The following is a 144,179-nucleotide window of genomic DNA, read 5'->3' as shown; positions in this document are numbered from 1 at the left end:
GACACATCATGGACATGGTTCACAGACACATCATGGACATGGTTCACAGACACATCATGGATATGGTTCACAGACACATCATGGACATCGTTCACAGACTCACAATGGACATGGATCACAAACAAATAATGGACATGGTTCACAGACTGAGAATGGACACGGATCACTGACAAAAAATGGACATTGTTCACAGACACATAATGGACATGGTTCACACACACATAGTCGACATGGTTCACAGACCCATAATGCACATGGTTCAGAAACTCATAATGTACGGTTCACAGACTCATACTGGACATGGTTCACAGACTCAAAATGGACATGGATCACTGACAAATAATGGACATGGTTCACAGACACATAATGGACATGGTTCACAGACTCAGAATGGACATGGATCACAAACACATAATGGACATCGTTCACAGACTCATCATGGACATGGTTCACAGACTCTGAGTGGACATGGATCACAGACTCTGAATGGACATGGATCACAAAAACGTAATGGACATGGTTCACAGACTCATCATGGACATGGTTCACAGACAAGTATTGCACATCGTTCACAGACTCACAATGGACATGGATCACTGACAAAAAATGGATATTGTTCACAGACACATAATGGACATGGTTCAGAAACTCATAATGTACGGTTCACAGACTCATACTGGACATGGTTCACAGACTCAAAATGGACATGGATCACTGACAAAAAATGGACATGGTTCACAGACTCATCATGGACATGGTTCACAGACTCTGAATGATCATTGATCACAGACACACAATGGACATGGTTCAAAGACAAATAATGGATATGCCTGACAGCCACATCATGGACATTGTTCACAGACTCATAATGGACATGGATCACTGACACATAATGGACATGGTTCACAGACACATCATGGACATGGTTCACAGAATGAGGATGGGCATGGATACCTGACAAATAATGGATGTGGTTCACAGACACATAATGGACGTGGTTCAAATAAAATAATGGACATGTTTCACAGACTCAGAATGGACATGGATCACAGACACATAATGGACTTGGTTAACAGACACATAATGGACATGTTACACAGACTCAGAATGGACATGGATCACTGACAACTCATGAACATGGTTCACAGACACATAATGGACATGGATCACAGACACACAATGGACATGGTTCACAGACTCAGAATGAACATAGATCACAGACACATCAAGGACATGGTTCACAGACACATCATGGATATGGTTCACAGACACATAATGGACAAGTTTCAAAGACTCATAATGGACGGGTATCACAGACACAGAATGGATATGGATCGGAGACACATAATGGACATGATTCACAGACTCATCATGGACATGGATCACTGACACATATTGGACATGGTTCACAGACTCACAATGGACATGGCTCACAGACAAGTATTGTACATCGTTCACAGACTCACAATGGACATGGTTCACACACACATAGTCGACATGGTTCACAGACCCATAATGGACATGGTTCAGAAACTCATAATGTACGGTTCACAGACTCATACTGGACATGGTTCACAGACTCACAATGGACATGGATCACTGACAAATAATGGACATGGATCAGAGACACGAAATGGACATGATTCACAGACTCATCATGGACATGGTTCACAGACTCTGAATGGACATGGATCACAGACACACAATGGACATGGTTCAAAGACAAATAATGGACATGGATCACTGACAAATAATGGACATGGTTCACAGACACATCATGGACATGGTTCACAGACACATCATGGACATGGTTCACAGACACATCATGGATATGGTTCACAGACACATCATGGACATCGTTCACAGACTCACAATGGACATGGATCACAAACAAATAATGGACATGGTTCACAGACTGAGAATGGACACGGATCACTGACAAAAAATGGACATTGTTCACAGACACATAATGGACATGGTTCACACACACATAGTCGACATGGTTCACAGACCCATAATGCACATGGTTCAGAAACTCATAATGTACGGTTCACAGACTCATACTGGACATGGTTCACAGACTCAAAATGGACATGGATCACTGACAAATAATGGACATGGTTCACAGACACATAATGGACATGGTTCACAGACTCAGAATGGACATGGATCACAAACACATAATGGACATCGTTCACAGACTCATCATGGACATGGTTCACAGACTCTGAGTGGACATGGATCACAGACTCTGAATGGACATGGATCACAAAAACGTAATGGACATGGTTCACAGACTCATCATGGACATGGTTCACAGACAAATAATGAACATGGTTCACAGACACACAATGGACATTGTTCACAGACTCAGAATGGACATGGATCACTGACAAATAATGGACATGCTTCACAGACACATAATGGACATGGTTCACAGACTCAGAATGGACATGGATCACAAACACATAATGGACATGATTCACAGACTCATCATGGACATGGTTCACAGACTCTGAATGGTCATTGATCACAGACACACAATGGACATGGTTCAAAGACAAATAATGGATATGCCTGACAGCCACATCATGGACATTGTTCACAGACTCACAATGGACATGGATCACTGATTAATAATGGACATGGTTCACAGACTCAGAATGGACTTGGTTCACAGACTCATAATGGACATGGTTCACAGACACATAATGGACATGATTCACAGACACATAATGGACGGGTATCACAGACACAGAATGGATATGGATCGGAGACACATAATGGACATGATTCACAGACTCATCATGGACATGGATCACTGACACATAATGGACATGGTTCACAGACTCACAATGGACATGGCTCACAGACAAGTATTGTACATCGTTCACAGACTCACAATGGACATGGTTCACAGACTCACAATGGACATGGATCACTGATTAATAATGGACATGGTTTAAAGACACATAATGGACATGGTTCACAGACACATAATGGAGATGGTTCACAGATACATTATGGACAGAGTTCACAGCCACATCATGGACATTGTTCACAGACTGTGAATGGACATGGATAACTGAAAAATAATGGATATGGTTCACAGACACATAATGGACATGGTTCACAGACATATAATGGACATGGTTCACAGACAAATAATGTACATGGTTCACAGACTCATAATGGACATGGTTCACAGACCCTGCATGGACATGGATCACAGACACATGATGGACATGGTTCACAGACTCATAATGGACATGGTTCACAGACACATAATGGACGTGCATCACAGCCACATAATGGACATGGTTCACAGAATCACAATGGACATGGTTCACAGACAAGTATTGCACATCGTTCACAGACTCACAATGGACATGGATCACTGACACATAATGGACATGGTTCACAGACACATAATGGACATGGTTCACAGACACATAGTCGACATGGTTCACAGACCCATAATGGACATAGTTCAGAAACTCATAATGTTCGGTTCATAGACTCATACTGGACATGGTTCACAGACTCACAATGGGCATGGATCACTGACAAATAATGGACATGTTTCACAGACTCATAATGGACATGGTTCATAGAGTCATAATGGACATGGATCTAAGACACGAAATGGACATGATTCACAGACTCATCATGGACATGGTTCACAGACTCTGAATGGACATGGATCACAGACACACAATGGCCATGGTTCAAAGACAAATAATGGATATGCCTGACAACCACATCATGGACATTGTACACAGACTCACAATGGACATGGATCACTGATTAATAATGGACATGGTTCACAGACTCATAATGGACATGGTACACAGACACATAATGGACATGGTTCACAGACACATAATGGACATGGTACACAGACACATAATGGACATGGTTCACAGACTCATAATGGACATGGTACACAGACACATAATGGACATGGTTCCCAGACACAGAATGGACATGGTTCACAGACTCATAATGGACATGGTACACAGACACATAATGGACATGGTTCACAGACTCATAATGGACATGGTACACAGACACATAATGGACATGGTTCCCAGACACAGAATGGACATGGTTCACAGACTCATAATGGACATGGATCACAGACAAATAATGGACATGGTTCACAGACTCACAATGGACATGGTTCACAGACTCTGAATGGACATGGAACACAGACTCTGAATGGACATGGATCACAAAAACATAATGGACATGGTTCACAGACAAATAATGGACATGGTTCACAGACACACAATGGACATTGTTCACAGACTCAGAATGGACATGGATCACTGACAAATAATGGACATGCTTCACAGACTCATCATGGACATGGTTCACAGACTCTGAATGGTCATTGATCACAGACACACAATGGACATGGTTCAAAGACAAATAATGGATATGCCTGACAGCCACATCATGGACATTGTTCACAGACTCATAATGGACATGGATCACTGACACATAATGGACATGGTTCACAGACACATCATGGACATGGTTCACAGAATGAGAATGGGCATGGATACCTGACAAATAATGGATGTGGTTCACAGACACATAATGGACGTGGTTCAAAGAAAATAATGGACATGGTTCACAGACTCAGAATGGACATGGATCACAGACAAATAATGGACATGGTTCACAGACACATCATGGACTTGGTTAACAGACACATAATGGACATGTTACACAGACTCAGAATGGACATGGATCACTGACAACTCATGAACATGGTTCACAGACACATAATGGACATGGATCACAGACACACAATGGACATGGTTCACAGACACAGAATGAACATAGATCACAGACACATCATGGACATGGTTCACAGACACATCATGGATATGGTTCACAGACACACAATGGACATGGCTCACAGACAAGTATTGTACATCGTTCACAGACTCACAATGGACATGGATCACTGACAGATAATGGACATGGTTCACAGACACATAATGGACATGGTTCACAGACTGAGAATGCACACGGATCACTGACAAAAAATGGATATTGTTCACAGACACATAATGGACATGGTTCACACACACATAGTCGACATGGTTCACAGACCCATAATGGACATGGTTCAGAAACTCATAACGTACGGTTCACAGACTCATACTGGACATGGTTCACAGACTCACAATGGACATGGATCACTGACAAATAATGGACATGGATCAGAGACACGAAATGGACATGATTCACAGTCTCATCATGGACATGGTTCACAGACTCTGAATGGACATGGATCACAGACACACAATGGACATGGTTCAAAGACAAATAATGGACATGGATCACTGACAAATAATGGACATGGTTCACAGACACATCATGGACATGGTTCACAGACACATCATGGACATGGTTAACAGACAAGTATTGCACATCGTTCACAGACTCACAATGGACATGGATCACTGACAAAAAATGGATATTGTTCACAGACACATAATGGACATGGTTCAGAAACTCATAATGTACGGTTCACAGACTCATACTGGACATGGTTCACAGACTCAAAATGGACATGGATCACTGACAAAAAATGGACATGGTTCACAGACTCATCATGGACATGGTTCACAGACTCTGAATGATCATTGATCACAGACACACAATGGACATGGTTCAAAGACAAATAATGGATATGCCTGACAGCCACATCATGGACATTGTTCACAGACTCATAATGGACATGGATCACTGACACATAATGGACATGGTTCACAGACACATCATGGACATGGTTCACAGAATAAGGATGGGCATGGATACCTGACAAATAATGGATGTGGTTCACAGACACATAATGGACGTGGTTCAAAGAAAATAATGGACATGTTTCACAGACTCAGAATGGACATGGATCACAGACACATAATGGACTTGGTTAACAGACACATAATGGACATGTTACACAGACTCAGAATGGACATGGATCACTGACAACTCATGAACATGGTTCACAGACACATAATGGACATGGATCACAGACACACAATGGACATGGTTCACAGACTCAGAATGAACATAGATCACAGACACATCAAGGACATGGTTCACAGACACATCATGGATATGGTTCACAGACACATAATGGACAAGTTTCAAAGACTCATAATGGACGGGTATCACAGACACAGAATGGATATGGATCGGAGACACATAATGGACATGATTCACAGACTCATCATGGACATGGATCACTGACACATAATGGACATGGTTCACAGACTCACAATGGACATGGCTCACAGACAAGTATTGTACATCGTTCACAGACTCACAATGGACATGGTTCACACACACATAGTCGACATGGTTCACAGACCCATAATGGACATGGTTCAGAAACTCATAATGTACGGTTCACAGACTCATACTGGACATGGTTCACAGACTCACAATGGACATGGATCACTGACAAATAATGGACATGGATCAGAGACACGAAATGGACATGATTCACAGACTCATCATGGACATGGTTCACAGACTCTGAATGGACATGGATCACAGACACACAATGGACATGGTTCAAAGACAAATAATGGACATGGATCACTGACAAATAATGGACATGGTTCACAGACACATCATGGACATCGTTCACAGACTCACAATGGACATGGATCACAAACAAATAATGGACATGGTTCACAGACTGAGAATGGACACGGATCACTGACAAAAAATGGACATTGTTCACAGACACATAATGGACATGGTTCACACACACATAGTCGACATGGTTCACAGACCCATAATGCACATGGTTCAGAAACTCATAATGTACGGTTCACAGACTCATACTGGACATGGTTCACAGACTCAAAATGGACATGGATCACTGACAAATAATGGACATGGTTCACAGACACATAATGGACATGGTTCACAGACTCAGAATGGACATGGATCACAAACACATAATGGACATCGTTCACAGACTCATCATGGACATGGTTCACAGACTCTGAGTGGACATGGATCACAGACTCTGAATGGACATGGATCACAAAAACGTAATGGACATGGTTCACAGACTCATCATGGACATGGTTCGCAGACAAATAATGAACATGGTTCACAGACACACAATGGACATTGTTCACAGACTCAGAATGGACATGGATCACTGACAAATAATGGACATGCTTCACAGACACATAATGGACATGGTTCACAGACTCAGAATGGACATGGATCACAAACACATAATGGACATGATTCACAGACTCATCATGGACATGGTTCACAGACTCTGAATGGTCATTGATCACAGACACACAATGGACATGGTTCAAAGACAAATAATGGATATGCCTGACAGCCACATCATGGACATTGTTCACAGACTCACAATGGACATGGATCACTGATTAATAATGGACATGGTTCACAGACTCAGAATGGACTTGGTTCATAGTCTCATAATGGACATGGATCACTGACAAATAATGGACATGGTTCACAGACACATAATGGACATGATTCACAGACACATAATGGACAACTTTCAAAGACTCATAATGGACGGGTATCACAGACACAGAATGGATATGGATCGGAGACACATAATGGACATGATTCACAGACTCATCATGGACATGGATCACTGACACATAATGGACATGGTTCACAGACTCACAATGGACATGGCTCACAGACAAGTATTGTACATCGTTCACAGACTCACAATGGACATGGTTCACACACACATAGTCGACATGGTTCACAGACCCATAATGGACATGGTTCAGAAACTCATAATGTACGGTTCACAGACTCATACTGGACATGGTTCACAGACTCACAATGGACATGGATCACTGACAAATAATGGACATGGATCAGAGACACGAAATGGACATGATTCACAGACTCATCATGGACATGGTTCACAGACTCTGAATGGACATGGATCACAGACACACAATGGACATGGTTCAAAGACAAATAATGGACATGGATCACTGACAAATAATGGACATGGTTCACAGACACATCATGGACATGGTTCACAGACACATCATGGACATGGTTCACAGACACATCATGGACATGGTTCACAGACACATCATGGACATCGTTCACAGACTCACAATGGACATGGATCACAAACAAATAATGGACATGGTTCACAGACTGAGAATGGACACGGATCACTGACAAAAAATGGACATTGTTCACAGACACATAATGGACATGGTTCACACACACATAGTCGACATGGTTCACAGACCCATAATGCACATGGTTCAGAAACTCATAATGTACGGTTCACAGACTCATACTGGACATGGTTCACAGAATCTGAGTGGACATGGATCACAGACTCTGAATGGACATGGATCACAAAAACGTAATGGACATGGTTCACAGACTCATCATGGACGTGGTTCACAGACAAATAATGAACATGGTTCACAGACACACAATGGACATTGTTCACAGACTCAGAATGGACATGGATCACTGACAAATAATGGACATGCTTCACAGACACATAATGGACATGGTTCACAGACTCAGAATGGACATGGATCACAAACACATAATGGACATGATTCACAGACTCATCATGGACATGGTTCACAGACTCTGAATGGTCATTGATCACAGACACACAATGGACATGGTTCAAAGACAAATAATGGATATGCCTGACAGCCACATCATGGACATTGTTCACAGACTCATAATGGACATGGATCACTGACAAATAATGGACATGGTTCACAGACACATAATGGACATGGTTCACACACACATAGTCGACATGGTCACAGACCCATAATGCACATGGTTCAGAAACTCATAATGTACGGTTCACAGACTCATACTGGACATGGTTCACAGAATCTGAGTGGACATGGATCACAGACTCTGAATGGACATGGATCACAAAAACGTAATGGACATGGTTCACAGACTCATTATGGACATGGTTCACAGACAAATAATGAACATGGTTCACAGACACACAATGGACATTGTTCACAGACTCAGAATGGACATGGATCACTGACAAATAATGGACATGCTTCACAGACACATAATGGACATGGTTCACAGACTCAGAATGGACATGGATCACAAACACATAATGGACATGATTCACAGACTCATCATGGACATGGTTCACAGACTCTGAATGGTCATTGATCACAGACACACAATGGACATGGTTCAAAGACAAATAATGGATATGCCTGACAGCCACATCATGGACATTGTTCACAGACTCATAATGGAGATGGATCACTGACAAATAATGGACATGGTTCACAGACACATAATGGACATGGTTCACAGACACATCATGGACATGGTTCACAGACTGAGAATGGACATGGATCACTGACAAAAAATGGACATGGTTCACAGACACATCATGGACATGGTTAACAGACACATAATGGACATGGTTCAAAGAAAATAATGGACATGGTTCACAGACTCAGAATGGACATGGATCACAGACACATAATGGACTTGGTTAACAGACACATAATGGACATGTTACACAGACTCAGAATGGACATGGATCACTGACAACTCATGAACATGGTTCACAGACACATAATGGACATGGATCACAGACACACAATGGACATGGTTCACAGACTCAGAATGAACATAGATCACAGACACATCAAGGACATGGTTCACAGACACATCATGGATATGGTTCACAGACACATAATGGACAAGTTTCAAAGACTCATAATGGACGGGTATCACAGACACAGAATGGATATGGATCGGAGACACATAATGGACATGATTCACAGACTCATCATGGACATGGATCACTGACACATAATGGACATGGTTCACAGACTCACAATGGACATGGCTCACAGACAAGTATTGTACATCGTTCACAGACTCACAATGGACATGGTTCACACACACATAGTCGACATGGTTCACAGACCCATAATGGACATGGTTCAGAAACTCATAATGTACGGTTCACAGACTCATACTGGACATGGTTCACAGACTCACAATGGACATGGATCACTGACAAATAATGGACATGGATCAGAGACACGAAATGGACATGATTCACAGACTCATCATGGACATGGTTCACAGACTCTGAATGGACATGGATCACAGACACACAATGGACATGGTTCAAAGACAAATAATGGACATGGATCACTGACAAATAATGGACATGGTTCACAGACACATCATGGACATCGTTCACAGACTCACAATGGACATGGATCACAAACAAATAATGGACATGGTTCACAGACTGAGAATGGACACGGATCACTGACAAAAAATGGACATTGTTCACAGACACATAATGGACATGGTTCACACACACATAGTCGACATGGTTCACAGACCCATAATGCACATGGTTCAGAAACTCATAATGTACGGTTCACAGACTCATACTGGACATGGTTCACAGACTCAAAATGGACATGGATCACTGACAAATAATGGACATGGTTCACAGACACATAATGGACATGGTTCACAGACTCAGAATGGACATGGATCACAAACACATAATGGACATCGTTCACAGACTCATCATGGACATGGTTCACAGACTCTGAGTGGACATGGATCACAGACTCTGAATGGACATGGATCACAAAAACGTAATGGACATGGTTCACAGACTCATCATGGACATGGTTCACAGACAAATAATGAACATGGTTCACAGACACACAATGGACATTGTTCACAGACTCAGAATGGACATGGATCACTGACAAATAATGGACATGCTTCACAGACACATAATGGACATGGTTCACAGACTCAGAATGGACATGGATCACAAACACATAATGGACATGATTCACAGACTCATCATGGACATGGTTCACAGACTCTGAATGGTCATTGATCACAGACACACAATGGACATGGTTCAAAGACAAATAATGGATATGCCTGACAGCCACATCATGGACATTGTTCACAGACTCACAATGGACATGGATCACTGATTAATAATGGACATGGTTCACAGACTCAGAATGGACTTGGTTCATAGTCTCATAATGGACATGGATCACTGACAAATAATGGACATGGTTCACAGACACATAATGGACATGATTCACAGACACATAATGGACAACTTTCAAAGACTCATAATGGACGGGTATCACAGACACAGAATGGATATGGATCGGAGACACATAATGGACATGATTCACAGACTCATCATGGACATGGATCACTGACACATAATGGACATGGTTCACAGACTCACAATGGACATGGCTCACAGACAAGTATTGTACATCGTTCACAGACTCACAATGGACATGGTTCACACACACATAGTCGACATGGTTCACAGACCCATAATGGACATGGTTCAGAAACTCATAATGTACGGTTCACAGACTCATACTGGACATGGTTCACAGACTCACAATGGACATGGATCACTGACAAATAATGGACATGGATCAGAGACACGAAATGGACATGATTCACAGACTCATCATGGACATGGTTCACAGACTCTGAATGGACATGGATCACAGACACACAATGGACATGGTTCAAAGACAAATAATGGACATGGATCACTGACAAATAATGGACATGGTTCACAGACACATCATGGACATGGTTCACAGACACATCATGGACATGGTTCACAGACACATCATGGATATGGTTCACAGACACATCATGGACATCGTTCACAGACTCACAATGGACATGGATCACAAACAAATAATGGACATGGTTCACAGACTGAGAATGGACACGGATCACTGACAAAAAATGGACATTGTTCACAGACACATAATGGACATGGTTCACACACACATAGTCGACATGGTTCACAGACCCATAATGCACATGGTTCAGAAACTCATAATGTACGGTTCACAGACTCATACTGGACATGGTTCACAGACTCAAAATGGACATGGATCACTGACAAATAATGGACATGGTTCACAGACACATAATGGACATGGTTCACAGACTCAGAATGGACATGGATCACAAACACATAATGGACATCGTTCACAGACTCATCATGGACATGGTTCACAGACTCTGAGTGGACATGGATCACAGACTCTGAATGGACATGGATCACAAAAACGTAATGGACATGGTTCACAGACTCATCATGGACATGGTTCACAGACAAATAATGAACATGGTTCACAGACACACAATGGACATTGTTCACAGACTCAGAATGGACATGGATCACTGACAAATAATGGACATGCTTCACAGACACATAATGGACATGGTTCACAGACTCAGAATGGACATGGATCACAAACACATAATGGACATGATTCACAGACTCATCATGGACATGGTTCACAGACTCTGAATGGTCATTGATCACAGACACACAATGGACATGGTTCAAAGACAAATAATGGATATGCCTGACAGCCACATCATGGACATTGTTCACAGACTCATAATGGAGATGGATCACTGACAAATAATGGACATGGTTCACAGACACATAATGGACATGGTTCACACACACATAGTCGACATGGTTCACAGACCCATAATGCACATGGTTCAGAAACTCATAATGTACGGTTCACAGACTCATACTGGACATGGTTCACAGAATCTGAGTGGACATGGATCACAGACTCTGAATGGACATGGATCACAAAAACGTAATGGACATGGTTCACAGACTCATTATGGACATGGTTCACAGACAAATAATGAACATGGTTCACAGACACACAATGGACATTGTTCACAGACTCAGAATGGACATGGATCACTGACAAATAATGGACATGCTTCACAGACACATAATGGACATGGTTCACAGACTCAGAATGGACATGGATCACAAACACATAATGGACATGATTCACAGACTCATCATGGACATGGTTCACAGACTCTGAATGGTCATTGATCACAGACACACAATGGACATGGTTCAAAGACAAATAATGGATATGCCTGACAGCCACATCATGGACATTGTTCACAGACTCATAATGGAGATGGATCACTGACAAATAATGGACATGGTTCACAGACACATAATGGACATGGTTCACAGACACATCATGGACATGGTTCACAGACTGAGAATGGACATGGATCACTGACAAAAAATGGACATGGTTCACAGACACATCATGGACATGGTTAACAGACACATAATGGACATGGTTCTCAGACTCATAATGGACATGGTTCACAGACTCAGAATGGACATGGATCACTGACAAAAAATGGACATGGTTCACAGACACATCATGGACATGGTTAACAGACACATAATGGACATGTTACACAGACTCAGAATGGACATGGATCACTGACAACTCATGAACATGGTTCACAGACACATAATTGACATGGATCACAGACACACAATGGACATGGTTCACAGACAAGTATTGCACATCGTTCACAGACGCACAATGGACATGGATCACTGATTAATAATGAACATGGATCACAAATACATAATGGACATGGTTCACAGACTCATCATGGACATGGTTCACAGACTCTGAATGGACATGGGTCACAGACTCTGAATGGACATGGATCACAGACACACAATGGACATGGTTCAAAGACAAATAATGGATATACTTGACAGCCACATCATGGACATGGTTCACAGAATGAGAATGGACATGGATACCTGAGAAATAAAGGATATGGTTGACAGACACATAATGGACATGGTTCAAACAAAATAATGGACATGGTTCACAGACTCAGAATGGACATGGATCACTAACAAATAATGGACATGGTTCACAGACACATCATGGACATGTTTAACAGACAAATAATGGACATGTTACACAGACTCAGAATGGACATGGATCACTGAGAACTCATGAACATGGTTCACAGACACATAATGGACATGGTTCACAGACACGCAATGGACATGGTTCACAGATACAGAATGAACATAGATCACAGACACATCATGGACATTGTTCACAGACACATAATGGACATGGTTCACAGACACATAATGGATAACTTACAAAGACTCATAATGGACGGGTATCACAGACACAGAATGGATATGGATCGGAGACACATAATGGACATGATTCACAGACTCATCATGGACATGGTTCACAGACTCACAATGGACATGGTTCACAGACAAGTATTGCACATCGTTCACAGACTCACAATGGACATGGATCACTGACAAATAATGGACATGGTTCACAGACACATAATGGACATGGTTCACAGACTGAGAATGCACACGGATCACTGACAAAAAATGGATATTGTTCACAGACACATAATGGACATGGTTCACACACACATAGTCGACATGGTTCACAGACCCATAATGGACATGGTTCAGAAACTCATAATGTACGGTTCACGGACTCATACTGGACATGGTTCACAGACTCACAATGGACATGGATCACTGACAAATAATGGACATGGTTCACAGACACATAATGGACATGGTTCACAGACTCATCATGGACATGGTTCACAGACTCTGAATGGACATGGATCACAGACACACAATGGACATGGTTCAAAGACAAACAATGGATATGCCTGACAGCCACATCATGGACATGGTTCACAGACACATAATGGACATGGTTCACAGACACATAATGGACATGGTTCACTGAATGAGAATGGACATGGATACCTGACAAATAATGGATATGGTTCACAGACACATAATAGACGTGGTTCAAAGAAAATAATGGACATGGTTCTCAGACTCATAATGGACATGGTTCACAGACTCATAATGGACATGGATCACTGACAAATAATGGACATGGTTCACAGACACATAATGGACATGATTCACAGACTCATCCTGGACATGGTTCACAGACTCACAATGGACATGGATCACAGACACAAAATGGACATGGTTCTCAGACTCATAATGGACATGGTTCACAGACTCATAATGGACATGGATCACTGACAAATAATGGACATGGTTCACAGACACATAATGGACATGGTTCACAGACACATCATGGACATGGTTCACAGAATGAGAATGGACATGGATACCTGACAAATAATGGATGTGGTTCACAGACACATAATGGACGTGGTTCAAAGAAAATAATTGACATGGTTCACAGACTCAGAATGGACATGGATCACAGACAGACAATGGACATGGTTCACAGACTCAGAATGAACATAGATCACAGACACATCATGGACATGGTTCACAGACACATAATGGACATGGTTCACAGACACATAATGGACAAGTTTCAAAGACTCATAATGGACGGGTATCACAGACACAGAATGGATATGGATCGGAGACACATAATGGACATGATTCACAGACTCATCATGGACATGGTTCACAGACACACAATGGACATGGTTCACAGACACATAATGGACAGGTTTCAAAGACTCAGAATGGACGGGTATCACAGACACAGAATGGATATGGATCGGAGACACATAATGGACATGATTCACAGACTCATCAGGGACATGGTTCACAGACTCACAATGGACATGGTTCAAAGACAAGTATTGCACATCGTTCACAGACTCACAATGGACATGGATCACTGACAAATAATGGACATGGTTCACAGACACATAATGGACATGGTTCACAGACTGAGAATGCACACGGATCACTGACAAAAAATGGATATTGTTCACAGACACATACTGGACATGGTTCACACACACATAGTCGACATGGTTCACAGACCCATAATGGACATGGTTCAGAAACTCATAATGTACGGTTCACAGGCTCATACTGGACATAGTTCACAGACTCACAATGGACATGGATCACTGACAAATAATGGACATGTTTCACAGACACATAATGGACATGGTTCCTAGAGTCATAATGGACATGGATCAGAGACACGAAATGGACATGATTCACAGACCCATCATGGACATGGTTCATAGACTCTGAATGGACATGGATCACAGACACACAATGGACATGGTTCAAAGACAAATAATGGATATGCCTGACAGCCACATCATGGACATTGTTCACAGACTCATAATGGACATGGATCACTGACAAATAATGGACATGGTTCACAGACACATAATGGACATGGTTCACAGACACATCATGGACATGGTTCACTGAATGAGAATGGACATGGATACCTGACAAATAATGGATATGGTTCACAGACACATAATAGACGTGGTTCAAAGAAAATAATGGACATGGTTCTCAGACTCATAATGGACATGGTTCACAGACTCATAATGGACATGGATCACTGACAAATAATGGACATGGTTCACAGACACATAATGGACATGATTCACAGACTCATCCTGGACATGGTTCACAGACTCACAATGGACATGGATCACAGACACAAAATGGACATGGTTCTCAGTCTCATAATTGCCATGGTTCACAGACTCATAATGGACATGGATCACTGACAAATAATGGACAGGTTTCAAAGACTCATAATGGACGGGTATCACAGACACAGAATGGATATGGATCGGAGACACATAATGGACATGATTCACAGACTCATCATGGACATGGTTCACAGACTCACAATGGACATGGTTCACAGACAAGTATTGCACAGCGTTCACAGACTCACAATGGACATGGATCACTGACAAATAATGGACATGTTTCACAGACACATAATGGACATGGTTCACAGACTTTGAATGCACACGGATCACTGACAAAAAATGGATATTGTTCACAGACACATACTGGACATGGTTCACACACACATAGTCGACATGGTTCACAGACCCATAATGGACATGGTTCAGAAACTCATAATGTACGGTTCACAGGCTCATACTGGACATGGTTCACAGACTCACAATGGACATGGATCACTGACAAATAATGGACATGTTTCACAGACACATAATGGACATGGTTCCTAGAGTCATAATGGACATGGATCAGAGACACGAAATGGACATGATTCACAGACTCATCATGGACATGGTTCATAGACTCTGAATGGACATGGATCACAGACACACAATGGACATGGTTCAAAGACAAATAATGGATATGCCTGACAGCCACATCATGGACATTGTTCACAGACTCATAATGGACATGGATCACTGACAAATAATGGACATAGTTCACAGACACATCATGGACATGGTTCACAGACTCACAATGGACATGGTTCACAGACTCATCATGGACATGGATCACTGACAAATAATGGACATGGTTCACAGACACATAATGGACATGATTCACAGACTCATCCTGGACATGGTTCACAGACTCACAATGGACATGGATCACAGACACAAAATGGACATGGTTCTCAGTCTCATAATTGCCATGGTTCACAGACTCATAATGGACATGGATCACTGACAAATAATGGACATGGTTCACAGACACATAATGGACGTGGTTCAAAGAAAATAATTGACATGGTTCACAGACTCAGAATGGACATGGACCACAGACAGACAATGGACATGGTTCACAGACTCAGAATGAACATAGATCACAGACACATCATGGACATGGTTCACAGACACATAATGGACATGGTTCACAGACACATAATGGACAAGTTTCAAAGACTCATAATGGACGGGTATCACAGACACAGAATGGATATCGATCGGAGACACATAATGGACATGATTCACAGACTCATCATGGACATGGTTCACAGACTCACAATGGACATGGTTCACAGACACATAATGGACAGGTTTCAAAGACTCATAATGGACGGGTATCACAGACACAGAATGGATATGGATCGGAGACACATAATGGACATGATTCACAGACTCATCATGGACATGGTTCACAGACTCACAATGGACATGGTTCACAGACAAGTATTGCACAGCGTTCACAGACTCACAATGGACATGGATCACTGACAAATAATGGACATGGTTCACAGACACATAATGGACATGGTTCACAGACTTTGAATGCACACGGATCACTGACAAAAAATGGATATTGTTCACAGACACATACTGGACATGGTTCACACACACATAGTCGACATGGTTCACAGACCCATAATGGACATGGTTCAGAAACTCATAATGTACGGTTCACAGGCTCATACTGGACATGGTTCACAGACTCACAATGGACATGGATCACTGACAAATAATGGACATGTTTCACAGACACATAATGGACATGGTTCCTAGAGTCATAATGGACATGGATCAGAGACACGAAATGGACATGATTCACAGACTCATCATGGACATGGTTCATAGACTCTGAATGGACATGGATCACAGACACACAATGGACATGGTTCAAAGACAAATAATGTATATGCCTGACAGCCACATCATGGACATTGTTCACAGACTCATAATGGACATGGATCACTGACAAATAATGGACATAGTTCACAGACACATCATGGACATGGTTCACAGACTCACAATGGACATGGTTCACAGACTCAACATGGACATGGTTAACTGTATGAGAATGGACATGGATACCTGACAAATAATGGACATGGTTCACAGACAGATAATGGACGTGGTTCAAAGAAAATAATGGACATGATTCACCGACTCAGAATGGATATGGATCACTGACGAATAATGGACATGGTTCACAGACACATCATGGACATGGTTAACAGACACATAATGGACATGGTTCACAGACTCACAGTGGAGATGGTTCACAGAAAAGTATTGCACATCGTTCACAGACTCACAATGGACATGGATCACTGACAAATAATGGACATGGTTCACAGGCACATAATGGACATGGTTCACAGACTGAGAATGGACACGGATCACTGACAAAAAATGGATATTGTTCACAGACACATACTGGACATGGTTCACACACACATAGTCGACATGGTTCACAGACCCATAATGGACATGGTTCAGAAACTCATAATGTACGGTTCACAGGCTCATACTGGACATGGTTCACAGACTCACAATGGACATGGATCACTGACAAATAATGGACATGTTTCACAGACACATAATGGACATGGTTCCTAGAGTCATAATGGACATGGATCAGAGACACGAAATGGACATGATTCACAGACTCATCATGGACATGGTTCATAGACTCTGAATGGACATGGATCACAGACACACAATGGACATGGTTCAAAGACAAATAATGGATATGCCTGACAGCCACATCATGGACATTGTTCACAGACTCATAATGGACATGGATCACTGACAAATAATGGACATAGTTCACAGACACATCATGGACATGGTTCACAGACTCACAATGGACATGGTTCACAGACTCATCATGGACATGGATCACTGACAAATAATGGACATGGTTCACAGACGCATAATGGACATGATTCACAGACTCATCCTGGACATGGTTCACAGACTCACAATGGACATGGATCACAGACACAAAATGGACATGGTTCTCAGTCTCATAATTGCCATGGTTCACAGACTCATAATGGACATGGATCACTGACAAATAATGGACATGGTTCACAGACACATAATGGACATGGTTCACAGACACATCATGGACATGGTTCACAGAATGAGAATGGACATGGATACCTGACAAATAATGGATGTGGTTCACAGACACATAATGGACGTGGTTCAAAGAAAATAATTGACATGGTTCACAGACTCAGAATGGACATGGACCACAGACAGACAATGGACATGGTTCACAGACTCAGAATGAACATAGATCACAGACACATCATGGACATGGTTCACAGACACATAATGGACATGGTTCACAGACACATAATGACAAGTTTCAAAGACTCATAATGGACGGGTATCACAGACACAGAATGGATATCGATCGGAGACACATAATGGACATGATTCACAGACTCATCATGGACATGGTTCACAGACTCACAATGGACATGGTTCACAGACACATAATGGACAGGTTTCAAAGACTCATAATGGACGGGTATCACAGACACAGAATGGATATGGATCGGAGACACATAATGGACATGATTCACAGACTCATCATGGACATGGTTCACAGACTCACAATGGACATGGTTCACAGACAAGTATTGCACAGCGTTCACAGACTCACAATGGACATGGATCACTGACAAATAATGGACATGGTTCACAGACACATAATGGACATGGTTCACAGACTTTGAATGCACACGGATCACTGACAAAAAATGGATATTGTTCACAGACACATACTGGACATGGTTCACACACACATAGTCGACATGGTTCACAGACCCATAATGGACATGGTTCAGAAACTCATAATGTACGGTTCACAGGCTCATACTGGACATGGTTCACAGACTCACAATGGACATGGATCACTGACAAATAATGGACATGTTTCACAGACACATAATGGACATGGTTCCTAGAGTCATAATGGACATGGATCAGAGACACGAAATGGACATGATTCACAGACTCATCATGGACATGGTTCATAGACTCTGAATGGACATGGATCACAGACACACAATGGACATGGTTCAAAGACAAATAATGTATATGCCTGACAGCCACATCATGGACATTGTTCACAGACTCATAATGGACATGGATCACTGACAAATAATGGACATAGTTCACAGACACATCATGGACATGGTTCACAGACTCACAATGGACATGGTTCACAGACTCATCATGGACATGGTTAACTGTATGAGAATGGACATGGATACCTGACAAATAATGGACATGGTTCACAGACAGATAATGGACGTGGTTCAAAGAAAATAATGGACATGATTCACCGACTCAGAATGGATATGGATCACTGACGAATAATGGACATGGTTCACAGACACATCATGGACATGGTTAACAGACACATAATGGACATGGTTCACAGACTCACAGTGGAGATGGTTCACAGAAAAGTATTGCACATCGTTCACAGACTCACAATGGACATGGATCACTGACAAATAATGGACATGGTTCACAGGCACATAATGGACATGGTTCACAGACTGAGAATGGACACGGATCACTGACAAAAAATGGATATTGTTCACAGACACATAATGGACATGGTTCACAGACACATAGTCGACATGGTTCACAGACCCATAATGGACATGGTTCAGAAACTCATAATGTACGGTTCACAGACTCATACTGGACATGTTTCACAGACACATAATGGACATGGTTCATAGAGTCATAATGGACATGGATCTAAGACACAAAATGGACATGATTCACAGACTCATCATGGACATGGTTCATGGTTCACAGAACCTGAATGGACATGGATCACAGACACACAATGGACATGGTTCAAAGACAAATAATGGATATGCCTGACAACCACATCATGGACATTGTTCACAGACTCACAATGGACATGGATCACTGATTAATAATGGACATGGTTCACAGACTCAGAATGGACTTGGTTCACAGACTCATAATGGACATGGATCAGTGACAAATAATGGACATGGTTCACAGACACATAATGGACATGATTCACAGACACATAATGGACAACTTTCAAAGACTCATAATGGACGGGTATCACAGACACAGAATGGATATGGATCGGAGACACATAATGGACATGATTCACAGACTCATCATGGACATGGTTCACAGACTCACAATGGACATGGTTCACAGACAAGTATTGCACATCGTTCACAGACTCAGAATGGACATGGATCACTGACAAATAATGGACATGGTTCACAGACACATAATGGACTTGGTTCACAGACTGAGAATGCACACGGATCACTGACAAAAAATGGATATTGTTCACAGACACATAATGGACATGGTTCACAGACACATAATGGACATGGTTCACACACACATAGTCGACATGGTTCACAGACCCATAATGGACATGGTTCAGAAACTCATAATGTACGGTTCACAGACTCATACTGGACATGGTTCACAGACTCACAATGAACATGGATCACAGACACACAATGGACATGGTTCAAAGACAAATAATGGACATGCCTGACAGCCACATCATGGACATTGTTCACAGTCTCATAATGGACATGGATCACTGACAAATAATGGACATGGTTCACAGACCCATAATGGACATGGTTCACAGACTCATCATGGACATGGTTCAAAGACTCTGAATGGACATGGATCACAGACACACAATGGACATGGTTCAAAGACAAATAATGGATATGCCAGACAGCCACATCATGGACATTGTTCACAGACTCATAATGGACATGGATCACTGACAAATACTGGACATGGTTCACAGACACATAATGGACATGGTTCACAGACACATCATGGACATGGTTCACTGAATGAGAATGGACATGGATACCTGACAAATAATGGATATGGTTCACCGACACATAATGGACGTGGTTCAAAGAAAATAATGGACATGGTTCTCAGACTCATAATGGACATGGTTCACAGACTCATAATGGACATGGATCACTGACAAATAATGGACATGGTTCACAGACACATAATGGACATGATTCACAGACTCATCCTGGACATGCTTCACAGACCCTGCATGGACATGGATCACAGACACAAAATGTACATGGTTCTCAGACTCATAATGGACATGGTTCACAGACTCATAATGGACATGGATCACTGACAAATAATGGACATGCTTCACAGACACATAATGGACATGGTTCACAGACACATCATGGACATGGTTCACAGAATGAGAATGGACATGGATACCTGACAAATAATGGATGTGGTTCACAGACACATAATGGACGTGGTTCAAAGAAAATAATTGACATGGTTCACAGACTCATAATGGACATGGATCACTGACAAATAATGGACATGGTTCACAGACACATAATGGACATGGTTCACAGACACATCATGGACATGGTTCACAGAATGAGAATGGACATGGATACCTGACAAATAATGGATGTGGTTCACAGACACATAATGGACGTGGTTCAAAGAAAATAATTGACATGGTTCACAGACTCAGAATGGACATGGATCACTGACAAATAATGGACATGGTTCACAAACACATCATGGACATGGTTAACAGACATATAATGGACAAGTTACACAGACTCAGAATGGACATGGATCACTGACAACTCATGAACATCGTTCACAGACACATAATGGACATGGATCACAGACAGACAATGGACATGGTTCACAGACTCAGAATGAACATAGATCACAGACACATCATGGACATGGTTCACAGACACATAATGGACATGGATCACAGACACATAATGGACAAGTTTCAAAGACTCATAATGGACGGGTATCACAGACACAGAATGGATATGGATCGGAGACACATAATGGACATGATTCACAGACTCATCATGGACATGGTTCACAGACAAGTATTGCACATCGTTCACAGACTCACAATGGACATGGATCACTGACAAATAATGGACATGGTTCACAGACCCATAATGGACATGGTTCAGAAACTCATAATGTACGGTTCACAGACTCATACTGGACATGGTTCACAGACTCACAATGGACATGGATCACTGACAAATAATGGACATGGTTCACAGGCACATAATGGACATGGTTCACAGACTGAGAATGGACACGGATCACTGACAAAAAATGGATATTGTTCACAGACACATAATGGACATGGTTCACAGACACATAGTCGACATGGTTCACAGACCCATAATGGACATGGTTCAGAAACTCATAATGTACGGTTCACAGACTCATACTGGACATGTTTCACAGACACATAATGGACATGGTTCATAGAGTCATAATGGACATGGATCTAAGACACAAAATGGACATGATTCACATACTCATCATGGACATGGTTCATGGTTCACAGAACCTGAATGGACATGGATCACAGACACACAATGGACATGGTTCAAAGACAAATAATGGATATGCCTGACAACCACATCATGGACATTGTTCACAGACTCACAATGGACATGGATCACTGATTAATAATGGACATGGTTCACAGACTCAGAATGGACTTGGTTCACAGACTCACAATGGACATGGATCACTGACAAATAATGGACATGGTTCACAGACACATAATGGACATGATTCACAGACACATAATGGACAACTTTCAAAGACTCATAATGGACGGGTATCACAGACACAGAATGGATATGGATCGGAGACACATAATGGACATGATTCACAGACTCATCATGGACATGGTTCACAGACTCACAATGGACATGGTTCACAGACTGAGAATGCACACGGATCACTGACAAAAAATGGATATTGTTCACAGACACATAATGGACATGGTTCACAGACACATAATGGACATGGTTCACACACACATAGTCGACATGGTTCACAGACCCATAAAGGACATGGTTCAGAAACTCATAATGTACGGTTCACAGACTCATACTGGACATGGTTCACAGACTCACAATGAACATGGATCACAGACACACAATGGACATGGTTCAAAGACAAATAATGGACATGCCTGACAGCCACATCATGGACATTGTTCACAGACTCATAATGGACATGGATCACTGACAAATAATGGACATGGTTCACAGACCCATAATGGACATGGTTCACAGACTCATCATGGACATGGTTCACAGAATGAGAATGGACATGGATACCTGACAAATAATGGATGTGGTTCACAGACACATAATGGACGTGGTTCAAAGAAAATAATTGACATGGTTCACAGACTCATAATGGACATGGATCACTGACAAATAATGGACATGGTTCACAGACACATAATGGACATGGTTCACAGACACATCATGGACATGGTTCACAGAATGAGAATGGACATGGATACCTGACAAATAATGGATGTGGTTCACAGACACATAATGGACGTGGTTCAAAGAAAATAATTGACATGGTTCACAGACTCAGAATGGACATGGATCACTGACAAATAATGGACATGGTTCACAAACACATCATGGACATGGTTAACAGACATATAATGGACAAGTTACACAGACTCAGAATGGACATGGATCACTGACAACTCATGAACATCGTTCACAGACACATAATGGACATGGATCACAGACAGACAATGGACATGGTTCACAGACTCAGAATGAACATAGATCACAGACACATCATGGACATGGTTCACAGACACATAATGGACATGGATCACAGACACATAATGGACAAGTTTCAAAGACTCATAATGGACGGGTATCACAGACACAGAATGGATATGGATCGGAGACACATAATGGACATGATTCACAGACTCATCATGGACATGGTTCACAGACAAGTATTGCACATCGTTCACAGACTCACAATGGACATGGATCACTGACAAATAATGGACATGGTTCACAGACCCATAATGGACATGGTTCAGAAACTCATAATGTACGGTTCACAGACTCATACTGGACATGGTTCACAGACTCACAATGGACATGGATCACTGACAAATAATGGACATGGTTCACAGGCACATAATGGACATGGTTCACAGACTGAGAATGGACACGGATCACTGACAAAAAATGGATATTGTTCACAGACACATAATGGACATGGTTCACAGACACATAGTCGACATGGTTCACAGACCCATAATGGACATGGTTCAGAAACTCATAATGTACGGTTCACAGACTCATACTGGACATGTTTCACAGACACATAATGGACATGGTTCATAGAGTCATAATGGACATGGATCTAAGACACAAAATGGACATGATTCACAGACTCATCATGGACATGGTTCATGGTTCACAGAACCTGAATGGACATGGATCACAGACACACAATGGACATGGTTCAAAGACAAATAATGGATATGCCTGACAACCACATCATGGACATTGTTCACAGACTCACAATGGACATGGATCACTGATTAATAATGGACATGGTTCACAGACTCAGAATGGACTTGGTTCACAGACTCACAATGGACATGGATCACTGACAAATAATGGACATGGTTCACAGACACATAATGGACATGATTCACAGACACATAATGGACAACTTTCAAAGACTCATAATGGACGGGTATCACAGACACAGAATGGATATGGATCGGAGACACATAATGGACATGATTCACAGACTCATCATGGACATGGTTCACAGACTCACAATGGACATGGTTCACAGACTGAGAATGCACACGGATCACTGACAAAAAATGGATATTGTTCACAGACACATAATGGACATGGTTCACAGACACATAATGGACATGGTTCACACACACATAGTCGACATGGTTCACAGACCCATAAAGGACATGGTTCAGAAACTCATAATGTACGGTTCACAGACTCATACTGGACATGGTTCACAGACTCACAATGAACATGGATCACAGACACACAATGGACATGGTTCAAAGACAAATAATGGACATGCCTGACAGCCACATCATGGACATTGTTCACAGACTCATAATGGACATGGATCACTGACAAATAATGGACATGGTTCACAGACCCATAATGGACATGGTTCACAGACTCATCATGGACATGGTTCAAAGACTCTGAATGGACATGGATCACAGACACACAATGGACATGGTTCAAAGACAAATAATGGATATGCCAGACAGCCACATCATGGACATTGTTCACAGACTCATAATGGACATGGATCACTGACAAATACTGGACATGGTTCACAGACACATAATGGACATGGTTCACAGACACATCATGGACATGGTTCACAGAATGAGAATGGACATGGATACCTGACAAATAATGGATATGGTTCACCGACACATAATGGACGTGGTTCAAAGAAAATAATGGACATGGTTCTCAGACTCATAATGGACATGGTTCACAGACTCATAATGGACATGGATCACTGACAAATAATGGACATGGTTCACAGACACATAATGGACATGATTCACAGACTCATCCTGGACATGGTTCACAGACTCACAATGGACATGGATCACAGACACAAAATGGACATGGTTCTCAGTCTCATAATTGCCATGGTTCACAGACTCATAATGGACATGGATCACTGACAAATAATGGACATGGTTCACAGACACATAATGGACATGGTTCACAGACACATCATGGACATGGTTCACAGAATGAGAATGGACATGGATACCTGACAAATAATGGATGTGGTTCACAGACACATAATGGACGTGGTTCAAAGAAAATAATTGACATGGTTCACAGACTCAGAATGGACATGGACCACAGACAGACAATGGACATGGTTCACAGACTCAGAATGAACATAGATCACAGACACATCATGGACATGGTTCACAGACACAGAATGGACATGGTTCACAGACACATAATGGACAAGTTTCAAAGACTCATAATGGACGGGTATCACAGACACAGAATGGATATCGATCGGAGACACATAATGGACATGATTCACAGACTCATCATGGACATGGTTCACAGACTCACAATGGACATGGTTCACAGACACATAATGGACAGGTTTCAAAGACTCATAATGGACGGGTATCACAGACACAGAATGGATATGGATCGGAGACACATAATGGACATGATTCACAGACTCATCATGGACATGGTTCACAGACTCACAATGGACATGGTTCACAGACAAGTATTGCACAGCGTTCACAGACTCACAATGGACATGGATCACTGACAAATAATGGACATGGTTCACAGACACATAATGGACATGGTTCACAGACTTTGAATGCACACGGATCACTGACAAAAAATGGATATTGTTCACAGACACATACTGGACATGGTTCACACACACATAGTCGACATGGTTCACAGACCCATAATGGACATGGTTCAGAAACTCATAATGTACGGTTCACAGGCTCATACTGGACATGGTTCACAGACTCACAATGGACATGGATCACTGACAAATAATGGACATGTTTCACAGACACATAATGGACATGGTTCCCAGAGTCATAATGGACATGGATCAGAGACACGAAATGGACATGATTCACAGACTCATCATGGACATGGTTCATAGACTCTGAATGGACATGGATCACAGACACACAATGGACATGGTTCAAAGACAAATAATGGATATGCCTGACAGCCACATCATGGACATTGTTCACAGACTCATAATGGACATGGATCACTGACAAATAATGGACATAGTTCACAGACACATCATGGACATGGTTCACAGACTCACAATGGACATGGTTCACAGACTCATCATGGACATGGATCACTGACAAATAATGGACATGGTTCACAGACACATAATGGACATGATTCACAGACTCATCCTGGACATGGTTCACAGACTCACAATGGACATGGATCACAGACACAAAATGGACATGGTTCTCAGTCTCATAATTGCCATGATTCACAGACTCATAATGGACATGGATCACTGACAAATAATGGACATGGTTCACAGACACATAATGGACATGGTTCACAGACACATCATGGACATGGTTCACAGAATGAGAATGGACATGGATACCTGACAAATAATGGATGTGGTTCACAGACACATAATGGACGTGGTTCAAAGAAAATAATTGACATGGTTCACAGACTCAGAATGGACATGGACCACAGACAGACAATGGACATGGTTCACAGACTCAGAATGAACATAGATCACAGACACATCATGGACATGGTTCACAGACACATAATGGACATGGTTCACAGACACATAATGGACAAGTTTCAAAGACTCATAATGGACGGGTATCACAGACACAGAATGGATATCGATCGGAGACACATAATGGACATGATTCACAGACTCATCATGGACATGGTTCACAGACTCACAATGGACATGGTTCACAGACACATAATGGACAGGTTTCAAAGACTCATAATGGACGGGTATCACAGACACAGAATGGATATGGATCGGAGACACATAATGGACATGATTCACCGACTCATCATGGACATGGTTCACAGACTCACAATGGACATGGTTCACAGACAAGTATTGCACAGCGTTCACAGACTCACAATGGACATGGATCACTGACAAATAATGGACATGATTCACAGACACATAATGGACATGGTTCACAGACTTTGAATGCACACGGATCACTGACAAAAAATGGATATTGTTCACAGACACATACTGGACATGGTTCACACACACATAGTCGACATGGTTCACAGACCCATAATGGACATGGTTCAGAAACTCATAATGTACGGTTCACAGGCTCATACTGGACATGGTTCACAGACTCACAATGGACATGGATCACTGACAAATAATGGACATGTTTCACAGACACATAATGGACATGGTTCCTAGAGTCATAATGGACATGGATCAGAGACACGAAATGGACATGATTCACAGACTCATCATGGACATGGTTCATAGACTCTGAATGGACATGGATCACAGACACACAATGGACATGGTTCAAAGACAAATAATGGATATGCCTGACAGCCACATCATGGACATTGTTCACAGACTCATAATGGACATGGATCACTGACAAATAATGGACATAGTTCACAGACACATCATGGACATGGTTCACAGACTCACAATGGACATGGTTCACAGACTCATCATGGACATGGTTAACTGTATGAGAATGGACATGGATACCTGACAAATAATGGACATGGTTCACAGACAGATAATGGACGTGGTTCAAAGAAAATAATGGACATGATTCACCGACTCAGAATGGATATGGATCACTGACGAATAATGGACATGGTTCACAGACACATCATGGACATGGTTAACAGACACATAATGGACATGGTTCACAGACTCACAGTGGAGATGGTTCACAGAAAAGTATTGCACATCGTTCACAGACTCACAATGGACATGGATCACTGACAAATAATGGACATGGTTCACAGGCACATAATGGACATGGTTCACAGACTGAGAATGGACACGGATCACTGACAAAAAATGGATATTGTTCACAGACACATAATGGACATGGTTCACAGACACATAGTCGACATGGTTCACAGACCCATAATGGACATGGTTCAGAAACTCATAATGTACGGTTCACAGACTCATACTGGACATGTTTCACAGACACATAATGGACATGGTTCATAGAGTCATAATGGACATGGATCTAAGACACAAAATGGACATGATTCACAGACTCATCATGGACATGGTTCATGGTTCACAGAACCTGAATGGACATGGATCACAGACACACAATGGACATGGTTCAAAGACAAATAATGGATATGCCTGACAACCACATCATGGACATTGTTCACAGACTCACAATGGACATGGATCACTGATTAATAATGGACATGGTTCACAGACTCAGAATGGACTTGGTTCACAGACTCATAATGGACATGGATCACTGACAAATAATGGACATGGTTCACAGACACATAATGGACATGATTCACAGACACATAATGGACAACTTTCAAAGACTCATAATGGACGGGTATCACAGACACAGAATGGATATGGATCGGAGACACATAATGGACATGATTCACAGACTCATCATGGACATGGTTCACAGACTCACAATGGACATGGTTCACAGACAAGTATTGCACATCGTTCACAGACTCAGAATGGACATGGATCACTGACAAATAATGGACATGGTTCACAGACACATAATGGACTTGGTTCACAGACTGAGAATGCACACGGATCACTGACAAAAAATGGATATTGTTCACAGACACATAATGGACATGGTTCACAGACACATAATGGACATGGTTCACACACACATAGTCGACATGGTTCACAGACCCATAATGGACATGGTTCAGAAACTCATAATGTACGGTTCACAGACTCATACTGGACATGGTTCACAGACTCACAATGAACATGGATCACAGACACACAATGGACATGGTTCAAAGACAAATAATGGACATGCCTGACAGCCACATCATGGACATTGTTCACAGACTCATAATGGACATGGATCACTGACAAATAATGGACATGGTTCACAGACCCATAATGGACATGGTTCACAGACTCATCATGGACATGGTTCAAAGACTCTGAATGGACATGGATCACAGACACACAATGGACATGGTTCAAAGACAAATAATGGATATGCCAGACAGCCACATCATGGACATTGTTCACAGACTCATAATGGACATGGATCACTGACAAATACTGGACATGGTTCACAGACACATAATGGACATGGTTCACAGACACATCATGGACATGGTTCACTGAATGAGAATGGACATGGATACCTGACAAATAATGGATATGGTTCACAGACACATAATGGACGTGGTTCAAAGAAAATAATGGACATGGTTCTCAGACTCATAATGGACATGGTTCACAGACTCATACTGGACATGGATCACTGACAAATAATGGACATGGTTCACAGACACATAATGGACATGATTCACAGACTCATCCTGGACATGCTTCACAGACCCTGCATGGACATGGATCACAGACACAAAATGTACATGGTTCTCAGACTCATAATGGACATGGTTCACAGACTCATAATGGACATGGATCACTGACAAATAATGGACATGCTTCACAGACACATAATGGACATGGTTCACAGACACATCATGGACATGGTTCACAGACCCATAATGGACATGGTCCAGAAACTCATAATGTACGGTTCACAGACTCATACTCGACATGGTCCACAGACTGAAAATGGGCATGGATCATAGAGCCATAATGGACATGGATCTAAGACACAAAATGGACATGATTCACATACTCATCATGGACATGGTTCACAGACTCTGAATGGACATGGATCACTGAGAACTCATGGACATGGTTCAAAGACACATAATAGACATGCCTCACAGCCACATAATGGACATGGTTCACAGACTCACATTGGACATGGATCACTGACAAATAATGGACATGATTCACAGACACATCATGGACATGGATCACTGACAAATAATGGACATGGATCACAGCCACCTAATGGACATGGCACACAGACTCAGAATTGATATGGATCACTTACAAATGATGGACATGGTTCACAGACACATAATGGACAGGCTTCACAGACTCAGAATGGACATGGATCACAGTTTCAGAATGTACATGGGTCATAGACACATAATTGACATGGTTCAAAGACACATAATGGACATGGTTCACAGAAACAGAATGGACATGGATCACTGACAAATATTGGACATGGTCCACAGACACACCATGGACATGGTTCACAGACTCACAATGGACTTGGTTCACGGACAAGTAATGGACATGGTTCGCATTCTCACAATGGACATGGTTCACAGACTCATTTTGGACATGCTTCACAGACACATAATGGACATGCATCACAGACACATAATGGACCTGGTTTACAGACTCATAATGGACATGTTTCACAGACTCATAATGGACATGCATCACAGACACATAATGGACATGGTTCTCATACTCAGAATGAACATGGTTCATAGACACATCAGGGACATGGTACACACGGTGAGAATGGACATGGTTCACAGGCACATAATAGACATCGTTCACAGATTTATAATGGACATGGTTCACAGACGCATAATGGACACGGTTCACAGACACATAATGGACGTGCTTCACAGTCACATTGTGGGCATGGTTCACAGACTCATAATGGACACGGTTCACAGACACAGAATGAACGTTCTTCAAATTCACATAATGGACATGGTTCACAGACATATAATGGACATGGTCCACATACTCACAATGGACATGGTTCACAGACAAGTAATGGACATGGTTCACAGACACATAATGGACATGGTTCACAGTTTCATAATGTACATGGATCAGAGACACATAATGGACATAATTCACAGACTCATCATGGACATGGTTCACAGACTCTGCATGGACATGGATCACAGACACAGAATGGACATGGTTCACAGACACATAATGGACATGCATCACAGCCAAATAATGGACATGGTTCACAGACTCTGCATGGACATGGTTCACAGACTCATAATGGACATGGTCCAGAAACTCATAATGTACGGTTCACAGACTCATACTCGACATGGTCCACAGACTGAAAATGGGCATGGATCATAGAGCCATAATGGACATGGATCTAAGACACAAAATGGACATGATTCACATACTCATCATGGACATGGTTCACAGACTCTGAATGGACATGGATCACTGAGAACTCATGGACATGGTTCAAAGACACATAATAGACATGCCTCACAGCCACATAATGGACATGGTTCACAGACTCACATTGGACATGGATCACTGACAAATAATGGACATGATTCACAGACACATAATGGACATGGATCACTGACAAATAATGGACATGGATCACAGCCACCTAATGGACATGGCACACAGACTCAGAATTGATATGGATCACTTACAAATGATGGACATGGTTCACAGACACATAATGGACAGGCTTCACAGACTCAGAATGGACATGGATCACAGTTTCAGAATGTACATGGGTCAGAGACACATAATTGACATGGTTCAAAGACACATAATGGACATGGTTCACAGAAACTGAATGGACATGGATCACTGACAAATATTGGACATGGTCCACAGACACACCATGGACATGGTTCACAGACTCACAATGGACTTGGTTCACGGACAAGTAATGGACATGGTTCGCATTCTCACAATGGACATGGTTCACAGACTCATTTTGGACATGCTTCACAGACACATAATGGACATGCATCACAGACACATAATGGACCTGGTTTACAGACTCATAATGGACATGTTTCACAGACTCATAATGGACATGCATCACAGACACATAATGGACATGGTTCTCATACTCAGAATGAACATGGTTCATAGACACATCAGGGACATGGTACACACGGTGAGAATGGACATGGTTCACAGGCACATAATAGACATCGTTCACAGATTTATAATGGACATGGTTCACAGACGCATAATGGACACGGTTCACAGACACATAATGGACGTGCTTCACAGTCACATTGTGGGCATGGTTCACAGACTCATAATGGACATGGTTCACAGACACAGAATGAACGTTCTTCAAATTCACATAATGGACATGGTTCACAGACATATAATGGACATGGTCCACATACTCACAATGGACATGGTTCACAGACAAGTAATGGACATGGTTCACAGACACATAATGGACATGGTTCACAGTTTCATAATGTACATGGATCAGAGACACATAATGGACATAATTCACAGACTCATCATGGACATGGTTCACAGACTCTGCATGGACATGGATCACAGACACAGAATGGACATGGTTCACAGACACATAATGGACATGCATCACAGCCAAATAATGGACATGGTTCACAGACTCTGCATGGACATGGTTCACAGACTCAAAATCGATATGGTTCACAGACTCATAATGAACTTGGTTCATAGAGTCACAATGGACATGGATCAGATACAGGTAATGGACATGGTTCACAGACTCATCATGGACATGGTTCATATACTTAGAATGAACTTGTTTGATAGAGTCATAATGGACATGGATCACTGACAACTCATGGACATGCTTCACAGACACATAATGGACATGGTTCACAGACTCACAATGGACATGCTTCACAGACTAAGAATGGACATGGATCACAGTTTCATAATGTACATGGATCAGAGGCACATAATGGACTTGGTTCACAGACAAGTAATGGACATGGCTCACAGACTCATAATGGACATGGTTCACAGACTCATAATGGACATGGTTCACATACTCATCATGGACATGGATCACTGACAACTCATGGACATGGTTCAAAGACACATAATAGACATGCCTTACAGCCACATAATGGACATGGTTCACAGACTCACATTGGACATGGATCACAGCCACATAATGGACATGGTTCACAGACTCAGAATGGACATGATTAACAGACACATAATGGAAATGGCACACAGACTCAGAATTGATATGGATCACTTACAAATGATGGACATGGTTCACAGACACATAATGGACAGGCTTCACAGACACAGAATGAATGTTCTTCAAATTCACATAATGGACATGGTTCACAGACATATAATGGACATGGTCCACATACTCACAATGGACATGGTTCACAGATAAGTAATGGACATGGTTCACAGACACATAATGGACATGGTTCACAGTTTCATAATGTACATGGATCAGAGACACATAATGGACATAATTCACAGACTCATCATGGACATGGTTCACAGACTCTGCATGGACATGGATCACAGACACAGAATTGACATGGTTCACAGACACATAATGGACATGCATCACAGCCAAATAATGGACATGGTTCACAGACTCTGCATGGACATGGCACACAGACACATAATGGACATGGTTCACAGGCACAAAATGGACATGCATCACAGCCAAATAATGGACATGGTTCACAGACTCACAATGGACATGGTTCACAGACAAGTATTGGACATGGTTCACAGACTCAAAATGAACATGGTTCACAGACTCATAACGGACATGGTTCAGAGACTCAGAATGGACTTGGTTCACAGACTCAAAATCGATATGGTTCACAGACTCATAATGAACTTGGTTCATAGAGTCACAATGGACATGGATCAGATACAGGTAATGGACATGGTTCACAGACTCATAATGAACATGGTTCATATACTTAGAATGAACTTGTTTGATAGAGTCATAATGGACATGGATCACTGACAACTCATGGACATGCTTCACAGACACATAATGGACATGCATCACAGCCAAATAATGGACATGGTTCACATACTCACAATGGACATGCTTCACAGACTAAGAATGGACATGGATCACAGTTTCATAATGTACATGGATCAGAGGCACATAATGGACATGATTCACAGACTCACAATGGACTTGGTTCACTGACAAATAATGGACACGGATCACAGACACATCATGGACATGGTTCACAGACTCACAATGGACTTGGTTCACAGACAAGTAATGGACATGGTTCACAGAAACATAATGGACATGGTTCACAGAAACATAATGGACATGGCTCACAGACTCATAATGGACATCTTTCACAGACAGATAATGGACATGGATCACATACTCATCATGGACATGGTTCACAGACTCTGAATGGACATGGATCACTGACAACTCATGGACATGGTTCAAAGACACATAATAGACATGCCTTACAGCCACATAATGGACATGGTTCACAGACTCACATTGGACATGGATCACTGACAAATAATGGACATGGTTCACAGACACATAATGGACATGGATCACTGACAAATAATGGACATGGATCACAGCCACATAATGGACATGGTTCACAGACTCAGAATGGACATGGTTAACAGACACATAATGGACATGGCACACAGACTCAGAATTGATATGGATCACTTACAAATGATGGACATGGTTCACAGGCACATAATGGACATGGTTCACAGACTCAGAATGGACTTGGTTCACAGACAAGTAATGAACATGGTTCGCAGACTCACAATGGACACGGTTCACAGACTCATTTTGGACATACTTCACAGACACATAATGGACATGCATCACAGACACATAACGGACCTGGTTTACAGACTCATAATGGACATGTTTCACAGACTCATAATGGACATGCATCACAGACACATAATGGACATGGTTCTCATACTCAGAATGAACATGGTTCATAGACACATCAGGGACATGGTACACACGGTGAGAATGGACATGGTTCACAGGCACATAATAGACATCGTTCACAGATTTATAATGGACATGGTTCACAGACGCATAATGGACATGGTTCACAGACACATAATGGACGTGCTTCACAGTCACATTGTGGGCATGGTTCACAGACTCATAATGGACACGGTTCACAGACACAGAATGAACGTTCTTCAAATTCACATAATGGACATGGTTCACAGACATATAATGGACATGGTCCACATACTCACAATGGACATGGTTCACAGACAAGTAATGGACATGGTTCACAGACACATAATGTACATGGATCAGAGACACATAATGGACATAATTCACAGACTCATCATGGACATGGTTCACAGACTCTGCATGGACATGGATCACAGACACAGAATGGACATGGTTCACAGACACATAATGGACATGCATCACAGCCAAATAATGGACATGGTTCACAGACTCTGCATGGACATGGATCACAGACACATAATGGACATGGTTCACAGGCACAAAATGGACATGCATCACAGCCAAATAATGGACATGCTTCACAGACTAAGAATGGACATGGATCACAGTTTCATAATGTACATGGATCAGAGACAGATAATGGACATGATTCACAGACTCACAATGGACTTGGTTCACTGACAAATAATGGACACGGATCACAGACACATCATGGACATGGTTCACAGACTCACAATGGACCTGGTTCACAGACAAGTAATGGACATGGTTCACAGAAACATAATGGACATGGCTCACAGACTCAGAATTGATATGGATCACTGCCAACTGATGGACATCGATCACAGACACATAATGGACACGGTTCACAGACTCATAATGGACATGGTTAACAGACACATAATGGACATGGCACACAGTCTCAGAATTGATATGGATCACTGACAGTTGATGGACATGGCTCACAGACACATAATGGATATGGTTCACAGACACATAATGGACATGCTTCACAGACACATAATGGATATGGTTTACAGACTCAGAATGGACAAGGATCACTGACAAAAAATGGACATGGTCCACAGACACATAATGAACATGGTTCACAGACTCAGAATGGACATGGATCACAGTTTCATAATGTACATGGATCAAAGACACATAATGGACATGATTCACAGAATCATCCTGGACATGGTTCACAGTCTCTGCATGGACATGGATCACAGACACATAATGGACATGGTTCACAGACTCATAATAGACATGGATCAGAGACACATAATGGACATGATTCACAGACTCATCATGGACATGGTTCACAGACTCTGAATGGACATGGATCACAGACACATAATGGACATGGTTGACAGACGTATAATGGACATGGTTCACAGACACATAATGGACATGGTTCACAGACTGAGAATGGACACGGATCGCTGACAAATAATGGATATTGTTCACAGACACATACTGGACATGGTTCACAGACACATAATGGACATGGTTCACAGACACATAATGGACATGGTTCACAGAAACATAATGGACATGGCTCACAGACTCATAATGGACATGGTTCACAGACTCATAATGGACATCTTTCACAGACAGATACAGACATGGTTCACAGACTCACAATGGACATGGTTCACATACTCATCATGGACATGGTTCACAGACTCACATTGGACATGGATCACTGACAAATAATGGACATGGTTCACAGACACATAATGGACATGGATCACTGACAAACAATGGACATGGATCGCAGCCACATAATGGACATGGTTCACAGACTCAGAATGGACATGGTTAACAGACACATAATGGACATGGCACACAGACTCAGAATTGATATGGATCACTTACAAATGATGGACATGGTTCACAGACACATAATGGACATGGTTCAAAGACACATAATGGACATGGGTCACAGAAACAGAATGGACATGGATCACAGTTTCAGAATGTACATGGATCAGAGACACATAATGGACATGGTTCAAAGACACATAATGCACATGGTTCACAGACACATAATGGACATGGATCACAGTTTCAGAATGTACATGGATCAGAGACACATAATGGACATGGTTCAAAGACACATAATGGACATGGTTCACAGAAACAGAATGGACATGGATCACTGACAAATATTGGACATGGTCCACAGACACACCATGGACATGGTTCACAGACTCACAATGGACTTGGTTCACAGACAAGTAATGGACATGGTTCGCAGACTCACAATGGACATGGTTCACAGACTCATTTTGGACATGCTTCACAGACACATAATGGACATGGTTCACAGAAACATAATGGACATGGTTCACAGACTCATTTTGGACATGCTTCACAGACACATAATGGACATGCATCACAGACACATAATGGACCTGGTTTCCAGACTCATAATGGACATGTTTCACAGACTCATAATGGACATGCATCACAGACACATAATGGACATGGTTCTCATACTCAGAATGAACATGGTTCATAGACACATCAGGGACATGGTACACACGGTGAGAATGGACATGGTTCACAGGCACATAACAGACATCGTTCACAGATTTATAATGGACATGGTTCACAGACGCATAATGGACACGGTTCACAGACACATAATGGACGTGCTTCACAGTCACATTGTGGGCATGGTTCACAGACTCATAATGGACATGGTCCACATACTCACAATGGACATGGTTCACAGACAAGTAATGGACATGGTTCACAGACACATAATGGACATGGTTCACAGTTTCATAATGTACATGGATCAGAGACACATAATGGACATAATTCACAGACTCATCTTGGACATGGTTCACAGACTCTGCATGGACATGGATCACAGCCACAGAATGGACATGGTTCACAGACACATAATGGACATGCATCACAGCCAAATAATGGACATGGTTCACAGACTCTGCATGGACATGGATCACAGACACATAATGGACATGGTTCACAGACACATAATGGACATGCATCACAGCCAAATAATGGACATGGTTCACAGACTCACAATGGACATGCTTCACAGACTAAGAATGGACATGGATCACAGTTTCATAATGTACATGGATCAGAGGCACATAATGGACATGATTCACAGACTCACAATGGACTTGGTTCACTGACAAATAATGGACACGGATCACAGACACATCATGGACATGGTTCACAGACTCACAATGGACTTGGTTCACAGACAAGTAATGGACATGGTTCACAGAAACATAATGGACATGGCTCACAGACTCATAATGGACATGGTTCACAGACTCATAATGGACATCTTTCACAGACAGATAATGGACATGGATCACATACTCATCATGGACATGGTTCACAGACTCTGAATGGACATGGATCACTGACAACTCATGGACATGGTCCAAAGACACATGATAGACATGCCTTACAGCCACATAATGGACATGGTTCACAGACTCACATTGGACATGGATCACAGACACATAATGGACATGGATCACTGACAAATAATGGACATGGATCACAGCCACATAATGGACATGGTTCACAGACTCAGAATGGACATGGTTAACAGCCACATAATGGACATGGTTCACAGACTCACATTGGACATGGATCACAGACACATAATGGACATGGATCACTTACAAATGATGGACATGGTTCACAGACACATAATGGACAGGGTTCACAGACTCAGAATGGACATGGATCACAGTTTCAGAATGTACATGGATCAGAGACACATAATGGACATGGTTCAAAGACACATAATGGACATGGTTCACTGAAACAGAATGGACATGGATCACTGACAAATATTGGACATGGTCCACAGACACACCTGGACATGGTTCACAGACTCAGAATGGACTTGGTTCACAGATAAGTAATGGACATGGTTCGCAGACTCACAATGGACATGGTTCACAGACTCATTTTGGACATGCTTCACAGACACATAATGGACATGGTTCACAGAAACATAATGGACCTGGTTTACAGACTCATAATGGACATGTTTCACAGACTCATAATGGACATGGTTCTCATACTCAGAATGAACATGGTTCATAGACACATCAGGGACATGGTACACACGGTGAGAATGGACATGGTTCACAGGCACATAATAGACATCGTTCACAGATTTATAATGGACATGGTTCACAGACGCATAATGGACATGGTTCACAGACACATAATGGACGTGCTTCACAGTCACATTGTGGGCATGGTTCACAGACTCATAATGGACACGGTTCACAGACACAGAATGAACGTTCTTCAAATTCACATAATGGACATGGTTCACAGACATAATGGACATGGTCCACATACTCACAATGGACATGGTTCACAGACAAGTAATGGACATGGTTCACAGACACATAATGGACATGGTTCACAGTTTCATAATGTACATGGATCAGTGACACATAATGGACATAATTCACAGACTCATCATGGACATGGTTCACAGACTCTGCATGGACATGGATCACAGACACAGAATGGACATGGTTCACAGACACATAATGGACATGCATCACAGCCAAATAATGGACATGGTTCACAGACTCTGCATGGACATGGATCACAGACACATCATGGACATGGTTCACAGACTCACAATGGACTTGGTTCACAGACAAGTAATGGACATGGTTCACAGAAACATAATGGACATGGCTCACAGACTCATAATGGACATGGTTCACAGACTCATAATGGACATCTTTCACAGACAGATAATGGACATGGATCACATACTCATCATGGACATGGTTCACAGACTCTGAATGGACATGGATCACTGACAACTCATGGACATGGTCCAAAGACACATGATAGACATGCCTTACAGCCACATAATGGACATGGTTCACAGACTCACATTGGACATGGATCACAGACACATAATGGACATGGATCACTGACAAATAATGGACATGGATCACAGCCACATAATGGACATGATTCACAGACTCAGAATGGACATGGTTAACAGCCACATAATGGACATGGTTCACAGACTCACATTGGACATGGATCACAGACACATAATGGACATGGATCACTTACAAATGATGGACATGGTTCACAGACACATAATGGACAGGGTTCACAGACTCAGAATGGACATGGATCACAGTTTCAGAATGTACATGGATCAGAGACACATAATGGACATGGTTCAAAGACACATAATGGACATGGTTCACAGAAACAGAATGGACATGGATCACTGACAAATATTGGACATGGTCCACAGACACACCTGGACATGGTTCACAGACTCAGAATGGACTTGGTTCACAGATAAGTAATGGACATGGTTCGCAGACTCACAATGGACATGGTTCACAGACTCATTTTGGACATGCTTCACAGACACATAATGGACATGGTTCACAGAAACATAATGGACCTGGTTTACAGACTCATAATGGACATGTTTCACAGACTCATAATGGACATGGTTCTCATACTCAGAATGAACATGGTTCATAGACACATCAGGGACATGGTACACACGGTGAGAATGGACATGGTTCACAGGCACATAATAGACATCGTTCACAGATTTATAATGGACATGGTTCACAGACGCATAATGGACATGGTTCACAGACACATAATGGACGTGCTTCACAGTCACATTGTGGGCATGGTTCACAGACTCATAATGGACACGGTTCACAGACACAGAATGAACGTTCTTCAAATTCACATAATGGACATGGTTCACAGACATAATGGACATGGTCCACATACTCACAATGGACATGGTTCACAGACAAGTAATGGACATGGTTCACAGACACATAATGGACATGGTTCACAGTTTCATAATGTACATGGATCAGTGACACATAATGGACATAATTCACAGACTCATCATGGACATGGTTCACAGACTCTGCATGGACATGGATCACAGACACAGAATGGACATGGTTCACAGACACATAATGGACATGCATCACAGCCAAATAATGGACATGGTTCACAGACTCTGCATGGACATGGATCACAGACACATAATGGACATGGTTCACAGACTCACAATGAACATGGTTCATATACTTAGAATGTACTTGGTTGATAGTCATAATGGACATGGATCACTGACAACTCATGGACATGCTTCACAGCCAAATAATGGACATGCTTCACAGACTAAGAATGGACATGGATCACAGTTTCATAATGTACATGGATGAGAGACAGATAATGGACAAGATTCACAGACTCACAATGGACTTGGTTCACTGACAAATAATGGACACGGATCACAGACACATCGTGGACATGGTTCACAGACTCACAATGGACTTGGTTCACAGACAAGTAATGGACATGGTTCACAGAAACATAATGGACATGGCTCACAGACTCAGAATTGATATGGATCACTGCCAACTGATGGACATCGATCACAGACACATAATGGACACGGTTCACAGACTCATAATGGACATGGTTAACAGACACATAATGGACATGGCACACAGTCTCAGAATTGATATGGATCACTGACAGTTGATGGACACGGTTCACAGACACATAATGGACGTGCTTCACAGTCACATTGTGGGCATGGTTCACAGACTCATAATGGACATGGTCCACATACTCACAATGGACATGGTTCACAGACAAGTAATGGACATGGTTCACAGACACATAATGGACATGGTTCACAGTTTCATAATGTACATGGATCAGAGACACATAATGGACATAATTCACAGACTCATCTTGGACATGGTTCACAGACTCTGCATGGACATGGATCACAGCCACAGAATGGACATGGTTCACAGACACATAATGGACATGCATCACAGCCAAATAATGGACATGGTTCACAGACTCTGCATGGACATGGATCACAGACACATAATGGACATGGTTCACAGACACATAATGGACATGCATCACAGCCAAATAATGGACATGGTTCACAGACTCACAATGGACATGCTTCACAGACTAAGAATGGACATGGATCACAGTTTCATAATGTACATGGATCAGAGGCACATAATGGACATGATTCACAGACTCACAATGGACTTGGTTCACTGACAAATAATGGACACGGATCACAGACACATCATGGACATGGTTCACAGACTCACAATGGACTTGGTTCACAGACAAGTAATGGACATGGTTCACAGAAACATAATGGACATGGCTCACAGACTCATAATGGACATGGTTCACAGACTCATAATGGACATCTTTCACAGACAGATAATGGACATGGATCACATACTCATCATGGACATGGTTCACAGACTCTGAATGGACATGGATCACTGACAACTCATGGACATGGTCCAAAGACACATGATAGACATGCCTTACAGCCACATAATGGACATGGTTCACAGACTCACATTGGACATGGATCACAGACACATAATGGACATGGATCACTGACAAATAATGGACATGGATCACAGCCACATAATGGACATGGTTCACAGACTCAGAATGGACATGGTTAACAGCCACATAATGGACATGGTTCACAGACTCACATTGGACATGGATCACAGACACATAATGGACATGGATCACTTACAAATGATGGACATGGTTCACAGACACATAATGGACAGGGTTCACAGACTCAGAATGGACATGGATCACAGTTTCAGAATGTACATGGATCAGAGACACATAATGGACATGGTTCAAAGACACATAATGGACATGGTTCACTGAAACAGAATGGACATGGATCACTGACAAATATTGGACATGGTCCACAGACACACCTGGACATGGTTCACAGACTCAGAATGGACTTGGTTCACAGATAAGTAATGGACATGGTTCGCAGACTCACAATGGACATGGTTCACAGACTCATTTTGGACATGCTTCACAGACACATAATGGACATGGTTCACAGAAACATAATGGACCTGGTTTACAGACTCATAATGGACATGTTTCACAGACTCATAATGGACATGGTTCTCATACTCAGAATGAACATGGTTCATAGACACATCAGGGACATGGTACACACGGTGAGAATGGACATGGTTCACAGGCACATAATAGACATCGTTCACAGATTTATAATGGACATGGTTCACAGACGCATAATGGACATGGTTCACAGACACATAATGGACGTGCTTCACAGTCACATTGTGGGCATGGTTCACAGACTCATAATGGACACGGTTCACAGACACAGAATGAACGTTCTTCAAATTCACATAATGGACATGGTTCACAGACATAATGGACATGGTCCACATACTCACAATGGACATGGTTCACAGACAAGTAATGGACATGGTTCACAGACACATAATGGACATGGTTCACAGTTTCATAATGTACATGGATCAGTGACACATAATGGACATAATTCACAGACTCATCATGGACATGGTTCACAGACTCTGCATGGACATGGATCACAGACACAGAATGGACATGGTTCACAGACACATAATGGACATGCATCACAGCCAAATAATGGACATGGTTCACAGACTCTGCATGGACATGGATCACAGACACATCATGGACATGGTTCACAGACTCACAATGGACTTGGTTCACAGACAAGTAATGGACATGGTTCACAGAAACATAATGGACATGGCTCACAGACTCATAATGGACATGGTTCACAGACTCATAATGGACATCTTTCACAGACAGATAATGGACATGGATCACATACTCATCATGGACATGGTTCACAGACTCTGAATGGACATGGATCACTGACAACTCATGGACATGGTCCAAAGACACATGATAGACATGCCTTACAGCCACATAATGGACATGGTTCACAGACTCACATTGGACATGGATCACAGACACATAATGGACATGGATCACTGACAAATAATGGACATGGATCACAGCCACATAATGGACATGATTCACAGACTCAGAATGGACATGGTTAACAGCCACATAATGGACATGGTTCACAGACTCACATTGGACATGGATCACAGACACATAATGGACATGGATCACTTACAAATGATGGACATGGTTCACAGACACATAATGGACAGGGTTCACAGACTCAGAATGGACATGGATCACAGTTTCAGAATGTACATGGATCAGAGACACATAATGGACATGGTTCAAAGACACATAATGGACATGGTTCACAGAAACAGAATGGACATGGATCACTGACAAATATTGGACATGGTCCACAGACACACCTGGACATGGTTCACAGACTCAGAATGGACTTGGTTCACAGATAAGTAATGGACATGGTTCGCAGACTCACAATGGACATGGTTCACAGACTCATTTTGGACATGCTTCACAGACACATAATGGACATGGTTCACAGAAACATAATGGACCTGGTTTACAGACTCATAATGGACATGTTTCACAGACTCATAATGGACATGGTTCTCATACTCAGAATGAACATGGTTCATAGACACATCAGGGACATGGTACACACGGTGAGAATGGACATGGTTCACAGGCACATAATAGACATCGTTCACAGATTTATAATGGACATGGTTCACAGACGCATAATGGACATGGTTCACAGACACATAATGGACGTGCTTCACAGTCACATTGTGGGCATGGTTCACAGACTCATAATGGACACGGTTCACAGACACAGAATGAACGTTCTTCAAATTCACATAATGGACATGGTTCACAGACATAATGGACATGGTCCACATACTCACAATGGACATGGTTCACAGACAAGTAATGGACATGGTTCACAGACACATAATGGACATGGTTCACAGTTTCATAATGTACATGGATCAGTGACACATAATGGACATAATTCACAGACTCATCATGGACATGGTTCACAGACTCTGCATGGACATGGATCACAGACACAGAATGGACATGGTTCACAGACACATAATGGACATGCATCACAGCCAAATAATGGACATGGTTCACAGACTCTGCATGGACATGGATCACAGACACATAATGGACATGGTTCACAGACTCACAATGAACATGGTTCATATACTTAGAATGTACTTGGTTGATAGTCATAATGGACATGGATCACTGACAACTCATGGACATGCTTCACAGCCAAATAATGGACATGCTTCACAGACTAAGAATGGACATGGATCACAGTTTCATAATGTACATGGATCAGAGACAGATAATGGACAAGATTCACAGACTCACAATGGACTTGGTTCACTGACAAATAATGGACACGGATCACAGACACATCGTGGACATGGTTCACAGACTCACAATGGACTTGGTTCACAGACAAGTAATGGACATGGTTCACAGAAACATAATGGACATGGCTCACAGACTCAGAATTGATATGGATCACTGCCAACTGATGGACATCGATCACAGACACATAATGGACACGGTTCACAGACTCATAATGGACATGGTTAACAGACACATAATGGACATGGCACACAGTCTCAGAATTGATATGGATCACTGACAGTTGATGGACATGGTTCACAGACACATAATGGATATGGTTCACAGACACATAATGGACATGCTTCACAGACACATAATGGATATGGTTTACAGACTCAGAATGGACAAGGATCACTGACAAAAAATGGACATGGTTCACAGACACATAATGGACATGGTTCACAGACACATAATGAACATGGTTCACAGACTCAGAATGGACATGGATCACAGTTTCATAATGTACATGGATCAAAGACACATAATGGACATGATTCACAGAATCATCCTGGACATGGTTCACAGTCTCTGCATGGACATGGATCACAGACACATAATGGACATGGTTCACAGACTCATAATAGACATGGATCAGAGACACATAATGGACATGATTCACAGACTCATCATGGACATGGTTCACAGACTCTGAATGGACATGGATCACAGACACATAATGGACATGGTTGACAGACGTATAACGGACATGGTTCACAGACACATAATGGACATGGTTCACAGACTGAGAATGGACACGGATCGCTGACAAATAATGGATATTGTTCACAGACACATAATGGACATGGTTCACAGACACATAATGGACATGGTTCACAGAAACATAATGGACATGGTTCACAGACTCATAATGGACATCTTTCACAGACAGATAATGGACATGGTTCACAGACACATAATGGACATGGTTCACAGACACATAATGGACATGGTTCACAGAAACATAATGGACATGGTTCACAGACTCACAATGGACATGGTTCACAGACTCACATTGGACATGGATCACTGACAAATAATGGACATGGTTCACAGACACATTATGGACATGGATCACTGACAAATAATGGACATGGTTCACAGACACATAATGGACATGGATCACTGACAAATAATGGACATGGATCGCAGCCACATAATGGACATGGTTCACAGACTCAGAATGGACATGGTTAACAGACACATAATGGACATGGCACACAGACTCAGAATTGATATGGATCACTTACAAATGATGGACATGGTTCACAGACACATAATGGACAGGCTTCACAGACTCAGAATGGACATGGATCAGAGACACATAATGGACATGGTTCAAAGACACATAATGGACATGGTTCACAGAAACAGAATGGACATGGATCACAGTTTCAGAATGTACATGGATCAGAGACACATAATGGACATGGTTCAAAGACACGTAATGGACATGGTTCACAGACACATAATGGACATGGATCACAGTTTCAGAATGTACATGGATCAGAGACACATAATGGACATGGTTCAAAGACACATAATGGACATGGTTCACAGAAACAGAATGGACATGGATCACTGACAAATATTGGACATGGTCCACAGACACACCATGGACATGGTTCACAGACAAGCAATGGACTTGGTTCACAGACAAGTAATGGACATGGTTCGTAGTCTCACAATGGACATGGTTCACAGACTCATTTTGGACATGCTTCACAGACACATAATGGACATGGTTCACAGAAACATAATGGACATGGTTCACAGACTCATTTTGGACATGCTTCACAGACACATAATGGACATGCATCACAGACACATAATGGACCTGGTTTCCAGACTCATAATGGACATGTTTCACAGACTCATAATGGACATGGTTCTCATACTCAGAATGAACATGGTTCATAGACACATCAGGGACATGGTACACACGGTGAGAATGGACATGGTTCACAGGCACATAACGGACATCGTTCACAGATTTATAATGGACATGGTTCACAGACGCATAATGGACACGGTTCACAGACACATAATGGACGTGCTTCACAGTCACATTGTGGGCATGGTTCACAGACTCATAATGGACATGGTCCACATACTCACAATGGACATGGTTCACAGACAAGTAATGGACATGGTTCACAGACACATAATGGACATGGTTCACAGTTTCATAATGTACATGGATCAGAGACACATAATGGACATAATTCACAGACTCATCTTGGACATGGTTCACAGACTCTGCATGGACATGGATCACAGACACAGAATGGACATGCATCACAGCCAAATAATGGACATGGTTCACAGACTCTGCATGGACATGGTTCACAGACACATAATGGACATGGTTCACAGACTCACAATGGACATGGTTCACAGACAAGTATTGGACATGGTTCACAGGCTCAAAATGAACATGGCTCACAGACTCATAACGGACATGGTTGAGAGACTCAGAATGGACTTGGTTCACAGACTCAAAATCGATATGGTTCACAGACTCATAATGAACTTGGTTCATAGAGTCACAATGGACATGGATCAGATACACGTAATGGACATGGTTCACAGACTCATAATGAACATGGTTCATATACTTAGAATGAACTTGGTTGATAGAGTCATAATGGACATGGATCACTGACAACTCATGGACATGCTTCACAGACACATAATGGACATGGTTCACAGACTCACAATGGACATGCTTCACAGACTAAGAATGGACATGGATCACAGTTTCATAATGTACATGGATCAGAGACACATAATGGACATGATTCACAGACTCACAATGGACTTGGTTCACTGACATATAATGGACACGGATCACAGACACATCATGGACATGGTTCACAGACTCACAATGGACTGGGTTCACTGACAAATAATGGACACGGATCACAGACACATCATGGACATGGTTCACAGACTCACAATGGACTTGGTTCACAGACAAGTAATGGACATGGTTCACAGAAACATAATGGACATGGCTCACAGACTCAGAATTGATATGGATCACTGCCAACTGATGGACATGCTTCACAGACACATAATGGACATGCATCACAGCCAAATAATGGACATGATTCACAGACTCACAATGGACATGCTTCACAGACTAAGAATGGACATGGATCACAGTTTCATAATGTACATGGATCAGAGACACATAATGGACATGATTCACAGACTCACAATGGACTTGGTTCACTGACATATAATGGACACGGATCACAGACACATCATGGACATGGTTCACAGACTCACAATGGACTTGGTTCACAGACACATAATGGACACGGTTCACAGACTCATAATGGACATGGTTAACAGACACATAATGGACATGGCACACAGTATCAGAATTGATATGGATCACTGACAGTTGATGGACATGGTTCACAGACACATAATGGATATGCTTCACAGACACATAATGGATATGGTTTACAGACTCAGAATGGACAAGGATCACTGACAAAAAATGGACATGGTTCACAGACACATAATGGACATGGTTCACAGACACATAATGAACATGGTTCACAGACTCAGAATGGACATGGATCACAGTTTCATAATGTACATGGATCAAAGACACATAATGGACATGATTCACAGAATCATCATGGACATGGATCACAGACTCTGCATGGACATGGATCACAGACACAGAATGGACATGGTTCACAGACACATAATGGACATGCATCACAGCCAAATAATGGACATGGTTCACAGACTCTGCATGGACATGGATCACAGACACATAATGGACATGGTTCACAGACACATAATGGACATGCATCACAGCCAAATAATGGACATGGTTCACAGACTCACAATGGACATGGTTCACAGACAAGTATTGGACATGGTTCACAGACTCAAAATGAACATGGTTCACAGACTCATAACGGACATGGTTCAGAGACTCAGAATGGACATGATTCACAGACTCATCATGGACATGGTTCACAGACTCTGAATGGACATGGATCACAGACACATAATGGACTTGGTTCACTGACATATAATGGACACGGATCACAGACACATCATGGACATGGTTCACAGACTCACAATGGACTTGGTTCACAGACACATAATGGACATGCATCACAGCCAAATAATGGACATGATTCACAGACTCACAATGGACATGCTTCACAGACTAAGAATGGACATGGATCACAGTTTCATAATGTACATGGATCAGAGACACATAATGGACATGATTCACAGACTCACAATGGACTTGGTTCACTGACATATAATGGACACGGATCACAGACACATCATGGACATGGTTCACAGACTCACAATGGACTTGGTTCACAGACACATAATGGACACGGTTCACAGACTCATAATGGACATGGTTAACAGACACATAATGGACATGGCACACAGTATCAGAATTGATATGGATCACTGACAGTTGATGGACATGGTTCACAGACACATAATGGATATGCTTCACAGACACATAATGGATATGGTTTACAGACTCAGAATGGACAAGGATCACTGACAAAAAATGGACATGGTTCACAGACACATAATGGACATGGTTCACAGACACATAATGAACATGGTTCACAGACTCAGAATGGACATGGATCACAGTTTCATAATGTACATGGATCAAAGACACATAATGGACATGATTCACAGAATCATCATGGACATGGATCACAGACTCTGCATGGACATGGATCACAGACACAGAATGGACATGGTTCACAGACACATAATGGACATGCATCACAGCCAAATAATGGACATGGTTCACAGACTCTGCATGGACATGGATCACAGACACATAATGGACATGGTTCACAGACACATAATGGACATGCATCACAGCCAAATAATGGACATGGTTCACAGACTCACAATGGACATGGTTCACAGACAAGTATTGGACATGGTTCACAGACTCAAAATGAACATGGTTCACAGACTCATAACGGACATGGTTCAGAGACTCAGAATGGACATGATTCACAGACTCATCATGGACATGGTTCACAGACTCTGAATGGACATGGATCACAGACACATAATGGACTTGGTTCACTGACATATAATGGACACGGATCACAGACACATCATGGACATGGTTCACAGACTCACAATGGACTTGGTTCACAGACACATAATGGACACGCTTCACAGACTCATAATGGACATGGTTAACAGACACATAATGGACATGGCACACAGTATCAGAATTGATATGGATCACTGACAGTTGATGGACATGGTTCACAGACACATAATGGATATGCTTCACAGACACATAATGGACATGCTTCACAGACACATAATGGATATGGTTTACAGACTCACAACGGACTTGGTTTACAGACTCAGAATGGACAAGGATCACTGACAAAAAATGGACATGGTTCACAGACACATAATGGACATGGTTCACAGACAGATAATGAACATGGTTCACAGACTCAGAATGGACATGGATCACAGTTTCATAATGTACATGGATCAAAGACACATAATGGACATGATTCAGAGAATCATCATGGACATGGATCACAGACTCTGCATGGACATGGATCACAGACACAGAATGGACATGGTTCACAGACACATAATGGACATGCATCACAGCCAAATAATGGACATGGTTCACAGACTCACAATGGACTTGGTTCACAGACACATAATGGACACGCTTCACAGACTCATAATGGACATGGTTAACAGACACATAATGGACATGGCACACAGTATCAGAATTGATATGGATCACTGACAGTTGATGGACATGGTTCACAGACACATAATGGATATGCTTCACAGACACATAATGGATATGGTTTACAGACTCAGAATGGACAAGGATCACTGACAAAAAATGGACATGGTTCACAGACACATAATGGACATGGTTCACAGACACATAATGAACATGGTTCACAGACTCAGAATGGACATGGATCACAGTTTCATAATGTACATGGATCAAAGACACATAATGGACATGATTCACAGAATCATCATGGACATGGATCACAGACTCTGCATGGACATGGATCACAGACACAGAATGGACATGGTTCACAGACACATAATGGACATGCATCACAGCCAAATAATGGACATGGTTCACAGACTCTGCATGGACATGGATCACAGACACATAATGGACATGGTTCACAGACACATAATGGACATGCATCACAGCCAAATAATGGACATGGTTCACAGACTCACAATGGACATGGTTCACAGACAAGTATTGGACATGGTTCACAGACTCAAAATGAACATGGTTCACAGACTCATAACGGACATGGTTCAGAGACTCAGAATGGACATGATTCACAGACTCATCATGGACATGGTTCACAGACTCTGAATGGACATGGATCACAGACACATAATGGACTTGGTTCACTGACATATAATGGACACGGATCACAGACACATCATGGACATGGTTCACAGACTCACAATGGACTTGGTTCACAGACACATAATGGACACGCTTCACAGACTCATAATGGACATGGTTAACAGACACATAATGGACATGGCACACAGTATCAGAATTGATATGGATCACTGACAGTTGATGGACATGGTTCACAGACACATAATGGATATGCTTCACAGACACATAATGGACATGCTTCACAGGCACATAATGGATATGGTTTACAGACTCACAACGGACTTGGTTTACAGACTCAGAATGGACAAGGATCACTGACAAAAAATGGACATGGTTCACAGACACATAATGGACATGGTTCACAGACAGATAATGAACATGGTTCACAGACTCAGAATGGACATGGATCACAGTTTCATAATGTACATGGATCAAAGACACATAATGGACATGATTCAGAGAATCATCATGGACATGGATCACAGACTCTGCATGGACATGGATCACAGACACAGAATGGACATGGTTCACAGACACATAATGGACATGCATCACAGCCAAATAATGGACATGGTTCACAGACTCTGCATGGACATGGATCACAGACACATAATGGACATGGTTCACAGACACATAATGGACATGCAGCACAGCCAAATAATGGACATGGTTCACAAACTCACAATGGACATGGTTCACAGACAAGTATTGGACATGGTTCACAGACTCAAAATGGACATGGTTCACAGACAAGTATTGGACATGGTTCACAGACACATAATGGACATGGTTCACAGACACATAATGGACATGGTTCACAGAAACATAATGGACATGGTTCACAGACTCACAATGGACATGGTTCACAGACTCACATTGGACATGGATCACTGACAAATAATGGACATGGTTCACAGACACATAATGGACATGGATCACTGACAAATAATGGACATGTTTCACAGACACATAATGGACATGGATCACTGACAAATAATGGACATGGATCGCAGCCACATAATGGACATGGTTCACAGACTCAGAATGGACATGGTTAACAGACACATAATGGACATGGCACACAGACTCAGAATTGATATGGATCACTTACAAATGATGGACATGGTTCACAGAGACATAATGGACAGGCTTCACAGACTCAGAATGGACATGGATCAGAGACACATAATGGACATGGTTCAAAGACACATAATGGACATGGTTCACAGAAACAGAATGGACATGGATCACAGTTTCAGAATGTACATGGATCAGAGACACATAATGGACATGGTTCAAAGACACGTAATGGACATGGTTCACAGACACATAATGGACATGGATCACAGTTTCAGAATGTACATGGATCAGAGACACATAATGGACATGGTTCAAAGACACATAATGGACATGGTTCACAGAAACAGAATGGACATGGATCACTGACAAATATTGGACATGGTCCACAGACACACCATGGACATGGTTCACAGACTCACAATGGACTTGGTTCACAGACAAGTAATGGACATGGTTCGTAGACTCACAATGGACATGGTTCACAGACTCATTTTGGACATGCTTCACAGACACATAATGGACATGGTTCACAGAAACATAATGGACATGGTTCACAGACTCATTTTGGACATGCTTCACAGACACATAATGGACATGCATCACAGACACATAATGGACCTGGTTTCCAGACTCATAATGGACATGTTTCACAGACTCATAATGGACATGGTTCTCATACTCAGAATGAACATGGTTCATAGACACATCAGGGACATGGTACACACGGTGAGAATGGACATGGTTCACAGGCACATAACGGACATCGTTCACAGATTTATAATGGACATGGTTCACAGACGCATAATGGACACGGTTCACAGACACATAATGGACGTGCTTCACAGTCACATTGTGGGCATGGTTCACAGACTCATAATGGACATGGTCCACATACTCACAATGGACATGGTTCACAGACAAGTAATGGACATGGTTCACAGACACATAATGGACATGGTTCACAGTTTCATAATGTACATGGATCAGAGACACATAATGGACATAATTCACAGACTCATCTTGGACATGGTTCACAGACTCTGCATGGACATGGATCACAGACACAGAATGGACATGCATCACAGCCAAATAATGGACATGGTTCACAGACTCTGCATGGACATGGTTCACAGACACATAATGGACATGGTTCACAGACTCACAATGGACATGGTTCACAGACAAGTATTGGACATGGTTCACAGGCTCAAAATGAACATGGCTCACAGACTCATAACGGACATGGTTGAGAGACTCAGAATGGACTTGGTTCACAGACTCAAAATCGATATGGTTCACAGACTCATAATGAACTTGGTTCAAAGAGTCACAATGGACATGGATCAGATACACGTAATGGACATGGTTCACAGACTCATAATGAACATGGTTCATATACTTAGAATGAACTTGGTTGATAGAGTCATAATGGACATGGATCACTGACAACTCATGGACATGCTTCACAGACACATAATGGACATGGTTCACAGACTCACAATGGACATGCTTCACAGACTAAGAATGGACATGGATCACAGTTTCATAATGTACATGGATCAGAGACACATAATGGACATGATTCACAGACTCACAATGGACTTGGTTCACTGACATATAATGGACACGGATCACAGACACATCATGGACATGGTTCACAGACTCACAATGGACTGGGTTCACTGACAAATAATGGACACGGATCACAGACACATCATGGACATGGTTCACAGACTCACAATGGACTTGGTTCACAGACAAGTAATGGACATGGTTCACAGAAACATAATGGACATGGCTCACAGACTCAGAATTGATATGGATCACTGCCAACTGATGGACATGCTTCACAGACACATAATGGACATGCATCACAGCCAAATAATGGACATGATTCACAGACTCACAATGGACATGCTTCACAGACTAAGAATGGACATGGATCACAGTTTCATAATGTACATGGATCAGAGACACATAATGGACATGATTCACAGACTCACAATGGACTTGGTTCACTGACATATAATGGACACGGATCACAGACACATCATGGACATGGTTCACAGACTCACAATGGACTTGGTTCAAAGACACATAATGGACACGGTTCACAGACTCATAATGGACATGGTTAACAGACACATAATGGACATGGCACACAGTATCAGAATTGATATGGATCACTGACAGTTGATGGACATGGTTCACAGACACATAATGGATATGGTTCACAGACACATAATGGATATGATTCACAGACACATAATGGATATGGTTTACAGACTCAGAATGGACAAGGATCACTGACAAAAAATGGACATGGTTCACAGACACATAATGGACATGGTTCACAGACACATAATGAACATGGTTCACAGACTCAGAATGGACATGGATCACAGTTTCATAATGTACATGGATCAAAGACACATAATGGACATGATTCACAGAATCATCATGGACATGGATCACAGACTCTGCATGGACATGGATCACAGACACAGAATGGACATGGTTCACAGACACATAATGGACATGCATCACAGCCAAATAATGGACATGGTTCACAGACTCTGCATGGACATGGATCACAGACACATAATGGACATGGTTCACAGACACATAATGGACATGCATCACAGCCAAATAATGGACATGGTTCACAGACTCACAATGGACATGGTTCACAGACAAGTATTGGACATGGTTCACAGACTCAAAATGAACATGGTTCACAGACTCATAACGGACATGGTTCAGAGACTCAGAATGGACATGATTCACAGACTCATCATGGACATGGTTCACAGACTCTGAATGGACATGGATCACAGACACATAATGGACTTGGTTCACTGACATATAATGGACACGGATCACAGACACATCATGGACATGGTTCACAGACTCACAATGGACTTGGTTCACAGACACATAATGGACACGCTTCACAGACTCATAATGGACATGGTTAACAGACACATAATGGACATGGCACACAGTATCAGAATTGATATGGATCACTGACAGTTGATGGACATGGTTCACAGACACATAATGGATATGCTTCACAGACACATAATGGACATGCTTCACAGGCACATAATGGATATGGTTTACAGACTCACAACGGACTTGGTTTACAGACTCAGAATGGACAAGGATCACTGACAAAAAATGGACATGGTTCACAGACACATAATGGACATGGTTCACAGACAGATAATGAACATGGTTCACAGACTCAGAATGGACATGGATCACAGTTTCATAATGTACATGGATCAAAGACACATAATGGACATGATTCACAGAATCATCATGGACATGGATCACAGACTCTGCATGGACATGGATCACAGACACAGAATGGACATGGTTCACAGACACATAATGGACATGCATCACAGCCAAATAATGGACATGGTTCACAGACTCTGCATGGACATGGATCACAGACACATAATGGACATGGTTCACAGACACATAATGGACATGCATCACAGCCAAATAATGGACATGGTTCACAAACTCACAATGGACATGGTTCACAGACAAGTATTGGACATGGTTCACAGACTCAAAATGGACATGGTTCACAGACAAGTATTGGACATGGTTCACAGACTCAAAATGAACATGGCTCACAGACTCATAACGGACATGGTTCAGAGACTCAGAATGGACTTGGTTCACAGACTCAAAATCGATATGGTTCACAGACTCATAATGAACTTGGTTCATAGAGTCACAATGGACATGGATCAGATACACGTAATGGACATGATTCACAGACTCATAATGGGCATCTTTCACAGACAGAAAATCGACGGTTCACAGACTCACAATGAACACGGTTCATATACTTCGAATGAACTTGGTTGATAGAGTCATAATGGACATGGATCACGGACAACTCATGGACATGCTTCACAGACACATAATGGACATGGTTCACAGAATCACAATGGACATGCTTCACAGACTAAGAATGGACATGGATCACAGTTTCATAATGTACACGGATCACAGACACATCATGGACATGGTTCACAGACTCACAATGGACTTGGTTCACAGACAAGTAATGGACATGGTTCACAGAAACATAATGGACATGGCTCACAGACTCAGAATTGATATGGATCACTGCCAACTGATGGACATGCTTCACAGACACATAATGGACATGCATCACAGCCAAATAATGGACATGATTCACAGACTCACAATGGACATGCTTCACAGACTAAGAATGGACATGGATCACAGTTTCATAATGTACATGGATCAGAGACACATAATGGACATGATTCACAGACTCACAATGGACTTGGTTCACTGACATATAATGGACACGGATCACAGACACATCATGGACATGGTTCACAGACTCACAATGGACTTGGTTCACAGACACATAATGGACACGGTTCACAGACTCATAATGGACATGGTTAACAGACACATAATGGACATGGCACACAGTATCAGAATTGATATGGATCACTGACAGTTGATGGACATGGTTCACAGACACATAATGGATATGCTTCACAGACACATAATGGACATGCTTCACAGACACATAATGGATATGGTTTACAGACTCGCAATGGACTTGGTTTACAGACTCAGAATGGATATGGTTTACAGACTCGCAATGGACTTGGTTTACAGACTCAGAATGGACAAGGATCACTGACAAAAAATGGACATGGTTCACAGACACATAATGGACATGGTTCACAGACACATAATGAACATGGTTCACAGACTCAGAATGGACATGGATCACAGTTTCATAATGTACATGGATCAAAGACACATAATGGACATGATTCACAGAATCATCATGGACATGGTTCACAGACTCTGCATGGACATGGATCACAGACACAGAATGGACATGGTTCACAGACACATAATGGACATGCATCACAGCCAAATAATGGACATGGTTCACAGACTCTGCATGGACATGGATCACAGACACATAATGGACATGGTTCACAGACACATAATGGACATGCATCACAGCCAAATAATGGACATGGTTCACAAACTCACTATGGACATGGTTCACAGACTCATAACGGACATGGTTCATAGAGTCACAATGGACATGGATCAGATACACGTAATGGACATGATTCACAGACTCATAATGGGCATCTTTCACAGACAGAAAATCGACATGTTTCACAGACTCACAATGAACATGGTTCATATACTTAGAATGAACTTGGTTGATAGAGTCATAATGGACATGGATCACTGACAACTCATGGACATGCTTCACAGACACATAATGGACATGGTTCACAGACTCACAATGGACATGCTTCACAGACTAAGAATGGACATGGATCACAGTTTCATAATGTACATGGATCAGAGACACATAATGGACATGATTCACAGAGTCACAATGGACTTGGTTCACTGACAAATAATGGACACGGATCACAGACACATCATGGACATGGTTCACAGACTCACAATGGACTTGGTTCACAGACAAGTAATGGACATGGTTCACAGAAACATAATGGACATGGCTCACAGACTCAGAATTGATATGGATCACTGCCAACTGATGGACATGCTTCACAGACACACAATGGACATGCATCACAGCCAAATAATGGACATGATTCACAGACTCACAATGGACATGCTTCACAGTCTAAGAATGGACATGGATCACAGTTTCATAATGTACATGGATCAGAGACACATCATGGACATGATTCACAGACTCACAATGGACTTGGTTCACTGACATATAATGGACACGGATCACAGACACATCATGGACATGGTTCACAGATTCACAATGGACTTGGTTCACAGACACATAATGGACACGGTTCACAGACTCATAATGGACATGGTTAACAGACACATAATGGACATGGCACACAGTATCAGAATTGATATGGATCACTGACAGTTGATGGACATGGTTCACAGACACATAATGGATATGGTTCACAGACACATAATGGATATGGTTCACAGACACATAATGGACATGCTTCACAGACACATAATGGATATGGTTTACAGACTCAGAATGGACAAGGATCACTGACATAAAATGGACATGGTTCACAGACACATAATGGACATGGTTCACAGACACATAATGAACATGGTTCACAGACTCAGAATGGACATGGATCACAGTTTCATAATGTACATGGATCAAAGACACATAATGGACATGATTCACTGAATCATCCTGGACATGGTTCACAGTCTCTGCATGGACATGAATCACAGACACATAATGGTCATGGTTCACAGACTCATAATAGACATGGATCAGAGACACATAATGGACATGATTCACAGACTCATCATGGACATGGTTCACAGACTCTGAATGGACATGGATCACAGATACATAATGGACATGGTTGACAGACGTATAATAGACATGGTTCACAGACACATAATGGACATGGTTCACAGACTGAGAATGGACACGGATCGCTGACAAATAATGGATATTGTTCACAGACACATAATGGACATGGTTCACAGACACATAATGGACATGGTTCACAGAAAAATAATGGACATGGCTCACAGACTCATAATGGACATGGTTCACAGACTCATAATGGACATCTTTCACAGTCAGATAATGGACATGGTTCACAGACTCACAATGGACATGGTTCACATACTCAGAATGGACTTGGTTCACAGACTCAAAATCGATATGGTTCACAGACTCATAATGAACTTGGTTGATAGAGTCATAATGGACATTGATCAGAGACACGTAATGGACATGATTCACAGACTCATCATGCACATGGTTCACAGACTCTGAATGGACATGGATCACTGACAACTCATGGACATGGTTCAAAGACACATAATGGACATGCCTTCCAGCCACATAATGGACATGGGTTCACAGACACATAATGGACATGGATCACTGACAAATAATGGACATGGATCACAGACACATAATGGACATGGTTCACAGAATCATCCTGGACATGGTTCACAGTCTCTGCATGGACATGGATCACAGACACATAATGGACATGGTTCACAGACTCATAATAGACATGGATCAGAGACACATAATGGACATGATTCACAGACTCATCATGGACATGGTTCACAGACTCTGAATGGACATGGATCACAGACACATAATGGACATGGTTGACAGACGTATAATGGACATGGTTCACAGACACAGAATGGACATGGTTCACAGACTGAGAATGGACACGGATCACTGACAAATAATGGATGTTGTTCACAGACACATAATGGACATGGTTCACAGACACATAATGGACATGGTTCACAGACACTTAATGGACATGGTTCACAGAAACATAATGGACATGGCTCACAGACTCATAATGGACATGGTTCACAGACTCATAATGGACATCTTTCACAGATAGATAATGGACATGGTTTACAGACTCACAATGGACATGGTTCACATACTCAGAATGGACTTGGTTCACAGACTCAAAATCAATATGGTTCACAGACTCATAATGAACTTGGTTCATAGAGTCATAATGGACATTGATCAGAGACACGTAATGGACATGATTCACAGACTCATCATGCACATGGTTCACAGACTCTGAATGGACATGGATCACTGACAACTCATGGACATGGTTCAAAGACACATAATGGACATGCCTTCCAGTCACATAATGGACATGGGTTCACAGACACATAATGGACATGGATCACTGACAAATAATGGACATGGATCACAGACACAAAATGGACATGGTTCACAGAATCATAATGGACATGGATCACTGACAAATAAAGGACATGGTTCACAGACACATAATGGACATGGTTGACAGACACACCATGGACATGGTTCACAGACTCACAATGGACTTGGTTCACAGACAAGTAATGGACATGGTTCACAGACGCACAATGGACATGGTTCAAAGACACATAATGGACATGGTTCACAGAAACATAATGGACATGGACCACTGACAAATAATGGACATGGTTCACAGACACATAATGGACATGGTTGACAGACACACAATGGACATGGTTCACAGACTCACAATGGACTTGGTTCACAGACAAGTAATGGACATGGTTCGCAGACTCACAATGGACATGGTTCAAAGACACATAATGGACATGGATCACTGACAAATAATGGGCATGGTTCACAGACACATAATGGACATGGTTCACAGACACACCATGGACATGGTTCACAGACTCACAATGGATTTGGTTCACAGACAAGTAATGGACATGGTTCGCAGACACACAATGGACATGGTTCACAGACACATGTTGGACCTGGTTCACAGACTCACAATGGATATTCTTCGCAGACTCATTATGGACATGCTTCACAGACACATAATGGACATGCATCACAGACACATAATGGAAATGCATCACAGACACATAATGGACATGTTTCACAGACTCATAATGGACATGCATCACAGACACATAATGGACATGGTTCTCAGACACATAAGGGACATGGTACACACGCTGAGAATGGACATCGTTCACAGATTTATAATGGAAATGGTTCACAGACGCATAATGAACACGGTTCACAGACACATAATGGACGTGCTTCACAGTCGCATAATGGGCATGGTTCACAGACTCATAATGGACACGGTTCACAGACACATAATGGACGTGCTTCACAGTCACATAATGGATATGGTTCAGAGACACATAATGGACATGGTCCACATACTCACAATGGACATGGTTCACAGACAAGTAATGGACATGGTTCACAGACACATAATGGACATTGTTCACAGACTCAGAATGGACATGGACCACAGACACATAATGGACATGGTTCACAGACTCTGCATGGACATGGATCACAGACACATAATGGACATGGTTCACAGACTAATAATGGACATGGTTCACAGAGTCATAATGGACAGGCATCACAGCCAAATAATGGACATGGTTCACAGATTCAAAATGGACATGGTTCACAGACTCAAAATGGACATGGTTCACAGACTCATAATGGACATCTTTCACAAACAGATAATGGACATTGTTCACAGACTCACAATGGACATGGTTCACATCCTCAGTATGGACTTGGTTCACAGACTCAAAATCGATATGGTTCACAGACTCATAATGAACTTGGTTCATAGAGTTATAATGGACATGGATCAGATACACGTAATGGACATGATTCACAGACTCATCATGGACATGGTTCACAGACTCTGAATGGACATGGATCACTGACAACTCATGGACATGGTTCAAAGACACATAATGGACATGCCTTACAGCCACATAATGGGCATGGTTCACAGACTCACATTGGACATGGATCACTGACTAATAATGGACATCGTTCACGTACATATAATGGACATGGATCACTGACAAATAATGGACATGGTTCACAGACTCATAATGGACATGGATCACTGACAAATAATGGATATGGTTCACAGACGCATAATGGACCTGGTTCACAGACACACTATGGACATGGTTCACAGACTCACAATGGACTTGGTTCACAGACAAGTAATGGACATGGTTCACAGACACATAATGGACATTGTTCACAGACTCAGAATAGACATGGATCACAGACACATAATGGACATGGTTCACAGTTTCATACTGTACATGTATCAGAGACACATAATGGACATGATTCACAGACTCATCATGGACATGGTTCACAGACTCTGCTTGGACATGGATCACAGACACAGAATGGACATGGTTCACAGACTCATAATGGACATGGTTCACAGACTCATAATGGACATGCATCACAGCGAAATAATGGACATGGTTCACAGTTTCATACTGTACATGTATCAGAGACACATAATGGACATGATTCACAGACTCATCATGGACATGGTTCACAGACTCTGCTTGGACATGGATCACAGACTCAAAATGGACATGGTTCACAGACTCACAATGGACATGGTGGTTCATATCCTCAGAATGGACTTGGTTCACAGACTCAAAATCGATATGGGCATGCCCATATCATAATGAACTTGGTTCATAGAGTCATAATGGACATGTATCAGATACACGTAATGGACATGATTCACAGACTCATCATGGACATGGTTCACAGACTCTGAATGGACATGGATCACTGACAACTCATGGACATTGTTCAAAGACACATAATGGACATGCCTTACAGCCACATAATGGACATGGTTCACAGACTCACATTGGACATGGATCAATGACTAATAATGGACATCGTTCACAGCCACATAATGGACATGGATCACTGACAAATAATGGACATGGTTCACAGACTGATAATGGACATGGATCACTGACAAATAATGGATATGGTTCACAGACACATAATGGACATCGTTCACAGACACATCATGGACATGGTTCACAGACTCACAATGGACATGGTTCACAGACACATAATGGACATGGTTCACAGAAACATAATGGACATGGCTCACAGACACATAATGGACATGGATCACTGACAAATAATGGACATGGATCACAGACACAAAATGGACATGGTTCACAGAATCATAATGGACATGGATCACTGACAAATAAAGGACATGGTTCACAGACACATAATGGACATGGTTGACAGACACACCATGGACATGGTTCACAGACTCACAATGGACTTGGTTCACAGACAAGTAATGGACATGGTTCACAGACGCACAATGGACATGGTTCAAAGACACATAATGGACATGGTTCACAGAAACATAATGGACATGGACCACTGACAAATAATGGACATGGTTCACAGACACATAATGGACATGGTTGACAGACACACAATGGACATGGTTCACAGACTCACAATGGACTTGGTTCAGAGACAAGTAATGGACATGATTCGCAGACGCACAATGGACATGGTTCAAAGACACATAATGGACATGGATCACTGACAAATAATGGGCATGGTTCACAGACACATAATGGACATGGTTCACAGACACACCATGGACATGGTTCACAGACTCACAATGGATTTGGTTCACAGACAAGTAATGGACATGGTTCGCAGACACACAATGGACATGGTTCAAAGACACATGTTGGACATGGTTCACAGAAACATAATGGACATGGTTCACAGACAGATAATGGACCTGGTTCACAGACTCACAATGGATATTGTTCACAGACTCATTATGGACATGCTTCACAGACACATAATGGACATGCATCACAGACACATAATGGACATGCATCACATACACATAATGGACATGTTTCACAGACTCATAATGGACATGCATCACAGACACATAATGGACATGGTTCTCAGACACATAAGGGACATGGTACACACGCTGAGAATGGACATCGTTCACAGATTTATAATGGAAATGGTTCACAGACGCATAATGAACACGGTTCACAGACACATAATGGACGTGCTTCACAGTCGCATAATGGGCATGGTTCACAGACTCATAATGGACACGGTTCACAGACACATAATGGACGTGCTTCACAGTCACATAATGGACATGGTTCAGAGACACATAATGGACATGGTCCACATACTCACAATGGACATGGTTCACAGACAAGTAATGGACATGGTTCACAGACACATAATGGACATTGTTCACAGACTCAGAATGGACATGGACCACAGACACATAATGGACATGGTTCACAGACTCTGCATGGACATGGTTCACAGACTAATAATGGACATGGTTCACAGAGTCATAATGGACAGGCATCACAGCCAAATAATGGACATGGTTCACAGATTCAAAATGGACATGGTTCACAGACTCAAAATGGACATGGTTCACAGACTCATAATGGACATCTTTCACAAACAGATAATGGACATTGTTCACAGACTCACAATGGACATGGTTCACATCCTCAGTATGGACTTGGTTCACAGACTCAAAATCGATATGGTTCACAGACTCATAATGAACTTGGTTCATAGAGTGATAATGGACATGGATCAGATACACGTAATGGACATGATTCACAGACTCATCATGGACATGGTTCACAGACTCTGAATGGACATGGATCACTGACAACTCATGGACATGGTTCAAAGACACATAATGGACATGCCTTACAGCCACATAATGGGCATGGTTCACAGACTCACATTGGACATGGATCACTGACTAATAATGGACATGGTTCACGTACATATAATGGACATGGATCACTGACAAATAATGGACATGGTTCACAGACTCATAATGGACATGGATCACTGACAAATAATGGATATGGTTCACAGACGCATAATGGACCTGGTTCACAGACTCACAATGGACTTGGTTCACAGACAAGTAATGGACATGGTTCACAGACACATAATGGACATTGTTCACAGACTCAGAATGGACATGGATCAGAGACACATAATGAACATGATTCGCAGACTCATCATGGACATGGATCACAGACAAATAATGGGCATGGTTCACAGACTCATAATGGACATGGTTCACAGACACATAAAGGACATGGTCCACATACTCACAATGGACATGGTTCACAGACAAGTAATGGACATGTTTCACAGACACATAATGGACATTGTTCACAGACTCAGAATAGACATGGATCACAGACACATAATGGACATGGTTCACAGTTTCATACTGTATATGTATCAGAGACACATAATGGACATGATTCACAGACTCATCATGGACATGGTTCACAGACTCTGCTTGGACATGGATCACAGACACATAATGGACATGGTTCACAGACTCAAAATGGACATGGTTCACAGACTCATAATGGACATGGTTCACAGACTCATAATGGACATGCATCACAGCCAAATAATGGACATGGTTCACAGTTTCATACTGTACATGTATCAGAGACACATAATGGACATGATTCACAGACTCATCATGGACATGGTTCACAGACTCTGCTTGGACATGGATCACAGACACATAATGGACATGGTTCACAGACTCATCATGGACATGGTTCACAGACTCATAATGGACATCTTTCACAGACAGATAATGGGCATGGTTCACAGACTCACAATGGACATGGTGGTTCATATCCTCAGAATGGACTTGGTGCACAGACTCAAAATCGATATGGGCATGCCCATATCATAATGAACTTGGTTCATAGAGTCATAATGGACATGTATCAGATACACGTAATGGACATGATTCACAGACTCATCATGGACATGGTTCACAGACTCTGAATGGACATGGATCACTGACAACTCATGGACATTGTTCAAAGACACATAATGGACATGCCTTCCAGCCACATAATGGACATGGTTCACAGACTCACATTGGACATGGATCAATGACTAATAATGGACATCGTTCACAGCCACATAATGGACATGGATCACTGATAAATAATGGACATGGTTCACAGACTGATAATGGACATGGATCACTGACAAATAATGGACATCGTTCACAGACACATCATGGACATGGTTCACAGACTCACAATGGACATGGTTCACAGACACATAATGGACATGGTTCACAGAAACATAATGGACATGGCTCACAGACTCATAATGGACGCGGTTCGCAGACAGTTCATGGACCTGGTTCACAGACTCACAATGGACATTGTTCACAGACTCATAATGGACATGCTTCACAGACACATAATGGACCTGGTTCACAGACTCATAATGGACATGGTTCACAGACTCATAATGGACTTGGTTCACAGACTCAAAATCGATATGGTTCACAGACTCATAAGGGACATGGCTCACAGACTCATAATGGAGTTGGTTCACAGACTCATAATGGACTTGGTGAACAGATGCATAATGGACATGGTTCTCATACTCAGAATGAACATGGTTCATAGACACATAAGGGACATGGTACACACGCTCAGAATGGACATCGTTCACAGCCACATAATGGACATGGATCACTGACAAATAATGGACATGGTTCACAGACTGATAATGGACATGGATCACTGACAAATCATGGACATCATTCACTGACACATAATGGACATGGTTCACAGACACATAATGGACATGCATCACAGACACATAATGGACATGGTTCTCATACTCAGAATGAACATGGTTCATAGACACATAAGGGACATGGTACACACGCTCAGAATGGACATCGTTCACAGCCACATAATGGACATGGATCACTGACAAATAATGGACATGGTTCACAGACTGATAATGGACACGGATCACTGACAAATCATGGACATCATTCACTGACACATAATGGACATGGTTCACAGACACATAATGGACATGCATCACAGACACATAATGGACATGCATCACAGACACATAATGGACATGGTTCTCATACTCAGAATGAACATGGTTCATAGACACATAAGGGACATGGTACACACGCTCAGAATGGACATGGTTCACAGGCACATAATGGACATCGTTCACAGATTTATAATGGACATGGATCACTGACAAATCATGGACATCATTCACTGACACATAATGGACATGGATCACAGACACATAATGAACATGGTTCACAGATTCATAATGGACATGGATCACTGACAAATAATGGACATCATTCACTGACACATAATGGACATGGTTCACATACTCAGAATGGACTTGGTTCACAGACTCTAAATCGATATGGTTCACAGACTCATAATGAACTTGGTTCATGGAGTCAAAATGGACATGGATCAGATACACGTAATGGACATGATTCACAGACACATCATGGACATGGTTCACAGACTCTGAATGGACATGGATCACTGACAACTCATGGACATGGTTCAAAGACACATAATGGACATGCCTTACAGCCACATAATGGACATGGTTGACAGACACATAATGGAAATGGATCACAGACACATAATGGACGTGGTTCACCGACTCATAATGGACATGGGTGGTTGCCCCCTTTTTGTTTTTAAGTTCTAGCCATATGGACAAGTGGTAGAAGTGTCAGTGGGGGAGAATTTTTGGGACAATGACCATAACTCTGTCGATTTAAGATAGTTATGGAAAAGGACAAAGCTGGACCAGAAATAAAGGTACTGAATTAGGGGAGGCGGATTTCAATATGTTAAAACAGGATCTGGCCAAGAACTAGGCAGATAGTGCAGGAGTCCCCTGGGTCCATCTCCCCGTCGAACAGATAGCTTCTCAGGGGAATGCAGCAAGAGTCAAGTCTGTGGCACCACAGGTGTCTCAGCTGCACATGAGGGGAGGAAAAGGAGTGGAAGAGCTGTAGTGATCGGGGATTCTATCGTAAGGGGTATAGACAGGCGTTTCTGTGGGTGCAAACATAACTCCAGGATGGTATGTTGCCTCCCTGATGCTAGCGTCAAGGATGTCACGGAACGGCTGCAGGACATTCTGAAGGGGGAGGGTGAACAGTCAGAGGCCGTGGTACACATTGTACCAACGGCATAGGTAGAAAGAGGGATGAAGTCCTGCAAGAAGAATTTAGGGAGCTAGGTAGCAGATTAAAAAGCAGGACCTCGTGCGAGTGAGTATAAGAATAGGAGGATAGAGCAGATGAATGCGTGGCTGAGGAGATGGTGCAGGAGGGAGGGCTTTAGTTTCCTGGATCATTGGGTCTGTTTCTGGCAAAGGTGGGACCTGTACAAGTTGGACAGGTTGCACTGGAACGGGACCAACATCCTTGCTGGGAGGTTTGCTAGTGCTGTTGGGAGGGGCGGGGGGCGTTTAAACTAATTTGGCAGGGGGATGGGATACAGAGTGAAGTTACAGTAGGGGGTGATGCACAGTCAAATATAGAAGAGAAACTGAGTCAGTCTGGAAGGCAGAGCAAATGTAGACCTGTTAAGGCACAAATGAAAAATGCAAGGCTGGATTGCTTGTATTTTCATACAAGGAGTCTTATTCGCAAGGCAGATGAATTGAGGGCGTTGATTAGCACATGGCATTATGATATTATTTCTATCACAGAGACATGGTTGAGTGAAGGGCAGGACTGGCAGCTCAATATTCCAGGGTATAGAATCTTCAGGCGTGACAGGGGAGGGGTTAATAGAGGAGGTGGCATTGCCCTGTTGATCAAGGAGTCAATTACTGCAGTAAGGAGGGATGATATCGTAGAAGGGTCCTCAAATGAGGCCATATGGGTAGAACTTAAAAACAAAAAGGGGGGCAATCACTTGGCTGGGCGTGTCCTACAGGCCTCCAAACAGTCAGGGAGAGATAGAGGAGCAGATATGTAGGAAATCTCAGGTGTAAAAATAATTTGGTAATAATAGTCGGGGATTTCAACTTCCCCAATATCAACTGGGATAGTCGTAATACAAACAGCTTAAAGGGGGCAGAATTCTTAAAATGCATCCAGGAGAGCTTTTTGAGCCAGTATGTAGAAAGTCCTACAAGAGAAGGGGCAGTACTGGACCTAATCCGAGGGAATGAAGCTGGACAAGTGGTAGAAGTGTCAGTGGGGGCGCTTTTCGGATAGTGACCATAACGCTAAGATTTAAGGTAGTTATGGAAAAGGACAAAGATGGACCAGAAATAAAGGTACTGAATTAAGGGAAGGCGGATTTCAATATGCTAAAACAGGATCTGGCCAAAGTGGACTCGGAGCAGCTCCTTGTAGGAAAGTCTACATCAGACAAGTGGGAGGAGGCTGATGGCAGATTCAGAGAGCTGAAAGCAGCGGAGGCACTAGAGGAATATAGAAAGCGTAGGGGGGTACTTAAAAAGGAAAAGTAATTAGGAGAGCGAAGAGGGGGCATGAAAAAACACTGGCGGGCAAAATAAAGGAAAATTCCAATTTTGTAAGTATATTCAGGGCAAGAGGATAACCAGGGAAAGAGTAGGGCCCATTAGGGACCAAAGTGGCAATCTGTGTGTGGCGCCGGAGGACATGGGTGAGGTTTTAAATGATTACTTTTCAACTGTGTTCACTATGGAGAAGGACGATGTAGGTGTAGAGATCAGGGAGGGGGATTGTAATATACTTGAACATATTAGCATTGAAAGGGAGGAGGTATTAGCGGTTTTAGTGGGCTTAAAAGTGGATAAATCCCCAGGCCCAGATGAGATGTATCCCAGGCTGCTATGTGAGTCAAGGGAGGAGATTGCTGTTTGTAGTGTACATTAATGGTTTAGACGTGAATATAAGATGTGTGATCAGTAAGTTCGCAGATGACACGAAAATTGGTGATGTCATAAATAGTGAGGAGGAAAGCCTTAGATTACAGGACAATAAAGATGGGCGGAGCAGTGGCAAATGGAATTTAATCCTGAGAAGTGTGAGGTGATGCATTTTAGGAGGACTAACAAGGCAAGGGAATATACAATGGATGGTCGGACCCTAGGAAGTACAGAGGGTCAGAGGGACCTTGGTGTACTTGTCCATAGATCACTGAAGGCAGCAGCACAGGTAGATAAGGTGGTTCGGAAGGCATATGGGATACTTGCCTTTATTAGCTGAGGCATAGAATATAAGAGCAGGGAGGTTATGATGGAGCTGTATAAACCACCAGTTAGGCCACAGCTGGAGCATTGTGTACAGTTCTGGTCACCGCATTATAGAAAGGATGTGATTGCACTGGGGGGGGGGGGGGGGGCGGGGGTGCAGAGGAGATTCACCAGGATGTTGCCTGGGCTGGAGCACTTCAGCTATGAAGAGAGACTGAAAAGGTGAGGGTTGTTTTCCTCAGAGCAGAGAAGGCTGAGGGGGGACCTGATTGAGGTATACAAAATTATGAGGGGCATTGATAGGAAGAAATTGATAGGGGCGGCACAGTGGTGCAGTGGTTAGCACTGCAGCCTCACAGCTCCAGGGACCCGGGTTCAATTCTGGGTACTGTCTGTGTGGAGTTTGCAGGTTCTCCCTGTGTCTGCATGGGTTTCCTCCGGGTGCTCCGGTTTCCTCCCACCACCAAAGACTTGCAGGTGATCGGTAAATTGGCTGTTATAAATTGCCCCTAGTGTAGGTAGGTGGTAGGGCATATGGGATTACTGTGGGGTTATTATAGATGGGTGGTTGTTGGTCGGCACAGAATTGGTGGGCCGAAGGGCCTGTTTCAGTGCTGTATCTCGAAATAAAATAAAAATAAATGGTTGACAGACAGATAATGGACCTGGTTCACAGACTCATAATGGACATGTTTCACAGACTCATAATGGATCTGGTTCACAGACTCATAATGGACTTTGTTCACAGGCTCATAATGGACTTTGTTCACAAACGCATGGTTCACAGTTACATAATAGACTTGGTTCAAATTCTCGGAATGGAGTTGTTTCAAAGACTTATAATGGACATGGTTCACATTTTCAGAATGGAAATAGTTCACAGACTCATAATGGACATGGTTCACAGACTCAAAATGAACATGGTTCATAGACACATAACGGACATGGTACACACGCTCAGAATGGACATGGTTCACAGGCACATAATGGACATCGTTCAAAGATTTATAATGGACATGGCTCACAGACGCATAATGGACATGGTTCACAGAAACATAATGGACATGCATCACAGAAACATCATGGACATGGTTCACAGACTCATAATGGAATTGGTTCACAGACACAGAATGGACATGCATCACAGCCACATAATGGACATGGTTCACAGACTCAAAATGGACATGGTTCACAGACATGTATTGGACATGGTTCATAGACTCAAAATGGACATGGTTCACAGACTCATAATGGACATCTTTCACAGCCACATAATGGACATGGTTCACAAACTCAGAATGGACATGGATCCATGACAAATAATGGACATAGTTCACAGACACATAATCTACATGGTTCACAGACAAATAATGGACATGGCTCACAGACAGTTAATGGACCTGGTTCAGAGATTCACAATGGACATTGTTCATAGACTCATAATGGACTTAGTTCACAGACTCAAAATGGATACGGTTCACAGACCTTTCATGGACATGGCTCACAGACTCATAATGGAGTTGGTTCACAGATTCATAATCGGCATGGTTCACACACTCGTCATTGAATTCTTACACAGACTCATAATGGACTATGTTCACAGACACATCATGGCCATCGATCAATGTCTCAGAATGGAAATGGTTCACAGAAACATAATGGACACGGTTCACAGACACATAATGGACGTGGTTCACAGTCACATAATGGACATGGTTCACAGACTCATCACGGACATGGTTCACAGAAACATCATGGACATGGTTCACAGATTCATAATCGGCATGGTTCACACACTCGTCATTGAATTCTTACACAGACTCATAATGGACTATGTTCACAGACACATCATGGCCATCGATCAATGTCTCAGAATGGAAATGGTTCACAGAAACATAATTGACACGGTTCACAGACACATAATGGACGTGCTTCACAGTCACATAATGGACATGGTTCACAGAAACATAATGGACATGCATCACAGAAACACCATGGACATGGTTCACAGACTCATAATGGAAATGGTTCATTGACACATAATGGACATCCAGCACAGCCACAGAATGGACATGGTTCACAGCCACAGAATGGGCATGGTTCACATACACATTCTGGACATGGTTCACAAACTCAGAATGGACATGGATCAATGACAAATAATGGACATGGTTCACAGACAAATAATGGACATGGTTCACAGACACATAATGGACATGTTTCACAGACTCACAATGGACATGGTTCACAGACAGATAATGGACATGGTTCACAGACACATTATGGACATCGTTCAGAGACTCAGAATGGACATGGTTCACAGACTCAGAATGGACATGGATCACAGACACATAATGGACATGGTTCGCAGATACATAATGGACATGGTTCACAGACTCAGAATGGACATGGATCACAGACACATAATGGACATGGTTCGCAGATACATAATGGACATGGTTCACAGACACATAATGGACATGGTTCACAGACACATAATGGACATGGTTCACAGACTCATAATGGACATGGATCACAGACAGATAATGGACATGGATCACAGACAGATAATGGACATGGATCACTGACAAAAAATGGACATGGTTCACAGACACATAATGGACATGGATCACAGACAGATAATGGACATGCTTCACAGACTCTGAATGGACATGGTTCACAGACACATAATGGACATCGTTCACAGACACATCATGGACATGGTTCACAGACTCACAATGGACATGGTTCACAGACACATAATGGACATCGTTCACAGACACATCATGGACATTGTTCACGGACTCACAATGGACATGGTTCACGGACTCACAATGGACATGGTTCACAGACACATAATGGACATGGTTCACAGACACATAATGGACATTGTTCACGGACTCACAATGGACATGCTTCACAGACACATAATGGACATGCATCACAGACACATAACGGACATGCATCACAGACACATAATGGACCTGGTTCACAGACTCATAATGGACATGGTTCACAGATTCATAATGGACTTGGTTCACAGACTCAAAATCGATATGGTTCACAGACTCATAATGGAGTTGGTTCACAGACCCATAATGGACTTGGTGAACTGATTCATAATCGACATGGATCACACACTCAGCATGGACTTCTTTCACAGACTCATAATGGACATGGTTCACAGACCCATAATGGACCTGGTTCACAGACTCATAATCGATATGGTTCACAGACTCATAATGGACATGGTTCACAGACTCAAAATCGATATGGTTCACAAACTCATAATGGACATGGTTCACAGAAACATAATGGACATGTTTCACAGACTCTGCTTGGACATGGATCACAGACACATAATGGACTTGGTTCACAGACTCAAAATCGATATGGTTCACAAACTCATAATGGACATGGTTCACAGAAACATAATGGACATGTTTCACAGACTCATAATGGACTTGGTTCACAGACTCAAAATCGATATGGTTCACAAACTCATAATGGACATGGTTCACAGAAACACCATGGACATGGTTCACAGACTCATAATGGAAATGGTTCACAGACACATAATGGACATGTTTCACAGACTCACAATGGACATGGTTCACAGACAAGTATTGGGCATGGTTCACAGACTCAGAATGGACATGGATCAATGACAAATAAGGGACATGGTTCACAGACACAAAATGAACATGGTTCACAGACTCATAATGGACACGGATCACTGACACAGAATGGACATGGATCACAGACACATAATGGACGTGGTTCGCAGATACATAATGGACATGGTTCACAGACACATAATGGACATGGTTCACAGACTCATAATGGACATGGTTCACAGTTTCTGAATGGACTTGGTGAACAGATTCATAATCGACATGGTTCACACACTCAGCATGGACTTCTTTCACAGACTCATAATGGACTTTGTTCACAGGCACATAATGGATTGGTTCACAAACGCATGGTTCACAGTTACATAATAGACTTCGTTCAAATTCTCAGAATGGAGTTGTTTCAGAGACTTATAATGGACATGGTTCACATTTTCAGAACGGAAATAGTTCACAGACTCATAATGGACATGCATCACAGACTCATAATGGACATGATTCACAGGCTCACAATGGATATTGTTCACAGACAAGTATTGGACATGGTTCACAGACTCAAAATGGACATGGTTCACAGACTCAGAATGAACATGGCTCACAGTTTCATAATGTACATGGATCAGAGACACATAATGGACATGATTCACTGACTCATCATGGACATGGTTCACAGACTCTGCATGGACATGGATCACAGACACATAATGGACATGGTTCAAAGACACATAATGGACATGGTTCAAAGACACATAATGGACATGCATCACAGCCAAATAATGGACATTTTTCACATACAGATAAGGGACATGGTTCACAGACTCAGAATCGATATGGTTCACAGAAGCATAATGAACTTGGTTCATTGAGTCATAATGGACATGGATCAGATACACATAATGGACATGATTCACAGACTCATCATGGACATGGTTCACAGACTCTGAATAGACATGGATCACTGACAACTCATGGACATGGTTCAAAGACACATAATGGACATGCCTGACAGCCACATAATGGACATGGTTGACAGACTCATAATGGACATGGATCAAGACAAATAATGGACATGGTTCACAGACTCATAATGGACATGGTTCACAGAAACATAATGGACATGGCTCACAGACTCATAATGGACGTGGTTCACAGACAGATAATGGACCTGGTTCACAGACTCACAATGTACATGGTTCACAGACTCAGAATGGACATGGTTCACAGATACATAATGGACATGGTTCACAGACACATAATGGACATGGTTCACAGACTCAGAACGGACATGGATCACAGACACATAATGGAAAAGCTTCACAGACTCATAATGGACATGGATCAGAGAGACATAATGGACATGATTCACAGAGGCATCATGGACATGGTTCACAGTCTCTGCATGGACATGGTTCACAGACTCATAATGGACATGGTTCACAGCCACATAATGGACATGGTTCACAGACTCACAATGGACATGGTTCACAGACAAGTATTGGACATGGTTCACAGACTCATCAAGGACACGGTTCACAGACACATAATGGACACGGTTCACAGACACATAATGGACGTGGTTCACAGTAACATAATGGACATGGTTCACAGATTCATAACGGACATGGTTCACAGAAACATCATGGACATGGTTCACAGACTCATAATGGACACGGTTCACAGACACATAATGGACGTGGTTCACAGTAACATAATGGACATGGTTCACAGATTCATAACGGACATGGTTCACAGAAACATCATGGACATGGTTCACAGACTCATAATGGACACGGTTCACAGACACATAATGGACGTGCTTCACAGTCACATAATGGACATGGTTCACAGAAACATAATGGAAATGGTTCATTGACACATAATGGACATGCAGCACAGCCACATAATGGACATGGTTCACAGACTCACAATGGACATGGTTCACAGACAAGTATTGGACATGGTTCACAGACTCAAAATGGACATGGTTCACAGACTCATAATGGACATCTTTCACAGCCACGTAATGGACATGGTTCACAGACTCACAATGGACATGGTTCACAGACTCAAAATGGACATGGTTCACATACACATTCTGGACATGGTTCACAAACTCAGAATGGACATGGATCAATGGCAAATAATGGACATGGTTCACAGACACATAATCTACATGGTTCACAGACACAAAATGGACATGGTTCACAGACTCATAATGGACATGGATCACTGACAAATAATGGACATGGTTCACAGACACATAATGGACATGGTTCACAGACTCAGAATGGAGTTGGATCACAGGCACATAATGGACATGGTTCACAGACACATAATGGACATGGTTCACAGACTCACAATGGACATGGTTCACAGACTCAGAATGGAGTTGGATCACAGGCACATAATGGACATCTTTCACAGACACATAATCTACATGGTTCACAGACACAAAATAGACATGGTTCACAGACTCATAATGGACATGGATCAAGGACAAATAATGGGCATGGTTCACAGACACTTAATGTACATGGTTCACAGACAAATAATAGACATGGTTCGCAGACTCCGAATGCACATGGATCACAGACAGAATGGACATTGTTCATAGTGTCAGAATGGACATATAGAACATAGGACATTGCAGCGCAGTACAGGCCCTTCGGCCCTCGATGTTGCGCCTACCTGTGAAACCATCTGACCTGCACTATTCCATTTTCATCCATATGTCTATCCAGTGACCACTTAAATGCCCTTAAAGTTGGCGAGTCTACTACTGTTGCAGGCAGGGCGTTCCACGCCCCTACTACTCTCTGAGTAAAGAAACTACCTCTAACATCTGTCCTATATCTATCACCCCTCAACTTAAAGCTATGTCCCCTCGTGTTTGCCATCACCATCCGAGGAAAAAGACTCTCACTATCCACCCTATCTAACCCTCTGACTATCTTATATGTCTCTATTAAGTCACCTCTCCTCCTCCTCTCTAACGAAAACAACCTCAAGTCCCTCAGCCTTTCCTCGTAAGACCTTCCCTCCATACCAGGCAACATCCCAGTAAATCTCCTCTGCACCCTTTCCAAAGCTTCCACATCCTTCCTATAATGCGGTGACCAGAACTGCACGCAATACTCCAGGTGTGGCCGCACCAGAGTTTTGTGCAGCTGCAGCATGACCTCGTGGCTCCGAAACTCGATCCCCCTACGAATAAAAGCTAACACACCATATGCCTTCTTAACAGCCCTATTAACCTGGGTGGCAACTTTCAGGGATTTATGTACCTGGACACCAAGATCTCTCTGCTCATCTACACTACCAAGAATCTTCCCATTAGCCCAGTACTCTGCATTCCTGTTCCTCCTTCCAAAGTGAATCACCTCACACTTTTCCGCATTAAACTCCATTTGACATCTCTCAGCCCAGCTCTGCAGCCTATCTATGTCCCTCTGTAACCTACAACATCCTTCGGCACTATCCACAACTCCACCGACCATAGTGTCATCCGCAAATTTACTAACCCACCCTTCTACACCCTCATCCAGGTCATTTATAAAAATGACAAACAGCAGTGGCCCCAAAACAGATCCTTGCGGTACACCACTAGAAACTAAACTCCAGGATGAACATTTGCCATCAACCACCACCCTCTGTCTTCTTTCAGCTAGCCAATTTCTGATCCAAAGCTCTAAATCACCTTCAATCCCATTCTTCCGTATTTTCTGCAATAGCCTACCGTGGGGAACCTTATCAAACGCCTTACTGAAATCCATATACACCACATCCACGGCTTTACCCTCATCCACCTGTTTGGTCACCTTCTCGAAAAACTCAATAAGGTTTGTGAGGCACGACCTACCCTTCACAAAACCGTGCTGACTATCGCTAATGAACTTATTCTTTTCAAGATGATTATAAATCCTATCTCTTACAACCTTTTCCAACATTTTACCCACAACCGAAGGCTCACAGGTCTATAATTACCAGGGCTGTCTCTACTCCCCTTCTTGAACAAGGGGACAACATTTGCTATCGTCCAGTCTTGCGGCACTATTCCTGTCGACAATGACGACATAAAGATCAAGGACAAAGGCTCTGCAATCTCCTCCCTGGCTTCCCCGAGAATCCTAGGATAAATCCCATCTGGCCCAGGGGACTTATCTATTTTCACTCTTTCCAAAATTGCTAACACCTCCTCCTTGTGAACCTCCATCCCATTTAGCCTAGTAGTCTGAATTTCAGTATTCTCCTCGACAACATTTTCTTTCTCTACTGTAAATACTGACGAAAAATATTCATTTAACGCTTCCCCTATCTCCTCTGATTCCACACACAACTTCCCACTACTATCCTTGATTGGCCCTAATCTAACTCTAGTCATTCTTTTATTCCTGATATACCTATGGAAAGCCTTAGGGTTTTCCCTGATCCTATCCGCCAATGACTTCTCGTGTCCTCTCCTTGCTCTTCTTAGCTCTCCCTTTAGATCCTTCCTGGCTAGCTTGTAACTCTCAAGCGCCCTAACTGAGCCTTCACGTCTCATCCTAACATAAGCCTTCTTCTTCCTCTTGACAAGCGCTTCAACTTCTTTAGTAAACCACGGCTCCCTCGCTCGACAACTTCCTCCCTGCCTGACAGGTACATACTTATCAAGGACACGCAGTAGCTGCTCCTTGAATAAGCTCCACATTTCAATTGTGCCCATCCCCTGCAGTTTCCTTCCCCATCCTACGCATCCTAAATCTTGCCTAATCGCATCATAATTTCCTTTCCCCCAGCTATAATTCTTGCCCTGCGGTATATATCTGTCCCTGCCCATCGCTAAGGTAAACCTAACCGAATTGTGATCACTATCACCAAAGTGCTCACCTACATCTAAATCTAACACCTGGCCGGGTTCATTACCCAGTACCAAATCCAATGTGGCATCGCCCCTGGTTGGCCTGTCTACATACTGTGTCAGAAAACCCTCCTGCACACACTGGACAAAAACTGACCCATCTAAAGTACTCGAACTATAGTATTTCCAGTCAATATTTGGAAAGTTAAAGTCCCCCATAACAACTACCCTGTTCCTCTCGCTCCTGTCGAGAATCATCTTCGTTATCCTTTCCTCTACATCTCTGGAACTATTCGGAGGTCTATAGAAAACTCCGAACAGGGTGACCTCTCCTCTCCTGTTTCTAATCTCGGCCCATATTACCTCAGTAGACGAGTCCTCAAACGTCCTTTCTGCCGCCGTAATACTCTCCTTGATTAACAATGCCACCCCCCACCCCCCCCCCCACCCCACTCTTTTACCATCTTCTCTGTTCTGACTGAAACATCTAAATCCCGGAACCTGCAACATCCATTCCTGTCCCTGCTCTACCCATGTCTCCGAAATGGCCACAACATTGAGATCCCAGGTACCAACCCATGCTGCAAGCTCACCCACCTTATTCCGGATGCTCCTGGCGTTGAAGTAGACACACTTTAAACCAAGTTCTTGCTTGTCAGTGCCCTCTTGCGTCCTTGTAACCTTATCCCTGACCTCACTACTCTCAACATCCTGTACACTGGAACTACAATTGAGGTTCCCATCCCCCTGCTGAATTAGTTTAAACCCCCCCGAAGAGCACCAGCAAATCTCCCCCCCAGGATATTGGTACTCCTCTGGTTCAGGTGAAGACCATCCTGTTTGTAGATGTCCCACCTACCCCAGAAAGAGCCCCAATTATCCAGGAAACCAAAACCCTCCCTCCTACACCATCCCTGCAGCCACGTGTTCAACTCCTCTCTCTCCCTATTCCTCGCTTTGCTAGCACGTGGCACAGGCAACAACCCAGAGATAACAACTCTGTTTATTCTCGCTCGAAGGACATGGATCAGAGACACGTAATGGACATGATTCACAGACTCATCATGGACATGGTTCACAGACTCTGAATGGACATGGATCACAGACACATAATGGACATGGTTCAAAAACACATAATGGACATAATTCACAGACTCACAATGGACATGGATCACTGTCTAATAATGGACATGGTTCACAGACACATAATGGACATGCTCCGCAGACACATAATAGACATGGATCACTGACAAATAATGGACATGGTTCACAGACTCATAATGGACATGGTTCACAGACACATAATGGACATGGTTCACAGACTCATAATGGACATGGATCACTGACAACTCATGAACATGGTTCACAGACACATAATGGACATGGATCACTGACACACAATGGACATGGTTCACAGACTCAGAATGAACATAGATCACAGGCACATCATGGAGATGGTTCACAGACACATAATGGACATGGTTCACAGACACAGAATGGACAAGTTTCAAAGACTCATAATGGATGTGTATCACAGACACATAATGGATATGGATCAGAGACACATAATGGACATGATTCACAGCCACATAATGGACATGGTTCACAGACCCATAATGGACATGGTTCAGAAACTCATAATGTACGTTTCACAGACTCATACTGGACATGGTTCACAGACAAATAATGGACATGGTTCATCGAGTCATAATGGGCATGGATCAGAGACACGAAATGGACATAATTCACAGACTCACAATGGACATGGATCACTGTCTAATAATGGACATGGTTCACAGACACATAATGGACATGCTCCGCAGACACATAATAGACATGGATCACTGACAAATAATGGACATGGTTCACAGACTCATAATGGACATGGTTCACAGACACATAATGGACATGGTTCACAGACTCATAATGGACATGGATCACTGACAACTCATGAACATGGTTCACAGACACATAATGGACATGGATCACTGACACACAATGGACATGGTTCACAGACTCAGAATGAACATAGATCACAGGCACATCATGGAGATGGTTCACAGACACATAATGGACATGGTTCACAGACACAGAATGGACAAGTTTCAAAGACTCATAATGGATGTGCATCACAGACACATAATGGATATGGATCGGAGACACATAATGGACATGATTCACAGACTCATCATGGACATGGTTCACAGACTTGGCATGGACATGCATCACAGCCACATAATGGACATGGTTCACAGACCCATAATGGACATGGTTCAGAAACTCATAATGTACGTTTCACAGACTCATACTGGACATGGTTCACAGTCAAATAATGGACATGGTTCATCGAGTCATAATGGGCATGGATCAGAGACACGAAATGGACATGATTCACAGATTCATCATGGACATGGTTGACAGACTCTGAATGGTCATTGATCACAGACACACAATGGACATGGTTGAAAGACAAATAATGGATATGCCTTACAGCCACATCATGGACATTGTTCACAGACTCATAATGGACATGGATCACTGACAAATAATGGACATGGATCACTGACTAATAATGGACATGATTCACAGACTCATCATGGACATGGTTCACAGACTCTGCATGGACATGGATCACAGACACATAATGGCCATGGTTCACAGACACATAATGGACATGCATCACAGCCAAATAATGGACATGGTTCACAGACTCACAATGGACATGGTTCACACACAAGTATTGGACATGGTTCACAGACTCAAAATGGACATGGTTCACACACTCATAATGGACATCTTTCACACACAGATAATGGACATGGTTCACAGACTCACAATGGACACGGTTCACATACTCAGAATGGACTTGGTTCACAGATTCAAAATCGATATGGTTCACAGACTCATAATGAACTTGGTTGATCGAGTCATAATGGACATGGATCACTGACAACTCATGGACATGGTTCACAGACACATCATGGACATGGTTCACAGACTCACAATGGACTTGGTTCACAGACAAGTAATAGACATGGTTCACAGACTCTCAATGGACATGGTTCACAGACACATAATGTACATGGTTCACAGAAACATAATGGACATGGCTCACAGACTCAGAATTGATATGGATCACTGATAACTGATGGACATCGTTAACAGACACATAATGGACATGGCACACAGACTCAGAATTGATATGGATCATTGACAGCTGATGGACATGGTTCACAGACACATAATGGATATGGTTTACAGACTCAGAATGGACATGGATCACTGACAAAAAATGGACATGGTTCACAGACTCACAATGGACATGGTTCACACACTAGTATTGGACATGGTTCACAGACTCAGAATGGACATGAATCACAGACACATAATGGACATGGATCACAGACTCATAATGGACATGCATCATCGACCCATAATGGACAGTTCACTGACCAATAATGGACATGGTTCACAGACACATAATGGACATGGTTCACAGACACATAATGGACATGGTTCACAGACTCAGAATGGACATGAATCACAGACACATAATGGACATGCATCACAGACCCATAATGGACCTCGTTCACAGACACATAATGGACATGGTTCACAGACACATAATGGACATGGTTCACAGACTCAGAATGGACATGGATCACTGACACATAATGGACATGCATCACAGACCCATAATGGACCTCGTTCACAGACACATAATGGACATGGTTCACATGCTCAGAATGGACAGGGTTCACAGACACAGAAGGGACATGGTACACATGCTCAGGATGGACATGGATCACAGGCACATGAAGAACATCGTTCAAAGACTGATAATGGACGTGGTTTAAAGACAAATAATGGACATGCCTTACAGCCACATAATGGACATGGTTCACAGACAGGTAATGGACATGCCTTCCAGACACATAATGGACATGGTTCACAGACCTACAATGGACATGGATCACTGACAAATAATGGACATGGATCACAGACACATAATGGACATGGTTCACAGACACATAATGGACATGGTTCACAGACACATAATAGACATGGTTCACAGACTCTGAATGGACATGGATCACTGACAAATAATGGACATGGTTCACAGACTCAGAATGGACATGGGTCACAGATTAATAATGGACATGGTTCACAGACACATAATGGACATGGTTCACTGACAAATTATGGATATGTTTCACAGACACGGAATGGACATGCTTCACAGACACCTAATGGACATGGTTCACAGACTCAGAATGGACATGGTTCACAGACACATAATGGACATGGTTGACAGACTCAGAAAGGATCGCTGACAAAAAATGCACATGGTTAACAGTCACATATTGGACAGGGTTAACAGACACATATTGGACATGGCACACAGACTCAGAATTGACATAGATCACTGACAAATCATGGACATGGTTCACAGTGACATAATGGACATGGTTCATAGACACATAATGGACAAGGTTCACAGACTCAGAATGGACATGGATCACAGACTCATAATGGACATGCATCAACGACCCATAATGGACCTCGTTCACTGACCCAGAATGGACATGGATCACAGACACATAATACACATGGTTCACAGACTCATAATGGACATGGATCACTGACTAATAATGGACATGGATCACAGACAAATAATGGACATGCTTTACAGACACACAATGGACATCGCTCACATACTCACAATGGACATGGATCACAGACAAATAATGGACATGCTTCATTGACACATAATGGACATGGTTCACAGACAAATAATGGACATGGTTCACAGACACATAATGGACATGGTTCACAGACACATAATGGACATGGTTCACAGACTCAGAATGGACATGGCACACAGACACATAATGGACATGCATCAACGACCCATAATGGACCTCGTTCACTGACTCAGAATGGACAAGGATCACAGACACATAATGGACATGGTTCACAGACACATAATGGACATGGTTCACAGACTCAGAATGGACATGGCACACAGACACATAATGGACATGCATCAAAAACCCATAATGGACCACGTTCACTGACTCAGAATGGACAAGGATCACAGACACATAATACACATGGTTCACAGACACATAATGGACATGGATCACTGACTAATAATGGACATGGATCACAGACACATAATGGACATGGTTCACAGACTCAGATTGGACATGGCTCACAGACACATAATGGACATGCATCAAAAACCCATAATGGACCACGTTCACTGACTCAGAATGGACAAGGATCACAGACACATAATACACATGGTTCACAGACACATAATGGACATGGATCACTGACTAATAATGGACATGGATCACAGACACATAATACACATGGTTCACAGACACATAATGGACATGGATCACTGACTAATAATGGACATGGATCACAGACACATAATGGACATGGTTCACAGACTCAGAATGGACATGGCACACAGACACATAATGGACATGGTTCACAGACACATAATGGACATGGTTCACAGACACATAATGGACATGGTTCACAGACTCAGAATGGACATGAATCACAGACACATAATGGACATGCATCACAGACCCATAATGGACCTCGTTCACAGACACATAATGGACATGGTTCACAGACACATAATGGACATGGTTCACAGACTCAGAATGGACATGGATCACTGACACATAATGGACATGCATCACAGACCCATAATGGACCTCGTTCACAGACACATAATGGACATGGTTCACATGCTCAGAATGGACAGGGTTCACAGACACAGAAGGGACATGGTACACATGCTCAGGATGGACATGGATCACAGGCACATGAAGAACATCGTTCAAAGACTGATAATGGACGTGGTTTAAAGACAAATAATGGACATGCCTTACAGCCACATAATGGACATGGTTCACAGACAGGTAATGGACATGCCTTCCAGACACATAATGGACATGGTTCACAGACCTACAATGGACATGGATCACTGACAAATAATGGACATGGATCACAGACACATAATGGACATGGTTCACAGACACATAATGGACATGGTTCACAGACACATAATAGACATGGTTCACAGACTCTGAATGGACATGGATCACTGACAAATAATGGACATGGTTCACAGACTCAGAATGGACATGGGTCACAGATTAATAATGGACATGGTTCACAGACACATAATGGACATGGTTCACTGACAAATTATGGATATGTTTCACAGACACGGAATGGACATGCTTCACAGACACCTAATGGACATGGTTCACAGACTCAGAATGGACATGGTTCACAGACACATAATGGACATGGTTGACAGACTCAGAAAGGATCGCTGACAAAAAATGCACATGGTTAACAGTCACATATTGGACAGGGTTAACAGACACATATTGGACATGGCACACAGACTCAGAATTGACATAGATCACTGACAAATCATGGACATGGTTCACAGTGACATAATGGACATGGTTCATAGACACATAATGGACAAGGTTCACAGACTCAGAATGGACATGGATCACAGACTCATAATGGACATGCATCAACGACCCATAATGGACCTCGTTCACTGACCCAGAATGGACATGGATCACAGACACATAATACACATGGTTCACAGACTCATAATGGACATGGATCACTGACTAATAATGGACATGGATCACAGACAAATAATGGACATGCTTTACAGACACACAATGGACATCGCTCACATACTCACAATGGACATGGATCACAGACAAATAATGGACATGCTTCATTGACACATAATGGACATGGTTCACAGACAAATAATGGACATGGTTCACAGACACATAATGGACATGGTTCACAGACACATAATGGACATGGTTCACAGACTCAGAATGGACATGGCACACAGACACATAATGGACATGCATCAACGACCCATAATGGACCTCGTTCACTGACTCAGAATGGACAAGGATCACAGACACATAATGGACATGGTTCACAGACACATAATGGACATGGTTCACAGACTCAGAATGGACATGGCACACAGACACATAATGGACATGCATCAAAAACCCATAATGGACCACGTTCACTGACTCAGAATGGACAAGGATCACAGACACATAATACACATGGTTCACAGACACATAATGGACATGGATCACTGACTAATAATGGACATGGATCACAGACACATAATGGACATGGTTCACAGACTCAGATTGGACATGGCTCACAGACACATAATGGACATGCATCAAAAACCCATAATGGACCACGTTCACTGACTCAGAATGGACAAGGATCACAGACACATAATACACATGGTTCACAGACACATAATGGACATGGATCACTGACTAATAATGGACATGGATCACAGACACATAATACACATGGTTCACAGACACATAATGGACATGGATCACTGACTAATAATGGACATGGATCACAGACACATAATGGACATGGTTCACAGACTCAGAATGGACATGGCACACAGACACATAATGGACATGCATCAAAAACCCATAATGGACCACGTTCACTGACTCAGAATGGACAAGGATCACAGACACATAATACACATGGTTCACAGACACATAATGGACATGGATCACTGACTAATAATGGACATGGATCACAGACACATAATGGACATGCTTTACAGACACACAATGGACATCGCTCACATACTCACAATGGACATGGATCACAGACAAGTAATGGACATGGTTCACATACTCACAATGGACATCGCTCACATACTCACAATGGACATGGATCACAGACAAGTAATGGACATGGTTCACATACTCACAATGGACATCGCTCACATACTCGCAATGGACATGGATCACAGACAAGTAATGGACATGGTTCACATACTCACAATGGACATCGCTCACATACTCACAATGGACATGGATCACAGACACATAATGGACATGGTTCACAGACACATAAAAGACATGGTTCACAGACTCATAATGGACATGTATCACTGACAAATAATGGACATGGTTCACAGACCTACAATGGACATGGATCACTGACAAATAATGGACATGTTTCACAGACTCGGAATGGACATGGCTCACAGACACATAATAGACATGGTTCACAGACAAATAATGGACATGCCTTACAGCCACATAATGGACATGGTTCACAGACCTACAATGGACATGGATCACTGACAAATAATGGACATGGTTCACAGATTAATAATGGACATGGATCACAGACACATAATGGACATGGTTCACAGACACATAATGGACATTGTTCACAGATTAATAATGGACATGGATCACAGACAAGTAATGGACATGCTTTACAGACACACAATGGACATCGCTCACATACTCACAATGGACATGGATCACAGACAAGTAATGGACATGGTTCACAAACTCAGAATGGATATGTTTCACATACTCATAATTGACATCTTTCACAGACACATAATGGACGTGGTTCACAGACTCATAATGGAAATGTTTCACAGACTCATAATGGACAGTTCACAGACTCATACTGGACATGGTTCACAGACTCACAATGGACATGCATCAACGACCCATAATGGACAGTTCACTGACTAATAATGGACATGGTTCACAGACACATAATGGACATGGTCCACAGACACATAATGGACATGGTTCACAGACACATAATGGACATGGTTCACAGACTCATAATGGAAATGGTGCACAGACTCATAATGGACATGGTTCACAGACAGATAATAGACCTGGTTCACAGACTCACAATGGACATTGTTCACAGACTCATAAAGGACATGGTGCATAGACTCAGAATGGACATGGCTCACAGACACATCATGGACATGCATCACAGACCCATAATGGACCTCGTTCACAGACTCATAATGGATATGGATCACTGACAAATAATGGACATGGTTCATTGACACATCATGGACATGGTTCACGGACAAATAATGGACCTCGTTCACTGACTCAGAATGGACATGGATCACAGACACATAATACACATGTTTCACAGACTCATAATGGACATGGATCACTGACTAATAATGGACATGGATCACAGACACATAATGGACATGGTTCACAGACACATAATAGACATGGTTCACAGACTCATAATGGACATGTATCACTGACAAATAATGGACATGGTTCACAGACACATAATGGACATGGTTCACAGACACATAATAGACATGGTTCACAGACTCATAATGGACATGTATCACTGACAAATAATAGACATGGTTCACAGACTCATAATAGACATGGATCACAGACAAATTATGGACATGTTTCACAGACACATAATGGACATGGTCCACAGACAAGTAATGGACATGGTTCAGAAACTCACAATGGATATGGTTCACAGACTCATAATTGACATGGTTCACATACTCAGAATGGAGATGGTTCAAAGACACATAAGGGACATGGTACAAAAGCTCAGGATGGACATCGATCACAGGCACATTAACAACATCGTTCAAAGACTCATAATGGACGTGGTTCAAAGACAAATAATGGACATGCCTTACAGCCACATAATGGACATGGTTCACAGACCTACAATGGACATGGATCACTGACAAATAATGGACATGGTTCACAGACTCAGAATGGACATGGCTCACAGACACATAATAGACATGTTTCACAGACAAATAATGGACATGCCTTACAGCCACATAATGGACATGGTTCACAGACATACAATGGACATGGATCACTGGCAAATAATGGACATGGTTCACAGATTAATAATGGACATGGATCACAGACAAATAATGGACAAGGATCACAGACACATAATGGACATGGTTCACAGACACATAATAGGCATGGTTCACAGACTCTGAATGGACATGGATCACTGACAAATTATGGATATGTTTCACAGACACATCATGGACATGCTTCACAGACACCTAATGGACATGGTTCACAGAATCAGAATGGACATGGATCACTGACAAATAATGGACATGGTTCACAGACACCTAATGGACATGGTTGACAGACTCAGAAAGGATCGCTGACAGAAAATGCACATGGTTAACAGTCACATATTGGACATGGTTAACAGACACATATTGGACATGGCACACAGACTCAGAATGGACATGGATCACTGACAAAAAATGGACATGGTTCACAGACTCATAATAGACATGGTACACAGACACATAATGGAGAAGGTTCACATACTCACAATGGACATGGATCACAGACAAAAAATGGACATGTTTCACACACTCTTAATGGACATGGATCAGTGACACATCATGGACATGATTCACAGACTCATCATGGACATGGTTCACAGACTCTGCATGGACATTGATCACAGACACATAATGGACATGGTTCTCAGACTCATAATGGAAATGGTTCACAGACACATAATGGACATGGTTCACAGACAGATAATAGACCTGGTTCACAGACTCACAATGGACATTGTTCACAGACTCATAATGGAAATGGTTCACAGACACATAATGGACATGGTTCACAGACTCATAATGGACATGGTTCACAGACAGATAATAGACCTGGTTCACAGACTCACAATGGACATTGTTCACAGACACATAATGGACATGGTTCACAGACTCATAATGGACATGGTTCACAGACAGATAATCGACCTGGTTCACAGACTCACAATGGACATTGTTCACAGACTCATAATGGACATGGCTCACAGACACATCATGGACATGCATCACAGACCCATAATGGACCTCGTTCACAGACTCCTAATGGATATGGATCACTGACAAATAATGGACATGGTTCATTGACACATAATGGACATGGTTCACAGACAAATAATGGACACGGTTCACAGACACATAATGGACATGGTTCACAGACACATAATGGACATGTTTCACAGACACATAATGGACATGGTTCACAGACTCAGAATGGACATGGCACACAGACACATAATGGACATGCATCAACGACCCATAATGGACCTCGTTCACTGACTCAGAATGGACATGGATTACAGACACATAATACACATGGTTCACAGACTCATAATGGACATGGATCACTGACTAATAATGGACATGGATCACAGACACATAATGGACATCGTTCACAGACACATAATAGACATGGTTCACAGACTCATAATGGACATGTATCACTGACAAATAATGGACATGGTTCACAGACTCATAATGGACATGGTTCACAGACACATAATAGACATGGTTCACAGACTCATAAAAGACATGGATCACAGACAAATTATGGACATGTTTCACAGACACATAATGGACATGGTCCACAGACAAGTAATGGACATGGTTCAGAAACTCACAATGGATATGGTTCACAGACTCATAATTGAGATCTTTCACAGACACATAATGGACATGAATCACAGACATATAATGGACATGGTTCACATACTCAGAATGGACATGGATCACAGACACATAAGGGACATGGTACACATGCTCAGGATGGACATCGATCACAGGCACATTAAGAACATCGTTCAAAGACTCATAATGGACGTGGTTCAAAGACAAATAATGGACATGCCTTGCAGCCACATAATGGACATGGTTCACAGACCTACAATGGACATGGATCACTGACAAATAATGGACATGGTTCACAGACTCAGAATGGACATGGCTCACAGACACATAATAGACATGGTTCACAGACAAATAATGGACATGCCTTACAGCCACATAATGGACATTGTTCACAGACCTACAATGGACATGGATCACTGGCAAATAATGGACATGGTTCACAGATTAATAATGGACATGGATCACAGACACATTATGGACATGGTTCACAGACAAATAATGGACATGCCTTACAGCCACATAATGGACATGGTTCACAGACCGACAATGGACATGGATCACTGGCAAATAATGGACATGGTTCACAGATTAATAATGGACATGGATCACAGACACATAATGGACATGGTTCACAGACACATAATAGACATGGTTCACTGACTCTGAATGGACATGGATCACTGACAAATTATGGATATGTTTCACAGACACATAATGGACATGCTTCACAGACACCTAATGGACATGGTTCACAGAATCAGAATGGACATGGATCACTGACAAATAATGGACATGGTTCACAGACACATAATGGACATGGTTGACAGACTCAGAAAGGATCGCTGACAAAAAATGCACATGGTTAACAGTCACATATTGGACATGGTGAACAGACACATATGGGACATGGCACACGGACTCAGAATGGACATGGATCACTGTCAAAAAATGGACATGGTTCACAGACTCATAATAGACATGGTACACAGACACATAATGGACAAGGTTCACAGACTCACAATGGACATGGATCACAGACACGTCATGGACTTGTTTCACACAATCTTAATGGACATGGATCAGAGACACATAATGGACATTGATCACAGACACTTAATGGACATGGTTCACATACTCAGAATGGACATGGTTCACAGACACATAAAGGACATGGTACACATGCTCAGGATGGACATCGATCACAGGCACATTAAGAACATCGTTCAAAGACTCAGAATGGACGTGGTTCAAAGACAAATAATGGACATGCCTTGCAGCCACATAATGGACATGGTTCACAGACCTACAATGGACATGCATCACTGACAAATAATGGACATGGTTCACAGACTCAGAATGGACATGGCTCACAGACACATAATAGACATGGTTCACAGACAAATAATGGACATGCCTTACAGCCACATAATGGACATGGTTCACAGACCTACAATGGACATGGATCACTGGCAAATAATGGACATGGTTCACAGATTAATAATGGACATGGATCACAGACACATAATGGACATGGTTCACAGACACATAATGGACATGGTTCACAGACACATAATGGACATGGTTCACAGACTCAGAAAGGATCGCTGACAAAAAATGCACATGGTTAACTGTCACATATTGGACATGGTTAACAGACACATATTGGACATGGCACACAGACTCAGAATTGACATGGATCACAGACAAATCATGGACATGGTTCACAGCGACATAATGGACATGGTTCACAGACACATAATGGATATAGTTCACAGACTCAGAATGGACATGGATCACTGACAAAAAATGGACATGGTTCACAGACTCATAATAGACATGGTACACAGACACATAATGGACAAGGTTCACAGACTCACAATGGACATGGATCACAGACGCGTCATGGACATGTTTCACACACTCTTAATGGACATGGATCAGAGACACATAATGGACATGATTCACAGACTCATAATGGACATGGTTCACAGACAGATAATAGACCTGGTTCACAGACTCACAATGGACATTGTTCACAGACTCATAATGGACATGGTGAACAGACTCAGAATGGACATGGCTCACAGACACATCATGGACATGCATCACAGACCCATAATGGACCTCCTTCACAGACTCATAATGGATATGGATCACTGACAAATAATGGACATGGTTCATTGACACATAATGGACATGGTTCACATACACATAATAGACATGGTTCACAGACACATAATGGACATGGATCACAGACACATAATGGACATGGTTCACAGACTCAGAATGGACATGGCACACAGACACATAATGGACATGCATCAACGACCCATAATGGACCTCGTTCACTGACTCAGAATGGACAAGGATCACAGACACATAATACAGATGGTTCACAGACACATAATAGACATGGTTCACAGACTCTGAATGGACATGGATCACTGACAAATTATGGATATGTTTCACAGACACATAATGGACATGCTTCACAGACACCTAATGGACATGGTTCACAGAATCAGAATGGACATGGATCACTGACAAATAATGGACATGGTTCACAGACACATAATGGACATGGTTGACAGACTCAGAAAGGATCGCTGACAAAAAATGCACATGGTTAACAGTCACATATTGGACATGGTTAACAGACACATATTGGACATGGCACACAGACTCAGAATGGACATGGATCACTGACAAAAAATGGACATGGTTCACAGACTCATAATAGACATGGTACACAGACACATAATGGAGAAGGTTCACATACTCACAATGGACATGGATCACAGACAAAAAATGGACATGTTTCACACACTCTTAATGGACATGGATCAGTGACACATAATGGACATGATTCACAGACTCATCATGGACATGGTTCACAGACTCTGCATGGACATTGATCACAGACACATAATGGACATGGTTCTCAGACTCATAATGGAAATGGTTCACAGACACATAATGGACATGGTTCACAGACAGATAATAGACCTGGTTCACAGACTCACAATGGACATTGTTCACAGACTCATAATGGAAATGGTTCACAGACACATAATGGACATGGTTCACAGACTCATAATGGACATGGTTCACAGACAGATAATAGACCTGGTTCACAGACTCATAATTGAGATCTTTCACAGACACATAATGGACATGAATCACAGACATATAATGGACATGGTTCACATACTCAGAATGGACATGGTTCACAGACACATAAGGGACATGGTACACATGCTCAGGATGGACATCGATCACAGGCACATTAAGAACATCGTTCAAAGACTCATAATGGACGTGGTTCAAAGACAAATAATGGACATGCCTTGCAGCCACATAATGGACATGGTTCACAGACCTACAATGGACATGGATCACTGACAAATAATGGACATGGTTCACAGACTCAGAATGGACATGGCTCACAGACACATAATAGACATGGTTCACAGACAAATAATGGACATGCCTTACAGCCACATAATGGACATGGTTCACAGACCTACAATGGACATGGATCACTGGCAAATAATGGACATGGTTCACAGATTAATAATGGACATGGATCACAGACACATTATGGACATGGTTCACAGACAAATAATGGACATGCCTTACAGCCACATAATGGACATGGTTCACAGACCGACAATGGACATGGATCACTGGCAAATAATGGACATGGTTCACAGATTAATAATGGACATGGATCACAGACACATAATGGACATGGTTCACAGACACATAATAGACATGGTTCACTGACTCTGAATGGACATGGATCACTGACAAATTATGGATATGTTTCACAGACACATAATGGACATGCTTCACAGACACATAATGGACATGGTTCACAGAATCAGAATGGACATGGATCACTGACAAATAATGGACATGGTTCACAGACACATAATGGACATGGTTGACAGACTCAGAAAGGATCGCTGACAAAAAATGCACATGGTTAACAGTCACATATTGGACATGGTGAACAGACACATATTGGACATGGCACACAGACTCAGAATGGACATGGATCACTGTCAAAAAATGGACATGGTTCACAGACTCATAATAGACATGGTACACAGACACATAATGGACAAGGTTCACAGACTCACAATGGACATGGATCACAGACACGTCATGGACTTGTTTCACACAATCTTAATGGACATGGATCAGAGACACATAATGGACATTGATCACAGACACATAATGGACATGGTTCACATACTCAGAATGGACATGGTTCACAGACTCATAAAGGACATGGTACACATGCTCAGGATGGACATCGATCACAGGCACATTAAGAACATCGTTCAAAGACTCAGAATGGACGTGGTTCAAAGACAAATAATGGACATGCCTTGCAGCCACATAATGGACATGGTTCACAGACCTACAATGGACATGCATCACTGACAAATAATGGACATGGTTCACAGACTCAGAATGGACATGGCTCACAGACACATAATAGACATGGTTCACAGACAAATAATGGACATGCCTTACAGCCACATAATGGACATGGTTCACAGACCTACAATGGACATGGATCACTGGCAAATAATGGACATGGTTCACAGATTAATAATGGACATGGATCACAGACACATAATGGACATGGTTCACAGACACATAATGGACATGGTTCACAGACACATAATGGACATGGTTCACAGACTCAGAAAGGATCGCTGACAAAAAATGCACATGGTTAACTGTCACATATTGGACATGGTTAACAGACACATATTGGACATGGCACACAGACTCAGAATTGACATGGATCACAGACAAATCATGGACATGGTTCACAGCGACATAATGGACATGGTTCACAGACACATAATGGATATAGTTCACAGACTCAGAATGGACACGGATCACTGACAAAAAATGGACATGGTTCACAGACTCATAATAGACATGGTACACAGACACATAATGGACAAGGTTCACAGACTCACAATGGACATGGATCACAGACGCGTCATGGACATGTTTCACACACTCTTAATGGACATGGATCAGAGACACATAATGGACATGATTCACAGACTCATAATGGACATGGTTCACAGACAGATAATAGACCTGGTTCACAGACTCACAATGGACATTGTTCACAGACTCATAATGGACATGGTGAACAGACTCAGAATGGACATGGCTCACAGACACATCATGGACATGCATCACAGACCCATAATGGACCTCCTTCACAGACTCATAATGGATATGGATCACTGACAAATAATGGACATGGTTCATTGACACATAATGGACATGGTTCACATACACATAATAGACATGGTTCACAGACACATAATGGACATGGATCACAGACACATAATGGACATGGTTCACAGACTCAGAATGGACATGGCACACAGACACATAATGGACATGCATCAACGACCCATAATGGACCTCGTTCACTGACTCAGAATGGACAAGGATCACAGACACATAATACAGATGGTTCACAGACACATAATGGACATGGATCACTGACTAATAATGGACATGGATCACAGACACATAATGGACATGGTTCACAGACACATAATAGACATGGTTCACAGACTCTGAATGGACATGGATCACTGACAAATTATGGATATGTTTCACAGACACATAATGGACATGCTTCACAGACACCTAATGGACATGGTTCACAGAATCAGAATGGACATGGATCACTGACAAATAATGGACATGGTTCACAGACACATAATGGACATGGTTGACAGACTCAGAAAGGATCGCTGACAAAAAATGCACATGGTTAACAGTCACATATTGGACATGGTTAACAGACACATATTGGACATGGCACTCAGACTCAGAATGGACATGGATCACTGACAAAAAATGGACATGGTTCACAGACTCATAATAGACATGGTACACAGACACATAATGGAGAAGGTTCACATACTCACAATGGACATGGATCACAGACAAAAAATGGACATGTTTCACACACTCTTAATGGACATGGATCAGTGACACATCATGGACATGATTCACAGACTCATCATGGACATGGTTCACAGACTCTGCATGGACATTGATCACAGACACATAATGGACATGGTTCTCAGACTCATAATGGAAATGGTTCACAGACACATAATGGACATGGTTCACAGACAGATAATAGACCTGGTTGACAGACTCACAATGGACATTGTTCACAGACTCATAATGGAAATGGTTCACAGACACATAATGGACATGGTTCACAGACTCATAATGGACATGGTTCACAGACAGATAATAGACCTGGTTCACAGACTCACAATGGACATTGTTCACAGACACATAATGGACATGGTTCACAGACTCATAATGGACATGGTTCACAGACAGATAATCGACCTGGTTCACAGACTCACAATGGACATTGTTCACAGACTCATAATGGACATGGCTCACAGACACATCATGGACATGCATCACAGACCCATAATGGACCTCCTTCACAGACTCCTAATGGATATGGATCACTGACAAATAATGGACATGGTTCATTGACACATGATGGACATGGTTCACAGACAAATAATGGACACGGTTCACAGACACATAATGGACATGGTTCACAGACACATAATGGACATGTTTCACAGACACATAATGGACATGGTTCACAGACTCAGAATGGACATGGCACACAGACACATAATGGACATGCATCAACGACCCATAATGGACCTCGTTCACTGACTCAGAATGGACATGGATTACAGACACATAATACACATGGTTCACAGACTCATAATGGACATGGATCACTGACTAATAATGGACATGGATCACAGACACATAATGGACATCGTTCACAGACAAATAATAGACATGGTTCACAGACTCATAATGGACATGTATCACTGACAAATAATGGACATGGTTCACAGACTCATAATGGACATGGTTCACAGACACATAATAGACATGGTTCACAGACTCATAAAAGACATGGATCACAGACAAATTATGGACATGTTTCACAGACACATAATGGACATGGTCCACAGACAAGTAATGGACATGGTTCAGAAACTCACAATGGATATGGTTCACAGACTCATAATTGAGATCTTTCACAGACACATAATGGACATGAATCACAGACATATAATGGACATGGTTCACATACTCAGAATGGACATGGTTCACAGACACATAAGGGACATGGTACACATGCTCAGGATGGACATCGATCACAGGCACATTAAGAACATCGTTCAAAGACTCATAATGGACGTGGTTCAAAGACAAATAATGGACATGCCTTGCAGCCACATAATGGACATGGTTCACAGACCTACAATGGACATGGATCACTGACAAATAATGGACATGGTTCACAGACTCAGAATGGACATGGCACACAGACACATAATGGACATGCATCAACGACCCATAATGGACCTCGTTCACTGACTCAGAATGGACATGGATCACAGACACATAATACACATGGTTGACAGACTCATAATGGACATGGATCACTGACAAATAATGGACATGGTTCACAGACTCATAATGGACTTGGTTCACAGACACATAATAGACATGGATCAACGACCCATAATGGACCTCGTTCACTGACTCAGAATGGACATGGATTACAGACACATAATACACATGGTTCACAGACTCATAATGGACATGGATCACTGACTAATAATGGACATGGATCACAGACACATAATGGACATCGTTCACAGACAAATAATAGACATGGTTCACAGACTCATAATGGACATGTATCACTGACAAATAATGGACATGGTTCACAGACTCATAATGGACATGGTTCACAGACACATAATAGACATGGTTCACAGACTCATAAAAGACATGGATCACAGACAAATTATGGACATGTTTCACAGACACATAATGGACATGGTCCACAGACAAGTAATGGACATGGTTCAGAAACTCACAATGGATATGGTTCACAGACTCATAATTGAGATCTTTCACAGACACATAATGGACATGAATCACAGACATATAATGGACATGGTTCACATACTCAGAATGGACATGGTTCACAGACACATAAGGGACATGGTACACATGCTCAGGATGGACATCGATCACAGGCACATTAAGAACATCGTTCAAAGACTCATAATGGACGTGGTTCAAAGACAAATAATGGACATGCCTTGCAGCCACATAATGGACATGGTTCACAGACCTACAATGGACATGGATCACTGACAAATAATGGACATGGTTCACAGACTCAGAATGGACATGGCACACAGACACATAATGGACATGCATCAACGACCCATAATGGACCTCGTTCACTGACTCAGAATGGACATGGATCACAGACACATAATACACATGGTTGACAGACTCATAATGGACATGGATCACTGACAAATAATGGACATGGTTCACAGACTCATAATGGACTTGGTTCACAGACACATAATAGACATGGATCACAGACAAATTATGGACATGGTTCACAGACTCATAATGGACATGGTTCAGAAACTCACAATGGATATGGTTCACAGACTCATAATTGAGATCTTTCACAGACACATAATGGACATGAATCACAGACACATAATGGACGTGGTTCACATACTCAGAATGGACATGGTTCAAGACACATAAGGGACATGGTACACATGCTCAGGATGGACATCGATCACAGGCACATAAAGAACATCGTTCAAAGACTCATAATGGACGTGGTTCAAAGACAAATAATGGACATGCCTGACAGCCACATAATGGACATGGTTCACAGACCTACAATGGACATGGATCACTGACAAATAATGGACATGGTTCACAGACACATAATGGACATGGATCACTGACAAATAATGGACATGGTTCACTGACAAATAATGGACATGGTTCACAGACACATAATGGACATGGATCACTGACAAATAATGGACATGGTTCACAGACACATAATGGACATGGTTCACAGACTCAGAAAGGATCGCTGACAAAAAATGCACATGGTTAACAGTCACATATTGGACATGGTGAACAGACACATATTGGACATGGCACACAGACTCAGAATGGACATGGATCACTGTCAAAAAATGGACATGATTCACAGACTCATAATAGACATGGTACACAGACACATAATGGACAAGGTTCACAGACTCACAATGGACATGGATCACAGACACGTCATGGACTTGTTTCACACACTCTTAATGGACATGGATCAGAGACACATAATGGACATGATTCACAGACTCATCATGGACATGGTTCACAGACTCTGCATGGACATTGATCACAGACACATAAGGGACATGGTATACATGCTCAGGATGGACATCGATCACAGGCACATTAAGAACATCGTTCAAAGACTCAGAATGGACGTGGTTCAAAGACAAATAATGGACATGCCTTGTAGCCACATAATGGACATGGTTCACAGACCTACAATGGACATGGATCACTGACAAATAATGGACATGGTTCACAGACTCAGAATGGACATGGCTCACAGACAAATAATGGACATGCCTTACAGCCACATAATGGACATGGTTCACAGAACTACAATGGACATGGATCACTGGCAAATAATGGACATGGTTCACAGATTAATAATGGACATGGATCACAGACACATAATGGACATGGTTCACAGACACATAATGGACATGGTTCACAGACTCAGAAAGGATCGCTGACAAAAAATGCACATGGTTAACTGTCACATATTGGACATGGTAAACAGACACATATTGGACATGGCACACAGACTCAGAATTGACATGGATCACAGACAAATCATGGACATGGTTCACAGCGACATAATGGACATGGTTCACAGACACATAATGGATATATTTCACAGACTCAGAATGGACATGGATCACTGACAAAAAATGGACATGGTTCACAGACTCATAATAGACATGGTACACAGACACATAATGGACAAGGTTCACAGACTCACAATGGACATGGATCACAGACACGTCATGGACATGGATCACAGACACATAATGGACATGATTCACAGACTCATCATGGACATGGTTCACAGACTCATAATGGAAATGGTTCACAGACACATAATGGACATGGTTCACAGACTCATAATGGACATGGTTCACAGACAGATAATAGACCTGGTTCACAGACTCACAATGGACATTGTTCACAGACTCATAATGGACATGGTGCACAGACTCAGAATGGACATGGCTCACAGACACATCATGGACATGCATCACAGACCCATAATGGACCTCCTTCACAGACTCATAATGGATATGGATCACTGACAAATAATGGACATGGTTCATTGACACATAATGGACATGGTTCACAGACAAATAATGGACATGGTTCACAGACACATAATGGACATGGATCACAGACACATAATAGACATGGTTCACAGACACATAATGGACATGGTTCACAGACTCAGAATGGACATGGCACACAGACACAAAATGGACATGCATCAACGACCCATAATGGACCTCGTTCACTGACTCAGAATGGACATGGATCACAGACACATAATGCACATGGTTCACAGACTCATAATGGACATCGATCACTGATTAATAATGGACATGGATCACAGACACATAATGGACATGGTTCACAGACACATAATAGACATGGTTCACAGACTCATAATGGACTTGGTTCACAGACACATAATAGACATGGTTCACAGACTCATAATAGACATGGATCACAGACAAATTATGGACATGGTTCACAGACTCATAATGGACATTGTTTCAGAAACTCACAATGGATATGGTTCACAGACTCATAATTGACATCTTTCACAGACACATAATGGACGTGGTTCACATACTCAGAATGGACATGGTTCACAGACACATCAGGGACATGGTACACATGCTCAGGATGGACATCGATCACAGGCACATAAAGAACATCGTTCAAAGACTCATAATGGACGTGGTTCAAAGACAAATAATGGACATGCCTGACAGCCACATAATGGACATGGTTCACAGACCTACAATGGACATGGATCACTGACAAATAATGGACATGGTTCACAGACTCAGAATGGACATGGCTCACAGACACATAATAGGCATGGTTCACAGACAAATAATGGACATGCCTTACAGCCACCTAATGGACATGGTTCACAGACCTACAATGGACATGGATCACTGGCAAATAATGGACATGGTTCACAGATTAATAATGGACATGGATCACAGACACATAATGGAAATGGTTCACAGACAAATAATGGACATGCCTTACAGCCACATAATGGACATGGTTCACAGACCTACAATGGACATGGATCACTGGCAAATAATGGACATGGTTCACAGATTAATAATGGACATGGATCACAGACACATAATGGACATGGTTCACAGACACATAATAGACATGGTTCACAGACACATAATAGACATGGTACACAGACACATAATGGACAAGGTTCACAGACTCACAATGGACATGGATCACAGACACGTCATGGACATGTTTCACACACTCTTAATGGACATGGATCAGAGACACATAATGGACATGATTCACAGACTCATCATGGACATGGTTCACAGACTCATAATGGAAATGGTTCACAGACACATAATGGACATGGTTCACAGACTCATAATGGACATGGTTCACAGACAGATAATAGACCTGGTTCACAGACTCACAATGGACATTGTTCACAGACTCATAATGGACATGGTGCACAGACTCAGAATGGATATGGCTCACAGACACATAAGGGACATGCATCACAGACCCATAATGGACCTCCTTCACAGACTCATAATGGATATGGATCACTGACAAATAATGGACATGGTTCATTGACACATAATGGACATGGTTCACAGACAAATAATGGACATGGTTCACAGACACATAATGGACATGGTTCACAGACACATAATAGACATGGTTCACAGACACATAATAGACATGGATCACAGACACATAATGGACATGGTTCACAGACTCAGAATGGACATGGCACACAGACACATAATGGACATGCATCAACGACCCATAATGGACCTCGTTCACTGACTCAGAATGGACATGGATCACAGACACATAATACACATGGTTCACAGACTCATAATGGACATGGATCACAGACACGTAATGGACATGGATCACAGACACATAATAGACATGGTTTACAGGCTCATAATGGACATGGATCACTGACAAATAATGGACATGGTTCACAGACTCATAGTGGACCTCGTTCACTGACTCAGAATGGACATGGTTCACAGACACATAATAGACATGGTTCACAGACTCATAATGGACATGGATCACAGACACATAATGGACATGGTTCACAGACTCAGAATGGACATGGCACACAGACACATAATGGACATGCATCAACGACCCATAATGGACCTCGTTCACTGACTCAGAATGGACATGGATCACAGACACATAATACACATGGTTCACAGACTCATAATGGACATGGATCACAGACACGTAATGGACATGGATCACAGACACATAATAGACATGGTTTACAGGCTCATAATGGACATGGATCACTGACAAATAATGGACATGGTTCACAGACTCATAGTGGACCTCGTTCACTGACTCAGAATGGACATGGTTCACAGACACATAATAGACATGGTTCACAGACTCATAATGGACATGGATCACAGACACATAATGGACATGGTCCACATACAAGTAATGGACATGGTTCAGAAACTCACAATGGATATGGTTCACAGACTCGTAATTGACATCTTTAACAGACACATAATGGACATGAATCACAGACTCATAATGGACATGGATCACTGACTAATAATGGACATGGATCACAGACACAGAATGGACATCGTTCACAGACAAATAATAGACATGGTTCACAGACTCATAATGGACATGGTTCACAGACACATAATAGACATGGTTCACAGACACATAATGGACAAGGTTCACAGACTCACAATGGACATGGATCACAGACACGTCATGGACTTGTTTCACACACTCTTAATGGACATGGATCAGAGACACATAATGGACATGATTCACAGACTCATCATGGACATGGTTCACAGACTCTGCATGGACATTGATCACAGACACATAAGGGACATGGTATACATGCTCAGGATGGACATCGATCACAGGCACATTAAGAACATCGTTCAAAGACTCAGAATGGACGTGGTTCAAAGACAAATAATGGACATGCCTTGTAGCCACATAATGGACATGGTTCACAGACCTACAATGGACGTGGATCACTGACAAATAATGGACATGGTTCACAGACTCAGAATGGACATGGCTCACAGACAAATAATGGACATGCCTTACAGCCACATAATGGACATGGTTCACAGAACTACAATGGACATGGATCACTGGCAAATAATGGACATGGTTCACAGATTAATAATGGACATGGATCACAGACACATAATGGACATGGTTCACAGACACATAATGGACATGGTTCACAGACTCAGAAAGGATCGCTGACAAAAAATGCACATGGTTAACTGTCACATATTGGACATGGTAAACAGACACATATTGGACATGGCACACAGACTCAGAATTGACATGGATCACAGACAAATCATGGACATGGTTCACAGCGACATAATGGACATGGTTCACAGACACATAATGGATATATTTCACAGACTCAGAATGGACATGGATCACTGACAAAAAATGGACATGGTTCACAGACTCATAATAGACATGGTACACAGACACATAATGGACAAGGTTCACAGACTCACAATGGACATGGATCACAGACACGTCATGGACATGTTTCACACACTCTTAATGGACATGGATCAGAGACACATAATGGACATGATTCACAGACTCATCATGGACATGGTTCACAGACTCATAATGGAAATGGTTCACAGACACATAATGGACATGGTTCACAGACTCATAATGGACATGGTTCACAGACAGATAATAGACCTGGTTCACAGACTCACAATGGACATTGTTCACAGACTCATAATGGACATGGTGCACAGACTCAGAATGGACATGGCTCACAGACACATCATGGACATGCATCACAGACCCATAATGGACCTCGTTCACAGACTCATAATGGATATGGATCACTGACAAATAATGGACATGGTTCATTGACACATAATGGACATGGTTCACAGACAAATAATGGACATGGTTCACAGACACATAATGGACATGGTTCACAGACACATAATGGACATGGATCACAGACACATAATAGACATGGTTCACAGACACATAATGGACATGGTTCACAGACTCAGAATGGACATGGCACACAGACACAAAATGGACATGCATCAACGACCCATAATGGACCTCGTTCACTGACTCAGAATGGACATGGATCACAGACACATAATACACATGGTTCACAGACTCATAATGGACATGGATCACTGATTAATAATGGACATGGATCACAGACACATAATGGACATGGTTCACAGACACATAATAGACATGGTTCACAGACTCATAATGGACTTGGTTCACAGACACATAATAGACATGGTTCACAGACTCATAATAGACATGGATCACAGACAAATTATGGACATGGTTCACAGACTCATAATGGACATGGTTCAGAAACTCACAATGGATATGGTTCACAGACTCATAATTGACATCTTTCACAGACACATAATGGACGTGGTTCACATACTCAGAATGGACATGGTTCACAGACACATAAGGGACATGGTACACATGCTCAGGATGGACATCGATCACAGGCACATAAAGAACATCGTTCAAAGACTCATAATGGACGTGGTTCAAAGACAAATAATGGACATGCCTGACAGCCACATAATGGACATGGTTCACAGACAAATAATGGACATGGTTCACAGACACATAATGGACATGGTTCACAGACACATAATAGACATGGTTCACAGACACATAATGGACATGGATCACAGACACATAATGGACATGGTTCACAGACTCAGAATGGACATGGCACACAGACACATAATGGACATGCATCAACGACCCATAATGGACCTCGTTCACTGACTCAGAATGGACATGGATCACAGACACATAATACACATGGTTCACAGACTCATAATGGACATGGATCACAGACACGTAATGGACATGGATCACAGACTCAGAATGGACATGGCACACAGAGACATAATGGACATGCATCAACGACCCAAAATGGACCTCGTTCACTGACTCAGAATGGACATGGATCACAGACACTTAATACACATGGTTCACAGACTCATAATGGACATGGATCACTGACTAATAATGGACATGGATCACAGACACAGAATGGACATCGTTCACAGACAAATAATAGACATGGTTCACAGACTCATAATGGACATGGTTCACAGACACATAATAGACATGGTTCACAGACTCATAAAATACATGGATCACAGACAAATTATGGACATGTTTCACAGACACATAATGGACATGGTCCACAGACAAGTAATGGACATGGTTCAGAAACTCACAATGGATATGGTTCACAGACTCATAATTGACATCTTTCACAGACACATAATGGACATGAATCACAGACACATAATGGACATGGTTCACATACTCAGAATGGACATGGTTCACAGACACATAAGGGACATGGTACACATGCTCAGGATGGACATCGATCACAGGCACATTAAGAACATAGTTCAAAGACTCATAATGGACGTGGTACAAAGACAAATAATGGACATGCCTGACAGCCACATAATGGACATGGTTCACAGACCTACAATGGACATGGATCACTGACAAATAATGGACATGGTTCACAGACTCAGAATGGACATGGCTCACAGACACATAATAGACATGGTTCACAGACAAATAATGGACATGCCTTACAGCCACATAATGGACATGGTAAACAGACCTACAATGGACATGGATCACTGGCAAATAATGGACATGGTTCACAGATTAATAATGGACATGGATCACAGACACATAATGGACATGGTTCACAGACACATAATGGACATGGTTCACAGACACATAATAGACATGGTTCACAGACTCTGAATGGACATGGATCACTGACAAATTATGGATATGTTTCACAGACACATAATGGACATGCTTCACAGACACCTAATGGACATGGTTCACAGAATCAGAATGGACATGGATCACTGACAAATAATGGACATGGTTCACAGACACCTAATGGACATGGTTCACAGACTCAGAAAGGATCGCAGACAAAAAATGCACATGGTTCACAGACACATAATGGACATGGTTCACAGACTCATAATGGACATGGTTCACAGACAGATAATAGACCTGGTTCACAGACTCACAATGGACATTTTTCACAGACTCATAATGGACATGGTGAACAGACTCAGAATGGACATGGCTCACAGACACATCATGGACATGCATCACAGACCCATAATGGACCTCGTTCACAGACTCATAATGGATATGGATCATTGACACATAATGGACATGGTTCACAGACAAGTAATGGACATGGTTCACAGACACATTATGGACATGGTTCACAGACACATAATAGACATGGTTCACAGACACATAATGGACATGGTTCACAGACTCAGAATGGACATGCATCAACGACCCATAATGGACCTCGTTCACTGACTCAGAATGGACATGCCTTACAGCCACATAATGGACATGCTTCACAGACCTACAATGGACATGGATCACTGGCAAATAATGGACATGGTTCATAGATTAATAATGGACATGGATCACAGACACATAATGGACACGGTTCACAGACACATAATGGACATGGTTCACAGACACATAATAGACATGGTTCACAGACTCTGAATGGACATGGATCACTGACAAATTATGGATATGTTTCACAGACACATAATGGACATGCTTCACAGACACCTAATGGACATGGTTCACAGAATCAGAATGGACATGGATCACTGACAAATAATGGACATGGTTCACAGACGCATAATGGACATGGTTGACAGACTCAGAAAGGATCGCTGACAAAAAATGCACATGGTTAACAGTCACATATTGGACATGGTTAACAGACACATATTGGACATGGCACACAGACTCAGAATTGACATGGATCACTGACAAATCATGGACATGGTTCACAGCGACATAATGGACATGGTTCACAGACACATCATGGATATAGTTCACAGACTCAGAATGGACATGGATCATAGACAAATAATGGACATCGTTCACAGAGTCATAATGGACATGGATCAGAGACACATAATGGACATGATTCACAGACTCATAATGGAAATGGTTCACAGACACATAATGGACATGGTTCACAGACTCATAATGGACATGGTTGACAGACTCAGAAAGGATCGCTGACAAAAAATGCACATGGTTAACAGACACATATTGGACATGGCACACAGACTCAGAATTGACATGGATCACTGACAAATCATGGACATGGTTCACAGCGACATAATGGACATGGTTCACAGACACATAATGGATATAGTTCACAGACTCAGAATGGACATGGATCACTGACAAAAAATGGACAAGGTTCACAGACTCACAATGGACATGGATCACAGACACGTCATGGACATGTTTCACACACAATGGACATGGATCAGAGACACATAATGGACATGATTCACAGACTCATCATGGACATGGTTCACAGACTCATAATGGGCATGGTTCACAGACAGATAATAGACCTGGTTCACAGACTCACAATGGACATTGTTCACAGACTCATAATGGACATGGTTCACTGACTCAGAATGGACATGGATCACAGACACATAATACACATGGTTCACAGACTCATAATGGAGATGGATCACTGATTAATAATGGACATGGATCACAGACACATAATGGACATGGTTCACAGACACATAATAGACATGGTTCACAGACTCATAATGGACTTGGTTCACAGACACATAATAGACATGGTTCACAGACTCATAATAGACATGGATCACAGACAAATTATGGACATGGTTCACAGACTCATAATGGACATGGTTCAGAAACTCACAATGGATATGGTTCACAGACTCATAATTGACATCTTTCACAGACACATAATGGACGTGGTTCACATACTCAGAATGGACATGGTTCACAGACACATAAGGGACATGGTACACATGCTCAGGATGGACATCGATCACAGGCACATAAAGAACATCGTTCAAAGACTCATAATGGACGTGGTTCAAAGACAAATAATGGACATGCCTGACAGCCACATAATGGACATGGTTCACAGACCTACAATGGACATGGATCACTGACAAATAATGGACATGGTTCACAGACTCAGAATGGACATGGCTCACAGACACATAATAGGCATGGTTCACAGACAAATAATGGACATGCCTTACAGCCACATAATGGACATGGTTCACAGACCTACAATGGACATGGATCACTGGCAAATAATGGACATGGTTCACAGATTAATAATGGACATGGATCACAGACACATAATGGACATGGTTCACAGACAAATAATGGACATGCCTTACAGCCACATAATGGACATGGTTCACAGACCTACAATGGACATGGATCACTGGCAAATAATGGACATGGTTCACAGATTAATAATGGACATGGATCACAGACACATAATGGACATGGTTCACAGACACATAATAGACATGGTTCACAGACACATAATAGACATGGTACACAGACACATAATGGACAAGGTTCACAGACTCACAATGGACATGGATCACAGACACGTCATGGACATGTTTCACACACTCTTAATGGACATGGATCAGAGACACATAATGGACATGATTCACAGACTCATCATGGACATGGTTCACAGACTCATAATGGAAATGGTTCACAGACACATAATGGACATGGTTCACAGACTCATAATGGACATGGTTCACAGACAGATAATAGACCTGGTTCACAGACTCACAATGGACATTGTTCACAGACTCATAATGGACATGGTGCACAGACTCAGAATGGACATGGCTCACAGACACTTCATGGACATGCATCACAGACCCATAATGGACCTCCTTCACAGACTCATAATGGATATGGATCACTGACAAATAATGGACATGGTTCATTGACACATAATGGACATGGTTCACAGACAAATAATGGACATGGTTCACAGACACATAATGGACATGGTTCACAGACACATAATAGACATGGTTCACAGACACATAATGGACATGGATCACAGACACATAATGGACATGGTTCACAGACTCAGAATGGACATGGCACACAGACACATAATGGACATGCATCAACGACCCATAATGGACCTCGTTCACTGACTCAGAATGGACATTTGATCACAGACACATAATACACATGGTTCACAGACTCATAATGGACATGGATCACAGACACGTAATGGACATGGATCACAGACTCAGAATGGACATGGCACACAGAGACATAATGGACATGCATCAACGACCCAAAATGGACCTCGTTCACTGGCTCAGAATGGACATGGATCACAGACACTTAATACACATGGTTCACAGACTCATAATGGACATGGATCACTGACTAATAATGGACATGGATCACAGACACATAATAGACATGGTTTACAGGCTCATAATGGACATGGATCACTGACAAATAATGGACATGGTTCACAGACTCATAGTGGACCTCGTTCACTGACTCAGAATGGACATGGTTCACAGACACATAATCGACATGGTTCACAGACTCATAATGGACATGGATCACAGACACATAATGGACATGGTCCACATACAAGTAATGGACATGGTTCAGAAACTCACAATGGATATGGTTCACAGACTCGTAATTGACATCTTTAACAGACACATAATGGACATGAATCACAGACTCATAATGGACATGGATCACTGACTAATAATGGACATGGATCACAGACACAGAATGGACATCGTTCACAGACAAATAATAGACATGGTTCACAGACTCATAATGGACATGGTTCACAGACACATAATAGACATGGTTCACAGACTCATAAAATACATGGATCACAGACAAATTATGGACATGTTTCACAGACACATAATGGACATGGTCCACAGACAAGTAATGGACATGGTTCAGAAACTCACAATGGATATGGTTCACAGACTCATAATTGACATCTTTCACAGACACATAATGGACATGAATCACAGACACATAATGGACATGGTTCACATACTCAGAATGGACATGGTTCACAGACACATAAGGGACATGGTACACATGCTCAGGATGGACATCGATCACAGGCACATTAAGAACATAGTTCAAAGACTCATAATGGACGTGGTACAAAGACAAATAATGGACATGCCTGACAGCCACATAATGGACATGGTTCACAGACCTACAATGGACATGGATCACTGACAAATAATGGACATGGTTCACAGACTCAGAATGGACATGGCTCACAGACACATAATAGACATGGTTCACAGACAAATAATGGACATGCCTTACAGCCACATAATGGACATGGTAAACAGACCTACAATGGACATGGATCACTGGCAAATAATGGACATGGTTCACAGATTAATAATGGACATGGATCACAGACACATAATGGACATGGTTCACAGACACATAATGGACATGGTTCACAGACACATAATAGACATGGTTCACAGACTCTGAATGGACATGGATCACTGACAAATTATGGATATGTTTCACAGACACATAATGGACATGCTTCACAGACACCTAATGGACATGGTTCACAGAATCAGAATGGACATGGATCACTGACAAATAATGGACATGGTTCACAGACACCTAATGGACATGGTTCACAGACTCAGAAAGGATCGCAGACAAAAAATGCACATGGTTCACAGACACATAATGGACATGGTTCACAGACTCATAATGGACATGGTTCACAGACAGATAATAGACCTGGTTCACAGACTCACAATGGACATTTTTCACAGACTCATAATGGACATGGTGAACAGACTCAGAATGGACATGGCTCACAGACACATCATGGACATGCATCACAGACCCATAATGGACCTCGTTCACAGACTCATAATGGATATGGATCATTGACACATAATGGACATGGTTCACAGACAAGTAATGGACATGGTTCACAGACACATTATGGACATGGTTCACAGACACATAATAGACATGGTTCACAGACACATAATGGACATGGTTCACAGACTCAGAATGGACATGCATCAACGACCCATAATGGACTTCGTTCACTGACTCAGAATGGACATGCCTTACAGCCACATAATGGACATGCTTCACAGACCTACAATGGACATGGATCACTGGCAAATAATGGACATGGTTCACAGATTAATAATGGACATGGATCACAGACACATAATGGACACGGTTCACAGACACATAATGGACATGGTTCACAGACACATAATATTCATGGTTCACAGACTCTGAATGGACATGGATCACAGACAAATTATGGATATGTTTCACAGACACATAATGGACATGCTTCACAGACACCTAATGGACATGGTTCACAGAATCAGAATGGACATGGATCACTGACAAATAATGGACATGGTTCACAGACGCATAATGGACATGGTTGACAGACTCAGAAAGGATCGCTGACAAAAAATGCACATGGTTAACAGTCACATATTGGACATGGTTAACAGACACATATTGGACATGGCACACAGACTCAGAATTGACATGGATCACTGACAAATCATGGACATGGTTCACAGCGACATAATGGACATGGTTCACAGACACATCATGGATATAGTTCACAGACTCAGAATGGACATGGATCACTGACAAAAAATGGACATGGTTCACAGACTCATAATGGACATGGATCACAGACACATAATGGACCTCGTTCACTGACTCAGAATGGACATGGATCACAGACACATAATACACATGGTTCACAGACTCATAATGGACATGGATCACTGACTAATAATGGACATGGTTCACAGACACATAATAGACATGGTTCACAGACTCATAATGGACATGGATCACTGACAAATAATGGACATGGTTCACAGACTCATAATGGACATGGATCACAGACACATAATGGACATGGTTCACAGACTCAGAAAGGATCGCTGACAAATAATGGAAATGGTTCACAGACACATAATGGACATAGCTAACAGAAACATATTGGACATGACACACAGACTCAGAATTGACATGGTTCACAGACTCATAATGGACATGGATCACAGACACATAACAGACATGGTTCACAGACTCATAATGGACATGGATCACTGACTGATAATGGACATGGATCACAGGCACATAATGGACATGGTTCACAGACACATAATGGACATGCTTATCAGACACATAATGGACATGGTTCACAGACTCAGAATGGACATGGTTCACAGACACATAATGGACATGGATCACAGACACATAATAGACATGGTTCACAGACTCATAATGGACATGGATCACTGACAAATTATGGACATGGTTCACAGACACCCAATGGACATGGCTCACAGTCTCAGAATGGACATGGTTCACAGACTCATTATGGATATGGTTCACAGGCACATAATGGACATGGTTCACAGACTCAGAAAGGATCGCTGACAAATTATGGACATGGTTCACAGACACATAATGGACATGGTTGACAGACACATAATGTACATGGTTCACAGACTCAGAATGGACATGGATCACAGACAAAAAATGGACATGGTTCACAGACACATAATGGACATGGTTAACAGACACATAATGGATATAGTTCACAGATTCAGAATGGACATGGATCACTGACAAAAAATGGACATGGTTCACTGACACATAATTGACATGGTTCACAGACACATAATGTACATGGTTCACAGTCTCAGAATGGACATGGATCATAGACAAATAATGGACATCGTTCACAGAGTCATAATGGACATGGATCAGAGACACATAATGGACATGATTCACAGACTCATAATGGAAATGGTTCACAGACACATAATGGACATGGTTCACAGACTCATAATGGACATGGTTGACAGACTCAGAAAGGATCGCTGACAAAAAATGCACATGGTTAACAGACACATATTGGACATGGCACACAGACTCAGAATTGACATGGATCACTGACAAATCATGGACATGGTTCACAGCGACATAATGGACATGGTTCACAGACACATAATGGATATAGTTCACAGACTCAGAATGGACATGGATCACTGACAAAAAATGGACAAGGTTCACAGACTCACAATGGACATGGATCACAGACACGTCATGGACATGTTTCACACACAATGGACATGGATCAGAGACACATAATGGACATGATTCACAGACTCATCATGGACATGGTTCATAGACTCATAATGGACATGGTTCACAGACAGATAATAGACCTGGTTCACAGACTCACAATGGACATTGTTCACAGACTCATAATGGACATGGTGCACAGACTCAGAATGGACATGGCTCACAGACACATAATGGACCTCGTTCACAGACTCATAATGGATATGGATCACTGACAAATAATGGACATGGTTCATTGACACATAATGGACATGGTTCACAGACAAATAATGGACATGGTTCACAGACACATAATAGACATGGTTCACAGACACATAATGGACATGGTTCATAGACTCATAATGGACATGGTTCACAGACAGATAATAGACCTGGTTCACAGACTCACAATGGACATTGTTCACAGACTCATAATGGACATGGTGCACAGACTCAGAATGGACATGGCTCACAGACACATAATGGACCTCGTTCACAGACTCATAATGGATATGGATCACTGACAAATAATGGACATGGTTCATTGACACATAATGGACATGGTTCACAGACAAATAATGGACATGGTTCACAGACACATAATAGACATGGTTCACAGACACATAATGGACATGGTTCACAGACACATAATGGACATGGTTCACAGACTCAGAATGGACATGGCACACAGACACATAATGGACATGCATCAACGACCCATAATGGACCTCGTTCACTGACTGAGTATGGACATGGATCACAGACACATAATACACATGGTTCACAGACTCATAATGGACATGGTTCACAGACACATAATAGACATGGTTCACAGACAAATTATGGACATGTTTCACAGACACATAATGGACATGGTCCACAGACAAGTAATGGACATGGTTCAGAAACTCACAATGGATATGGTTCAAAGACTCATAATTGACATCTTTCACAGACACATAATGGACATGGTTCACAGACACATAATGGACATGGTTCACAGACACATAACGGACATGGTTCACAGACTCATAATGGAAACGTTTCACAGACTCATAATGGACGGTTCACAGACTCATACTGGACATGTTTCACAGACTCACAATGGACATTGATCACAGACTCTGAATGGACATGGATCACAGACACATATTGGACATAGTTCAAAGACAAATAATGGAGATGCCTTACAGCCATATAATGGACATGGTTCACAGACTCATAACAAACATGGTTCACAGACACATAATGGACATGTTTCACAGACACATAATGGACATGGTTCACAGACTCAGAATGTACATGGATCACTGACACATAATGGACATGGTTCACAGACTCATAATAGACATGTTTCACAGACACATAATGGACATGGTTCACAGACTCATAATGGACATGTTTCACAGACACATAATGGACATGGTTCACAGACTCGGAATAGACATGGTTCACAGACTCATAATGGACATGTTTCACAGACACATAATGGACATGGTTCACAGACTCATAATGGACATGTTTCACAGACACATAATGGACATGGTTCACAGACTCATAATGGACATGTTTCACAGACACATAATGGACATGGTTCACAGACTCGGAATAGACATGGTTCACAGACTCATAATGGACATGGTTCACAGACTCATAATAGACATGTTTCACAGACACATAATGGACATGGTTCACAGACTCATAATGGACATGTTTCACAGACACATAATGGACATGGTTCACAGACTCATAATGGACATGTTTCACAGACACATAATGGACATGGTTCACAGACTCATAATAGACATGTTTCACAGACACATAATGGACATGGTTCACAGACTCATAATGGACATGTTTCACAGACACATAATGGACATGGTTCACAGACTCATAATGGACATGTTTCACAGACACATAATGGACATGGTTCACAGACTCATAATGGACATGTTTCACAGACACATAATGGACATGGTTCACAGACTCATAATAGACATGTTTCACAGACACATAATGGACATGGTTCACAGACTCATAATGGACATGTTTCACAGACACATAATGGACATGGTTCACAGACTCATAATAGACATGTTTCACAGACACATAATGGACATGGTTCACAGACTCATAATAGACATGTTTCACAGACACATAATGGACATGGTTCACAGACTCATAATGGACATGTTTCACAGACACATAATGGACATGGTTCACAGACTCATAATGGACATGTTTCACAGACACATAATGGACATGGTTCACAGACTCATAATGGACATGTTTCACAGACACATAATGGACATGGTTCACAGACTCATAATGGACATGTTTCACAGACACATAATGGACATGGTTCACAGACTCATAATGGACATGTTTCACAGACACATAATGGACATGGTTCACAGACTCATAATAGACATGTTTCACAGACACATAATGGACATGGTTCACAGACTCATAATGGACATGTTTCACAGACACATAATGGACATGGTTCACAGACTCATAATAGACATGTTTCACAGACACATAATGGGCATGGTTCACAGACTCATAATGGACATGGTTCACAGACTCGGAATAGACATGGTTCACAGACTCATAATGGACATGGTTCACAGACTCGGAATAGACATGGTTCACAGACTCATAATGGACATGTTTCACAGACACATAATGGACATGGTTCACAGACTCATAATGGACATGTTTCACAGACACATAATGGACATGGTTCACAGACTCATAATAGACATGTTTCACAGACACATAATGGACATGGTTCACAGACTCATAATGGACATGGTTCACAGACTCATAATGGACATGTTTCACAGACACATAATGGACATGGTTCACAGACTCATAATAGACATGTTTCACAGACACATAATGGACATGGTTCACAGACTCGGAATAGACATGGTTCACAGACTCATAATGGACATGGCTCACAGACTCATAACAAACATGGTTCACAGACTCATAATAGACATGTTTCACAGACACATAATGGACATGGTTCACAGACTCGGAATAGACATGGTTCACAGACACATAATGGACATGGTTCACAGACTCAGAATGTACATGGATCACAGACACATCATGGACATGGTTCACAGACACATCATGGACATGTTTCACAGACTCGCAATGGACATGGTTCACAGACAAATAATGGACATGGATCACTGACAAATAATGAACATGGTTCACAGACACATAATGGATTGGTTCACAAACGCATGGTTCACAGTTACATAAGGGACTTGGTTCACATACTCAGAATCGAGATATTGCACAGACACATAATGGACATGGTTCACAGAATCACAATGGAGATGGTTCACAGACTCAGAATGGACATGGTTCACAGATTCATAATGGACATGGTGCACAGATTCAGAAATGACATGATTTACAGACACATAATGGACATTGTACACAGACACATAATGGATTGGTTCACCAATGCATGGTTCACAGTTACATGATGGACTTGTTTCACATACTCAGAATCGAGACAGTGCACAGACACAAAAAGGACTTGGTTGACAGACACATAATGGACATGGTTCACAGAATCACAATGGGCATGGTTCACAGGCTCATTCTGGACATGGATCACAGACACATCATGGACATGGTTCACAGACTCATAATGGACATGAGTCACAGACTGACAATGGACATGGTTCACAGACACATAATGGACATGGTTCACACCCACATAATGAGCATGTTGCACAGACACAGAATGGATATGGTTCACAGACTCATATTGGACATGGTTCACATACGCAGAATAGACATGGTTCACAGACACATGATGGACATGCATCCAAGACACATAATGGACATGGTTCACAGATTAAGAATGGACATGGTTCATAGACTCTGAATGGACAAAGATCACAGACACATAATGGACATGATTCACAGACTCATAATGGTCTTGGTTCACAGAATCACAATGGGCATGGTTCACAGACTCATAATGGACAGGCTTCACAGACTCATTCTGGACATGGTTCACAGACACATCATGGACATGGTTCACAGCCACAGAATGAGCATGATTCAGAGACTCACAATGGACATGGTTCACAGACTCATACTGGACATGGATCACAGACACATCATGGACATGGTTCACAGCCACATAATGAGCATGTTTCATAGACTCACAATGGACGTGGTTCACAGACTCATACTGGACATGGATCACAGACACATAATGGACATGGTTCACAGACACATAATGGACATGGTTCACAGACACATAATGGACATGGTTCGCAGATTGAGAAAGGACATGTATCACTGACAAATAATGGACATGGTTCACAGACATTTAATGGACATGGTTCAGAGAGTCAGAATGGACATGGATCACTGACAAATAATGGACATGGTTCACAGGCTCACAATGGACATGCATCACAGACACATAATGGGCATGGTTGAGAGACTCATAATGGACATGGTTCACAGACTCTGAATTCACACGGATCACAGACACATAATGGACATGGTTGACAGACTCAGAATGGACATGGTTCACAGACGCATCATGGACCTGGTTCACAGACACATAATGGATTGGTTCACAAACGCATGGTTCACAGTTACATAATGGACTTAGTTCATATACTCAGAGTGGACATGCATCACAGACACATAATGAACATGGTTCACAGACTCATATTGGACACGGTTCACATACGCAGAATAGACATGATTCATAGACTCTGAATGGACAAAGATCACAGACACATAATGGACATGATTCACAGACTCATAATGGTCTTGGTTCACAGAATCACAATGGGCATGGTTCACAGACTCATAATGGACAGGCTTCACAGACTCATTCTGGACATGGTTCACAGACTCAGAAAGGGCATGGATCACAGACACATAATGGGCATGGTTGAGAGACTCATAATGGACATGGTTCACAGACTCTGAATTCACATGAATCACAGACATATAATGGACATGGTTCACAGACTCAGAAAGGGCATGGATCACAGACACATAATGGATTGGTTCACAAACGCATGGTTCACAGTTACATAATGGACTTAGTTCATATACTCAGACTGGACATGCATCACAGACACATAATGAACATGGTTCACAGACTCATATTGGACACAGTTCACATACGCAGAATAGACATGGTTTACAGATGCATGATGGACATGCATCCAAGACACATAATGGACATGGTTCACAGATTCAGAAAAGACGTGGTTCACAAACTCATAACGGACATGGTTCACAAGCATAATGGACATGGTTCACAGACTCATAATTGACGTTGCTCACAGACACATAATGGACATGCAAACAAGACAAATAATGTACCTGGTTCACAGACTCATAATGAACTTGGTTCTCAGACTCAGAATAGACATGGTTCACAGACATATAATGCACATGGTTCACAGACGGATAATGCGCATGGTTTACAGACACATAATGGAAATGGTTCACAGAGACATAATGAGCATGGTTCACAGAATCACAATGGACATGGTTCGCAGACTCATAATGGATATGCTTCACAGACTCATTCTGGACATGGTTCACAGACACATAAAGGACATGTTTCATAGACACATAATGGACCAGGATCACACAGACATAATAGACATGGTCCACAGACTCATAATGGACATGGTTTACAGACTCACAATAGACATGGTTCACAGACTCATAATGGACATGGTTCACAGACTCATAACTGACATGCATCACAGACACATAACGGATCTGGTTCACAGACAGATGATGGACATGCATCCAAGACACATAATGGACCTGGTTCACAGACTCATAATGGACATGGTTCATCACATATAATGGACATGGATCAGAGACACATAATGGACATGGATCACAGACACATAATGGACATGAATCACAGACTCATCATGGACATGGTTCACAGACTCTGAATGGAAATAGATCACAGACAGATAATGGACATGGTTCACAGACACATAATGAAAATGGATCACTGACAAATAATGGACATGGTTCACAAACTTACAATGGGCATGGTTCACAGTCTCTGAATGGACATGCTTCAAAGACTCTGCATGGACAAGGATCACAGACACATAATGGACATGGTTCACAGACACATAATGGACATGGATCAGAGACACATAATGGACATGGTTCACAGACACATAATGGACATGGATCAGAGACACATAATGGACATGGTTCACAGACACATAATGGACATGGATCAGAGACACATAATGTACATGGTTCACAGACTCTGAATGGACAAGGATCACAGACACATAATGGACATGATTCACAGACTCATCATGGACATGCTTCAAAGACTCTGCATGGACAAGGATCACAGACACATAATGGACATGGTTCACAGACACATAATGGACATGGATCAGAGACACATAATGTACATGGTTCACAGACTCTGAATGGACATGATTCACAGACTCTGAATGGAAATAGATCACAGACAGATAATGGACATGGTTCACAGACACATAATGAAAATGGATCACTGACAAATAATGGACATGGTTCACAGACTCCGAATGGACAAGGATCACAGACACATAATGGACACGATTCACAGACTCATCATGGACATGCTTCAAATACTCTGCATGGACAAGGATCACAGACACATAATGGACATGGTTCACAGACACATAATGGACATGGATCACAGACACATAATGGACAAGGATCACAGACTCATCATGGACATGGTTCACAGACTCTGAATGAAAATGGATCACTGACAAATAATGGACATGGTTCACAAAATTACAATGGACATGGTTCACAGACACATAATGGACATGATTCACAGACTCATCATGGACATGCTTCAAATACTCTGCATGGACAAGGATCACAGACACATAATGGACATGGTTCACAGACACATAATGGACATGGATCACAGACACATAATGGTCATGCATCACAGACTCATCATGGACATGGTTCACAGACTCTGAATGGAAATAGATCACAGACTGATAATGGACATGGTTCACAGACACATAATGAACATGGATCACTGACAAATAATGGACATGGTTCACAAACGCACAATGGACATAGTTCACAGACACATAATGGACATGAGTCACAGACTCATCATGGACATGGTTCACAGACTCTGAATGGAAATAGATCACAGACTGATAATGGACATGGTTCACAGACACATAATGAACATGGATCACTGACAAATAATGGACATGGTTCACAAACGCACAATGGACATGGTTCACAGACTCATAATGGACATGGTTCACAGACACATAATGGACATGGTTCACAGGCATATGATGGACATGCATCCAAGGCACATAATGGATCTGGTTCACAGACTCATAATGGACATGGTTCAACACATGTAATCGACATGGTTCACAGACTCACAATGGACATGGTTCACAGAGTCATGATGGACATGGTTCACAGACATTTAATGAGCATGGTTCACAGAGTCATAATGAACTTGGTTCACAGACTCAGAATAGATATGGTTCACAGACAAATAATGCACATTGTTCACAGATGCATAATGGGCATGGTTCACAGACACTGAATGGAAATGGTTCACAGACACATAATGAGCATGGTTCACAGCGTCATAATGGACTTAGTTTACAGACTCAGAAGTGCCATGGTTCACATACCTATAATGTACCTGGCTCACAGACTCACAACGGACATGGTTCGCAGACTCACAATGGACATGGTTCACTAACTCACAATGGACATGGTTCACAGACACGCAATGGACATGGTACACAGACTGATAATGGACATGGTTCACAGACACATAATGAACATGGATCACTGACAAATAATGGACATGGTTCACAAACGCACAATGGACATGGTTCACAGACACATAATGGACATGAGTCACAGACTCATCATGGACATGGTTCACAGACTCTGAATGGAAATAGATCACAGACTGATAATGGACATGGTTCACAGACACATAATGAACATGGATCACTGACAAATAATGGACATGGTTCACAAACGCACAATGGACATGGTTCACAGACTCATAATGGACATGGTTCACAGACACATAATGGACATGGTTCACAGGCATATGATGGACATGCATCCAAGGCACATAATGGATCTGGTTCACAGACTCATAATGGACATGGTTCAACACATGTAATCGACATGGTTCACAGACTCACAATGGACATGGTTCACAGAGTCATGATGGACATGGTTCACAGACTCAGAATAGATATGGTTCACAGACAAATAATGCACATTGTTCACAGATGCATAATGGGCATGGTTCACAGACACTTAATGAGCATGGTTCACAGAGTCATAATGAACTTGGTTCACAGACTCAGAATAGATATGGTTCACAGACAAATAATGCACATTGTTCACAGATGCATAATGGGCATGGTTCACAGACACTGAATGGAAATGGTTCACAGACACATAATGAGCATGGTTCACAGCGTCATAATGGACTTAGTTCACAGACTCAGAAGTGCCATGGTTCACATACCTATAATGTACCTGGTTCACAGACTCACAACGGACATGGTTCGCAGACTCACAATGGACATGGTTCGCAGACTCACAATGGACATGGTTCACTAACTCACAATGGACATGGTTCACAGACACGCAATGGACATGGTACACAGACTGACAATGGACATTGCTAATAGACTCATAAAGGACATGTTTCACAGACACATAATGGATATGGTCCACAGGCTCATTCTGAACATGGTTCACAGACACATAATGGACATGGTTCACAGACTCTGAATGGACAAGGATCACAGACACATAATGGACATGGTTCACAGACACATAATGGACATGGCTCACAGACTCATAACAAACATGGTTCACAGACACATAATGGACATGTTTCACAGATACATAATGGACATGGTTCACAGACACATAATGGACATGTTTTACATATACATAATGGACATGGTTCACAGACGCATAATGGACATCGTTCACAGATTCAAAATGCACATGGTTCACAGACCCATAATGGATATGGTTCCCAGTCCCATAATTGACAGGGTTCACAGATGCATAACGGACATCGTTCATAGACTCAAAATGCAGATGATTCACAATCCCATAATTGACATGGTTCACCGACCCATAGTGGGCATGGTTCACAGACCCATAATGAAGATGGTTCACAATCCCATAATGGATATGGTTTACAATTCCATAATGGACATTGTTCACAGACCCATAGTAGACATGGTTCACAGCCCCATAATGGACATGATTCACAGACCCATAATGGGCATGGTCTACAGTCTCCTAATGGACATGGTTCAAAATCCTATATTGGACATGGTTCACAACCCCATAATGGTCATGGTTCGCAACCCCATAACCGACATGGTTCACAATCCAATAATGCACATGGTTCACAGAACATAGGGGACATGGTTCACAACCCCATAATGGACATGTTTCACAGACCCATAATGGACATGGTTCACAATCAGGTAACCGAAATGGTCCACAATCCCATAATCAACATGGGTCAAGAACTCATCGTGGACATGGTTCACAATCCCATACTGGACGTGGTCCAAAATTTCATAATGGATATGGTTCACAATTCCATAATGGACATGGTTCGAAACCCCATAATGCACAAGGTGCACAATCCCATAATGGACATGGTTCACTGTCCCGTAATGGACATGGTCCACAGACACATAGTGGACATGGTTCACAATATCATAATGGACATGGTTCACAATCCCCTAATGGATATGGTTCACAATCCCATAATGGACATGGTTCACAGACCCATAATGGACATGGTTCACGAACCCATAATGGACATGTTTCACGATCCAATCATCGACATGGTTCACAATACCAAAATGGACATGCATCACAATGCCAGAATGGACATGTATCACAATCCCATAATGGACATGTTTAACAATCCCATAATGGACATGGCTCACATTCCCATAATCAACATGGTTCACAATCCTATTATGGACATGTTGCACAATCCCATCATGGCCGTAGTTCACATTCTCATCATGGTCATGGTTCACAATCCCATAATGGACATGGTTCACCATCCCATAATGGACATGTTTCATAATCCCATAATGGACATGGTTCATAATCCCATAATGGACATGGTTCACAGACCCATAGGGGACATGGTTCACAATTCCACAATGGACATGATTCAAAGACACATGATGGACGTGGTTCACAGACCCATAGTGGACATGGTTTACAATCCCATAAACGACATGGTCCACAATCCCATAATCAACATTGGTCACAGACTCATAGTGGACATGGTTCACAATTCAATAATTGACATGTTTCACAGACTCAAATGGACATGGTTCACAAACCCATAATGGACTGGATTTACAGTCAGATAATTGGGAATGGTTCACAATCCCAGAATGGACATGGTTCACAATCCCATATTGGACATGGTTCATAACCCCATAATGGACATGGTACATAACCCCATAACCGACATGGTCCACAATCCCATAATCAACATTGGTCACAATCCCATCCTGGACATGGTTCACAATTCAATAATGGACATGTTTCACAGACCCAAATGGAATTGGTTCACAAACCTATAATGGACTTGATTTACAGTCACATAATAGGGAATGGTTCACAATCCCATAATGGACATGATTCACAATTCCACAATGGACATGGTTCATAATCCCATAATGGACATGGTTCACAATCCCATAATGGACATGATTCACAATTCCATAATGGACATGATTCATAACCCCAAAATGGACATGGTTCACAATCCCATAATGGACATGGTTCACAATCCCATCATGGACATGGTTCACAGTCCCGTAATGGACATGGTTCACAATCCCATAATGGACATGGTTCACAATCCCATCATGGACATGGTTCACAGTCCCGTAATGGACATGGTTCACAATCCCATACTGATCATGGTTCACAATCCCATCATCAACATGGTTCACAATCTCATAATGGACATGGTGCGCCGATCCTTAATGTGCATCGTTCACAGACTCATCGTGGACGTGGCTCACATTCCGATAATGGACATGGTTCAAATTCCCATAATGGACATGGTGCACAATCCTATCATAGACATGGTTCACAGACGCATAGTGGACATGATTCAAAGACACATGATGGAGATGGTTCACAGACCCAGAGTGGATATGGTTCACAGACCCACAATGGACATGGTTCACAGATGCAAATGGACATCGTTCAGAGACTCAAAATGCAGATGATTCACAATCCCACAATGGACATTTTTTACAGACCCATAGTGGACATAGTTCACCGACCCATAGTGGACATGGTTCACAGACCCATAATGGACATGGTTCACAGACCCATAATGGACATGGTTCACAATCCCATAATGGATATGGTTTACAATCCCATAATGGATATGGTTTACAGTTCCATAATGGACATTGTTCACAGACCCATCGTAGACATAGTTCACAATCCCATAAAGGACATGATTCACAATTCAATAATTGACATGTTTCACAGACCCAAATGGACATGGTTCACAATCCCATAATGGACATGATTCACAATTCCATAATGAACATGGTTCATAACACCATAATGGACATGGTTCACAATCCCATAATGGACATGGATCACGATCCCAATATGGACATGGTTCGTAGTCCCGTAATGGACATGGTTCACAATCCCATAATGATCATGGTTCACAATCCCAAAATGGACATGTATCACAATGCCATAATGGATATGTATCACAATCCCATAATGGACATGTTGCACAATTCCATAATGGCCGTGGTTCACAATCCCATAATGGTCATGGTTCACGAAACCATAATGGACATGTTTCACGATCCCACCATCGACATGGTTCACAATGCCATAATGGACATGTATCACAATCCCATAATGGACATGGTTCACTATCCCGTAATGGACATGTTTCATAATCCCATAATGGACATGGTTCACAATCCCATAATGGATATGGTTCACAGACCCATAAGGGACATGGTTCGCAATCCCATCATGGACATGGTTCACAATCCCATAATGGTCATGGTTCACAATCCCATAATGGACATGGTTCACTATCCCGTAATGGACATGTTTCATAATCCCATAATGGACATGGTTCACAATCCCATAATGGATATGGTTCACAGACCCATAAGGGACATGGTTCGCAATCCCATCATGGACATGGTTCACAATCCCATAATGGACATGGTTCACAATTCCAAAATGGACATGCTGCACAGACTCATAGTGGACATGGTTCACAATCCCATAATGGACATGGTTCACAATTCCAAAATGGACATGCTGCACAGACTCATAGTGGACATGGTTCACAATCCCATAATGGACATGGTTCACAGACTCATCGTGGACATGGTTCACAATCCCATAATGGTCATGGTACACAATCCCATCATCGACATGGTTCACAATCCCAAAATGGACATGTATCACAATGCCATAATGGACATGTTGCACAATTCAATAATGGCCGTGGTTCACAATCCCATAATGGTCATGGTTCACAATCCCATAATGGACATGGTTCACAATCCCATAATGGACATGGTTCACAATTCCATAATGGCCGTGGTTCACAATCCCATAATGGACATATTTCACAGACCCATAGTGGACATTGTTCACTATCCCATATGGACACCTTTCACAGACCCTTTGTGGACATTGTTCACTGTCCCATAATGGACATGTTTCATAATCCCATAATGGACATGTATCACAATGCCATAATGGTTATGGTTCACAATCCCAACATCGACATGGTTCACAATCCCAAAATGGACACGTTGCACAATCCTATAATGGTTATGGCTCACAATCTCCTGGTGGACATGGTTCACAGACTCATAGTGGACATGGATCACAATTCCATAATGGACATGGTTCACAATCCTATCATGGACATGGTTCATAATCTCATAATGGACATGTTTTACAATTCCATAATGGACATGGTTCACAATCCCATAATGGACATGGTTCACAGACACATAGTGGACATTGTTCACTATCCCATAATGCACATGGTTCACAAGCCCATCATGGTCATGTATCACAATCCCATAATGGACATGGTTCACAATCCCATAACGGTCATGGTTCACAATCCCAACATCGACATGTTGCACAATCCCATAATGGTTGTGGTTCACAATCCCAAAGTAGACATGCTTCACAGACTCATAGTGGACATGGATCACAATCTCATAATGAACATGGTTCACAATTCCATGATGGACATGGTTCACAATCCTATAATGGACATGTTTCATAATCCTATAATGGACATGGTTCACAATCCCATAATGGACATGGTTCACAATCCCATAATGGACACAGTTCACAGACGCATAATGGACACCGTTCACAGATTCAAAATGCACATGGTTCACAGACTCATAATGGATATGGTTCCCAGTCCCATAATGGACATCGTTCACAGACTCAAAATGCACATGATTCACAGACCTATAATGGACATTTTTTTACAGACCCATAGTGGACATAGTTCACAGACCCAAAGTGGACATGGTTCACAGACCGAAAATGTACATGGTTCACAAACCCATAATGGACATGGTACACAATCCCATAATGGATATGGTTCACAATCTCATAATGGACATGGTTCACAATTCCAAAATGGACATGCTTCACAGACTCATAGTGGACATGGTTCACAATCCCATAATGGTCATGGTTCACAATCCTATCATCGACATGTTGCACAATCCCATAATGGTTATGGTTCACAATCCCATAGTGGACATGGTTCACAGGCTCATAGTGGACATGGATCACAATCTCATAATGGACATGTTTCAGAATCCCATAATGGACATGGTTCACAATCCCATAATGGACATGGTTCACAATCCCATAACGGACATGGTTCACAGATTCAAAATGCACATGGTTCACAGACCCATAATGGATATGGTTCACAGTCCCATAATTGACATGGTTCACAGACGCATAATGGACATCGTTCACAGACTCAAAATGCACATGGTTCACAATCCCAAAATGGATATGGTTCACAGTCCCATAATGGACATGGTCCACAGACCCAAAATGGATATGGTTCACAATCCTATAATGGACATGGTTCACAATCTGATAATGGACATGGTTTCCAATTCCATAATGACATCGTTCACAAACCCATAATGGACATGGTTCACAACCCCATAATGAACATGGTTCACAATCCCATAATGGACATGGTTCACAGTCCGGTAATGGACATGGTCCACAGACACAGAATGGACATGGTTCACAATCCCATAACCGAAATTGTCCACAATCCCATAATCAACATTGGTCACAATCCCATACTGGACATGGTTCACAATCCCATAATGGACATGGTTCAAAATCCCACAATGGACATGGTTCATAACCCCATAATGGACATGGTTCACAATCCCATAATGAACATGGTTCACAATCCCATAACAGACATGGTTCACAGATTCAAAATGCACATGGTTCACAGACCCATAATGGATATGGTTCACAGTCCCATAATTGACATGGTTCACAGATGCATAATGGACATCGTTCACAGACTCAAAATGCACATGGTTCACAATCCCAAAATGGACATGGTCCACAGACCCAAAATGGATATGGTTCACAATCCTATAATGGACATGGTTCACAATCTGATAATGGACATGGTTTCCAATTCCATAATGACATCGTTCACAAACCCATAATGGACATGGTTCACAACCCCATAATGAACATGGTTCACAATCCCATAATGGACATGGTTCACAGTCCAGTAATGGACATGGTCCACAGACACAGAATGGACATGGTTCACAATCCCATACCGATATGGTCCACAATCCCATAATCAACATTGGTCACAATCCCATACTGGACATGGTTCACAATCCCATAATGGACATGGTTCAAAATCCCACAATGGACATGGTTCATAACCCCATAATGGACATGGTTCACAATCCCATAATGAACATGGTTCACAATCCGATAATGGACATGGTTCACAATCCCATAATGAACATGGTTCACAATCCGATAATGGACATGGTTCACAATCCCATAATTGACATGGTTCACAATCCCATAATGGATATGCATCACAATCCCATCATGGATATGGTTCACAATCCCATAATGGACATGGTTCACAATCCCATAATGGACATGGTTCACAGACTCATAGTGGACATGGTTCACAATCCCATAATGGTCATGGTTCACATTCCAATCATCGACATGGTTCACAATCCCAAAATGGACATGTATCACAATGCCATAATGGGCATGTTACACAATTCAATAATGGCCGTGGTTCACAATCCCATAATGGTCATGGTTCATAATCTCATAATGGACATGGTTCACAATCTCATAATGGACATGGTTCACAATTCCATAATGGCCATGGTTCACAATCCCATAATGGACATATTTCACAGACCCATAGTGGGCATTGTTCACTATCCCATATGGACATCTTTCACAGACCCTTTGTGGACATTGTTCACTGTCCCATAATGGACATGTTTCATAATCCCATAATGGACATGTATCACAATGCCATAATGGTTATGGTTCACAATCCCAACATCGACATGGTTCACAATCCCAAAATGGACACGTTGCACAATCCTATAATGGTTATGGCTCACAATCCCCTGGTGGACATGGTTCACAGACTCATAGTGGACATGGATCACAATCTCCTAATGGACATGGTTCACAATTCCATGATGGACATGGTTCACAATCCTATAATGGACATGTTTCATAATCCCATAATGGACATGGTTCACAATCCCATAATGGACATAGTTCACAGACCCGTAGTGGACATAGTTCACAGACCCAAAGTGGACATGGTTCACAGACCGCAAATGGACATGGTTCACAAACCCATAATGGACATGGTACACAATCCCATGATGGATACGGTTTACAATCCCATAATGGACATGGTTCACAGACCCTAATGGATATGGTTTACAGTTCCATAATGGACATGTTGCACAATCCCATAATGGACATGGTTCACAATCCCATAATGGTCATGGTTCACATTCCCTTAATCGACATAGTTCGCAATCCCATAATGGACATGTTGCACAATTCCATCATGGACGTAGTTCACAATCCCATCATGGTCATGGTTCACACTCCCATAATGGACATGGTTCACCAACCCATAATGGACATGTTTTATAATCCCACAATGGACATGGTTCACAATCCCATAATGGACATGGTTCATAGACCCATAAGGGACATGGTTCACAATCCCATAATGGACATGGTTCACAGTCCCATAATGGACATGGTTCACAATTCCATAGTGGACATGGGTCACAATCCTGTAACCGACATGGCCTACAATTGCATAATCAACATTGGTCACAGACACATAGTGGACTTGGTTCACAATTCAATAATGGACATGTTTCACAGACCCAAATGGACATGATTCACAAACCCATAATGGAATTGATTTACAGTCACATAATTTGGAATGGTTCACAATCCTGTAATGGACATGGTTCACAATCCCACAATGGACATGTTTCATAACCCCACAATGGACATGGTTCACAATCCCATAATGGACATGGTTCACCATCTCATAATGGCCATGGTTCACTGTTGCATAATGGACATGGTTCACAATCCAATCATGGACATGGTTCACAATCCCATAATGGACATGATGCACAATCCCATCATGGACATGGTTCACAGACACTCAGTGGGCATGATTCAAAGAAACATGATGGACATGGTTCACAGACCCATAGTGGACATGGTTCACAGAACCCTAATGGACATGGTTCACAGACGCTTAATGGACGTCGCTCACAGATTCAAAATGCACATGGTTCACAGACGCATAAAGGATATGGTTCACAGTCCCATAATTGTCATGGTTCACAGATGCATAATGGACATCGCTCACAGACTCAAAATGCACATGATTCACAGACCCATAATGGACATTTTATTACAGACCCACAGTGGACATAGTTCACAGACCCATAGTGGACATGGTTCACAGACCCATAATGGACATGGCTGACAATCCCATAATGCACATGGTTCACTATCCCATAATGGATATGGTTTACAATTCCATAATGGACATTGTTCACAGACCCACAGTCGACATGGTTCACAATCCCATAATGGACATGATTCACAGACCCACAATGGACATGGTCTACAGTCTCCCAATGGACATGGTTCACAATCCCATAATGGACATGGTTTACAATTCCCATGATGGATATGGTTTACAATTCCATAATGGACATTGCTCACAGACTCATAGTGGACATGTTTCACAATCCCATAATGGACATGATTCACAGACCCACAATGGACATGGTCTACAGTCTCCCAATGGACATGGTTCACAATCCCATAATGGACATGGTTCACAAACCCATAATGCACATGGTTCACATAACAGAGTGGACATGGTTCACAATCCCATAATGGACATGGTTCACAATCCCATAATGGACATGGTTCACAGACCCATAATGGATATGGTTCACTAACCCATAATGGACATGTATCACAATGCCATAATGGACATGTATCACAATCCCATAATGGGCATGGTTCACAATCCCATAATGGTCATGGTTCACATTCCCATAATCGACATGGTTCACAATTCCATAATGGACATGTTGCACAATCCCATAATGGATATGGTTCACAATCCCATTATGGTCATGGTTCATATTCCCATAATGTACATGTTGCACAATTCCCTAATGGCCGTAGTTCACAATCCCATCATGGTCATGGTTCACAATCCCACAATGGACATGTTTTATAATCCCATAATTGACACGGTTCACAAATGCATCATGGACATCGTTCAAAGACTCAAAATGCACATGATTCACAGACCCATAATGGACATGTTTTACAGACCCATAGTGGACATGATTCACAGACCCATAAGGGACATGGTTCACAATCCCATAATTGACATGGTTTACAATCCCATCATAGATATGGTTCACAATCCAATCATTGATATGGTTCACAGACCCATAATGGATACGGTTTACAATTCCATAATGGACATTGTTCACAGTCCCACAGCTGACATGGTTCACAGACCCATAATGGTCATGGTTCACAATCCATCATCGACATGGTTCACAATCCCAAAATGGACATGTATCACAATGCCAAAATGGACATGCATCACAATCCCATAATGGACATGTTGCACAATTCCATAATGGCCGTGGTTCACAATCCCATAATGGTCATGCTTCACAATCCCATAATGGACATGGTTCACAGACCCATAATGGACATGGTTCACAGTCCCATAATGCACATGGTTCACAATCCCAAAACGGACATCGTTCACAGATTCAAAATGCACATGGTTCACAGACCCATAATGGATATGGTTCACAGTCCCATAATTGACATGGTTCACAGACGCATAATGGACATCGTTCACACACTCAAAATGCACATGATTCACAGACCCATAATGGACATTTTTTTTACAGACCCATAGTGGACATAGTTCACAGACCCATAGTGGACATGGTTCACAGACCCATAATGGACATGGTTCACAATCCCATAATGGACATGTATCACAATCCCATAATGGTCATGGTTCACATTCCCATAATCGACATGGTTCACAATTCCATCATGGAAATGCTGCACAATCCCATTATGGACATGGTTCACAATCCCATAATTTTCATGGTTCACATTCCCATAATCGACATGGTTCACAATCCCATAATGGACATGTTGCACAATTCCATAATGGCCGTAGTTCACAATCCCATCATGGTCATGGTTCACAATCCCATAATGGACATGGTTCACCAACCCATTATGGACATGTTTTATAATCCCATAATGGACATGGTTCACAATCCCATAATGGACATGGTTCACAGACCCATAAGGGACATGGTTCACAATCCCATAATGGACATGATTCAAAGACACATGATGGACATGGTTCACAGACCTGTAGTGGACATGGTTCACAGTCCCATAATGGACATGGTTCACAGACCTGTAGTGGACATGGTTCACAGTCCCATAATGGACATGGTTCTCAATCCCATAATGGACATGGTTCGTCAGCCCATAATGGACATGGTTCACAATCCCATAATGGACATGGTTCACAGACACATAGTGGACATTGTGCACTGTTACATAATGCACATGGTTCAGAAGCCCACAATGGACATGTATCACAATCCCATAATGTACATGGTTCACAATCCCAACATCGACATATTGCACAATCCCATAATGGTTATGGTTCACAATCCCATAGTGGACATGGTTCACAGACTCATAGTGGACATGGATCACAATCCCATAATGAACATGGTTCACAATTCCATAATGGACATAGTTCACAATCCTATAATGGACATGGTTCACAAGCCCATAATGGTCATGGTTCACAATCCCAACATCGACATTTTGCACAATCCCATAATGGTTATGGTTCACAATCCCATAGTGGACATGGTTCACAGACTCATAGTGGACATGGACCACAATCTCATGATGAACATGGTTCACAATTCCATAATGGACATGGTTCACAATCCTATAATGGACATGGTTCACAATCCCATAATGGACATGGTTCACAGACGCATAATGGACATCATTCACAGATTCAAAATGCACATGGTTCACAGACCCATAATGGATATGATTCACAGTCCCATAATTGACATGGTTCACAGACGCATAATGGACATCGTTCACAGACTCAAAATGTACATGATTCACAGACCCATAATGGACATTTCTTTTACAGACCCATAGTGGACATAGTTCACGGACCCATAGTGGACATGGTTCACAGACCCATAATGGACATGGTTCACAAACCATAATGGACATGATACACAATCCCATAATGGATTTGGTTTACAATCCCACAATGGACATGGTTCACAGACCCATAATGGATATGGTTTACAATTCCATAATGGACATTGTTCACAGACCCACAGTAGACATGGTTCACAGACCCATAATGGACATGGTTCACAATCCCATCATGGATATGGTTTACAATTCCATAATGCACATTGCTCACAGACTCATAGTGGACATGGTTCACAATCCCATAATGGACATGATTCACAGACCCATAATGGACATGGTCTACAGTCTCCTAATGAACATGGTTCACAATCCCAAAATGGACATGGTTCACACCCCCATAATGGTCATGGTTCAGAATTCCATAACTGACATGGTTCACAATCCCCTAATGCACATGGTTTACATAACATAGTGGACATGGTTCACAATCCCGTAATGGACATGTATCACAATCCCATAATGGTCATGGTTCACATTCCCATAATCGACATGGTTCACAATTCCATCATGGAAATGCTGCACAATCCCATTATGGACATGGTTCACAATCCCATAATTTTCCTGGTTCACATTCCCATAATCGACATGGTTCACAATCCCAATATGGACATGTTGCACAATTCCATAATGGCCGTAGTTCACAATCCCATCATGGTCCTGGTTCACAATCCCATAATGGACATGGTTCACCAACCCATTATTGACATGTTTTATAATCCCATAATGGACATGGTTCACAATCCCATAATGGACATGGTTCATAGACCCATAAGGGACATGGTTCACAATCCCATCATGGTCCTGGTTCACAATCCCATAATGGACATGGTTCACCAACCCATTATTGACATGTTTTATAATCCCATAATGGACATGGTTCACAATCCCATAATGGACATGGTTCACAGACCCATAAGGGACATGGTTCACAATCCCATAATGGACATGATTCAAAGACACATGATGGACATGGTTCACATACCTGTAGTGGACATGGTTCACAGTCCCATAATGGACGTGGCGCACTATCCCATCATGGAGATGGTTCACAGAGCCATAGTGGGCATGGTTCACAGACCCATAATGGACATGGTTCACAATCCCATAATGTACATGGTTCACAAGCCCATAATGTTCATGGTTCACAATCCCAACATCGACATTTTGCACAATCCCATAATGGTTATGGTTCACAATCCCATAGTGGACATGGTTCACAATCCCATAATGGACATGGGTACACAATCCCATAATGGACATGGTTCACAGATGCATAATGGACATCATTCACAGATTCAAAATGCACATGGTTCACAGACCCGTAATGGATATGATTCACAGTCCCATAATTGACATGGTTCACAGACGCATAATGGACATCGTTCACAGACTCAAAATGTACATGATTCACAGACGCATAATGGACATTTCTTTTACAGACCCATAGTGGACATAGTTCACGGACCCATAGTGGACATGTTTCACAGACCCATAATGGACATGGTTCACAAACCCATAATGGACATGATGCACATTCCCATAATGGATATGGTTTACAATCCAATAATGGACATGGTTCACAGACCCATAATGGATATGGTTTCCAATTCCATAATGGACATTGTTCACAGACCCACAGTAGACATGGTTCACAGATCCATAATGGACATGGTTCACAGACCAATAATGGCCATGGTTCACAATCCCATCATGGATATGGTTTACAATTCCATAATGGACATTGCTCACAGACTCAAAGTGGACATGGTTCACAATCCCATAATGGACATGATTCACAGACCCATAATGGACATGGTCTGCAGTCTCCTAATGAACATGGTTCACACCCCCATAATGGTCATGGTTCAGAATTCCATAACTGACATGGTTCACAATCCCCTAATGCACATGGTTCACATAACATAGTGGACATGGTTCACAATCCCATAATGGACATGTATCACAATCCCATAATGGTCATGGTTCACATTCCCATAATCGACATGGTTCACAATTCCATCATGGAAATGCTGCACAATCCCATTATGGACATGGTTCACAATCCCATAATTTTCATGGTTCACATTCCCATAATCGACATGGTTCACAATCCCATAATGGACATGTTGCACAATTCCATAATGGCCGTAGTTCACAATCCCATCATGGTCATGGTTCACAATCCCATAATGGACATGGTTCACCAACCCATTATGGACATGTTTTATAATCCCATAATGGACATGGTTCACAATCCCATAATGGACATGGTTCACAGACCCATAAGGGACATGGTTCACCATCCCATAATGGACATGATTCACAGACACATGATGGACATGGTTCACAGACCTGTAGTGGACATGGTTCACAGACCCATAATAGACATGGTTCACAGTCCCATAATGGACATGGTTCACAGTCCCATAATGGACATGGGTCACAATTCCGTCACCGACATGGTCCACAATTGCATAATCAACATTGGTCACATACACATAGTGGACATGGTTCACAATTCAATAATGGACATGTTTCACAGACTCAACTGGACATGGTTCACAAACCCATAATAGACTTGATTTACAGTCACATAATTGGGAATGGTTCACAATCCTGTAATGGACATGGTTCACAATCCCACAATGGACATGGTTCATAACCCCATAATGGACATGGTTCACAATCCCATAATGAACATGGTTCACAATCCCATAACAGACATGGTTCACAGATTCAAAATGCACATGGTTCACAGACCCATAATGGATATGGTTCACAGTCCCATAATTGACATGGTTCACAATCCCATAATAGGACATGGTGCACAATCCCATCATGGACTTGGTTCACAGACGCATAGTGGACATGATTCAAAGAAACAGGATGGACATGGTTCACAGACCCACAGTGGACATGGTTCACAATCCCACAAAACACATGATTCACAGACGCATAATGGACATCGTTCACAGATTCAAAATGCACATGGTTCACACACCCATAATGTACATGTTTTACAGACCCAGAGTGGACATGGTTCACATACCCATAATGGATATGGTTCACAGTCCCATAATTGACATGGTTCACAGACGCATAATCGACATTGTTCACAGACTCCAAATGCACATGATTCACACACCCATAATGGACATGTTTTACAGATCCACAGTGGACATAGTTCACTCACCCATAGTGGACATGGTTCACAGACTCATAATGGACATGGTTTACAATCCCATAATGTCATGGTTCACAGACCCATAATGGATATGGTTTACAATTCCATAATGGACATTGCTCACGGACCCATAATGGGTATGGTTCACAAAGCCATAATGGACATGTATCACAATCCCATAATGGACATGGTTCACAATCCCATAATGGTCATGGTTCACATTCCCATAATCGACATGGTTCACAATTCCATAATGGATATGGTTCACAATCCAATAATGGTCATGGTTCACAGACCCATAATGGACATGGTCTACAGTCTCCTAATGAACATGGTTCACAATCCCATAATGGACATGGTTCACACCCCCAAAATGGTCATGGTTCAGAATCCCATAACCGACATGGTTCAAAATTCCGTAATGCACATGGTTCACATAACATAGTGGACATGGTTCACAATCCCATAATGGACATGGTTCACAATTCCATAATGGACATGGTTCACAATTCCATAATGGACATTGTTCACAGACTCATAGTAGACATGGTTCACAGACCCAAAAAGGACATGGTTCACAATCCCATAATGGATATGGTTTACAATTCCACAATGGACATTGTTCACAGACTCATAGTGGACATGGTTCACAATCCCATAATGGCCGTAGTTCACAATCCCAAAATGGTCATGGTTCACCATTCCATAATGGACATGCTTCATCATGCCTTCATGAACATGGTTCACAATCCCATAATGGACATGGTTCGCAGACCCATAAGGGACATGGTTCACAATCCCATAACCAACATGGTTCACAATCCCGTACTGCACATGGTTCACAGACCATGGTGGACATGGTTCACAATCCCATACTGAACATGGTTCACAATTCCATAATGGACATGGTTCACTATCCCATAATGTACATGGTTCATAACCCCATAATGGACATGGTTCACAATCCCATAATGGACATGGTTCACAATCCCACAATGTACATGGTTCGTAATCGCATAATGGACATGGTTCACCATCCCATAATGGACATGATTCACAGTCCCGTAATGGACATGGTCCACAGACACATAGTGGACGTGGTTCACAATCCCATACTGGACATGGTTCACAATTCCATAATGGACATGGTTCACAATCCCACAATGTACATGGTTCATAACCGCATAATGGACATGGTTGACCATCCCACAATGGACATGGTTCACAGTCCCATAATGGACATGGTCCACAACCCCATAATTAACATTGTTCACAATCCCATAATGGATATGTATCACAATCCCATAATGGTCATGGTTCACATTCCCATGATCGACATGGTTCACAATTCCATCATGGAAATGCTGCACAATCCCATTATGGACATGGTTCACAATCCCATAATTTTCATGGTTCACATTCCCATAATCGACATGGTTCACAATCCCATAATGGACATGTTGCACAATTCCATAATGGCCGTAGTTCACAATCCCATCATGGTCATGGTTCACAATCCCATAATGGACATGGCTCACCAACCCATTATGGACATGTTTTATAATCCCATAATGGACATGGTTCACAATCCCATAATGGACATGGTTCACAGACCCATAAGGGACATGGTTCACCATCCCATAATGGACATGATTCACAGACACATGATGGACATGGTTCACAGACCTGTAGTGGACATGGTTCACAGACCCATAATAGACATGGTTCACAGTCCCATAATGGACATGGTTCACAGTCCCATAATGGACATGGGTCACAATTCCGTCACCGACATGGTCCACAATTGCATAATCAACATTGGTCACATACACATAGTGGACATGGTTCACAATTCAATAATGGACATGTTTCACAGACTCAACTGGACATGGTTCACAAACCCATAATAGACTTGATTTACAGTCACATAATTGGGAATGGTTCACAATCCTGTAATGGACATGGTTCACAATCCCACAATGGACATGGTTCATAACCCCATAATGGACATGGTTCACAATCCCACAATGGACATGGTTCAAAACCCCAGAATGGACATGGTTCACAATCCCATAATAGACATGGTTAACAATCTCGTAAAGGACACAGTTCACAATTCCATCATGGACATGGTTCACAATCCCATAATAGGACATGGTGCACAATCCCATCATGGACTTGGTTCACAGACGCATAGTGGACATGATTCAAAGAAACAGGATGGACATGGTTCACAGACCCACAGTGGACATGGTTCACAGACCCCTAATGGACATGGTTCACAATCCCACAAAACACATGATTCACAGACGCATAATGGACATGGTTCACAGATTCAAAATGCACATGGTTCACACACCCATAATGGACATGTTTTACAGATCCACAGTGGACATAGTTCACTGACCCATAGTGGACATGGTTCACAGACTCATAATGGCCATGGTTTACAATCCCATAATGACATGGTTCACAGACCCATAATGGATATGGTTTACAATTCCATAATGGACATTGCTCACGGACCCATAATGGATATGGTTCACTGAGCCATAATGGACATGTATCACAATGCCATAATGGACATGTATCACAAACCCATAATGGACATGGTTCACAATCCCATAATGGTCATGGTTCACATTCCCATAATCGACATGGTTCACAATTCCATAATGGATATGGTTCACAATCCAATAATGGTCATGGTTCACAGACCCATAATGGACATGGTCTACAGTCTCCTAATGAACATGGTTCACAATCCCATAATGGACATGGTTCACACCCCCAAAATGGTCATGGTTCAGAATCCCATAACCGACATGGTTCAAAATTCCGTAATGCACATGGTTCACAATCCCATAATGGACATGGTTCACAATTCCATAATGGACATGGTTCACAATTCCATAATGGACATTGTTCATAGACTCATAGTAGACATGGTTCACAGACCCAAAAAGGACATGGTTCACAATCCCATAATGGATATGGTTTACAATTCCACAATGGACATTGTTCACAGACTCATAGTGGACATGGTTCACAATCCCATAATGGCCGTAGTTCACAATCCCAAAATGGTCATGGTTCACCATTCCATAATGGACATGCTTCATCATGCCTTCATGGACATGGTTCACAATCCCATAATGGACATGGTTCACAGACCCATAAGGGACATGGTTCACAATCCCATAACCAACATGGTTCACAATCCCGTACTGCACATGGTTCACAGACCATGGTGGACATGGTTCACAATCCCATACTGAACATGGTTCACAATTCCATAATGGACATGGTTCACTATCCCATAATGTACATGGTTCATAACCCCATAATGGACATGGTTCACAATCCCATAATGGACATGGTTCACAATCCCACAATGTACATGGTTCGTAATCGCATAATGGACATGGTTCACCATCCCATAATGGACATGGTTCACAGTCCCGCAATGGACATGGGCCACAGACACATAGTGGACGTGGTTCACAATTCCATAATGGACATGGTTCACAATCCCACAATGTACATGGTTCATAACCGCATAATGGACATGGTTGACCATCCCACAATGGACATGGTTCACAGTCCCATAATGGACATGGTCCACAATCCCATAATTAACATTGTTCACAATCCCATAATGGATATGTATCACAATCCCATCATGGACATGGTTCAGAATCCCAGAATGGACATGGTTCATAATCCCATAATGGACATGGTTCACGGACTCATAGTGGACATGTTTCACCATTCCCTTTATTGACATGGTTCACAATCCCAAAATGGACATATTGCACAATCCCATAATGGCCATAGTTCACAATCCCATAATGGTCATGGTTCACAATCCCATAATGGACCTGGTTCACCATCCCATAATGGACATGTTTCATCATCCCTTAATGGACATGGTTCACAATCCCATAATGGACATGGTGCAGAGACCCATAAGGGACATGGTTCACAATGCCATAATGGACATGATTCAAAGACACATGATCGACATGATTCACAGACCAATAGTGGACATGGTTCACAATCCCATAATGGACATGGTTCACAGACCCATAAGGGACATGGTTCACAATCCCATAACCAACATGGTTCACAATCCCGTACTGCACATGGTTCACAGACCATGGTGGACATGGTTCACAATCCCACAATGGACATGGTTCCCAATTCCATAATGGACATAGCTCACTATCCCACAATGTACATGGTTCGTAATCACATAATGGACATGGTTCACCATCCCATAATCGAAATAGTTCACAGTCCCATAATGGACATGGTCCACAGACACATAGTGGACGTGGTTCACAATCCCATACTGGACATGGTTCACAATTCCATAATGGACATGGTTCACAATCCCACAATGTACATGGTTCATAACCGCATAATGGACATGGTTCACCATCCCATAATGGACATGGTTCACAGTCCCATAATGGACATGGTCCACAATCCCATAATTAACATTGTTCACAATCCCATAATGGACATGGTTCACAGACGCATAATGGACATTGTTCACAGACTCAAAATGCACATGATTCACAGACCCATAATGGACATGTTTCAAAGACACATGATCGACATGATTCACAGACCAATAGTAGACATGGCTCACAATCCCATAATGGACACGGTTCACAATTCCATAATGGACATGGTTCAGAATCCCAGAATGGACGTGATTCAAAATTCCATGATGGACTTGGTTCACAATCTCATAATGGACATGGCTCACAATCCCATCATGGACATGGTTCACAGACCCATAATGGCCATGTTTCACAATCCCGTAACCGACATGGTTCACAATCCCATAATCAACATGGTTCACAGAGGCATAGTGGCCGTAGTTCACAATCCCATACCGGACTTGGATCACAATCCTATAATCGACATGGTTCACAATCCCAAAATGGACATGTATCACAGACCCAAATGGACATGGTTCACAAACCCATACTGGACTTGGTTCACAGTCCCATTATGGGCATGGTTCACAATCCCCGATTGGACCTGGTTCACAATCCCATAATGGACATGGTTCACAGTCCAATAATTGACATGGTTCACAGACGCATAATGGACATTGTTCACAGACTCAAAATGCACATGATTCACAGACCCATAATGGACATGTTTTACAGATCCACAGTGGACATAGTTCACTGACCCATCGTGGACATGGTTCACAGACTCATAATGGACATGGTTTACAATCCCATAATGACATGGTTCACAGACCCATAATGGATATGGTTTACAATTCCATAATGGACATTGCTCACGGACCCATAATGGATATGGTTCACTAACCCATAATGGACATGTATCACAATGCCATAATGGACATGTATCACAGACCCATAAGGGACATGGTTCACAATCCCATAACCAACATGGTTCACAATCCCGTACTGCACATGGTTCACAGACCATGGTGGACATGGTTCACAATCCCATACTGAACAT

At 42.1% G+C, this 144,179-nt stretch overlaps 2 protein-coding genes across 2 annotated transcripts; both read left to right on the top strand.

Annotated features, from left to right (window-relative positions):
- Positions 1 to 46,125: 46,125 nt before the first annotated feature.
- On the top strand, positions 46,126 to 120,713 carry LOC137378608 (filaggrin-2-like). The gene is made up of 8 exons (XM_068048906.1): positions 46,126 to 46,311; positions 62,987 to 63,398; positions 64,497 to 64,723; positions 65,920 to 66,175; positions 67,526 to 67,824; positions 76,117 to 76,335; positions 77,454 to 77,861; positions 120,522 to 120,713. Exons 1-8 carry the CDS (start codon positions 46,126 to 46,128, stop codon positions 120,711 to 120,713), a joined length of 2,199 nt encoding a protein of 732 aa, XP_067905007.1.
- A 3,037-nt stretch (positions 120,714 to 123,750) lies between these two features.
- On the top strand, positions 123,751 to 124,155 carry si:ch211-12h2.8 (uncharacterized protein LOC100126138 homolog). The gene has a single exon (XM_068048905.1). The coding sequence runs from the start codon at positions 123,751 to 123,753 to the stop codon at positions 124,153 to 124,155; it is 405 nt and encodes a 134-aa protein (XP_067905006.1).
- The last annotated feature ends 20,024 nt before the right edge of the window (positions 124,156 to 144,179 follow it).

The sequence above is a fragment of the Heterodontus francisci genome, chromosome 17, assembly GCF_036365525.1.
Source record: "Heterodontus francisci isolate sHetFra1 chromosome 17, sHetFra1.hap1, whole genome shotgun sequence".
Taxonomy (NCBI): domain Eukaryota; kingdom Metazoa; phylum Chordata; class Chondrichthyes; order Heterodontiformes; family Heterodontidae; genus Heterodontus; species Heterodontus francisci.
The sequence above is the reverse complement of the archived record's forward strand: the minus strand, read 5'-3'. Positions and strand labels throughout refer to the sequence as shown.

Coding starts and splice junctions, on each gene's coding strand:
- si:ch211-12h2.8 (XM_068048905.1), top strand. CDS start 123,751: ATGCATAATGGGCATGGTTCACAGACACTTAATGAGCATGGTTCACAG.
- LOC137378608 (XM_068048906.1), top strand. CDS start 46,126: ATGGACATGGTTCACAGACTCATTTTGGACATGCTTCACAGACACATA. Junction 64,724..65,919: donor TGGACATGTATCAGATACAC/GTAATGGACATG, acceptor CATGTTTCACAG/ACTCATAATGGACATGCATC. Junction 67,825..76,116: donor TGGACATGTATCAGATACAC/GTAATGGACATG, acceptor TCAAATTCTCAG/AATGGAGTTGTTTCAGAGAC.